The following is a 144,179-nucleotide window of genomic DNA, read 5'->3' as shown; positions in this document are numbered from 1 at the left end:
ATTGTATTAGTATTACTGATTTCTTTTGTCATAGTGTAATGAAATAATATAAATTTAAGATAGAGACATATTTATGAATAAACTCTCGCTCATTAATTGAACAAGTATTCACTGACCTCCTACATACCAGGAACTTTGAGTGAAGTGCTAGGAATATAATAATCCCTGCCCTCATTAAGCTTTCAGGCAATTGAGGAATATGTAAGAGTAAATAGGCAATTGTAAATGAAAGATTATAAAGGCGATAAAGAGGAGCAGCGATGTTATAAGAACAAAGAGGATGGGCCTCTCATCTACTCTTGAGATAATCAGAGATGACTTTCTGCAGGAATCTAAATGATATCAAAACTGAGACCTGAAGGATGATCGCAAGACACTGTGGCTGAGAGGAATATGTATTCTAGGCAGGGAAACACTAGTGCGCTGGAGGAATTTTGTAAGCCAATTATTACACTGTTTGTAACTTGAAATGTGAGAGTAGTTATCTTGCAGAAATCAGCAAATGCTACAAATCAGGGCATTCCCTTCCTAGGTCCCTACCCCACTCCACCCCTACCCACGGCTAATTTACCAGCACACCCCTGAAAGTGAATGAGAACATAGTAAATTAAGGAACTGAAAATAGTTTGCATTGCTGGAGTGGTAAAAAAGTGAGGCTGGAAAAGCAAGTAGGAGCCAGATCTTGAAGGACCTTGTAATCCATGATAAGGAATTTGGAATTTGTCAGGATAAGGAAGGGGAAGCAGTGAAGAATTTTAAAAAGGGAAAGTCTTGCTTCTCTTTGCATTTTTAAATGCAAAATGTGCCAGTTGTATGGAGAACATTCTGGATGAATGCTGTGTGTACTTTCTCAGAAACAAGTTGAAGGACATCAAGCGACTTGAAAAATAGAGGAAAAGTGTTCTCAATATGACAAGAGTACATTTGGGACAGATTTAATCCCATGGCATATTGTGATAGTGTGTGCTCTAACAGATGGGAAAGGAAGGTAAAATAGATCATGGCAATTCTTTCATCTGCTGTCACCTGTAAGACAGTAGCCATAAATGGAAGTCATGTGTTGCACTGACCACAATGTCAATTGGAGCATTAAGGCCAAAGAGAAAGCCAGCCGACACATCATTCATTCGCCTACTGTGAATATAATTCATTAACTGTGATATAATTCATTAACAATTACTAATTAACTGGCAGAGACATCTATAAAGCTAATTTGGGGGGCCTTTATTGGTGGTATTTGACAATGAAATTTGAAATAATGTTCACACATCACAAGCAATGTGAATTGTTTCACTGTACATATTTATTATGATTTACTGTATATATTTATGATTCAGTAACTTCCTTGTGTAAAAAAGAAAATGTATGACTAATTTTACAATAGACGCTAAACATTCACAAATTTATCATATCCATGCTCTATAGTCATTTAAAATTTGGCTAAAGCCCAAATATGAAATGCACATAATGCTGGGCTGGTTTCTGGGTTAGAATTGGTCATTTACCTAGTGAATGAGCCTACTCAAAGGCCCCACATCTGCATCTCAATAAGGCTTTGTTGTTGGTCACTTTGCCACTGACAGACTTAACAGAATTGAATGAATGAGAGAAAGCCTTATTCTTGGTTAAGAAGACTTAAAGATGTCAGTGCTCTACAAAATAAATCTATAAATTTTCAATGAAATTCCTAAAGAATTTTTTAAACTAAATGTGCTGACTCAGAACTATATATGGAGAAATAAATGTGTGGAAAGAGCTAGGAAAATTCTGAAAAAGAGGATGAATGAGGGGAGCCTAGCACTACCAGATACAACCACAAATTATATAGCTATGGTAATTATAGAACAAGATACACATAAATCTTGAGAGACAGATTAATGGAACAGAATAGAGAAGCCAGAAATAGACCCAAGTACATATGGAAATTTAGTACACAATAAAGGTGACATTGCAAGTGGATAGATCAAAAAAAATTTTTTTAACATTAAAATGAAGCCATGAAAAGTACTAGGAGAAAAGTATGGTATAGTTTAAAAAATAATCTTGATACAGGGAAGGACTTTGAAAACATGACAGAATACAGAAAACACAGGAAATGAAAGAGGCAAATTTGAATGCATACAATAAAATTTTTCTACAAGATAAAGCATCAAAAACAACATATAAAGCAAGTAATATACTAGAAATAAAATATTTGTGACATATGAGAAAGGGATTTTTTTAGTAATATATAAATAACAAATCAATAGGAAAAAGAACAATAAGCCAATTGAAACTAGGCAAAAATCATGAAGACAGACTTCACAGAAGAGGAATAAGAATCTCTTATTCTTATTTCAAAGAGGAATCTCTTTGAAAGATGTGAAAATATACTCAACTTCACTCATTACAAATAAATGCAAATTCAAACTTCAAAGAAATAGATATTTTCACCTTCAGATTGGCATAGTAACAGTGTCTGACACTCTCATATACTTGGTAGGACGGTAAATTGGAATGAATTTTTTAAAAGGCAATTTGACAATTTATATCCAAATTTCAAACGTAGACATACTTTCACCCAGCAATTCTACTTTGAAGAATTTATTCCTCATGCATACTTGTACATACATACAGTAAGATATTCATTTTATCATTATTTCCAACAGCAAAAAATTAAAAACAAACTAAATGTTTATTAGTAGAAAATTGTTTAATAAATTATTGTGCATCTATATAATGGGATACTATGACACCATCAGTAAAAAACAAAGCTATCTGTCAGGATTGAATGGGAGAATCGTCAAGATACAATATTAAAGCAATAGAAAAGATATACAGAATAGTATGTTTGGTATATTACTATTGTTTGAAAGACACATGCACAGAGATATAAATGCAGGCATAAATGTAGAATACCTCTGGAAGGACACAAGAAAGGAGTAGGAAAGAGATCAGATTAGTAAAGGATATGTTTTGGGGGTTTGTTTTAAATATATACCTTTTATAGCCAGTTTTGTTTTTGGTTTTGTTTTGTTTTTGGTCTTGTTTTGTTTTTGGTCAAATTCAGGAGTGTCTGGACTCAATGACGGGAAGATGATGAGAAGGGTTTAGGGAGTGCTTCAGTAAATGCAAAATGTGATCACTGAATGAAAGATACAACTTGAACAAAAGTTGAAAAGGCTTTCATATAGTACATTTCATCATGTTCATTCATATCTACTAGATGGTAGCATATTAGTCAGGGTTCTCCAGAGAAACAGAACCAATAAGATATATCCAGGTACAAAGAGATTTATTATGAGAGATTGACTCACATGATTATGGAGCCTGAGAAGTTCTGTCATCTGCAAGCTGGAGGTCCAGGAAAGTCAACGATATAGTTTCAGTCCAAATCCAGAGGCCTGAGTACCAGAGGAGCACATGGTATAAATCCCAATCCGACTCTAAAGGCTGAAGAATCATTAAATCCTGGTCCAAGCTGGAAGGTCTAAGAATCCTAAGCTCCCATTTCCAAAGGCAGGAGATAGTTGTCCCAGCTCCAGCAATAGAGCAGATTCTCCCTTATTCTGCCTTTTTGTTCTATTCAGGCCCTCAAGTGATTGGATGATACCCATTTGCATTCTTGAGTGCATCTTCTAGGTTTACAGATTCAAATGCTAATTGATCTCTTTTGAAGGCACTCTCAAAGACATACCCAGAAATAATGTTTTACCTGCTATCTGGGCATTCCTTGCCCAGTCATCACAGGTAGGAATCAACATTATTCATAGATATCACTATGGAAGAATTCTATGAGGGCTGGCACCATGTCCTATCTTAATCTCCACTGAATTCATTGAGATCAGCACAGTGCCTAGCACAGAGCAAACACTCAATAAGTGTCTATGGAGTGAATGCATGAAAATTAAATTAGTATTATGGTTAAGACATGACATAATATGTACCTTTTTTTAAGACACAATTTTTGGTTTTAGATTTATAAATAATTTCGCTCTTTTTTTTTTTTGGTCATTATTGAATGTGGTCAGTTTCTTTTTTTCCGTCACTCTTTAGTTAATAAAGGAAAACAGCATGATATTCAGAAGTCTAGGTATTTTCGATAACCTTCATATGGATCCCTTTAGCCAGACAAGTCTGTACTACCATGCTTACCAAAGATGGTACAGACACCACCCAAGATGCTTGTTTAAAATGCAAATTACTGGGCTCCACTCCCAGAGAATCTGATTTAGTAGGTCTGAATTAATGCTTAGGAATATTTAAATATCTTCTTGGGTAATTATAATAGCCATTAAAATTGAGGAAACGTGTTACCTCAATAAATATATATATATAAAATTAGAGAACCATTGGTTTTCAATTTTTTTTCCTTAGGGACCAAATGGAAAAGACTTATGGTAAAACAACATATCTGGTGTATTTTTAAAAAATTATTTAGCAAGTATTCCTAATGTGCTTACTTTCTACCAGTCACTGACCAAAGTACTTTACAAACTCATTTAATCTCCATCACAACCCTTTGAGGTAGATACTATTTATCCTTCCATTTTACAGATGAGGAAATGAGATATAGAGGTGTTTAAAAAACAAAAACAAAAACAAAAACAGAAAAACTTGCCTGAGTTTACATAGCTAGTAAACCAGGTCTAGGAAATCTCAGAGTTTGCAGTAAATCTGCTTTCTTCCATAAACATTTTACAACATCAAATTTGTTCCAATACTGTTTGACCTGCTAATAAATACATACTCAGTGACACCGGATGGCACAAAAAACAAAACAACAAAAACAAGAATTTTTAAATGGTACTGAAGTAAGAATTAGAAACTGGGCACTGCAAAATATTCAGCCAGAACTTTTTAGATAAGTTCCACATTCGTTTCTCTTCTTTTCAAATATGACATCTCTTAATTCAGCATCACAGATTTTGTTCAGGCTTAGTAATTCTGGAGATTTGAACTGGAAAAGTTGAGCAATACATGTGCAAATCAAAGAAAAAAAGCCACTTGTTTATCTAAGGAAAATTTAAATAGATTCTGGACATATTCTCATGGCCTGTATTTGGAGGTCTAGGATTGTGGCATTTGAAGTAGCTTCCAAACTAATAATAATCCCCGTCTTAGTGTTCATCTGTGTTGCAGCGGCCAGATACACGAATTCCAGAGTTTTAAATACTGTTGTGCTGCCACTGTCATGCTTGATGATACAACAATCTATCATCCAACACAAAGAATAAGAAGGCCTGACGCCTGCAGAGATCAAAACAACTACCATCAAAAACACATTACATCATCATGACCTATCAAATAGTGGTACAGATCTTGATTGATCAAGTTCCCAGAAGATAATGGTCTATCCTTTAGCTTAGGCTGAAGAATGACTACAAGGGGGGGGGGGGGGGTTGGGGGGAGGGAGAGCAGAAGGGGCATTAAAATGAAAAATGGTCCTGCTGGCAGCTAGGCTGTGAGGGGGAACTAAGAAATGAAAGGGCAACACCACCTGAAAAACTGTATGATGACTCATAAAACAAACTGTTCCCAACCAAACCATAGTCACAAACTAGTGAAGCTTTAACATCAGCTCCTTTAGACCCATACTTCCTAGAGAAGAGCACAGACTGATATAACATGAACAACCTGTAACTCTGTACAGATGCATGTGTTGTAAAGATAAGATCATTGACTGTTCCAACTACTCCTTAGCTGATAGAGTTGGTCCAATTCCTGCCTAAACCACCCTATTACTAACTTCAGCCTCCAAAATCCCCTAAGTCCTCCTCCCCAACTCCCTCCTTTCAAGACACCCCATGTTCCCCCAGTGTGCATTCTCCCTTCCTGTGGCAAACCTAATAAACCTAACTTTGGCTGCCATTGTGTTCCTGGTAGTCTTTGGCTGGCTGTCTTTAATGCCCTTGATAACACTAAATCAGAAGCTCTTTAACAGAAAGGAGTCTTTCAGTCATTCCTTCCTATTATGTGTAGAGGTTGAAGAGAGGAATGTACATTATATCATCCAAGTGCCTTTTGTACTTCTATATTGACTACTCTACTAATCCAACTATGCTGATTTCATTGCTATTAAATTGGTGATCAGATATTTGTGCACATGATCCAAATTAGCATAGTTAATGTGGCTTTTATGGGAATGTGAGTTTGACCACATTCAATAATATTATTAGTATATTAATATTGAGTCAGACACTGTACTCAATAATGTCTAATCCATTATTTTTCAGAAGTGGTTTAAATATTGAGAGATCTATAGCTGTGCAGTGCCATGCATGAGAAATGTGCACTCTTTTGGTCTTACCTCACCAGACAGCCACTGGTAGAGAACTTCAGTGTCCAGCGCTGTCCCTTTGACATCTTTCCTCAAAGCTCAATTTACTTTCAACAGTGAAGATGCAAGAAATAATCCTTAAAAGGTCATGTAATAGGACTCTGTCTCTCCACACAAATAAACATTATCTATCTCGACACAGACACAGACACAGACACAGATACATATACACACATACACGTATATACATACACTTTTCCTCTTAAGAAAATTAACCCCACTAGGTATATTTTTTCTAGCTTGGTGGACTAATGAGAAGTGACTTTTCAATTATTTGTCTCCCATAAGCAAGCAATTGTGATGGTCTTCTTAATTCATTTTGAAAGAATCATGAAATGCTGGAATAAAGGTGATATTAGTGATTATACCAGTCAGGGTTCTCCAGAGAAACAGAGCCAATGGGAGAGACATATACATATAATGTATATACGTATATGTGTGTGTGTGTGTATATGTATATGGTATATGTAGGATATCTATATCTATAGCTATAGCTATATAGTGAGAGGGAAGGAAGAAGGGAAGGAAAGAAGGAGAAAGAAAGAGTGCTTTAAGTATTTTATGTTGAAGAAATTGACTTATGTAATTGTGGAGGCAAGTCCTAAACCTGTAAGTCAGGCCTGAGGCTGAAAACTCAGGCTGGAGTTTATGCTGCAGTCTTGTGGCAGAATCTCTTATTCTCTGGAAAACCTCAGTTTTTGTTCTTAAGGCCTTCCACTGATTAGATGAGGCTCACCCACATTATGGAGGATAATCTCTTATTTAAAGTCAACTGATTATAGATGTTAACCACATCTGCAAAATACTTTCATAGTGAGACTGAGATTAATGTTTGATTAGATGAGTACTATAGTCTAGAGAAATTGAAACATAAAACGAATCACCATTTAGTGATCATCTAAACAAACCCAACTAATTTTACACATGACTAGCCTGAGGCTTTCTGAGGGAACAGAGATGTCTAGTCATCTAGGTACTAAGTTTATGGCATACTAGAATTAGTATCCAAATCTATTCATGCCAGATTGGGAGTTCTCACCAATCACAAACCTTAGTGTGTACCATTATAGTTGCAGGATTATAATTTCTAAGTATTTGTTGATCATGGAATTTCTTAAGCTTGTGATTAATTTGGAAAGTGTTAAGAAATTTATTAAAGGATATATTACATGGATCAACTGAATGCTGTTACCAGGATACACATAGTAAACTGACATATTTGTAAGTCTTAAGAACCAAAGTACGATATTTGAAACACATGGAAATATTGTTGAACTGTTTTATAAATTGAGTGACTAAAGGCCAATAAGTTACTTTTCATTTTACCCCCAACTTGAAATTCCATTTTAGTAAAAATGTCTATTAGTTTATATGTAAAATAAATTTTGTTTAACTCACATTTACTTACTTCACAAATCAGGTTATATTAAGATGTGTTATTTATAAAAATTTGCATTTTTCTCTACAAGGAATACTTAAAAGCTTCTAGTGAGATTACACCATAAATTAGTTTCTAAACAATGATAGCAAATTCAGTGGAAAATGTTTTTTATGATAGGAAATAAGATTTCTAATTAAATAATTTGAGTTTGCTACACAAGGGGTGGCTTTAGAATCAAAGACGGGATGCAATGAGACTTTCAATTTTCACCTATTTAAATTAGAATCTTCATAAATGAGCTTGATGCTGGGTAAACAAGACAGAATGAGACCATCTTTTAGGTTACAGAAGAAGTGCAAACATTTTATTAGTGATATCATCATTTTAGTCAGGAAGTGAAGGCTTTTGTTCCCCAAAAATGCTTGGTGAGAAAACAGAAACAGACTCACAGATATAGAGAACAAACTAGGGGTTACCCGTGGGGAGAGGGAAGTGGTTAGGGGATTAAAAGGTAAAACTATTGTGTATAAAATAAATTAGCTACAAGGATATGTTATACAACACAGGGAATATAGCCAATATTTTATGACAACTTTGGAGTATCAGCTATAAAAATTTGAATCACTATGTTGTACACCTGAAACTAATATAATATTGTAAATCAATTATAGGTCAACAAAGATAATTAATTGAAAACAATTTTTTTTAATGCTCAGTAAAAATACCAGTAGCAATCAAGAAATTACTATATAACAAAGCAAAAAAGGAAAAGACAAGCATGCTAATTTTTTTTTAAGTGAGCAAAAGATATGAACAGGGAAGTTTAAAACACAATATATGAACTGCCAATAGGATATGAAAAAATGTTTAATTATAGTAGTAATCAATAGTATGGAAATTAAAATGAGAAAATATTTTTTGGCCTACACAATTGTCAAATATTTTAAAATAATAATTTTAGAGTTGGTGGGATAGATACCTTCTACATTGCTGGCATTTGCAGATATTTGTACAAACAGTCCCTGATTTCTAGTGGTTAGACATGATTTTTTTGACATTACGATGGTACAAAAGCAATTCGTATTCAGTAAAAATCATACTTCAAATGTATACAATGAAAAATGCCTGTAAATATATACAGCAAGGTGTTAGCACTTGATTGATTTAGACAGTGGAATTATTATTGTTTTGTTTTCTTTTGGTATAGCTTCATTTTACTTTTTTTTTTAAAGTTATAGGAACATTTGTTTTCTTGTAATGGGAAAAATGAGTTATTTTTTTAAAATATGCCTAAGGAAAAAAGATAATAGGCAGTATATGATTACTTTTCAAATCAGAGACATACTGCTATGGACTGAACTATGCCCCCCACCTCATATTCATATATTGAAGACTAAATACCTAATGTGACTATATTTGGAGAAAGGTTTTTAGGAGGTAATTAAGGTTAAATGAGGTCACAAGGGTGGGGTCCTAATATGAAGGATCAGTGTCCTTATAAGAAGACACCATGATGATAAGAGAGATCTCTTGCCACTCACACTCATGGAGGAAAGGCCATGTTAGCACATAGCAAGAAGGCAACTGTCTGCAAATATGGAAGAGAGACTGTACCAGAACCCAGCCATACTGGCACCCTGATCTCAGACAATCAGCCTCCAGAACTATGAGAAAATAAATTTTGTTGTTGAAGTCACCCAGTCTATGGTATTTTGTTATGGCAGCCTGAGCTGACTTAGACCCATGCTTTTGGTTATTTAACATGCTTTTTAGTCATTTGTAAATTTTACTCTGCCTGCTCCCAAAGAGATTTGAATTGGCTAAAATCAGGCTGTAATTAATGAGTTCTGTTAAATCAGGGGAAAGAACTTAGTCTAGACCCTGAAAAGGACATAGTATTTGGAAGCAGTGTTAGGAGGTATGAACATGATGGTGGCTGCAGCATAAGCAATGGCATAAATGTCATCGGGGAGTAAGAAGCAGAACAACATGAGTATGTGGATGAGAGAAGACCAGAAGATGATCAGGTTCTCATTCTTCTCATGCTATACCCTTTCAAAATTTTTACTAAACATTCATAATGACCTAAAGTAAGCTATCAACTGTAATGATGTCCTTTGAAACTTTATTAAACTACATTTTGTTGCAAAGAATATTATCAATTAAAAAAACTGTACTATTGGAGGAAACTGTGTAAAAGGTATGGAATCCCTCAGGATTATTTCTTGCAACTGAATGTAAACTCATTATTATTTCAAAATAAAAAGTTTAATTGAAAAATTAAAGTCTCCAGAGTCTAAAATGGAAACTGGATTGATATTGTGACAGTTATACCTTAAAATCATAGGTAATTCTGGACTTTTCTTCTTTAGGAAGCACTAACTTGCATTTATTTTGAGGAAATGAGATATTTGAAGAGGATTAGTAAAGGCCCAATTTACCCACGTGCTCAAAGAAATAGTAATTCCTACCCTAAAGAGAAACTAATGGATTCTTTGTTGTTAGGCCACGGATTAAGGTTCCGATTTAGGCAAGTATTTGGAAGTCACTGCTATTGTTTTACACTTTCACTACAGTTTTGAAGATATCCAGTTACATGCTGCCTAAAATGCGTGACAATAAGGAAAAAGGGAGAAATGCAAAGGAAATAGGAGAACAAGGGAAGCAGAATATCTACTTACACATTCGACATTGTCTATGAACCATGTACTGGGCAATCTCCGCCCCATTGGCAACTATCCATTAAACTATTCACAATCACTTTATTATTGAAGAAGACCTGTGTTTCTAAAAGAGAAAGAGAATTCAATGTATAAAGGAAAGGTCAATAGTAATGTTCAGAAAGCGAAGGTGTTAAACTTTGGTGTTTCATGCTGCATCTGTCTTATGGTGTGGTCACTACAGAATGACTCTTGAGATGATATCTATTTCAGAAAGACACAAGTCAAAAATCCTAAAATCGCTTTTCTTTAAAATACTTCAGCCTAATTTTAAGGGGCATCAATATGACTTAAAACCCATGTTTGGGAGGATGCATAGGGAAATGGCTGGATTGGTTTTCCATTAATGATTGATTAAACACATTTTTGTTCATTTGACAAGCATTTAAAGAATGTTCAGTATGGTCCAAGCACAGTGGCACAAAATGACATGTTTTCTGACCTCGAGGTGCATATAGCCTAAACTGAGGGATGGGCTCCCGGGTGGAAAGCACATTTCGGACGGGAGGTGTTAGCAGTGAAGGAGGAGACGTTGGGAACAGCAAAGTCTTCATAAAAGTAATACCAATTAGGCATTGATGCCAGAAACTTTAACCATTAGCTTTCTAAACTCTTAAAGCATGCTACTGAGACGGGACTTATCCTCATTTTACAGGAAACAAGTTCAAAGTAAACAAGGTATCTGCCTAAGGTCATGGAACTTGTAAGGAGGCAACCATGAATTTTAACCATGTCTTCCTAGTTCTAAAACCTTTTATTTCTTACTATACCACACATCATTCCTTCAAGTTGTTTACACTCAAGTTATGCAATTATCTTTTTTCTTGTTCACCCCTCCCTCCAGCATGTAAGTTCAAGAGCAGGACTCTGTCCTACTCATTGCTGTATCTCTGGTGCTTAGATCAATATATGACATGCACTTGGCATTTATCAACATTTGTTGAATTCATGTAATATATACATCAAACCATTTTATTATCATTCTTGTTATTAGAAGCTAATTCGGAGAGAGGTGCATGCATTCCAGTGAGGGCTGTGCAAAATAATCTATTAGACGTCTAAAACTTCTATTCATACTTCCATTCATCGTTTTAAATTTTTATTTCTATATTTTATATGTACATAAAACACTGGTACAGCAGTACATGTATAAAATTTATATATCAATAAACATACTTATATTTGGGGTACATGATTAATATTTGTTACCGATAGCTGTGTGTTATCAAAAATGTTTGGAGAACTCTGATCCAGAGGGAGAAGCAGGCAAGTAAGTAAATATGTACCACTTAACATTTATGCAATGTGATATGCATGTCCATACAAATTAGTTTAGGTGCGATAGGAAGAGAGTGACTACCACTTCCTGGTTTTGTGGTGATGATTATGGTGGGGCAGGGGTTATTGGTGGAATAGACAGCTAGAAAAAGTTTCATAGAGGAAGTGGTGTTTTAACATAGAATCCTGTAGGATGGACTGGTGTAATGGGGCATTTTAGACACAGAGAAAATAACACTTGCAGAGACATAAAGATATGAAAATCCTGCTACAGTAGAAGAGCAATAGTCTAGGAGGCTGGAAGGTAGGCAATGACTCCAGGCTAAGGACTTTGGACTTTATCCTGAAGGTCATGGGAATGAAATAAAGTTCAAAGTAGCAATTATTGAGTAATGAGGCAGGGGCTAGATTTTAGAGTCCCTTGGTTAAGGAGTTTGGACTTTGTGTTTTAGGGAAAGAGGAGCCATTGAAGGATTTCAAGCTGGGGAGCCACATGATAAATTTGTATTTTAGATAAAAGGTCATTCTGGCAACCCAGTAAAGGGTAGCTAGCAAGGAAGAAAACTGGAGGCAAAACCATTCTCATGTGATTTCAGCCATTTGTTTATTTATTTACTTATTTATTGGCTGTGTTGGGTCTTCATTGCTGTGCTTGGGACTTTCTCTAGTTGTGGCGAGCAGAAGCTACTCTTTGTTGTGGTGTGTGAGTTTCTCATTGTGGTGGCTTCTCTTGTTGCAGAGTATGGGCTCTAGGCACATGGGCTTCAGTAGTTGTGGCACGTGGGCTCAATAGTTGTGGCTTGCGGGCTCTAGAGCACAGGCTCAGTAGTTGTGGCTCAAGGGCTTAGTTGCTCCGCAGCATGTGGGATCTTCCCGGCCCAGGGAACCAACTCGTGTCCCCTGCATTGGCAGGTGGATTCTTAACCACTGCACCACCAGGGAAGTCCCTCAGCCATTGATTTTTTTTTTTTAAAGCTTCCAATCAGACAGTTTTTAAAGATAGCTTCAAAATGGCCCCTTGAAATGATAAATCCAATGTCTTCTCTTTATGTTATTGCCTACTGTGTTTATCCAACAAATATTTTCTTGTAATTGCCCCCATGCCTCTTTAATACAATCCGGCCTCAATTCTTTCTGTTCTGTTGCCCATTAATTTAGAGAAAATTCTTGGGTTACTATGCTTTAAGTCACCCCCTCATGCATTGAAATTGGTCTGACAGCTTCCCTCTATGCCTTTTGAAGCTGATGCCCACTTAAGTTCTCTATTGTTCCATGCCCAGCCTGTTTGATGACCCTACCAGAAAACAATATTATTTCTATGCTAGTGCCTAAAAAACCCTATGTATAGCTACCATGCAGCACAATAATGATAATGAGATAAATATTTATTTGGCTGAAGCAGGGAAGTTAAGTGAGGCAGAACCCATGAAATTCTCAAGTGCCAGTTTGATATGCTGCTTCTGTCTATCTTTGGTCACTGTCATGCGGAAAGGACTGAATGTATAATTAAAAGATTGGCATAATAATGCTAATTAGTAAGAAGTTATGCAAGAAGGAATTTTTTTAAATTGTGGTAACAAGTTCTTTGACCTCGTATGTATCTTAGATTTTGGGGGATGCTGATAGAGGCCATGTTGACAGGACTAACTGGCTGTGGGATTGACGTATTTGATTGGACTGACTCTCTGCAGGTTGTCTTGATGGTTAGTGAATTCTGGACATAGAGGCCTTTGGTATCAAGGTGTTTCAGTGAGCTAGACTGTTGCCCCATAATCTAGATAAGTCATAAAACTGACTTTTAATCTTCTCTCCACTAACCTTGTCATCACTGTACTGTTTGCAAATCTTATGTTCAGCCGACTGCTATTAGGGAACCGACTAAACGGAGAGGACTCATTTAACTGACACAAAAGAGCTCTGAGAGTCTCCTTTCCCCAACCTCATTCTGCCTAAATTACCATATGATGAACATGCATTTATTTTTGTAATAATAATTAGCATTATTGCAGCTCATATTTTCCAAGAGCAGTAATATTTCATCCTTAAATCTCTAAGGCTCAGCAAGGTAGGTCAGTATTTTTTCCTTATAACAAATTCAGAAACTGAGGCACCATGGGGTTAAAATGGTTATGACTTACTCCTAGTCATAGTGCTGGGATTAAAACCCAGGAGAAGAGACCCAATTCTGGGCTCAGACCAATGAGCACTGCTCCCCTCCTCATATGAGTTTTGGGGTTTGTATTAATTTTAGCTTATAACAGTGCGACTGCTACCTAAGAGCAATTTTCTATAGATCTGAGAAAGTTTCAAATCCATCATGTTAAGCACCATTCTAAAGTTATTTCTACATTTTTAGCTTTGTAATTTATCTTTAAATGCCCATTGACACTGAAAGCACATAAATCTAGGAACTGCTAACATGTACAGCAATGTTTTTCTTGCACATTTTTTTGGCCATAAGAATTGACTTAACAAAGAGAGAAAATGAAGTCAAGTTGGAAAGAGCAACAAATTACAACAGAAAATCTTTCCTTAAAACTTAGTCAAAATAAAGGGTGCTATGGACACCAAAATGTGCTATGTATTTATAGATCTTAAATACTTTGGGTAAATACCTCTGTTTTTTTCTAGTTTATTCAGAAGGACCCATACCAAAACTTAAATATTCATACTTTTATCAACTTATTAGAATTTTCTCATTTTAACCGGTGGTTTGTTTTATTTTTATTTAACTTTTTTCTGATGACTTCTTTCAGCTCCAAATGGTCTTGATGTTCCTGGAAAGATTTTCCAAAGGAAACAGTCTTTTTTTTTTTTTTTAAACCTTTACCTACTAGGTTGTCCCATAGCACTTATACTAGTTTCTCCCTGCAGCAGCTATCTTTTCCTCTTTCCCAGTCAGGCAAGTTTTCATTCTTCAGGATAATCAGGGGCATGGACTTCTTTGTTAAAATCATATTAATTGGGTAGCTTGGGCTCTATGAGTAGATGTCAGATTGTTGCTAACATATAGTGAAGTATGAAGGTCCTTGTTGCTAGAGATTTCTCATCATTCCTTATTTATTCATGGACTAGAAGTATATTGCATTATATTTTTATTAATGTTGGGAAGCGGTTCTAGTATGTCAGTTTTGCTATAGACTAAAAACAAGTAGTAAAAATAGATGCTATATATTTGGAAATTTTTTTCTACTCCTAATTCTTCACTATAAAGTTATTTGAGGCTCTAAATTAGTGTTCATACTCTACACTTAGGTTGTATGAACTGCAATATTTCAGCTGGTCTCTGTTCCCCAGTTTGTAATGTCAGCACAGTTGGAAGAACCCAAAGACGTAAGTTAGTAGAGATGGTAAACATAGTTCGATACAATATACATTTATTGAATGTCTAATATCAAATGCAGTGAGACAGACAGTGACAAATAGGATATAAACTCTGAGATCAAGAAATTTACTGTTGATTCAATATTCAGTCAACAAAAAATGTATTGAGCACCTACTATGTGACAGGCACAATTCCAGGCATTGGGAATTAAAGTTATAAATAAAACACTGAAAAATACCTGCCCTGAGGAAACTTATAGTCTAATGCAGAGATACAGACAATAAAGAAAAAAGGAAAATATCCAGGTGTTGATAAATTCTATGTAGAAAAATAAAATGAAAATGAAGATGGCTATGGAGTGATAGTGAGAAATATTTGGGGAAGGAAGTTTAATCACAGCTCTTAGCATCTTACAAGATTAGAGTTGGGAGTTAAAGGGTAACCTAGGAGTCCTGGGCTTCATGTGGCATAAGCAGAGATGAAGGCATAGTGAGATTAATCTGGGTGATATCAAGGCAAATTAGAGTGGCAAAACTGCGAGCATTGCCAGAGAGGGAGAGATCTCTGTCTCTCTACCTTTCAGGTCTGCTCCTGCCTCTCACCAGCTTCAGAGTGACAAGGATGATGTAGAGACCTGAGAAGAGGGGTCTTGTCTGGATTGTCTAGAATTCCTGAACTCCCCCTTTCCTCCTGTAGATGAAGTGTGGGAAATGGGAGTGATCTATCATAGTCCTGCAAATTAAAACATCATGCTTACAACTGAATACAATACATGACAGAATTTGCTGAGTTCCATGATAGAAATGCAAACATAGCACATGGGAATGGAGAGGCAACAAAGAATCATCCTTCCTGGAAGTCTTCGTGGAGGAGTTGGCATCCTCCATGGTGATTGTAACCACTATCTTTATTTTGAAGGTGATAACTTTCTCCTTCAGTCTGCCAGACATCTTTGCACAGCCACATAGCAAGCAAGCGGCTCTGTAGCAGTTTCCTAAATTGTATGTGTCAAAAACAGTTCCAAAAATCTACTTTGGGGAACATACGCCTTCTGTAATGTGAATCGTGCTGCAGATGAATATCCAGAAATGTGATCTAATGTTCCAAATCTGGTGAGCTGCACACATGGTCAAAAAACTATGAATATTTTGGCTGGTAATATCCTTAATCATTACAGTCTGGATTTTTGTTTCAGTTTTTGCAATAAGATCAAGGTTAGCTTCTGTGTCCAGAATAAATTTAAAATCAAATTTATGTTCACTGAAAATAAAGCCTATGTCAATAGAAACTAGATCAAGATTAGTCATAACAACTATCATTTACTGCATGCCAGTTACTTTGTACACATTGTTGCTTTGCCTCATAGAGCTCTGCAAAGACAATGTTCTCATTTCCATTTTAGAGATGTTTCTCTTACAAAGATATTAAATGACTCACCCAAGACCACACAGTTAGTATGTGACAAGACTTGGATTTGACCCCCAATACAGTACTTTTCAACTACATCATGCTGCCAAGAAGCGAGTCCCAAATGTTAACACTGAATCAATAGGTTTAAAAGATTGTATATTGTTTATACATGAACAATAGAAACAAGGCTGACATTTCAATCCCTTCACAGATGAGTTGGCCTATTTGCTTATACAGTTTAGCTATCTCTACCACCACCAAGAATGGTGAGGGGTCTCAGAAATTATTTGTTGCAACCAATAGCTGTAGAAAATTGTTTGTTTTTACTGAAAAGCCCTGGCAGTATCCCTAGATATAAATGGGGAAGCCATCACTTAAATGGAAGTTTCCATAAAACTAAGTTAACTCTACAAGGAGACATGTTTAGCTTAGAAGAATAATCATGTCATGTTCAAAGTGCTAATCATGGATTCACTGGTGGCGCAGTGGTTAAGAATCCACCTGCCAATGCAAGAGACATGGGTTCGATCCCTGGTCCGGGAAGATCCCACATGACGTGGAGCAACTAAGCCTGTGCGCCACAACTACTGAAGCTCGTGCGCCTAGAGCCCATGCTCCACAACAAGAGAAGCCACTGCAGTGAGAATCCCGCGCACCGCAATAGAGAGTAGGCCCCACTCACTGCAACTAGAGAAAGACCGCGTACAGCAACAAAGATCCAACACAGCCAATAAATAAAAAAACAAATTAATTAATTTAAAAAGAAGTGCTAATCAGGCCATGATGTATCAATTTTGGAAACTTAGGCCTATTTTTAGTCTCATTTTATGCATGTGTCCTTAAAATGAAGCACAATGATGCAGGTAAGTGTATTTTACAATACTACCTCACATTTGCCCCACCATACAAGCTGTTTGCAGAGCCCATTCATTTGCTTTTCATAAAGACACTAGGTGTGTGGCAGATATTATTATCTCAGGGTTTTAAATATGGGAATGAAATCTTAGTTTAAATAAACTGGCAAATTTGCACAGCTAGTGAACGATGGAACTTGTCATTGAACCCAAGTTTTTTCATATTCAGCTCAGCAGTCTTTCCTTACGGTATGTCGTTCCAGGGCTTATAGAATCTTGATTCAACATTTGCTTCAATAGAACATCATCAGCTGCCCCATTCATCAGAGTACAATAATCATGATTCAAGGTATCTGCTACTATAGTGGTCTTTCCAAGCTTATTTGTTTATTGTCTCATATCTCAGTCTGAGTCGGTTACTATGGCAACAGGCACTAAAGAAATGCACAAGATAAATAATGGATTATGAATCTTCACAGGTGTCCAGCTTGGATACCTTTAATGAAAAGCCACTCCAAAATTGAAAGAATATTTCTCATATATATGTTATGACCTGCATGTTGAAATCGCTCATTTATAAATAGGCATGCCTATCATCAAAAGGCCAAGGGAGTTCTGCTCAAGTTCGAAAAACACTTTAAGAAAGTTCCTTCAGCTTTACACTTAGCAGAATAATTAAGCTAGTTTTCCTTTATTCCTTTCAAAGTTGTCAAGCCTAAAAGCCTCACAAATACCTAATGAGCTCATTGTTTTGTTTCGTCCCGCTCAGCTCTAGTCAGATATGACTTAACATTTGCACTATTACAAGCTCTTGTGTGTCTGGATATACACATTTCATGGGCAAATTATAAAGGAACTTTGGCAAATGGTAATATCTATAGATGAGGAGGTCCAGGAGTGTGAGGAGTCGAATTCATTTTGTATACAGAACAGTGGAAGGAGCAAGGTATGCTTTTCCCAGGGAAGAAAAGATGAAAGAGTGATGGGAGCCATGGGAGCTGCTTCAAGGGTTTGAAGACTCATCACTTAGAAGAGGAAACTTATTCTGCAGCTCTCTGCAGTGCAAAAATAGGACCAAAGTGTAGAAGTGACAGGGAGGCAGGTTTTGGTTTCCCTGTGGAAAGTGACTGTGCAACGCTCAGAGTTTGCGAAGATGGAAACGGCTGCCTTGTGATGCGGCGAGCTCCTAGAGAGGATTCTTGGAGGGTGGGATGCTTGGAAAAGAAAACTGTTAGGATCCCATCAGCGTTAACACAATTCTTGGATAAGAATTGCGAATATTTTTTGAGCTCCCATATGTTTTCCATATTTTAGCTCATTTAATCCTCTTGAAATCTTAGGGGATAGATACCGTTATTATATAAACAAGGAAACTGAGGGACAACAAAATTAAGTAATTTACCCAAGGACAGTTAACAAGTTTAGTGAATTTGAGATTCAAATCCAAATAACTTGATTCTGTCACCCAAGCTATTAACTACTATGCCTCAGGGGTGTTTAAACTGAGTGGTACTTTGATTCTGTGTGACCCTAAATGTTTCCAAAACCTTGTACCTATTAATAGCCTCACTTTTACCAGTGATGTTACATAAGTATACGCAATGTCTAAAATTGAACTAGATACTAAAAGTGCAACTACTATTGTTGTATTTGTTGGGGAAGCAGCCTGAGAAATTTGGGCATTAAAATTGATTATCATGTGTCTGTGCTTCAGGCCTCTGTCTCCTGTCCACTTATGTTCTCAACTACCACTTTCTCCTGAGGCAATTTATCTTGTTTCATGGCTTTAAATACAATCTACATGTTGATGACTCCTCAGATTTAAATCTCCAGCCCTGACTTCCAGATGCATCTATACACCTGACTATTTATCACGAATGTCTAACTTGTGATGTCCAAAGCACATTTTTGCCAAAAGCTTATCAATACCCTGTGTGTATAGGCTTTTACCAGAAATATATTTTTCTTCTGTGTTTTTTTTTTATTATTGAGTTTTGCCTTTCCACATTATACTGATACATAACGAACATGACTTTACAAGTTAGATTTTCATTTTCCAGTGCAGTAACTCAAACCATATTACCTGAAAGCTGTGTTAACTGCCAGTTATTTCAAATACTCTTTCCACCTTTGAAATTGAATGTGTACCCTCTACAAGGTATAATGTTTCAGAGTTAGACTGAAAAATAATAAGACGTGATAAGCTATTGTACTAGGCCCTCTTTGTTCTTATTGTGTGATAAAATAATCATTTAGGGGGAAAACGAGATATAATACCTAAAAAGCTTGGGAACACATTAATCTTGTTGAAAAGAATAAACTTTGAAACCAGACTTATCTGGGTTTAATGTGTCATTTAATAGTACATAACTCTAAACACATTGCTTAACATCTGAAACTCATTTCCTGATTTGTAAATTGGACATAATCTTATAAGGTTCTATAGGGTTGAAATAAAATATGCTGAGCATAGGACCTGTTACATACTAGGCTTGAAATAATTGTCCATCTTGCCCTCTCAGCTCCCATTAATGTCTGATCACCCCAAAGAATATTTTTCTGTTACAGAATATGAGTGAGGGAGTTGAATGTAAGAATGGTAAGTTGATAGCAACCCTTGACATTCTGGTTCAGTGAATTCTGTACCCTTAAATTCTCAGTTATTTTTCCCCTTCAGAAAAGCTTTAAATTTATTGTATAAAATTAAAACAAAAACCAAAAACCAAAAAAAAATCTGCTGCTTTACATTCATATATTGTGATTTATTTGGACCATTATTAACACATCAAATATTTGTTCTCCTTTAAATGTGATTTTTAAAGGGTTTGTTGTTTTCTCTCTCATGACTTTATCAGGGCCTGGAAGCCAAATCTTATTTGGGAGAAGATGTTGTCAATTTTATATGGAAGCCAATAAGAAAATAGGATATGCAGGACAAATATTACCTCACAGGTAAATTTTCCTGCCTAAAATGCTATATTTTTCTGTCTCCATCTGCATTGTTCATCTCAGAATATTCAGAAGATGAGTAGCTGAAAGTGAATCCAGATTCTCTCTGACTCCTGGACAGTAGTAAGTTGATAACTTTAGAAATGTAACGGGAAACCCAAACTCAGGAAGAAAGGAAGAGATCTCTAACTTCAGTTTTGTATGAATTTTCAGAGAGAAGGAAAAAGGGATTTGCAGGTTTGGCTTTTGCTCAAGTTCAATTTAGATGTTGGTATGAGAACAAACGTGACAATTAAAAACAACCAAATGGTTACCTAGTTTAGAGAGCAGAAAGGGAAAAAATAGAAAGTAACACCTTCTGTGGAAGAAAAAGAACAAATGGCAAGGCTGGATATGGGATTGCCTCAACCCAGTTCTTTTTCCAATACAAAATGCCTTGGAAACGTGCAGCAAATATGACAAACTCGACGGAATATGTTCTCTGATTTTTCTTTCTTTGCCTTAGAAAAAAGACCAACAGGCAATTCAGGCACCGTGTACACCTTGGCTTTTCCGTCTCTCTCCCTCAGCCAGTTGGCTTTTCCATTGCCACCCCCCACCCTCCACCCCAAACATACACTCCTTACTCTTCCCCTTAACAGATATGAATTCCACTCATGAGACCACGTTTTGCTCTGAATATACCATAAAGCAGCAAATGCAGCCCAGCCTTTATCCAGTGTTTCACAAATTGTGGTTTAAGAAATATCTACAGCAGAATTACCTGGAGTATTTGTTGATTCTCTGGCTCCACCTTAGACTTTGTGAATCAGGATCTTTGAGGATGGAGCCTGACAATCTGTAATTTAAACAAGCTTTCCTAGTGATTACATTCAAGTTGGAGAACCACATCATCCGATGATTTAAACTTAACATGATTCAAATTACTGAGGTTTCCCTCTTCCAATAAAAGTTTTAGCTACAAGGGCAGAATGGAAAGCTCTGGGCTAGATGCTAGTAGACAAGAGACCAACTCCTGGGTCTAACACTTCTTGAGCATGTGCTTTGGCTCTCAGTTTCCTCAGTCTAACTCAGAGACCTGATGAGAAAACAAAATGTAATGGAAAGTTCTTTGTAAACTGTAAATCTCTACACAAGCTTAAAGTATTGTTATATTATTTTCATTATACCTAAGATCATTTTCGGAAGACTGACTCAAAGAGAATAAAGAGAACATTGAGTCAAAGAGGAAAGAACTTGTTTAATACATGAAGAGTTGAAACCATGTAAGAATTATTAGCATGAGCTTTTTCCAGATTAATTCTAACTAGTCCCATCAAATCTAGTCACTGATTCATTCATGTTAAATGTGCCAGGTGCCATGTTAGCTGCTGGAGATACAATAAGGAAATATTCTCTCCCTGGATCACAACAACATATAGTTCATTAAAGAACAGTGTGACTAGTAATACACAAAATGCTAGGAAGCAAAAAGGCAGGGAGACCAAGAGAGGTTCACAGATGTTTTCTTAAAGGAGAAGATAGTTTGGTTTTGCCTTAAAGGATACATAGAGGTTCGCTGGCCCTGTAAGAGGAAGGGCCTTTGGGAAGAAGGGACAGTATTATAAGGAAAGGCCTAGAGGTCTAAAAGTGCTTAGTGGGTTTGTGGGGCTTGGAGAATAATCTGGGGTAGGTGAAGCATGGGTAGTTTTGTGGTTATAGGTGGTTTCATGCCTTGCTGTTCTGCTAATTAACTGTGTGATTCTCCTAGGGTCTTCATTTGTTAAACGGAGACAACAATAATAACTTGCAGAATTGTTTTGAAAAATAAGTATAAAATAAAAGTAGGCATGCAATAGTTATTAGTAGTAGTAGCAGTAGTATAAACTCAACATCCTAATAGTGATTGAGATTCCATCTAAATAGTATAAAAGAATAAAGAAGAGGTGAAAACTCACTGGTTTTCAATCTCTGAATATATGAACTGCAAACAAAATGTGTTTAGAACTATAGGCATGGTAGGAGTTCCAGAGCTGGGATAAATTTAATCATGGGAGACCAGACAATTTGAAATAAAAACATTAAAAACACTGAGCCCCAGAAATCTTCTCAAAGATTTGGTATCGTCAAATTGTCAGCCCACTACCAGTAGATAATGTTACTTGACATCTATGCATATATGAATGAGAGTCCCTATATGCCTTTATTCTTTAATTTGCTTAACACACTTAATAGATTCCTGTTATGTTCTAGACACCATGATGGGCACTGAGAGGTGCAATAAGGGATAAAACAGTAATTGTGTCTGCCATCACAGTGTTTTTATTAAATCCACTCACAAAATCAATGCATACTCGTTTCAATAACATTTTAGCTTGGGAAGTAGTAAATGATAGTGTTTGGGAGCACTAATTTTGACATCAGACAAAAATAAACTTGAATTCCATCACCATCAATTTTCAGTTCTGTGATCTTGGGCAAATATCGTGGCTGTTCTAAGACTAAGTTCCTGCATTTGAAAACAGTACTTACCTCATGTGGTTTTTGTAAAGATTAAATGAGGTGATTCATGTGAAGCACTTAGAATAATATTAGCGTGCATATAATAAACATTCTAAAATTAATAGCTATTGGTTTCAGGATGCAACTCTTTCTGTAAGACCCCACCTAGACATCCCCTTTGGGTGGTAAAGCAAATTAGACAACATGTATAATTTGGGGTGGAAAAACAACTGAAATTGTTGGATAAAATATATTTAATAAATGACTTCTACTTGCAAATCTTTGTTGGCAAGAAAAACACCCAAAAGCCAAACGTGAAGGTAAAGAAAAAATCTAAGATAAAAGTTAGCTTTCTCCCTGGACACATCTGTAAATCCCGCTAACCTTGAGCGTCAATGTTTAAGATCACTTGGTCCAGAGGCTTGAAGACAAGGCCTAAAACCCATGCAGGTAGGGGCAATCTGTAGGAGACTCTGGCAAAAACTTAGACCTCATTGTAAGGCGTTAAGACCAAAATTGTAAGGGTAAGCTAAAAAAAAATTCCCACCCCACATTAAAGGGCAGAAAGGAAACTTGCTTATCTTTGTCTCAGCACAGGGTTGACTAGAAAAAAAAGTCTTTCTTTAGAATTTTTAAACACAAGTTGGACCTTGGGCAGGTTTGCAGTCTGAATTCACACTACCTATGCAGCATGAAAAATCTCCCAGTGAGAATTATTTCATAATAGTTGCAGGTTGGATGTACTCCAGGCACTTGGCAAAATCAAACTCAAACCTTCTCTGGAGAAACACACCTTCAACCCAGGCCTCAAAGGTTTTCCACAGATGAAGTTCCAAGGAGCTTGCACTTATAACTGAAATTCACAAAACATATAAGGAAACTGCCTGGGTTGAATGGAGTTCCACCCTAAAATTCATATGTTGAAGTCCTATTCCCAGTATCTCAGAATATGACTTTTTTTGGAAACAGTCATTGCAGATGTAATTAGTTAACGTGGGTTCATACTGGAGTAGGGTGGGCTCTTAATCCAATGATTGGGATCCTTATAAAAAGAATTCTGCATGAAGAGAGAGAGATGTATACAAAGGAAAGACAATGTGGAGACACAAGCACAATGCCATCTACAAGGAATCCCAAAGACTGCCAGCAAACTACCAGAAGACAGGAGTGAAGTATGGAATAGACGTTCCTTCATGGCTCTCAGAAGGAACCAGCTCTGCTGACACCTTGATTTCGAACTCCTAGCCTCCAGAACTGTGAGACAATAGATTTCTGTTGTTTAAGCCACCCAATCTGTGGTACTTTGTTACGGCAGCCCTAACAAACTAGTGCATACACAAAGCACTTTTAGGGTCTACGTGTCTGCCCCTCCCCCAGTGTTTAGTGCTGGGTTAAAAGATCTTCGCTTGTGTTAATCTCCTGATATCTTTCTGCCCCTATATTTATTCTCATCTGGGGAGGAGGGTTAATGGAATAACTTATCTGGTTGGAATATTTGGGGGAAATACCAAGGCATGCTTAGCTCAGCAATACCCCACTTCCTGTGGGAGTGACTTGCTCACAGAAAGCAGATGTTTTGCTCTGTTCCTCCAAGGGCCCGTCCTCCCGACATATAAGAAGTTCTCTTCTCGTTCAGCATGTCCTTAGACCGACTGGGTGATTGTGCCTAATTCTAAGAGCCAAGATTAATAAATTCTCTTGGTTAGCAGACCTAAATTCATGCCTATCAATAATAAAGATTATGTGTGCTCTCCTTTGGCCCCTCACTTGTTTTAGTTATCAATCTGCTCAGCAAAAACAACACACAGTAGAAAAAAAACCTGATCTAGACCAGAGTTACTGGAATTATCAAATGTAGGCCATAAAATACTTAAAATCATTATGTTTGGAGAAGGGATATGAGACTGAGAGCACAATAAAGAAATAAAAGACCATCAAAATGGATGTTTTCGGGAAAACAAAAACTGAAACACGTGACCAGCAACAGACCTCCACCAAAGGAGACTCTGAAGGTTGTACTTTAGGCCGAAAGGAAATTATCTCAGAAAGAGGCACTGAGATGCCAGTAGGAATGGTGAGTCAAGAAATCAGTAAAAGTGTACCATATCTAAGCAGGCATTGCCTGCATAAACATTAATAACAATGCCCAATTTATGGGGTTAGCAAAATCAGGTAGATCTAAAATCTGGAAATACAGCTTGTCATTTTGCAGGGGGTGATATGAATTCAGTGCTCCAAAGTCCTTGCATTGTTTGCAAGAGGGTGAAGAAGTTGTTTAACTTTAGATTTTGTTAAGAATGCATTTAAAATTAAAAAAAAATTATACAATTTTAAAGATTACTTTCCATTTACAGTTATGACAAAATATTAGCTATATTCCCCATGTTGTACAATACATCTTTGAGCCTATCTAATACTCAGCAGTTTGTGCCTCCCAAGAATGCATGTTAACATTTTAAGTAAATATTAAATGAGACCCAAAAAATCCCAATCAATCCAAAATAAGACAATAAAGAAGAAAAACATACCAAGAGAAAAAGCAGAATAAATAGAAACCAGTAAATAAGATAGTAGAAATAAATTCTAATTATACTTGTGATCACTGTAAACTTAAATAGATTAAAAGATCTTGTTACAAGACAAAGATTGTCAGACTGCATGAAAAAATAAAATGCAGCTATAAGCTACTCAGAAACACATATGAGAAACATAATCACACAGGAAGGCCAAAATTAATAAATTAGAAAAGATATATTAGGCAAATACTAACCAAATAAAAGCCGGTATATCTAAGCTCACAAACACACAAATCAATAAGTATGCAAGTATTTTAACAGCATAATTAACAATCTTGATCTAAGGGACTCAGCAATTGTATAATATACATTATTTTCAAGCAAATACAGAAAGTTACAAAAATTGACCCTCTACTAGGTCATAATGCAAGTCCTAAGTTTCATAGAACAGGTATCATGTAGATCATATTATTTCATCATAATTCAATTAAATTGGAAATTAGAAGGTATTAAAAATCTAAATAGATGGATATGGGTAGAAAAGCTCAATATCATATATATACCAATTCTTCCTAAATCTACCTTTAGATGTGATGCAAAAAAGCCTGTGTGTGTGTGTGTGTGTGTAATTTGAGGATTTGATTCTAAGATTCCATGATAGTTAATTTTATGTGTCAATTTGACTGGGCCAGGGGATGCCCAGATATTTGGTTAAACATTGCTTCTGAGAGAGTCTGTGAGAGTGTTGCTGGAAAAGATTAGCATTTGATTCAGTAGCCTGAGTAAAGCAGATTGCCCTCCCCAGTGTTGGTGGGCGTCATCCAGTCTGTTGATTGTCTGAATAAAACAAAAAAGTAGAGGAAGGGGAATCCTCGCTCTCCTCTTGAGTGCTTGAGCTGACATATTGGTTTTTTCTTGTTTTCAGACTGGGACTTACAGCATTGGTGCTCCTGGTTCTCAGGGCTTCAGACTTAGACTGGATCGCATCACTGGGTTTCCAGCTTGCAGGTGGAGGATCCTGGGACTTCTCAGGACTTCTTCACAATCATATGAGTTAATTTTTAATAATAAGATTCTTTAAGATAAGTATGCTTGTATATATATCTATATCTGTATCTATATCTATCTGTCTATCTATATCCTATTGGTTCTGTCTCTTTGTCTCTGGAGAACCTTAACTAATACAGATTTATATGGAAAACAAAATGGGAGCTATTGCCAAAAAACTGATGGCAAAGAACAAGGGGTCAGGGAGGTTCTTGCACTAACAGATATAAATATCATATAGAACAATAGTCAATAAGATAGTGTAGCATTTGTTTACAGATAGACAAATAGTCCTATAAAATAGCAAAAATATTCTAGGAACAGATGGCCTTATATATAGAAATGATTTATGATAGGGCTGGTATTCTAGATCAATGAGTAAATTATGGAATATCCAACAAATTATGCTTGGACAATTGCCTATCCATATAGGAAAACGTAAACTATATCTATACACAAAATCAGTTTCAGATTGGTTGAATACAAATGCAAAAAACAAAAGTTGAAAACTTTGATACGACAGCATAGAAGAATACCTTTATGACCTTATCACATGGAAGAATTTCTTAAATAAGATACCAAAAATGCAAATGAAAAGGAAAAATTAATAAATTTGACAGTATAAAAATTAAGACAGCATAACTAAGGTGAAATGAGAAATCACAAATTGGGAGAAGATATAACAATAAGAAAAGGATAAATAATCTAATGAAAAATAAACAAACTAAATAAGCATTTCATAGAAAAGGAACCCACGAAAACAATTAAATATATGAAAAATGCAAGAACAGCCTCATTAGTAATCAGGAAAATGCAAATTAAATGTGATATCACTTTAAACTCATCAAATTGGTAAAAAAAAATGAAACAAAGAAAGAAAATCTGAAATTATAAGGGATGTGGAGTAATCAGAACTTTCATACACTGTTGATAGGTGTATAAAGTGGTACAACAACTTTGAAAAACGATTTGGCCCTGATTTGTAAAGGTGAAGATAGCATAGGACTCAGCAATTCTTCCTCTTTGAGTACTCCTTAGAGAAATCTCTTATAAATGTTCACAAAAATACATGTAAAAAAAGTTTGTAACAGCAAGATAAGAAGAAAGAAAAAAGAAACATGTAACAACCAAGTGTCCAAAAACAGGAGAGAAAAAGGGAAAAATACAATGAGCTTAATTTAGAGCGGAATTGTATACAGCTGTTAGAAGAATGAACCCCTGCTACAGGAATAATCATATTACTCTAAGGTCCAGCAAAAACAAAAAATAAGATACAAAACAAAACAAAATGAAAACAAAGCTCAGAAGTACCTACAGCTGATTCCATTTATATAAAGTTCCAAAGCGTACAAAATTAAGCAACGTATTACTTAGGGATACAAACAAATGTGGTAAAGAAAGACATTGGAAGGAAAACAAAAATCAGTGTAATATGTATCTCGGAGAAAGTTGGGGATGGAATGGTGGGAGGGACGTGGGACTGGGGAGGAGCATAGCGAAGAGTTTCAATATTCATGTCAATTTTCTATTTTGTAAACTGGGTAGTGAGTCAATGAGCTGGATTAATTGTTATGTGTGTGTGTGCAAGTGCATATATCCTTTTTTTAAATTAATAAACTCTAATTTTAGAGCAGTTTTAGGTTTAAAGCAAAACTGAGTGGAAAATGTGAAGGGGTGTTGTATACTCCCTGATCCTGCACATGCACAACCCTCCCCACTAACAACGTGCTGAACCACAGTGGTACATTCGTTTTAACTGATGAACCTACATCGAGACAATCATTATCACCTAGAGTCCATAGTTTACATTAGGGTTCATTCGTGGTGTTGCACATTCTCTGTGTTTTGACAGACATGATGACATGTATCCACCACTATAGCTGCACTGCCCGATAAAACCTTCATTCTCCAACTATTCATCCCTCTCTCTCCTCTAACCCCTGGCAACTACTCATCTTTTTTTTTAACTGTGCCCACAGTTTTGCCTTCTCCAGAATGTCAGAGTTGGAACCATAAATTATGTAGCCTTTTCGGATTGACTTCGTTCACTTAGGAACATGTATTGAAGTTTCCTCCATGTTTTTTCATGGCTTGGTAGCTTTTGTTTGTTTGTTTGTTTTTTTAAATGCTGAATGATATTCCATTGTCTGGAGGTACTCCAGTTTTGTCCGTTCACTTACTGAGGGACATCTCGGTTGCTTCCAAGTTTTGCCAGTTGTGAATAAAGCTGCTATAAACATTTCATGTTCAGGTTTTGCGTGGACATAAGTTTTCAGTTTGTTTGGGTAAATACCAAAGAGCATGATTCCTTGATCGCATGGTAAGAATATGTTTAGTTTTGTAAGGAACTAACAATCTGTTTTCCAAAGCGGCTGTACCATTTTACATTCCCACCAGCAATGAATGAGAATTTCTGGTGCTCCACATCCACATCAGTGTTCTCAGTGTTTTGGGTTTTGGTCATTTCAGTAGGTAGGTAGTGGTATCTCACTGTTGTTTTAATTTGCAGTTCTCTAATGACATATGATGTTGAGCATGTTTTCATATGCTTCCTCACCATGTGTATACCTTCTTTGATGAGACATCTCTTCAGGATTTTTCCCCATTCTTTAATTGAGTTGTTCATTTTCCTTTTGTTGAGTTTTAAGTGTTCTTTGTATATTTTGGATAACGGTCCTTTATCAGACATTGTCTTTTGCCAACGTTTTCTCCCAATCTGTGGTTTGCCTTCTCATTTTCTTGCCATTGTCTTTCACAGACCACAAATTTTTTTATGTATTCTTTCTCATGTTTCCAATTTCTGGTTTAAAAAAAAGGAAAAAAATCACCTCTATCTTAGGACTACATTTTAGAATTTTAATTTACCTTCACGAACATCATTTTTCAACTTCTTGTGGGGGATGTAGAAAGGTGATAACATGAATCTATGAATTTTTCTGCAGTATACATGAGTATCCTTTATCACAATACACATACTATACTTCCTTTCAATTTAATGAAAAACGCCACGGTTTCTTGTTATGTTATCTTGGTGTCTTGGCATATAATAATGTTTCTTACAAGGGTAAGGGGGCATCACAGAAGGTGTCTTTATGGCCGACCATAACCTGCCGGCACGATATATTAGCAGGCTAAATTGCCTAGGTCTACAGTGAATTGTATAAACATTCAGCCTAGTAAAATAATGTTGCTTCGTAAAAGCTCAAGTATCTTACCATCTGATTTTATTAGAATTCACAATCTTTCCCTTAGTGTATCCCTGTAAACAACAGAATAGAATTTCTGAACAGCTTGCACTGAATATTAAAGGAAAGGAAAGTTGCTGGCAAAGTCAAGGAATTCTTTTCTTTTTTTTTTGTTATTCTTCACTTTGGGTAAGATACGAAAGCATTCAGGTAACTTCTCTGCATTCTCTGCACGCAGGCTTCCATGGATGAAGTCCTTCCTCCACAAGTCAACCGCCTGGCTGTCAGCTCCAATGTCAGTCCCTCCAAACTCTCTGTTTCCATAATAAACCCTGACCTGGCATGACCACCTCCTTCATGGTTCAGGAATCATTGGAGAGCCAGCAAAGATCAGAGCTGGGTCTCTCCTGAATGAAGCCACTGACTGTGCCCAATTGTATATAATTATATGTAGACAACTGTCCTCTTGGGACTCAGCGGAGGCAAAGAGAGATGGATTTCTACCACAGTGTTAGAGCTAAAGGACAGTTCCTTATTTTGTAAGCCACCCAGCTGTAGGATTGGACAACACATCACCACTTAGCATTTGGACAGCAAACTGTTCAAAAATCTATATCCTGTCTGGTGTGACATAGCTGAAGAGAGGGCTTTTTTACAGCTTCCGGACTTGCTAGCTTCAAGGCCATCTGTGGAAAGTCTGTGCTGTTGAAAGCAAGCAACTTTTTGCCCTCGATGTAAAGTTGCCATTAGCTGAATCAGCTCCTGTTCAGGGAGGTTTAGAATTCAGTTGCTGCAGCTTCCTCAATATTACATTCATGGATATGTCATGTTCAAACTAAACCTGGAGAACTTAAACCTCCAAGATTTTGAGGCCTGGATTTTGAGCATAAACACAGTTATGTTTGTAAGGGTAATATAGTAGTCTCTGAGTTAATTCCCAATATTCTGAAAAGAAAAGGTTTGGATCTGAATTAACCATTTAGTTTGAGAAGATGGAGATCCGATAGAAGCTCTGGCTTCTTCTGACCTCACTGAATGACTTTGAAATAAATGCGGTGCCACAGTGCTAGTTTTGTAAATCAGGACAATATCCTGTTTGGCTTCTGGCTGGGCCAGCCCCCACATGCCACCTGCCCCTCTGCTAGGCCTTAGGGCCCCACCACTGCGCGCAACTCTAAAAAGTGCCAATATTCAGCACCACCTGCAACACTGCAAGGCATCTTGGCTCCATTTTGCTATTTTAGTTGATGCTGATCCATAGTTCAACTGCACAATATTGCAATGATAAGAGAACATTTTCTGGACAGCTTTTTGGCAATGTAGCATCTTTCCAGTTAAAACAAAGGAGAGACATTGTCCTTTTCATTGTTGTTTTTAATGAATGTTCCCTTTTTTTCTATAGGCAGTCACTCTATATATATAGGTTTATGTGTGTATATATACACACACATATATATGTAATTTTGTTATTTATATTATACTATAATACAAATGTATACACTATATAGTATATACTATATGATATATACTATGGTATATACTATTCATATTAAAATATTATATATATATCTCTCAGTAACTGCATTGAATTTAATTGCAAAAATATTTTGAAATGTTGCAATTTGTTTAATTTTAAGCAAGTATTCATTCACTTTTCTCTACCTTTCTGAGAAAACAATACAGTTGACCCTTGAGCAATGCAAGAGGTTAGGGACTCTCACCCTCTGTGCAGGCAAAAGTCTGTGTATAACTTCATAGTTGGCCCTCGGTATGCACAGTTCCCCTGCATCCATGATTCTGCATCTGCAGATTGCGTAGTACTACAGCATACACTATTGAAAAAAATCCCATGTATAAGTGGACCCAAGCAGTTAAAACCCATGATATCCAAGGATCAACTGTACTTCCTCACTCCATTAATGGTTGACTTGGCTAGTAACTTCCTTTGGCTAGTACAATGTGACCGGAACTGACAAATTTTAAAATTTGTATGGAAACACGAAAGACCCTGAGTAGCAAAAACAGTCTTAAGAAAGAACAGAGCTGGAACAATCATGCTCCCTGACTTCAGACTATTACCATTGTAATCAAAACAGCATGGCATTGGCACAGAAACAGACATGTAAATCAATGGAACAGAATAGAGAGCCCAGAAATAGACCTACGCACTCATGGTCAATTAATCTACAACAAAGGAGGCAAGAATATACAATGGAGAAACGACAGTCTCTTCAATAAGTGGTGCTGGGAAAACTGGACAGCTACATGTAAAAGAATGAAATTAGAACATTCTTTAACACCATATACAAAAATAAACTCCAAATGGATTAAAGACCTAAATGTAAGACTGGAAACCATAAACTCCTAGAGGAAAACATAGGCAGAACACTCTGACATAAATCATAGCAATAATTTTTTGGATCTGTCTCCTAAAGAAAAGGAAATGAAAGCAAAAATAAAGAGATGGGACCTAATTAAACTTAAAAGCTTTTGCACAGCAAAGAAACCATTGACAAAACAAAAAGACAACCTACTGAATGGCAGAAAATATTTGCAAATGATATGACCTATAAGGGGTTAATATCCAACATATATAAACAGCTCATACAACTTAAAATAAAAAAACAACCCAATTTAAAAAATGTGCAGAAAACCTGAATCGACATTTTTCCAAAGAGGAAATACGGATGGCCAACAGGCACATAAAAAGATGCTCAACACTGCTAATCATCAGGGAAATGCAAATCAAAACCACAATGAGATATCCCCTTATACCTATCAGAATGGCTATCATCAAAAAGACAAATAACAAATGTTGGCAAGGTTGTGGAGAAAAGGAAACCCTCATCCATTGTTGGTGGGAATGTCAATTGGTGCAGCCACTGGGGAAAACAGTATGGAGCTTTTACAAAAATCGAAAAATAGAACTACCCTATGACCCAGCAATTCTACTCCTGGGTATATACCCCCTAAAAAACAAAAACAAAAACACTGATTTGAAAAGATACATGCACCCCAATGTTCATAGCAGCATTGTTTACCATTGCCAAGGTATGAAAGCAACTGAAGTGTCCATCAACAGATGAATGGATAAAGAAGATGTGGTATACATCTATAATATATACAGTGGAACACTACTCAGCCATAAAAAAGAATGAGATTTTGCCATTTGCAACAACATGGACGGACTTAGAGGGTATTATGCTAAGTGAAATAAGTCAGACAGAGAAAGACAAATATGGTATGATATCACTTATATGTGGAATCTAAAAAAATACAACAAACTAGTGAATATAACAAAAAGAAGCAGACTCACAGATGTAAAGAACAAACTAGTGGTTACCAGTGGGGAGAGGGAAGGGGGAGGGGTAAGATAGGGGTAGGGAATTAAGAAGTACCAACTATTTTGAAACTTTTTGGCCAACCCAATATTAGGTATTATATAAGCTACAAGGGCATATTGTACAACACAGGGAATAAAGCCAATATTTATAATAACTATAAATGAAGTATAACTTTAAAACTTGTGAATCACTATATTGTACACATTCAACACATATAATATTGTACATCAACTATACCTCAATAAAAAAAATTGTAGCATATACCATGGTAATGAACTTTTTTTAGAAAAGTCAGCCTAGGACAGACCCAAGTTGTATCCAACCCAGTGTTATTTTTATCATGGGGGGAAGAATAAAAATTATTAGCCTCTTTTCGAAGACATTATACTCAGAAGTTAGCTATGTGTATTAAACATCACCTTTTCTTGGAAATTAATTAATATTTTATCAACCACCGATTTAGTGAGCCCTTCTGTAATGTAGTTATATTATTAGTCTGTAGTTTGTTTCAGATTTATTTTATTGCTGTAGAGTTTTAGGTAGTTGAATTATTCTTTGTTTTAATATTATCACAAAGACTATGAGTGCTTTTCAGCACCCCCAGAACAAAGGCTTATCATGATATTAACACTGTGATATTGTGGGGGAAAAGGTGCTAAGATAGAAATAAATAATAGGAATAATCTGTTTCCATCTCTTAATAGCTGCTTGAGAGTGAGTAATACGTGTACCTATAACTTTCAAAACAGTAGCTGGCATTTATTAAGTGCTTATTGTCAGCAAACAATGTTCCCAGCACTTGATGTGCATTTTCCCATTTATTCCTAACAAAAATCCTGTGACCAGTGTACCACTGAAATTTCCATTTGAAAGAGAAAGAAACTGAGACCTGGAGAGATTAAATGACTTGTCCATGATTAAGACCTGTGACTTGTATTTAGGAATCTGTGACTCCCAACCCAACACTGGTTGCAACTGGCCACAGATATCTCTCAGCTACCCTTCACCTACGTATGGAACTAAGATCATATCAATGTGATTTTCACAGCAGGGTGAGAGTATACCTTAAGTCTATAGAAAGATACAGGATAGCAAGGAATGGACAGGCACAGATTACCTTCAGTGAGTGTTTTGTTTTGTTTTGTTTTGTTTTTTTGTAGCTCCACATAGGGAAATGACATAGAAAAAAAATTACCATTTCTCCAGTCACTTTGTGTTTCAGCAGCTTTCTAGCCTGGATGTACATAGATCTCCCAGAAAATTGGCAAAATATTTTATTATCATTTAGGACACATACTGAGCACCAGTTTCTTCTGAATGTTCCTTTTTTGCCTCCAACTTAGTGTGCAATCATCCAATATAGGGTAGTCCTCTTGGGCAGTTTCATGCAAAGCCACCGCAGAGGAAAATGGCCACCCCTATCAAGTCAGTGCATGGGTAGAATCCCTGGGCATGAGCTTTGGCATTTTAATGCAGAAAGAACAGCTTGGGGCCACTTTTCTCAGAAGGGGGCTGTGGATCTCATAGGTACTTAAGACTTCACGGGGTCCTCTTTGAGGCAAAGTGCTTCTGGGTAAAATGCAAAGTACTAAATTAAATAGAAGATTATAGCATTCTTCTCTTATCTTCTCCCATTAAATTATAACCTCCAGGAAAGCCAAGAGTAACATATAGCACTTATGTGTTAGAGAAAAATAATAAAAATGTGTAAATTTTTGAAATATACTAAACAATGTGAATATTTCCTGGACTTTGGATTTTGAAAAAATAGCATTAACCAACTAAACCTGGTTAGAGAGGCAATATGGCATAGTGACAGAGTGCGAACAGACCTAGGTTTGAAGCCCTTCTCCACCTTTTCTACATATGTATTTTCTATTTATTTCTACTTTAGGCACAAAGTTGGGGATTTTGGAGAGAGAGGTGAAAAATCAGTAGTTACTTAAGGAACATAAGCAGATAAATTAATGGTACCAGGTAAGATTGAGGGTAAATAGCAGAATGTAAAGAAGACTGAACAGGGAGAAGAAAAATTTTGAGACACAAGAGAAACAAGGTGACTTGAGACTGGAGGAGAGGATAGGAGGTTTAGAAATCTTTGTGAGGGTGTGAAGCCTGATTGTCACAGCTTCCTAAAATGGTTTACCTGACTCCACGTGGCTTTCAATTCCAATACATCTTACTCACTGCTACCAAAAGAACCTTCTGCAAAGAAATCTTGCTACGCTACTCTCCTTTCTTAATACTTAATACTGGCTCCCCAGGGAGTTCAGGATAAAAATACAAACTCTTTTGGCCTGTTTTATGTCCATGTGTTCAGCCTTATGTCTCTAGCTATTCCCTCCACATATCAGAATCTCCAGATCTACAGAACTTCCCCTCAACCCTAAATAGACCTTGCTTTTTCATTATTTGCAAAGCTTTGCATGTAGTATCTGATGCCTGAAATGCAGAGACCTGCCCCCTTCACTTGGGGACTGCCACAACATGCCTACTGGTTAGCTGATCTTCAGCAATCTCTCTCTTTCTTTTCCAAATATTTGTTGAACACTTATCAGCCCCGGCTCTATGCAAAAAGCTAGGGAGTAGAAGAGGAATAAGACATTCTTTGTTCTTCACTAACTCAATCAAAAGCTTCAGTTTTTTTATCCTGCTATTTATGTCTCCTCTTTTTTGAAGACTGATTCTGAATAGAGAACACCATATTTGGATCTTTGGCTCCTAAAAATGTGAACTTTCAGTTTGAAGCCCAGACCAATATATGATAGTATTCATATATTAATCTGACATAGTGATTAGTATTTTACTGATTATATCACAAGCAAAAATTAAAGAAAGCAGTTCCATTTGAAGAAATGATGCTAAATGTTTCACAAGTTTACATAACGAACAAATGTATGAACACAGGCACAATTGCTTTGTGACAATTTGTACTTAAACACATAAATATCGCATACCTAATATGTGCACAGGAAGTATATTTCAAAGCACTATAGGCAAATTCAAAAGAAGGTAAAAGCATCCCTTGGCACGTAGAGCTTACAACGTGATTATGTTTATGGGGTAGGAACACTCATATTTGATAAGGCACTGATAAAAGCCCTTCTACTGCCTCCTCCTTCCAGATGGAATTTCCTTTCCCTGTGGTTAGATGAGAGTTGTGGCCCACAAGATCATCATTTTTTGTTTCCTTTTTTTTTTCTTGGATAAGTTCTACATGTAACATTGTGTAAATTTAAACTGTATAGCATGTTACTTTGATACATTTATATATTGTAATATGGTTGCCATTGTAATGATATTTATTACATTACATATTGTATAGTATTATTTATATTCAACATACTTATATTAGATCTCTATGGCTTATTTAGTACTTGTTACCAGTTTATACCCTTATATGCCATCAATCGTATGCCCCCACCCCCTGTCCCCTGGTAACTGCTGTTTTTTACTTAAGTGGATTTAAAACCCTTCTAGAATAGAAGTGTATCTTGTTCATCTCTATTTTGTCATTGTCTAACAGAATACATAGCACATAGCAGGCATTTCATTTGTTGAATGGATGAATGATGTACAAATGAAGAAAATTTCCTTTTCCTCTGACACTGATATTTCTTTTCTGAGAAGCATCTTTCTTAAGAAAGGATCCAAAAGCATATATGAGAATTTCTACCCTGAGCTTTTTGTTGCCGAATTGTGAAGTTTGAAATCAACATAGTGGCCATATTGGTCAAGTTAGAGTGTTTAGGGACACTCTAAGGTATAATTCCAAAAGAATCATTACTGAAGCAGGGGAAAACAATAAAACAAACAAATAAAAAAAATACAGTCAGTAAGAAAACGTGCAGTGTTGGTTTACCCAACAGGCTGGGTCCAAGTGCATGTCTAAGGCACCAGGACGTCAGGGGCAACAAAGAAATGCACAGCTGTAGCAAACTTATCTGGTGTTTTGCAATCAGAATTTATATGGAGAAGCTATTTTAACTTCAATACACATACTTACACTACTTTGAAAAATAAAGTTGTATTTTTAATTATAAAATACATAATTTTTTATAAAAAAAGATCCTAATCTGGGCTTGCTGACCCTGCAGTTTTCTACAACAGAACAGGCAGATTTCACCCCTAGCAAGGATTCTAATTAGTCAGACCTCTCAGAAAATGACCCACTTAGTCATTGTGTTTGATGGTGAATCAGCTAGTCCTGCAGTAGGAAAGGAGCTCTGGCAGGCATTTTCTTTCCTCCTGCTTTTTAGTATCCGGGGAAGGAGGGAATGTTAAAGATCCGTAAAGCGGCTTTGGAATTCACATTCCCTCATATGCTTTTACATCAGAAAACGACATATACGTTTCTGTGTTTGCATCTCTCTGTGTCTTGGCGTTTTAAAATTATCAATCATACTGAACAACTCCAACAAAGGACAGGGGAGAAATCGGGTACAGAGTTTGCACCTTTCAACATTGTAGCACTAACTAAAATTTCAATATCCAGGGTCTGTTATATCTTGTTGTCGTCTTCTTGTTCTTTTTTTTTTTTTTTTTTGCCATTGGCCATTTTTTGCCAATCTTCCCCAAAGATTTTCCTCTTGCAAATAAGAGAGCTTAATTATTTCTATAATGGAAGGATTAGAGTTCCCAAGAGCAGTTTTCTTTCTGTTGTAGGTGTAACAAAATGCAAGTAGTTCATGACCAAGGCAGCTGCCTGTTGAAGTACCAGAGTGAAAACTGAAAGAAGAGAAATAGGTAAAAAGGTAAGTTTTTTTGTTTTGTTTTTTTTTTTAAGTGCTATTATTGCCTGCTAACATTCAGGTCAGGGCCAGGGAGAATAAATTAGTGGGGTAAAGCCATAACACAATAGCTGATGCGCGTGCAGCCTTTTTGTTTATGCAATTTCCCCTGCACCAGTTCAAGGCATGTCTAGGTAAGTTATGTAACAGCTGTCCAGAGAATTTCATTTTGTTGTAGTTACAGCACTTTAGATATGCTTTGCATGCATGCCATTTTTACTTGCTATTTGAGAAGAGCTAAGCTAATCTTTTTAGGTTTTGGATATTGCTAAGTTATACAACCATTGCTTTTTTAATAATTCTGAAGTTTTATTTTTCTGGAATGGTCCATCTCTTACTCCTACTCTCTAATGAAGGCTTAATTTTCTAGAACAGGTTCACTTGATTTAGGCTTCTAAGGGTGTACTTTCTGGAGGCTGGTCTCCTATGATGCTGAGGTGTTAACTGTGTATCTTCACAAACACAGCACATCATTGTTCAGGTATGTTGTTGGCCACTGCACCCCAGAAGAGTAGTTACCATGCTGAGAAGTTGATTGGCAATGATTTCAATTTGTTCGCTAGGGATTTATGACATTAAACATTCACAGAATTCCTGTCCTTACGAAGATCCAACAAATATTTTCTCTTGTACCACATTCTTCCTTCTCTCATCTGTTTAGGGGCTGAATATTGGGAGAGTGGGAGCTCTAACTGCTTGTAGAAGAAAAACCTAAATCATAACATTTGAATTATTTGGCTTATCGTGTTTCTTCAGGTGTTGAGAAAGAGGAACCATAATTTATATCTTTTTTCTTTTTGTAAGTTTCTGTCTTCTTTTATGAATTTGTAAGAGCAGGTAGGCTTCTGTAATTTTGACTGTGGCCCAAAGGCAAACCTGAATATTCTGAATTTTCATTTTCATACATTTTCAATTTGATGTTGCCTCTCTTATGCTGATGGCACTTTCCTCTGGGTAGTAAAAAAAATATTGTGGAATTTAAATCTAACTCGATAATGGGATAATGTACACGCATAACCCAAATAAAGCTTGAGCTCTTTGGGGCTGATGTTTAGGGCAATCTTAACTTGGTGTCACATCCAAAGAGGAATAACTCTGACTCAAAGAGTGTTTAAGCATATTGGGATTTTTCTTTTTAACTGGGTCACAAAACACAAAGCAAAATATCCTAAATGTTTTTCTCCAAGCCAGTTACTCAAAAATCTCTCCTCAGTCTCTGGCCCTACTCTCTGACCCCAAACTCAATCCACACTCACTTATTCTTCTATCTTCACCCATTCCTACTCTTTCTTCCTCCTTTAGCCTTGCATATCTTAACTCTTCCCTGAGAAGTTCTTTCCTATTTCTTTCTCTTTCTTTCTCTCTCTCTCTCTCTTTCTTTCTTTCTTTTTTAATTGAAATTTATAGTTGATTTTCAGTACTGTGTTAATTTCAGGTGTACAGCAAAGTGATTCAGTTATACATTTCATTTATACATGTATATCTATTCTTTTTCAGATTCTTTTCCATTATAGGTTATTATAAGATATTGAATATAGTTCCCTGTGCTATACAGTAGGTCCTTGTTGTTTATTTTATATACAGTGGTGTGTATCTGTTAATCCCAAACTCCTAATTTAACCCTCCTCCCCTCTTCCCCTTTGGTAACCAAAAGATTGTTTTTTATGTTGGTGAGTCTATTTTTGTTTTGTAAATAAATTCATTTGTACTATTTTTTTTAGATTCCCCCAATAAGTGATATCATGTATTTGTCTTTCTCTGTCTGACTTACTTTATAGACTTTTTTCTTTTTTAATTTTAAATTAGGAAACATTTCAAATGTGCAGAAAAGCAAGAGAATAATTTACCAAACACTCATGTGAGTGTTTGTTACCTCTGAGATTAAACATACTTAATATTCTGAAGTATTTTGTATGAAGTGGAGACTGTTCCTTGAATGTTCCTAGGGAAAAAAAGCTTGTACAATGTTCTAAGCCTGGCATATAGTATGTGTGTGTTTTGTGTGTATGTGTGTGTGTATGTAGACTTTAAAATACTGATTCAGTTTGTTTTTACCATTTATAGGTCCGCTCAAGTTTTCTGTTTCTATCTGAGTCAGTTTGGTAAGTTATATTTTGGGTAGGTTATACACTTTTACTAGGGAAAATTCCACTTGAGTTTCCAAATACATTGGAATGCATTTCTTAAGTTTTTGTCTATGATTTCTTTCCTTGCCCCTGATAGGTTCTCCTTTAGTCTTCCCAAAAGAGTACAGAAAGTAGAACACAGGTTTGGGGACTACTCCTGTGCTGAGGGTCTCCAAGACAAGATGTCCTGTGTCAAGTGTTGTAACTTGGGAATTTGTTTTTAATAAAACTCCTGAAGAGGGAGAAACATTACATTTGCAGTAATCACATATGAATTTGGCTCACTGGGGTTTTTCAATGGTGGATTTTTTAAGCTTTAATTATTTAAACTGAAAGACCCTATATTTAGGCTTTACTTCTTATAATGAAATAATTACACTGGAGTATGCGTTAAGGTAGAAAATACATTGATTTTTCTTCCAATGATAATAGAAGGAAAGATCACATCTTCCAAAAAGTCTCATTCCAAAAAGATTCATGCTTGGAATACTACATTCTCTATTTAATGAGAATAAAATATGTGGGTAGTTGAACAAGTGTATCATTTCCAGCTTTGATTTCCCAATGGAAAGAATATAAAGTAATATAATAATTTAAAACTTTAAAAAATCTTTTATTAAATCTTAAGAAGTACACTATAATTCTACTTTATATTCTTATATACGTGAAGCAACATTCCTTGTTAAAAAAAATTACCTTTGGTTTCTGTTTCAATACTCAAATCCATAGGCCTTACCAAGTTGAGCTCTCCAGGGACCTGAGGAAACCCGGTTTGAGCTCTTGAATACTTAATAAATAATCCCTTTAATGTTGTAAGGTGTCACAGCTAGTGCCCAGATGCTATAAGGAGGCTTTAAAGGCTTACTGGGAACAGTAGGACACAGGGTGGCAGAATAATTGCTACCATATTAGCAAATATTTTTTAGCACTTGGTGCTGGACACCATGCCTTTATGGACAATACTTCATCTAATCTTCACAACAGCCCTTTAAGTTTAGAATTCTTATTATCTTTGTTTTTCCACTGCAGAAGTTAAGGCTCAGAGAAGTGAAATAATTTTCCCAAAGGTACACTGCTAATAATGTGCCAGTGCCAGGCCTTTCTTTATACTAAAATCCATATTCATAACCCATGTACTATATTTGCTCTCCTGACTAGGGAAGAAGTAGAAGTATGGAACCTAAGTATGTGTGATTAAAGTCAAGGTGAATTCTGTGTCCCCAGAATATTTGTGGCCAAGGACTTTTCTAATCACTTAAATCTTAAAATAACCTGTCTAAACGGAAAATGATATTGATGCCTCTATTTACTGAGGCTCCTCTTATTGCTAAAATGTTTAATTGGCAGGTGGATTGTTCTTTGAAATAAATGTTCATCTGCTTAATAATGTGCAGTTCTCTTGCTTAGGCCCCTGATATCTGTGTTTTTTTCTCGATTACAGCTTCTTACATATCTCCGTACTCGACCACCTTCTTCAGTGATGTCCACTGAATCCCAAAGTGACCTACGAGTTGTGAAGGCAGAGGCAAAGGAGCGAATAATGAGGGAAAGATTGAAAAGGGAAGAGGGTGGTATGACTGACTCAAGGTGTTGAATATACTGTTTTACAATATTTATTCTATTCTTTCCAGAGGGCAATTTTGTGTACTATAGAATATCTTACAATTACAATTGTAGGGAGGTAGCATGGTGCAGACAACAGCAAGTTCTTTGGAATTAGGTGATGATGATGGTGATGATGATGATGGTGATGATGGTGGTGATGATGGGGAGGATGATGATGGTGATGGTGATGATGATGGTGATGATGATGATGATGGTGATGATGGTGGTGATGATGGGGAGGATGATGGTGGTGATGATGGGGAGGATGATGATGGTGATCGTGATGATGGTGATGATGATGGTGATGATGGTGATGATGATGATGGTGCTGATGATGGTGATGATGGTGATGATGATGGTGATGGTGATGATGATGGTGGTGATAATGACGATGGTGATGATGGTGGTGATGATGGGGAGGATGATGATGGTGATGGTGATGATGATGGTGATGATGATGATGGTAATGATGATGGTGATGATGATGATGGTGATGATGATGATGATGGTGATAGCAGCAGCTCTCATTTACTGAGTGACTATCACCTGTCAGCTGCTTTTCTGAGCAAGTTGCATCTATTACAGTTTTCCCCCTTAACCAAAAGTAGAGTACGATTATGAAACCTTTCATGAGCCAAGACGGCATGAAGTGAAGAAACAATTACCTTAAGACTCATCTACTAATGGATGCACAAAATAAATCAAGATAAAGCACAGATGCTCATAGACACAGTTCAAAGCTATGGCAGCTTGATGCTGAGACATGAGTGTACCTCCCAGGGAAGGAGCTCGGCGGTGCCACTTCCACTGCTCAGAGTGCACACTGCCTCTGTAACAGCTCCCTGCAAACAAACCCTGAACACTATTTTAGCTTTTTGCTCTCTTTTGTAAAACTGAAATCCTCTTCGGATTTCTTTTGGTTAGTGAAAACAGGTACTAATATAGGTCTTTCATCAATGTGGCACAAAACAAACTTTCAAAAAGCGGGGCAGATTTGTATTTCAATTAATCCTTCATCAACCCAGTGAATTATGTACTACCATTATTTCCATCTTATGCATGTGGACACTGAAGCATAGAGTGCTTAGGCAATTTCCCAAGGTCACGCAGTAAGTAGCTGAATTAGGCTTCCAGCCCAAGTAGTCAGACTTAGATGTCAGCTCAACTAAATCTGGGTTCAGTTCTGATCTCCATCATGTAGATGCTGTGTGACATCAAGCACATTATTTTTATGAGCCTCGTTCTCTACATACGGGAAAGCAGAGGGCTGTGGTGTGGATTGCATGAGGCGACGTACAGAAAGGCGCCTAGCAGCACAGTGCCTGGCCCACAATAAAGGCTCAATCAATATTAGCTTTTCCTCCTCCTTCCTAGTTGCTGCTCTGGACCAGATTTCCTCAAATTGTGGTCAAGAGAACACCTTCATCAGAATCACCTGGGGTGCTTATTAAAAATGCAATGACTGTTTCTTATGCTCAAGGATATTCAGAGCTGGAAGGTTTGGTATAGTTAAATAAGCAAAGTAAAATTTTAATGCCATTTTCTAGCAGTGGCAATAAAAAGAAATTACTAAGTACCCTTTGAATTCTGAACAGATGTAGTTTTCTGGCCAGCTGAATCAACAGCACCACAAACATGTCAACCAAATATATAAATCTGAGTCTTCATCATCACTCAATTGCATTACAGATATGATAATGAGATTAGCAAGAATATTAATAATATAGGCGCCGACTCTCTTTATTGCATCCTCTGTGCTGTCTAGCCATCCTAGTGCAAGCTAGTGAATGTATGCACATAAGCGCCTGCATGAGCTTTGGAATGCACATGTACACACATGCCTGCAGACGTGCAGAAAAAAGATGAAGCAAAGTACAAGCATTGCCTCAGGATACACATGAACCCTTCTGAAATGCACAGGAGGTCAGGGGAGAATTACCTTTGTACAGTTATCCCCCCTTATCAGTGAGGATTATGTTCCAAGACCCCCAAGGGATATCTGGAATCATGGGTAGTACCAAACCCTATATATCCTATGTTTTTTCCTATACAAGTACCCATCATAAAGTTTGAGTTTATAAATTAGGCACAGTAAGAGATTAACAATGATAAACTGATAGTAAACTAAAACAACTTAAAAATATACTATAATACAAGTTATGTGAATGTGGTCTCTCTCTCTCAGTGTATCTTATTGTACTATACTCCCCCTTCTTTTTGTGATGATGTGAGATGATAAAATACGTATGTGATGAGATGAAATGAGGTGACTGTCGTAGGCATTGTGACATAGCGTTAGGCTACTACTGACTTTCTGATGATGTCAGATCATCTGGTGATCCTAGATCATCAAGCCATGATGATGGTTTGGAATCCTGTGTGGGTCAGAACAGGACAGCTCAAGATTTCAACACACTATTCAGAATGGTGTGTGATTTAAAACATGAATTATTTCTGGAATTTTCCATTTAATATTTTTTGGACTGCTGTAGACCACAGGTAACTGAAACCATGGAAAGTGAAGCCACAGGTAAGGAGAGACTACTGTATAGAGCTAATAAACTTTATGTGGGAGCGTGTGTGTGGCCAGAAGTGAGAAACAATTCTTCTCCTCGAGTTAACTTTTGGACAGTGCCCCCTTCCTGCATAAACCTCCCACGGGTTTAAAAAGGCCCTGTGTCCAAAATTTAAGATGGGGGGGGGAAGAGTCATTTGGGACATGTTCTTTCCAATATTTGATACTTAAACGTAGACAGTGCATCACTTCAGTCATTCATTCAAATGTTTATTGATTGCCTACCAGGTGTTATGCAAGATGCTGGATGTATAACGATAAACGAAATAGATTCGTGGAATTTATTATCTAGTAGATAGATAGCACAAAATATAAGCAGAGAAAAAAATCATTACCAATAATCATATTATGCAGTTCCCAAACTTTGTTGAGTGTCAGAATCACCTGGGACCTTGGTACAAATACAACTCAGGCCCTATCCTACTTCAGGGAGCCTGGCTCTCGGTGTTCTTTATGAGTTTTCCAGGTGATTCTGTTCCATACCAAAGTTTGAGAACTACTTATCTACTGGTTTGAATAAGTACTGAGAGAATAGTCAAGGTATAAGGGAGGTTCAAGTGTCTCATAGTTCAGTGCTTCTCAAACTTTCCTGTGCATTCGAATCACCTGGGGATCTTGTTAAACTCCAAGTTCTGATTCATTCAGTAAGTTTGGGGGAGGTGCCCGAGGTTCTGCATTTCAGACGAGCTGCTAGGTGATGGATGCTACTCTGCTCCTGGCCTGAGGACCTGGCCTGAAGTAGCAAAGCTGTAGTCCAGCATGTGCCTTTCCAGACTTGTCTTCTATTTATATACCAGATTTTGATCATTTTGATTCATCTCAGCCTCCTTTCATCAAAGTGTGAGAATAGGAATCAGAATCGTCTGAAGGTGCTAATTAAATATGCAAATACCCCCAAGTGATTTCCATGCACACTAAAGTTTGAAAACCACTGCTTTCAGAAAAACAGTGACTGTAAATCATTCACATGTGTGAAGCAAGCCTGAATTCCTCAATTTACTATAGATCAGTGGTTCATCAACCTGGCAACACATTAAAATCACCTTGGGAGAGGTAAAAAATACCAATGTTCTGGTCCTATCCCACACCAATTAAATGAGAATCTCTGGGGGTGGGCCCCAGGCATCTGTATTTGAAAAGCTCCCTAGGTAATTCTAATGTACAGACAGGGTTGAGAACCACTGTTATAACGTAAATTGCCTTTTTATTTAAACTTAGAGATATGGTTTATCTAAGTAAAAATTTTGCAGTTAATAGAGTTTGTCATTTCTCCTTTCTGGGCCCTTGTCATAACCATTCTCCCTGTCCAGGGCACAAATTACCCTGGTGTTCCTATCACGGTGACTCAATGACCTTATATGTCCCATGGCCTGACTTTCTCCTGTCATCAGAAGCAAGTCTGTGCCCTATGCCTTATTTTTTCCTTTTCTGCTAGTGAGTAGAAACAGGTTAATCAGAAAAAGCAATCCCAGCTCATGCGTAAATTAATGTGCATTCCCACTTTGGTACCACAGTCCCTTAACCTAGTTTAAATAGACTTTAAGGCTCTCCTGAACTTGGGAATTTCAAGCATGACTGTTTAAAATAATATATCTGAGCTGCAAATGAGCAACCACCTATTCTAATAACCTTTAGCCCTGGCCTTGCTTAAGGAAGGAGTCCTTTTTTGTGGTTGACTTGATTATAGAAGGCATTTTTTCCCCATCATAAATACTGTCCAAGGTATTATAGGATGTTCTGTGTTTGTTTTTTTTTAAGAGGAAAATGCTAAGTGTGGTGAGGAAATCATTTTGACAGCAGTTTCTTTTGTTATGAAAAAGGAATTTAGCAATTTTTTAAGTATGTGCTTTTCTAAGCATGAGGAGGCGGAAAAGTCTTTGATCAGGGCCTTGTAATTAGGGAAATAGAGAGGAAAAACAAAGGATGCACACATATGAGAAACTGACTACTTCCAGAAGGAAACTGTTACATCAACATCAATTAATATTTATTGAGCACCTACTGGGTACATAACACTCTGCTAGCAACTTGAGAAATGACATGGAATACATACCTATAAAACATAATTACCAGGGACTATTTTTGGCTATTTGTTTAAATTCATTATACCAAGGACAAGCAACCAGGGCTGCTTGTAATTTGGCTTCATTAATAAAACTGACTCCTAAGGAGACTTGCTGAGAGGGATAGAAAATAAACCATATTGAAATATGATTTTCTATTATTCTGATGATTACAATATGTACACACAGGTAGGAACAAACGCTATAATTTCAAGCATGCGATTCTCAAATTTCAGTCATCAGCTCATTCCCAGAGGAAGTATGGAATCCAGCACACAGCTTGGGATTTCCTTCACCTATCATTTGTGGAATTCTTGAATGCTATTGATTTTGTCCTATGGGCTTAGGTTAATAATGCACCTATGTGTCTATATCACAGAGATGTAAGGAAAAAGAAATGAGATTCATTCCACAACACACACACACAGGAAGCATTCTCAGTTTCTAATGCTTGAGGATGACAAATTATACATTTATACCACTTCTGCTTTGAAAATAGAGAGACCGGGTTTAAACAGTGTGACATAATCACTTGAAAATGTTAGCCAATACATTTCTATTTGGACTGAAGAATCTGTCCTATACCCATGTGAAAAGTGCCAGGAAACCGTGACTGAAAGAGTCATGCCTGCGAAAAGACTAAAACAATACGAAAGTTTCATGATCATTAACTTCTCCTATAATAGAGAAATTGGCCACATTACCTAAAATTCAGGGAAAACTGATATTTGGTGTAGATTTTCATGCTAATCAATTCAATTGACCATTTTTTAGTATTTTGGATGAGCATGGTTTCATTATAATTTGGAGTCAAAATCAATTTTGCAAGTATTTATTGCATGTATTCATAATGTATACATTTTCCACTGCTAGAAAATATTCAAGGTGCTTACCTTGTCAGGTAGGAAAAATAGATTGAGGAAAACAATGCATGTTCCTCACACTGTAAAATGTCTGTAGCCTGCTCCATACCATGCCTTGAAAATGATGCATTTGAACAGCCTAGAGAGTCATAGTCCCTATATTATGGGTCATATTTCCAATTTTTATTAAAATTATGATTTGCCCTGGGCCTATGAGGGTATACTTATCTGCCTGGCTTGATTATATTCTCTCTGAAGGTGGTCCAAGGTGAGAAACTTTCCAGAGATGAGGAAATAACTTGGAGGGATTTGCCAGGAAGTTGGTGAATAATATTTACTGTTCATTCTCCAATTTTACTATATTTCTTAAAGCAAATAGTGTGGTCATAGTACAGGTTGGAAATAGTGTGCCTAGTCCTAGTAACTACTTGGCAGCTGGTATTGTCAAGAAGGAGGAAAGGGGGAAGTTTGAATAAACAGGGAAAGGAAGAAGGAAGGAAGGAAAGGGGAAAAAAAAGACATCCATGTGTATTATGGGATTCACATCCTGAGTATAAGAACATGCCTATCAAGTTCACTGGCTCCCACTGTTTTCAAAGAGATGAGCTGACCAGAAAGGAGTACATGTACTCAAGTTTCAGGAAAATGTTTATCCATTTCTAGTTCACCTGTCTTAGCTTTGACCTTAAAAGAAGCAATTGGTGAGACAGACTCTGGAACAATGTAAGGAGACCGTTCTCCATAGCTATCAAGTGTTTCTACACATGGAACAAGCAGATGCACTGTCTTTGTCCTGAATTATCTTTTTAAGGATATGTGTAAGGCAGAGTGCCTTGCTAGAGAGATAGTATCTCCTTCTGGAATAAAGGGCAGATTTGCTTCTGTACATATACTAAAAATAATGTTTCCCTCCAGGGGAAACATCAGCATGCTTATGGCTTATTATTAACTATTTAGGTTAAGCTTGAAGTTCAGCTTCTGTAATGCCTATGCAGATGTCACCTGGCCCTCCTCATATTGCTTTTGGGAATTGGGGCTCAGGGAACTTACACAAATCCTGATGCTCTGGGTATTGCTAACACTGCGAATAATAAACTATCTGTTGTCTCTGACCCAGGAGTCTCATGTCTTCTGCTAGGCTAACATGTTAGCCTGCAAGAGGGTGAAATCTCAGACCCTTTGCAGTTCTTGACAAATGTCAGATCTGAAAGGGACATTTGAAGTGTATAGTCCAACCCCCTCTATTTTATAAATTAGAGAATTTACACCCAGAATTTAATTTAACTGTCCAAGGTCAAAGAGGTGATTAACAATACAACCAGGACTAAAGGTAATAATGAAAACATGTCCAAAAGGCAAACAACTTTAACTCTGAATTTGTTGATCATTGCACTTTCCACTTAAGAGTGCTCCTTCCAGATCTCTTTAGATGTCTCCTATAATTCTGTGTGCCCCTCTCCATCCATACTTTTGTTTCCAACTACCATGGTCATCAGACAAAAGGGGTGGGAAAGCCCAGCACTCTTGCTTCAGGTGGCGACAATTCTGACGCGTAACACCCTAGAGTCTGTCTATGGGACGCAGCTGGACCTATGCTCCCCAGGCCTTTGTTGGCTTCCCATCTCTGTCCTGCTCCCCTCAGTCTCTTTCCAATTTCTCTTGGGAGCACTTCCTTAATGAATCACTTATCCACACATCCTCATCTCCAGGTCAGCTTCTAGGGAACCTGACCCAAGATGGTAATCTAATTCTTTGAGTGAATTAGGCAAGACCCTAAGCTTTGAGAGAACAATATTTGTATTTACCTCTTCTCCTTCTCACCTAGAAAATCTGATAAGCAGAATTGGGTCTTCGGTAATCACAACCGATATCTGCACCATGGTGACTCCTCTATACTCAGTATATTTTTGAAAAAGCACGAGGCTCAATGACTGCTACTGCCATTGGAGTAAGAGAGGAGGTATGATTGACTGACTAAAGGTGGTGAGACAGCATAAGCTCAAGTCATAGATATAGCTGTCACTTAAAAATTATGATATGCCTACTCTCTGTAAAGCACTGGAGGATATGTAGAAATAAATGACACAGTCCCTTCCTTGAGGCAAAATAGGTTTCAAAAAATAAGACAGGAGAAAGGCTTTTGCAAGGTGAAGAACGTTGTTCCCAGTGCCTAAAAAGTAGAAAAATTGAGGCAACAGAACATCTTTAAAAAAGAGACCTTGTTTATTTATTCATTCCAAAAAAATCACTAATGCCCATGACACACCAAGTACCAGGTACTATGCTAGGTACTGAGTCAGTGGTGTTCTAGTGACTATTTAACAACTAGGTAAAAACAAGCCTGCTTGGTTGCGTTTGCCAATTTGTGTGGCGGAAATGTTCCCACCATGGCTGATTTCAAACTGCCAAGGGGGTATCGGTCAGCTCCCAAAATTCCTGAAAATGTAACAGCGGGCTCTTGTGAACCAGGACAAGACAGCTCCAGCCCACCACTGCCCCAGGATATATCAGTGCACACCACAGAAACATCTCTGTCTTTCCACGGCTCACGGACACACCGCTACACAAGCAAATAGAGCGTGCCTGGGAAAAGAGATAGAGAAAGCTGCCCCTGAAAGGAGCCTCTAACCCAGTCTTAAAGATGAGGGGGCAGGAAAGGCTTCCCAAAGAAATGACATGTATTCAGAGCCCAGAGCATCAGATAGAGTTCATCAAGTGAAGGAAGGCCAGGAGGTGAGAGAGGATGGCTTCTTTTAAGGATCTGAAAAGATTAGGAGCAGGTGGAAAAGTAGCAAGAGGCAAGGCTGGAAATTTCGGGAGGGAGAGCAGACTCCTCAGGCTGAAAAAGCAGTTTGGACTTTAGCCCAAGGCACAATTTCCTCCAGTAAGTCCACAAAATGCCAATAGATGTGTGGAAAACAAAACAAAACAAAACCTATGCTCAAAAATGTTTTGGCACTACTGGTTATCTTCACCGTGGGATTTCTCATGCAGCATGGCTCTCCCAGGGTGGGGTAGGGTACACACCATTTCTTGCAATGATTTGATTGTGGAACGCCTCCCACTAACTTTTAGAATTATATCTCAGGAGTAGGGTGCTAAGGAATTTGTCTTCACAAAACCCATTCTGGAAAGTGCTCTTCTAAGAATAATGGGAAGGCATTGTAAATTTTTAAGCCACAGTGACATAATCAGATAACCCTGTAGTTATGTTTTCTTTTCACTAATTAGTGACTTGTTTTGAATTATGTTTTTCTATTACCTGCACCCCTCCCCCACTGGCTTCTCTTCCCAAATTGTAAAAACGGCCTAGGAAAACATCGAAATACATCTTAATAGTAAAAACAAAAGCAGTTTCGCAGAGGTATTACACTAGTACTAAATTTGATAGATTTCATTGTTTTAGTGTCTGACTTTAACTTTTGTTTTTTAATTTTTCATTATTTTTGAAAAGCAGAGAGGGTAAAACCTGGGCCTCTCTCAACTTTTAGGCCCCATTTTCTTGAAAAGGAAACAATGAGAAACGAATCCATTCGTCTCTAGAAGATTATAGACTCCCACATCTGAAGTGGAAATTGTAGCTCGGATGATCACATACTGTATATCCACTTTATGGCAACTTCGTTCTGTATAAGGAATGATGGAACAAGGGTTGAGATAGAGGAGAAGAAGAAAGAAGAGGGAAGAGAGAAAAAAGACCATTTAGCGACCTATCAGAGCTTGATGAAGCCTGATATAATTAACAAACTTGTGATATCTCTAGCAATTGTAATTCCAATTATTTGCTAGCTGAAGGCAAGTTTCACTGCTCTAAGTTAGGAAATCATGTAAATAGCCTAATTAATATAATTTGCCTTATGCTCTACTAAGAAAACAAAAACAAATATGTCATTTTTTAGAATAAATAGCATGGTATAGACTAAATATTATAAATATTCAGTCAGTTTGCAGAACAAATATTGCATATTATGGATCCTTTTCAACAATTCTATGAAGTTCAGCATGATTTAATGAAATTATGATGGCTGTTTGAGTTTTACAACTACATTACAATAAAAAGAAAGCACTTCTTTTGCATGGATAAGAGGAAGATCCTTGACGAAATAGCATGGTAGGGTTTACAATGCTGTGGGCCTGAGGAGAGAAAGATTTCATTCTTTTTCTTGCCAGTTTTCTAATCTCAAGAGAACCCCAAAGTTAAAATAAATCTTTTAAAAATTCCACATGCTACTGGTGGAGAGACATAATAAATAATTCTTTGCCACTTCATCATGTAGAATTGAGAGATAAAGCTGTTTGTAAAACCCTGAAAGACTTACAAATCATTTCAACAGGTTGTCATATGTTAATGTCAGTGAGAATTTAATCACCACATGTGAAAATGCATATTGCAGTGGTTGGCCTGCATGGCTTTATGTCTGGGGCTCCACCTCACCCTCTTATATTTAATCACCTGCTCTGTCCTACTGTCAAGTATTTACCTTTCAAGAAAAACTTAAGTTTACCTTCATAAAGAAGGGAGAGAGAAAGAAGGATGACTGAGCTTATTAACAAGTTTTTATTGAGGTTCTATATTTCCAGCACTATGTTAAGCACTGTAAAGTAGGCAAGAGCAATATTTTAATGCCAGGCATGACCCCTTGTCTTGAAGAATTTTACTATGTATTTGAAGCATCAAAATTCCTGTTTACAGATCAATTACAGATGAGCTAAATGCTATACGTACAATATTAACCTGAAGGGCAATAGCCAAGAAATGAGAGGTCCACTAAGCTGGAGTGGTAGCAAAAAACTTCAGGTACTAGCTAGAGGTGGAATCCTGAGGGATTTTCAGGTTGTGGAGCAGTAAAGAAGACAGGGCATCCCAACCAGAGGAGGGGTTTAGCGTAGGGAAAGGCACAGAGATACACCTGTGTGTGGGAGAGAAAGCATAAAACCGATAATAGAAGTTATCATATACACAAGAGAGGAGCTGAGTAAGGTTACTGATAGTTTAGCAAGCCCAGAAAAGAGGTTGGGAAATAAGGTAGAAAACAGGGAGATTCCTGGGCCAGAAGAGGACAGAATTACTCTGATTAAAAAACAATAGGGAAAACAATAGATGAAACAGTTTCAGAATTAGGGCAGATTATAGTCCAGAAGAAAACAGAGTCAAAGTGAAGAAGGATATTTTAGTAAATGACAAGTGAGAGAGGAGCAACTGAACAAAGGAAATGGAAATGGAAGTAAATAAGGAGGGGCAAATCAAAAGATATATCAAATAAGGAAGTATTAAACTGCTTTGTATGATAGTTTGGCTATAGAGGACAAAGGAAAAGGAAGTTAAAGAGCACCTCAAGGTTTTTAGCTATGACAAGAAGTGATGATACCACTGGGGTAAAATTGTGTGATAAGCTCTGATTTATCCATGAGATGATAGAACTATAGATAGGGCAATATTTGACAGGTACTTTGGGGAGTCATCAACACAGAATTGATTGAAGCGGGACACTTTAACTACCACCATTTTCATCCTCTAGATTTTGATCCAGATATCAAAATAGTCTTTACCTGAATATATAAAGCCATGAAAACGCATGTGGTAAAGACTGCTAGACTCCATTCATGTTTTCCTCCATAGGAATAGAACAGTGGCATGACATATAGATAGCTTGTGTGGTAAGCCAAACAATGGCTCCAAAAGATGTCTACATCATAATCTTCAGAATCTGTGAATACATTAGCACACATGTTGCATGGCATGAGGGTAAATTAAGGTTGCAGATGGGATTAAGATGACTAATCAGCTGACCTCAGAATAAGAAGATTATTCTGTATTATCTGGGTGAGACCAGTGTAATCACAGGGTCCTTCCTTCCTTTAAAATGGAAGAGGGAGGCAGAAGAAGAGGTTAGTTAGAGAGATATTTGAAAATGCTGGGTTGCTGGCTTTGAATTTAAGGAAGGGACCACAAGTCAAGGAATATAAGAACCCTTTAGAAGCTGAAAAAGGCAAGGAAACAGATTATCTCCTAACACCTTCAGAAGGAATGTAGCCTTACTTTGATTTTAACCCAGTGAGACTTAGTTCAGACTTCTGACCTCCAGAACTATAATATAATAAATTTGTATTATTTTAAGACACCAAGTTTGTGGTAATTTACTATAGCAGCAATAAAAAACTAATACAACTGGCTAGGCATACTACATTTCCCACCTACTCCTATAGTTAGATGTGACTGTGTGACTAAATTTTCACCAATGAGATGACCGAGATGGTGATGTGTACTTTCAGGGAAGCACCCATCACACAACTTGTCACCTTGCCCCAGGATTACCCAATCAGTGCCCTGGGTCTAGAACATTCCCTTATAGGGAAACTGTGAACCAAGCTTCCACTTGGCCCCAGATTCTTCTTCCTTTTTAGAAGAAACATTTCCCTGTTCTGGGTATGCAGTCAACTTCCTTGTACTGCATGTGTATCATCTAGAACCTGGCCAGCCCCACCACTACATCTGCCCCCATGGGAAGTCTTTGCCTGCAGCACAAGAGGGGTGCATGCAATCCACTGTCCTGTGTCAGGTATCAGGATGGCCGTGCTGGCCATGGGAGATCAGCACAAACTATGGATGCAGACCTTGCTGAATGTCTTCTCTTTTCTGTGAGTAAAGTGTTGTTCCAACCAGAGCCTTGCATGTTGAATCTGTTACCAAGTCGAAGCTCACTCTACTCACTGAACGACAGGCCAATGAATCAAAGATGAGGTGTTGAGGCAAGAAACATGACTTTATTTGGAAAGCCAGCAGACTGAGAAAATGGCAGACTAGTGTCTCCAAAATACCATCTTATTGGGGTCTGGATGCCAGTTTCTTTTACAGAATCAGAGAGGGAGAGGCTGTGAGGAAGTAAAGTAAAAAGGTCGACTAGAGAGGGAGAGGTGGTGGGGAAGTAAAGTAAAAAGGGCCATCAGTCTTGGAAAACATCTCCAGGAATGACCAGCCTCAGTGAGGGGATGTGTTAATTTCTTCTTTTCTGCAGCTATTCACAGGTGGGCAGGGCAGATTGCCTGCCTGTGAGCTGAACAGAGGCACTTTAGTTTAACATTCAGGCAGAGAGCTAGGTTCCCTGAGGCAGGCGCTCATGTATGATTTTAATAACAAAAGCAGCAAAAAGCAAAGGTTAAAGTCAAATACACAGATTGAACACGGAGTCGGATTTAGCTCTTCCCTATTACAATTCCCCACTGTCAGTGGCCATTCCACAATCTTGTGGAAAAAGGGGTGACAAAGTTCTAACTGCTCCACCAGATGGATCTTTATGGGAGTGTCTGCCTTCGGTGTCAGTGTTCCAAATATTGAGATTTATCTTTTGTTCCACTTTGGAAGTGTCTACTTTCCACCTGTAGACTTAAAAATATTTACAACCCCAAAATTGAGCATTATCAGGAATTCTGAGGGCTTCAAGCCCAGAAGGCAGCATCTCAAGTTAAGGAATTTAGTGTTTTTTTAGGTATCAGAAGATGCAAGAGTCTGGGCTCACTGAAATCATTTTTTTTTTTCATATGTACCGCAGCTGTCTGGGGCCTGTATCCTATATTTTCACATCCTGAGTTTCCTCAGGGGCTCACCATAGGGAATGGCTGCAGTCTGATGGCTGCTGGATGGCAGGTATTCTTCTCCTTCCTGAGTTTCCTCAGGGTTTACTAGCTCACGCTGGAGAGCTGATGACTGATCCTCTCCCCTTGGTCAGGAATTTGACCAATATTTGGGAGACATTTCATTATCAAATTTTGTCCCATGGTGCCGGGCGACTCATCCCAGGTCAGGTGAAAATTCTTGATATGCCACTCCAGGTGATAATTTTCAGATTAGGCCCTATTGATAATTAAAGATTCTCTGGATCCACTGTCTAATTATGATCCAGGAGACATTTTCCCTTGTTGCTTCTTCCCATAGCTAGAATCACGTCATTACAATTATTTTGATCAATTTCCTGAAGATGTTTAGCCATAGAAGATTTGTTGGAGACCTGGTTACACATTGGGTGCTGTAAGAGATAACAATCCTGCAAAATAGACAGGTTATAAGTAATGCAGCCAGTAACATTGACAAAGACATAGTGCAGCAGGGAGACACAAAACACAAAAAATTTGGAAACAAAGAACAAATTAAAACAATGATTAGCATAATATCAAGTCCACAGGAAAGCCAGCTGGAAACACCAAATTCTGGCAGGATCAGATAGAGAGAGAAAGATAAATGTTTTGTCTTTGTTTACAAAGGCATATTTTATCAACTTGTTGTAAGTCATAGTATAAGAGAAAAAGGTTTTTCTGAAAAACAAGGATAAAAGCTAGTATATTTCCCATTGTCATAAAGCTATAAATCATATTTACCAGTTCATTCAATCCCATGTAATTAATTCCCATTGATCTGGATGAAATAAACAGGTTTCCCATTAGTTTTGTCATTTGTTACCCAGCCCAGTGATATTATGTAAAGGCTATCAGAAACTTATATTTGTTAAAAAGTTCCTTTTTATCAGTCTTCTTGAAAATCTTCATTTTGTAAAAGCATCAGGACAAAGCTTAAAACAGCATGCTTAAAGATTTGAGTACAATGCAATTAGCAGGAAACTTGGATATAAATTTAAAAATAACTAGTATTATGATTGACAACATATCAGGACATATCAGATGTTAGGGATTCCATATAAATTTTGGAATATCTATATACATGACACTTATCCATATACTATAACGTAAAGTTCATCTCCAACCACTTGACAACGTTTTTGAAGTAATTTAACATACCAAATAAACTTAGCTTGACATCTCTCTCTGAGATGTCTCAGAGATGTTCTTTTAAAGAATCCCAGAGTCAGCTGGAGGCTAAAAAGCTTTAGCCAGATTTTGATATTTGGGAAGTTTGTTAAAAATATCAAAAAGGTTTCAAAACACAAAAGGATCATAGGTCACTGTGAAACAATACTTATTCATTTAACCAAAGTCACAAAATGATTGAAAGAAAACAAATGAAGATAACCTAAAGGCACAGAAATTCATACAATCAGTTATCAAAAAAGAGCATTTTTCACAGATCAAATTCCAGTCCTGTATTAGCTTACTTAACAAAATCCATTTACTTCGTTAACTTCAATCTAAATTTAGTTAATCCTGACCATGTATAAAACTTTCTCAGTAAAATGTAATTCCATTTTCTCATACCTTCTTAACTGAAAATACACATTCTACCATACTGAAATATTTTATTATTTTCAGTTGTAATTATGTATTTAAATTAGTATCCTGAACTTAAAAACCTTAATTTCTAGTGAAAACCAATAGACAAGTAATAGTTACCAAAATCTGAAGAAAGTATTTTAGATGATTTTTTATTTAGAACATAATTATTCTTATAGTTTACCTAAAAGCTCTTATCTCATTTACATTTACTTTAAAGTTTCATCATATCAAGTTATTCTTCTTCCTGACAAATTTGCAACAAGATTTTATTTAATTTCTATTAAACCTAGGTGAAGTGAAAATACTGTACTTAATGTTGATGGCTCGAATGACATGTCTATATTATATCAACAAACAAACATTAATACCAGGTATTAATTTAATACTGAATATTTCCCAGTTCACGTGAACCTCAATCTCAATTAGCTTAGTTTCTCTTGTATTTTGAATTGTTTGGTTTGTAAGTGCTACTTTTCTTAAGCGAATTAAATAGAGCTCATTTACAAATTAACCTCAGGAATGTTATCCAAAGACAAAGACACATACAAACACACAAACAAAGAGAGGCATCATAGTTCTCATTTCAAAATTTCAGCCCTGAGTCAGGTACAGCAATGTAAAAACCCATCAGTTTACAAAACAAGTTGGATTAAAGTTTGATTTCTGGCAGATGGAACAAATCAAGGTCACTTGTCTAGATGGCTAAACCCTTTTTTACTAATATTTATGGGAAACAAATCAAGTTCTAAATTACTGTACCCTCTTTTTAAAAAAATTTGCATTTTAAAAAGGTGGCAGATACAGGTTTCTGAGAAGACCAGATAGGACATTTGCATCTCAAAGATACAGGCAAGTTTCTCCTAGGGTGACTTTGTTTCCCCTTTGTTGGTCTCTGAGCAGAGGAAGCCATTGCAATTATGTGGGCCTGTTGCATATTTCTCTGAGTGTGTTCAGCCTTTTGGGCCATATCCCTATTATTGAAAACTGAATAAGCCAGTTGGACGTTGGAGTCTGAGGACTAGCAATTGCTTTCTGAATTTTGCTCTTGATGTCTGGGGCAGACTGGGCCATGAAATGCCTAGCCAAAAGGGACTATACCTTGGGGAGGAGGGATCCACATTCATTCTCCAGAAACTCCCATGACCGGGATAGACTGAGATGTGTCACCTTGGTGTTTACCACAGAATATGTGGCACCTGTATCTATTAGAAAGTCAGTCAACTTGTTCCCCATTGTCAATGTTGCCTGGGACTCCCGTGGGGAAATCAGAATCGGATGCTTCAAGTCCAAGGGAGTCCCCTGGCCTCTTACAGGATATTGGGGCAAGGGAAATTGCCGTGCTGCAGAAGTGGCTCCTGGTCCAAATTGGGTGCTCTGTCGGGTCTTAGATGATGAAACTAAACCAGGTCCCTGTGCTCCGGGGGTTAACATAGAGACTTCTATTTGATTCCCACAAGCAGGGGAAACAGGAGGCAGTGAACATGATGGCACATGGTAGGAGCAGTTGGAACAACTGCCAGTGCAGCCTGCTTGGCCAGTGGGGGAGCCGGATAGGCCAGAGAGGGGTTTAAGTGCTGCAGTAATATGTCCCCACTCTCATTTTCTCCCTCTTCTCCTTGTAGAATAGGTTCCCCCTTAGGTTTTCCTTCAGATCACTGCACCATAAGGGGGCAGTCCTCTGACTCCTTTTCCTCCTGATGCAATAGCATAAATGCTTCTACATGTGGAATCTCAACTCTTTTCCCTGCCCTTTTGCAAAACACTTCTAACTGCAAGATGGTATAATAATTGAGTGAGCCATTCAGGAGCCACCATTCTTCTGATCCTAACATATATTAGGTCCACACCCTATTACAATAGTATATCATGCTTTTCTTAGTCGTAGGTTCACAGCTATGTTTTGCCTATTTATCTAATATACATCCCAAAGTGCTCTCCTTCGGGATTGAGGGAATATTTACCATTTTTATAAATTTGATAACACCAAAACACAAAAGACAGATAAATTCTAACACAAAAGGCACAAATTCTAGGATCAATGCACACAAAAGCAAGACAAAACCAAGATGAAAACCAATGAACTAGTTCCCAAATTGGGTAGACACCCTACGAAAACAAATGAACTAGTTTCCAACAAACTGGTTCCCAAAATCAGGTAGTCCCACAATTCTGACCCTCCCACAGGGTATCCCAATCAAACAAATTGGCTTATCCCATAAAGCAAAAGCCCACATTGGGAGGGGAATATGTTCCCAGTGTGTACACTGGAATGACTTACTCTACAAAATTGAATCAAGTCGGTCGACTCATAGCCCCAAATTGAAATTTGTCAGTTCCTTGCTTCAACTGCCAAGTGCTGGAGTAGCACTTGAAGGGAAGACTCTCAGGACAAATGGTCTTGACAGCTGCTAGGGCCTTGCCCCAATATTCCCTGACTGGGGCTGGCTAGCCACAAGCAGCAAAGTTCCTGGCTGGCTAAGCCAAATTTATTACTGAGTTCAAGCTCATTCTGCTTGCTGCACAATAGGCCAATGAATCAAAGACGAGGTATTGAGGTGTTGAGGCAATGAATATGACTTTATTCATAAAGACAGCAGCCTGAGAAAATGACAGACTAATGTCTCCAAAAAACCATCTTATTGGGGTCTGGATGCCAGTTTCTTTTACAGAATCAGAGAGGGAGAGGCTGTGAGGAAGTAAAGTAAAAAGGTCAACTAGAGAGGGAGAGGCAGTGGGGAAATAAAGTAAAAAGGGCCATTAGTCTTGGAAAACATCTCCAGGAATGACCAGCCTCAGTGAGGGGATGTGTTAATTTCTTCTTTTCTGCAGCTATTTCAGGTGGGCAGGGCAGATTGCCTGCCTGTGAGCTGAACAGAGGCACTTTAGTTTAACATTCAGGCAGAGGGCTGGGTTCCCTGAGGCAGGCACTCATGTATGATTTTAATAACAAAAGCAGCAAAAAGCAAAGGTTAAAGTCAAACAGATCCAACATGGTGTCTGATTTAGCTCTTCCCTGTTACAAATTCTCCTTGGCAACTCCAAACGCATAGAAGATGCTGTGGACTGAGGTCTGTGGGCTCCTAATTCTGGTGGTTGGCATTGTTATGATCTTTGCCATTCTCTGTGCACAGTGAAAAGTCTCACCTAAGATTGGTAGTTGGAGCTTCCTGCTCGACATGTATGGTGTTCAGGCTGGAGCCTTTAAGATAGTGGACCTGCTTCTTTCATTCTCTTTCACCATCCATTGGAATGGAACACAGATGTGACTGTGAACATATTTGACCATTTAGATAAAGACGATATCATATAGAGGAAATGGCAGAGAAACAAATGGAAGGAAATTAGACTTCTAAGTTATGCTGTGCAGCAAAGCCTCTCGTTGACCTGGAACAGAAACTGTTACGTGAGAGAGAACTAACCTGCATCTTGTTTGAACCATTGCCTTCTGAAGCCTTTATTTTATAGTAGCTAGTATGACCCTATATTAGTCAGGATTCTCCACAGAAACAGAATCAACAAGATATATATAGGAAGATATTTAGTATAAGGAATTGGCTCATGCAATGAAGAAGGCCAAGTCCTCTGATCTGTTGTCTGCAAGCTGGAGACCCAGAAAAGCCACTGGTGTGATTCAGTCCAAGTCCATGGGCCTGAGAACCAGGAGTGGGATGGTCAGGTGAAGATTGATGTCCAGCTTAAGCAATCAGGTAGCAAGGGCCAGCTCTTTCCTTCCTTTGCCTTTTTTCTGTTCCAGCCTTTGCTGGATGATGCCCACTTACATTGGAGAGGGCAAACTAGTTTACTGAGTCCACTGGTTCAAATGCTAATTTCATCTGGCAACACCGTCACATACACACCCCAGAAATATTGTTCAGCCAAATATCTTGGCACCCCATGATGTAATCAAGTTGACACATAAAATTAACCATCACAGAACCTAAGTAACCACAGAGGACGATTTTGTTGAAGTAGGGAATATGTGTGTCGTGGAGGAAGGAGGTTAGAGAGGAGAAGGCTAAGGACAGCCTTTGGGATCACCTTCATGTAAAGGGTAAGAAGAGGAACCAATAAAGATTGGAGAGCAGAGTACGATGTTACAGCATCTACAGGAAGACAAAATTTCAAGGAGAAGGACATGATTAGCAACTGTCAATGCACCAGAAAGATGAAGAGAACAAGGCTTAAGGAAAACAAAAACCCTTGGAATGGATGACTTGTGAGTCACTCTTGTTCACTCTCATTTGTCCTCCTCCATCTTTTCCTACAGCTATGAATAGCATCTTTATGCTTGTAACTCCAAATGCATATCTCCAGACCAGATTACTCTTCTAACTTACTTGATGTTGCCATTAGATGTCTCATAGGCATCTCAAACTCCATATAACAATAAGTGGACACTCAAGTAACCCCACACCCTCCAGAAACAAGTCTGTTCTTCCTTCTGACTGCCCACCTTAGTAAAATCACCTCATCCCTCGAATTGCCCAAGCTTGAAACCTGAGACTTCCTTTTTCTCTTTCACCTTTCATATTCAATCCATTAATCCATCACCAAATCCTGTCAATTCTATATCAAAATATACCATTAATTTTACCCTGGTCAAATCCACCATCGCTTCTTGCCTAAAATCGTACCCTTCTAACCCATCTTCCCCCACATTACAAAACTATCAGTAATGTGTTACCACACCTTTTTAACCTGCTTCCCATTGTACTCAGGATTAAAATATAAAAATCATTAACATGGCCTAAAAAGTTCTATATAATATTTCCTAGGCTTACCCTTCCAACTTTTTTCTCTCACCAATTTTCCTCTTGCTCTTTATGCTGTGGCTACACAGAATAGCTTTCAATTTTTCTAATGTACCAATTATGTTCTTCCTTAGGGTTTTCACATTTTTCCCACTGTCTGGCACTTCCTCTGTTCTATTCATCTATCTAACTCTTCTCATTCTTCAGGCCTTGGGTTCAGCATGGGTTTTTCATATAGACATTCCTTATTTCCCCTCAAAATGAGGTGACTAGTATTATTCTCTTCATAAGGTCATGTTTTTCTCCTTCATAGCAATTGTCGAATATTTCATTCCGACTCTTGTAATTTGTTGATTAGCTTCTATATATTCTTCTCTAGTTTCTCTATCTATGAGGACAGAGATTACATTTGTTTTGTCCACCATTCTATAGAGAGTCCCTAATTTGTAGTATGTCTAACTTGTAGCATGTATTCAATATATATTTGTGGATCTTGATGACGTTTGGAAAGTACTTTCCATTTGAGTGGTGGCGGCAAGAATTCAGACTTCAGAGATTTAAGATGAGAATGGAATGGAATTGGGTGGGGATAGGGAAGACAAGATGAAGTTGACTCAGGGAAAGCATTCCTGGTTTCCCATAACCCTATTTCTGCTCTCCACCATTAGGCAATTCGTGTATTCCTATAACTCCTATATTTCAAAAATATTGGCATTGATCACCATTAGAAAGTGTTTGTGCCTTGACATTAGTTGCTCTGTTAATAGAAATGTTCCTTGGTTTCTAGGACCTAACAACCTTAGGAAGAAAGGAAAATGGTATAAAAGTCCTGTAAATGAAAAATGAAAATAAAATTGGAAATATGAATATATTTGGAAAAGATAACACACGGTAGATACTAATGTTTACTGATAACATTAAGCTAAGCCATAAACAAGGACGAAAAATCCCCTAGTGGACAATTGCAAGTTGATCATGTTGAAAGCGAGAAAGGGTAAAAGATGACAGATGAGCTACAAAGTAAATAACTATAAGATAATATTCTTTGGAAACATAATCCTAACTATATATAATGGAATACAACTATTAACGGGGAATATTTAATGGAGGTTTTAGCAAAAGAGAATCTTATATTGCATACTCAGTTTTTCTTATCTACCACTCCCATTCCTCAACCTCTCTGGGCTAAGCATGTCTCAGTCAGACCAGTTCTTAGATTTCCATGATGTAAAATCAAAAAATAGGCAGAAGAGGACAAGGTGGTAGGAGAAAAAGAGTCTACAAAAGAAAGAAAAGATGAAGTGAGAGAGGTTAGCTGAATCTACAAAATAAATGAGACGAGAGAGCAGATAGAAGAGAGGCTTTGTGAGCAGGAGAAGTAGAGTTGGGGTGGGAGGAATATGTGTTCTCTAAAGAGTATGGGGTATGAGAAAATATGAAGCAAAAGAAAGGGGACATGCGAAGCATTGTTTGAGTTCATGATTAATTAATTTTTTGCTTTCTAAGTGTGCCCCTTGGATATGACACCACTCAAGTCTGAATAACAGGAGCCACATTTTCATTAGCTTTATATAAGTTGAGTTGTAATTTGTAAGTGGTCATGGTCCAGGAATGAGATCTAGGAATCATTATTGACTCTTCTCTGAAAGCACTAACCAAAAGTGCTGTGGCATTTGTTGAATGAAAATGATAACATGGCCATACCTCAATCATTGTATGTAGTTCTGATCATATCAAACAAAGAGAGGGAAAACTGGAGAGAAAACTGAAAAGGATCATTAGGATTCAAATATTGAGTGACTGGTTGGGAATGGTTGACGTATAAGTTTTCTCCCAAACTGTAAGAGACTATGAGTTATCTAGAAGAAGACATATATGTAAATACACACACACATATATACATGCACACATATACATACATGATTTTTTTTCAGTTTGGAAAGATAAAGCCTGGATGATGGAGAATATGCTACGGGTCTGTCACGTACTCTGTGTATATGAAGAATTGGACACGGACTTGATAACAATGTACGGAATGTGAGAACTATGTTTAATGCTTTGAAGTTTTATTTCAGTAATTTCAAGGTACATCATGACTATCAAAAAGCACAAAGTGGAGGAAGCTATAGGATTCGCTTGAGGGAATGGAGACAATGGATGTCTGGAGGGATTTGGAAAGAGAGTTTAGCCTTGGAAAGGCTGAACAGTTTGGGGACTGAGAGTGAGGATAAGTCAGGATAGACAGAGATTCTAGGCCTAGCCAATCAGCATGGCCATTGGTCCTCTTCTCCTCATCACTTTTTTTTTTTTTACTACTAAGTGCAGATAAATAGTGAAAGAATCCTGAGTCAGAAAATGGAGAAAGTAAAAACATAGATGAGGTTCAAATGGGCTCAATCAATCATTTAATAAACATTTATCAAGTGTCTCCTGAGACACAACTATCACTTAAGGTGTTCTGGGGGACAGATTTAAGAGAGGAAAAGACATTTATTTTCTTAAGGAATCTTCAGGCTGGGTAAATATATAAAATGTTTACTAGCAAAAGATAGTCTATTGTGTAGGGCACCAAGTGTGTAAGTTCTCTTGGGAGAATTAATGTAGTGTAAGGTGAACAATAGTCATTTGCTTTCCATGAACAATATGGAGGTACTGAAGGTTTTTGAGCATTGGGATAAAGTACACAAAGTTGTGTTTCAGGAACGCAGAATGGTTAGGAGGCCAGGAAAATAAGAAGTAAGGGAACCATTACAGTAGTTTAAAATTCAGTGATTTCACAAAATAGAGTAAAATAGTAGATAGAAAATGCATTAAAAAATCCATTTCCCAGTTAGTGAGTTGGTTTAAAATATTGTTTTTAAAGATTCAAAAGGGTTTAGATAAACTTTTAGTTGAAATAGCTATAACCACCTGTTAAGTAAAATGACATATATCTCTGACATATGCAGGGTGACAATCCATATTGTCTTATGCAATTCATATGCCTAAGCAGAAGACAACCCACGGAATATGGCTTTGCTCATATTCTTTTAAAAATTTGTATTTTTGAGCTATATAACATTTATGTTTTCATAACCAGGAGATTAGGATGAAAAATAAAGAGAAAGCTATTGATATTACACATTTAGAGATGAAAACATCTGTAGAGGTACTCCTGTGAGCATTTCAATATAATATTCACCCTTGTAACCAAAGTGAATCACACATAGTAGGAGATCAATAAGGGTTTTTTGACTGAGTTGGACTGTAAGGAATAATGCATATACCAGCAATAACAGTTTCTGGCAGATGAGAAAGAAGGGAGGTATAGTGTATAGAGTGTGGAGAAAAGAGTGTGGGGCATGCTGATTATTGGAAAGAATTTTCTGTTCAAGTTATCATACACTTTGCATATATTACTAACAGAAATAATTTCTTATTATTAACAGAATAATTTCTTTCCCAATAAAATTTCAAAATGAAGTGGTAAAAGGGAATATTAAAAAAACTTTAAAGAAAAAAGTTTTTCTCACAATTGTTAGTGTTATCTGTATTAAGTGATAAACAACATTAGGATATCAATTAAAATTGGTGCAATGAATTTAAACAAAACCTTTATGAAATGTCATGGATTTCTTTTTTAAGAGCAAATTCCATCTGAAAATATTTACCAGCACTGTTTAAACTATCATCAGATCATAGTGATAATAACAAATATTATACCCATTTTGAAGATGAAATAAAGTAAGTCAATAATAATTTTCAAGAGTGACATATTAGAGTAATGGTAAGAATAATAAACAAAGACAGACTTTTCAATATGTTGTATCGACCAGCAGTCGTCTCATCAGTATCTTCAATACATATTTTCATTTTTCTCATAATATATCTCTTTTTTCCAGTCTGTGATTTTAGCCAAGAATTATCACCAATGCAGCTATATTAAGCACAGTTTTCAAAGGAAGCTGAGGAATCTCTTTCCCTAGGGCTTAAAAATCTTTAAAATACCCATCTGTGTAGAAAATGTGGTTGAAGTATGCTTAGAGTAGAAAAGTTTTATTACTTATGTATATGTTATGCATATCCTTTGTATGTGCTAAAATTTTACTACAAAATAAAGAAAAAATAAGTGAACTAAGTATTCAACTCAAGAGGTTGGGAAAAGAGCAAAAGAAAGACACAAAACAAATGGGAAGGACAAATATGACAATGACGATCCCAAAATAAACAGCAAATGGTAGAGAAAGCAGCATAATTAAAGGCTAATTCGTTGAAAAGATGAATTACATACACAGAGCTTTAGCAAGATGATCAAGAGAAAAATGTGAATAAACAAAATACTTGAAAATTTTAAATTAACTATAGATAAAATTGTTTAAAGTGTTATGAATCTATATGCTAAAAATGTGAACATCTAGATGAAATAGATATATTTGTAGAAAGTCATAAACTGCCAAAATTGCCACAAGAGGAAAAGAAAACTTTCATAGACACCAAAGCCTGATCCAAAAAAAAAAAAAATTTGATAAATTGAATGTCATCAAAAATTTTTTACATTTTCACTGGAAAATCCCATTTAGAAGATGAAAGGACAGTTACAGACTGGAAGAAAATATTTGCAAATCATTTACCCAACAGAGGACTACTATCTATAGTATATAATTAACACTTAAAACTCAAAAGAAAAAGAATTAGAAGCAATCTAATTAGAAAATGGACCAAAGGCCTGAAGAGACAGTTCACCAAAGAGAATATATGGATGGCAAATAAGCACACGAGAAGATGTTCAGCATCACTCTCAGGAAAGTAAACTGAAGACCATGATGAGATATTACTACACACCTATATGAACAGCTAAAAGAAAACAATATTGATAATACCAAATGCTGACAAGTATGTGAAGAAACTAAATATGTTTTACATTGCTGATGGGACAGTAAAATGGTGCCGCTGCTTTGGAAAATAGTTTGGCAGTTCCTTAAAAAGTTAAACAAAATGTTAATTCCAAAAGTTAAACCATATGACCCAGAAGTTTCACTCCTAGGAAATTTAACATGTATGACCACACAAAAATGTGTACAAAGATGTTCATAGAAACATATTAGTAAGAGTCAAAAACTGTGAAAAGTGTGAAAGTCCTTCAACAGGTAAGGAGTTAAACAGCTATATATCTATACTACTGCATAATACTCAGCAATAAAAAAGAAGAAACTATTGACACATGCAACTTGAATGTATCTTAAGGATATCACATCCAGTGAAAAAAAGCCCATCTCAAAAGACTACATACTGTATTATTCTATTTAAATAATGGAATGACAACCAAACTGACAAAATTATAGAGACAGAGAACAGAGGAACAGTAGATGCCAGGGGTCATGGTGGGAGGTGGGTGAAGGGCAGGAAAGGTAGAACTATAAAGTAGTAGCATGAAGGATTTTTGTGGTAATGGAACAGTTCTACATTTTGATTGTGATGGTGATGGTTACAACAATCTACACATGTGATAAAATTACATAGAACTACACACAAATGCAAACACACACACGCACATGCGCACACGCACGCACATACATGTGCCTGTAAAAGTGGTCTGACTAAAGTCTGTAGATTGTATCAATGTCAATTTCCTGTTTTTGACATTGTATTATGGTTATACAAGATGTTAACCACTGGGGAAAACAGGGAAAGCACATGGGATCTTCCTTTACAATTTTGCAACCAGCTGTGAATATATCATTTTTTCAAAATTAAAACTTTAAAAGCCTTAAAAGCGAAATAAAACAAGCAAACAAACAAATCTAAATCCTTATTTAATGTTATATATAAAGGCCAACTCCAGGTATATTAAAACTGAATGTAAAAAGTTAAACTAGTCATCAGAAGAAAATGTAGGAGAATGTCTTTGTGACCTAGGAGTATGCAAGGATGTCTTAAAACTTCAAAAACAAAGACCACAACCTGAAAAAATTATTTACTTGATTACATCAAATTAAGGATATGCATTCAATGAACATACAATTTAGAAGTTCACCAGCAGGTGACAGAATAAGGGAGGATATTAACAGTGTCTAAAATCAATAAAGGATTAATACCTAAAAAATATAGGTGATTCATAAATCAATAAGAGAAAAACAGCAACTTCAGTAGAATAATGGGAAAAGGTTGAGAACAGGAAATGTACAAAGGATAAATCCCCAAACCCTAATAAGCATATGAAAGCATGCTCAAAGTTATTAGCAATCTGAGAAATGTACATGATGTCACTAAAATCTCTCTGATTGGAAAATATTTAAACACTGGATAAATGTCAAACATTGGTATAGATGTGGGGATAAAAAAGTTTCCTCAGCTAGTGGAATTATAAACTGTCACGGCCAATCTAGCAATACTTACTCAAATTAAATATACTCAACTAACTATAATTATGATTTATATCTCAAATAAATTCTCACACGAGTCCATAAGAACCATGCACAAGAATATTCACTAAAACATTTTTGATGAAAGGAGTGTGAGGAATTCTGTGCATCAAAACTGCTGGGAAAGTAGAGAGGTTAAATGCAGTGGGTATAGAACATGGAGAACCAGGTAGCAGTCAGAAGCAGTGAATTAATGTACATGTAGCATCATGGATGGATTTTAAAACAGTGCTGAGTGAAAAAAGTAAGAAATATAGTGACATATAACACAATACTGTCAAATAAGTGAAAATGAATGAATCAAGCTTCACATTTTCAAGAACACATACATAGTGAACACAATGGAATGATTGTTGATGGGAAGCATGAAATGGGTGTGGGGAATAGGGATAGAGGAAAATTAATTAATTAATGAGAGGGCGCTAATAAGGACCAATTAAGATAATATGTTATGATCTGAGGGATAAGAATAATTCAAAGTTCCACATCTGAGGTTAGAATAATAATACAACATATTAGAAGGGACCAGGTTGGAGTCAGAAGGCTTATTCCAGCCACTAACAAGCTGCATGAACTTGTAAAAGACACTTGACTTCTCTCAGGTTCCCCGCCTGTAAAAGTTTGGATTCTACTAAGTGAAATCTAACTCTCCATTCAGCTCCAATATTCTACTCCCTTATAATGCTTTTCCAGTTCTAGAAGTCTCTAATAGTGGAGACTTAATACACTCCATTAAGGTTTTTTCCCCACAATAATTTTTATTGTGATAAAATACAAGTAACATAAAATAACCATCTTAACCATTTTTAAGTGTATATTTCGGTGATATTAAGTATGTTCATATTGCTGTGCAACCATCATGCCCATGCACTTGTAGAACATATTTCATCTTGTAAAACTGAAACTCTATACCCATTAAACAGTAACTGCCCATTTCCCTATCCCTCCAGCTCCTGGCAACTACCATTCTACTTTACGTCTCTAGGAATTTATTCTAGGTAACTCATATAAATAGAATCACACAGTATTTTTCTTTTGTGACTGATTTATTTCACTTTAACATGATGTCCTCAAGCCCATGTTGTAACATACATCAGAATCTTCTTCCTTTTTATGGCTGAATAGTATTCCATTGTATATAAACATATACCACATTTTGATTGTCCATTCATGTGTCAGTGCACAGATGGACGCTTTGGTTGCATCCATGTTTTAGCTACTTGGAACATGTTGCTATGAACCTGGATATATAAATATTTCTTTGACACCCTGCTTGCAATTCTTTTGGGTATATATCTGAAGTGGAATTGCTGGATCATATGGTAAATCTATTTTTAATTTTTTACAGAACCACCATACTGTTTTCCACAGTGGCTCTACCATTTTATATTCCCATGATCAGTGCACAAGGGTTCCAATTTCCCCACATCCTTGCCAATGCTTAGTATTTTCTGGCTTTTTTTTTTTTTTTTTTTGGTAGCTATTCTAATGGATGTGAGGTGATATTTCATTGTGGTTTTTTCTTCTTGTTTTATAGGGGTAACATTGATTTATAACATTATATGTTTCATGTGTACAACATATTTCTACTTCTGTATACTCTACAATGTGCTCACCATAAATACCGTATGATTTCACTGCTATGTGGAATATAAAAAAACTAACAAACAAACAAAAGAAAAAATAAATGAACGAACCAAACAAAAACAAACATATAGATACAGAGTAGTGGTTAGCAGAGGGGGAGGACTGAAGAAGAGGGGACATGGGTAAAGGGGATCAACTGTATGGTGATTTCCCTGATTAGTGATGTTGAACATCTTTTCATGTGCTTATTGGTCATTTGTATATCTTCTTTGTTTGATTTGTTGTTGTTGAGTTTTTGGAGTTCTCTATATAGTATGATATTAATCCCTTATCAGATATATGATTTACAAATATTTTCTCTTGTTCTGTGGTTTGCCTTTTCACTCCATTGATAGTGTCCTTTGATGCACAAAATTTCTCATTTTGATGAAGTCTAATTTATCTATTTTTTCTTTTGATGTCTGTGCCTTTGGTGTCATATTGAAGAAATTATTGCCAAGTCCAGTGTTGTAAAACTTTCTTCTAAGAGCTTCACAATTTTAGCTCTTAGATTTTAGGTCTTTGATCAATTTTGAGTTAATTTTTTGTATAGTGCTAGGTAAGAGTCCAACTCCATCCTTTTGCTTGTGGATATCCAGTTTTCCCAGCATCATTTGTTTAAAGGACTGTCCTCTTTCCCATTTAATGGTCTTATCACTCTTGTTTAAAATCATTTGACCATATATGAGAGGGTTTATGTCTGGGCTTTATATTTTATTCCATTGGTTTATGTGTCTGTTTTTATGCAAGAACCACATTGTTTTGATCACTGTAACTTTGTAATAAGTTTTGAAATCAGTAAGTGTGAGTCCTCCAACTTTGTTCTTGTATTTCAAGATTCTTTTGGCCATTTGGGGCCCCTCAAGATTTCATATGAATTTTAAGTTGAATTTTTCTATTTCTGCAAAAGTTGCTATTGGGATTTTAATAAGGGTTGCATTGAATCTGTAGATTGCTTTGGGTAGTATTGGCATTTTAACAATATTAAGTCTTCTAATCCCTGAACATAGGAGTCTTTCCATTTATTTATGTATTTAATTTCATTCAGTAGTTTTGTAGTTTTCATTGTACATGTTGTTTACATCATTGATTAAATTAATTCCTAAGCATTTTATTCTTTTTGATGCTATTGTAAATAAAATTGTTTTCTTAATTTCCTTTTGAGATTGTTCATTGGTAGTGTATAGAAATGTATCTTTTTACTGAACATTAACTTTGTATCTTACAACTTTGCTGAATTTGTTTATTAGTTCTAATGTATTTTTCTGTGAACTCTTTAGACTGTTTTTCTATATAAGAGATTATATGATCTGCAAACAGATAATTTTACTTTTTCCTTTTCAATTTGGTTGCTTTTTATTTCTTTTTCTTGTGTAATTGCTCTGGCTAGGACTTCCAGTACTATGTTGAATAGAAATGTTGAAAGCAGGCATCCTTGCCTTGTTTCTGATCTAAGAGAAAAAGCTTTCAGTATTTCACTTTCAAGTGTGATATTTGCTGTGGGTTATTCATATATGACTTTTATTATGTTGAGGTAGTTTTCTTCTATTCCTGGTGTGTTGAAAGTTTTTATCATTAAAGGATACTGAATTGTCAATTGCTTTTTCTGTATCGATTGAGATAAACATGTCGGTTTTTTTTTCTTCATTCTGTTAATGTGGTATATTATACTAATCAATTTTAATGTGTTGAACCATCCACATGCATTCCAGGAACAAATCCCACTTGGTCATGATGTATAATCCTTGAATATATTGCTGAATTTAGTTTGCTGGTATTTTGTTGAGAATTTTTGCATCAATGTTCATAGAGATATTGGTTTGTAGCCTTCCTGTAGTGTCTTTGTCTGGCTTTGCTATCAGGATAATGTTGGCTTCATAGAATGCATTAGGAAGTGTTTCCTCCTTTTCTATTTTCAGGAAGTGTTTGAGAAGGATTAGTGTTAGATTTCTCTTTAAATGTTTAGTAGAATATGCCAGTGAAGCCATAAGGCCCAGGGCTTTTGTCTATTCAGATTTTTTCATTTGTTCATGATTCACTCTTAGCAGGTTTTGTGTTTCTTGGAATTTGCCTATTATAACCAGGTTATTCAAGTTGTTGGTGCACAACTATTCATAGTAATCTCTTATTATCCTTCTAATTCTTGTAGAATTGGAGGTCATATCCCCACTTTCATTTTTGGCTTTAGTAATTTGTGTCTTCTCTCTTTTTTTCTTAGTCATCTTGCTAAAGGTTTGTCAGTTTTGTTGATCTTTTTGAAAAGCTGACTTGGTTTTGTTGATTCTCTCCATTGTTTTCCTCTTCTTTGTTTCATTTCTCTCTCCTCTTATCTTTATCATTTCTTTCCTTCTGTTAGATTTGGGTTAAGTTTGTTCTTATTTTTCTAGTTCTCTAAGTTGTAAAGTTAAGTTGTTGATTTGAGATCTTTCTTTTTTAAAAATGTATTTATGGATATAAATTCCTCCCATAGCACTGCTTTTGCTTCATCCCATAGGTTTGATACGTTGCATTTTCATTTTCATTTGTCTCTAAGTATTTGCTAAATTCCCTTGTGATTTCTTCTTTGACTCACTGGTAATTTAGGAGTGTGTTGTTTAATGTCCACATATTTTTGAATTTTCTACTTTTCCTTCTGTTATTGATTTCTAACTTCATCCTGTTGTGGTTGGAGAAGATACTTTGTATGATATGTATCTTTGTAATTCTATTGAGACTTAATTTGTAGCCTAACATATGGTCTATCCTAGAGAATAATCCATGTACAGTTGAGAAGAATGTGTATTCTGTTGTTGTTGGTTAGAGTGTTCTGTATGTCTGTTAGATTTAGTTGGTTTATTGTGTTGTCGAAGTCCTTTATTTCCTTATCTTCTTTCTGATTGTTCTATTATTGAGAATGGGATATTGAAGTCTTCAACTGTCAGCTTTTCTTCATATATTTTGATGTTCTGTTATTAGTGCATAAATATTTATAATTGTTATATGCTTTCTATATTGAAACTTTTATTAACATATAATGTTATTCTTTGTCACATAACCATTTTGGCTTTAAAATCTATTTTGTTTGATATTAGATAACCAACCCTGCTTCCTTTGATTACTATTTGCATGGAATATCTTTTTTCATCCTCTCACTTTCAATCTATTTCTGTCTTTGGACCTAAAGTGTGTCCCTTGTAGACAACACATTGTTGGATCAAGTTTTTTTAAAAATCCATTCTGCCAATCTCTGTCTTTTGATTGGAATGTTTAGTCCATTTATACTTAAAATTGTTACTGATAAGGAGCGACTTACTTTGGTCTTTTTCCTCTCTGTTTTCTATGTGCCTTACAGTTTTTCTGTCCCTCATTTCCTTCATTATAGTCTTCTTTGTATCTAGCTGATTTTCTGTAGTGAAATATTTTAATTTCCCTCTCAATTCCTTTTGTCTTTATTCTGTAACTATATTCTTTGTGATTACCATGGGATTATATTTAATAACTTAAAGTTATAGTACTCTAAGTTTATACTAGCTTAACTTCAATGACATATAAACCTCTGCTCCTATATAGCTTTGTCTTCATCTCTTTCAGTTATTTATGTCAAAAATTTACATCTTTATACATTGTGTGTCTAAAAACATAAATGAATAATTGCTTTTTGTAATGCATTATTTGCTTAAATTTTGTAGAAAGAAAAAGTGATAACAAACTCTTTTTATAATAATGTGAACTTGAATAATTGCCCTTGTAAAATTTACCTTTACTGAGATCTTTGTTTCTTTATATAGCTTCAAGTTACTATTTAGTGTGATTTTATTTTAACCTGCAGGACTCCTTTTAGCATTTCTCACAGGGCAGGTGTAATGATAATAAACTTCCTCAACTTCTGTTTAATCTGAGAATGTCTTAATTTATCCCTTACTTTTGAAGGATAATTTTACTGGATATGAGATTCTTGGCTGACAGTTTTTTTTCTTTTAGCACTTTGAATATATCAGCTCACTGCCTTCTGATCTTCAAAACTTCTGATGAAAAATCTGCTGATAATTGTACTGAAGATCCCTTGAATATGATGAGTTACTTCTCTCTTGCTGCATTTAAGGTTCTCTCTTTGTCTTTGACTTTCAACATTTTGATTATAATGTGTCTTGGTGTGAGTCTCTTTGATTTCATCCAATTTGGAGTTTGTTGAACTTCTTGGGTGTTTACATTCAGGTTTTCATCAACTCTTGGAAGCTTTTGGCCATTATTTATTCAAATACTCTCTCTATCCATTTCTTTTTTCTCCTTCTGGGACTCCCACAGTCATATGTTGATAAACTCTGTTTTCTTTCTTCAAACTTTTTTGTTTCTGTTCCTCAGGCTCTGTACTTTCAATTTTCTTATCTTCAAGTTTTGATTCTTCTGCTCACTCAAATTTGACTTTGAGTTTCTCTAGTGAATTTTTCATTTCAGTTATTGTATTTTTCAGTTCAAGAATTTCTTTTTGGTTTCTTTTTTTAGGTTTTCTATCTCTTTATTGATATTTCCATTTTGTTCAGACATCATTTTCTTGACTTCCTCCACATCTTCCTTTGGTTCTTTGAGTATTTTAGGACCATTTTAAAGACTTTGTCTAGTAAGTCCACCATCTGCTCTTTCTCTGGGACAGTTTTTGTTGGTTTATCTTCTTTCCTTTGTATAGGCCATAATTTCTCGTTTCTTTGCATGCTTTGTGATTTTTTTTTGTCGAAAACTGTACATTTGAATCTAATGATGTAATAACCTGGAAGTCAGGTTCTCTTACTACCAGGGTTTTCTTTTTTGATTGTTGAAGACCGTCTTTGTGCTAAAGATCAGACTGAGATGGAAACAAGATTTTCTCCAGTATTTTTGGATTCTGCACTTTTCCCTTGGTATATACAGTGACATTCTAGTTTCCTCTGTATGTGAAGTTGTTGTTGAATGCCTTATTCTTTAACATCTGGCTCTTAAAGGGGGGAAAAACAGTTAAGGGAAGAAGTTTCTGGCTTTTTAAATCCCTTGGGAGTCACTTCAGCTGGAGGGGTAGGGGCTTGCAACATTGATGAGGGAGTGTGAAAGCATGGCTATACACCTCTGTGTCTGCACCTCCATTATCTAAATCAGCAATCAGTGATCAGAACACAGATCCCAAATATTTGAAGGACAGATTCCATATTATCCACCCTTGCTCCCACAGGCTGTGTATGAGAGTTGCTCCAGTAGCAACCACAGCTGCCTTCCACAGAGCTATGGCTGGGGTAGGTAGTGGCTGCCTAGCTAAGAACTGAAATTGACTGAAATTAACTACAATGTACCATGCAAGCCTTCTCCTGGAAGCTGCAACACTTCAATAGACTCCAGATTTCCAAAATAGCTACATCAGACAAATTCCAGAGTTCCAAAATAGTTACATCAGACAGATTTTGCCAGTGTAATTGTTGTCTAGGTGGGGAGACAGATTCCTCGTGCTTCCAACTCTGCCATCTTCCCAGAACCCCTCCAATCCATTAAATTCTATTTTGGTCTCTTACTAGTTTCTCTAAATCTTTCTTTCTCTTTCAAAAAGTGTCTCATCTATGTATACCTCCCTAGTCATTGACCTTTTCTGCATCATTTCACTTATAGACATTAAGGTAGCTAGGAAAGTATCATAAATATAATTTGTGCAACATCTTCTGTGTTACTGGTGTTCAATAAAAAAATAATTACAGTAGATAACTATCCCAAGAGGGAAAATTATAACCAAGCATATCTTGCTTCACATATCTACAAATTCTCAAGTAAATTCTGATCACATAACTTTTTATCGCAAAGGACAATTTCAGAAACAGGAAGAAATAGGTTGACTCTCATATCTCAGGTAGAGTTTATGACACTGGCGGTGAGGAAAACACAATGAGTTAAAATCTGAGGTACAGGTGGCACACTTTGTTCTTACTGCCTGTGTCTGTCATGTATACACAGGCAGTAAAACCTCATTAACCCAACTCCATTAGTTTGGAACCTGCAATAATCTCCATCTGACCAACCTAAATGTATGTTTGTACTATGGACATACATACACAGTTTGCTCAGTAAATAGATAAATAAGACTAAGAAGATTAAAAGGATTCCTACTTTTGCTGAAGCTTTTGTATACAATGAATGTCCTAATCACAAATGATTTTCTACTCACTAAAGTCATTATAGAATTCTGTTAAGACTCGAAGCCAAGTTCTCTCAACTTCTCCCCTGAGGTAATTAAACTGCTTTTATTTTAACATTTTATTTAACTCAGCTTGTGTTTTCCCTCCAAAGAACTGATGAATTAGTCTGTCCGGACCAATTTGAATGAATTTGACTATCTGGACATGTGTGCGTACACTATCCCATATGGCCAAATGATAAACTCATTTGTCAGGGCTTAGCCAGAAAATAATTTTTTCCCCTCTCCAATAGTGTTTCAAAGGATAAAAATCTTTTTTATGATGCTGCTTTCACAATGGAGGGCTCTTTCTATACATGAGGTTTTAAATGCACTTTATTTATTATAGGCTGTGAATGAACTCTGTACCACAGGACTCCCTAATGAGAAGTAGGCTACCCCAGAGTCTGGGTCTGGTGGGCCAGGGCAGCACAGTCTGCTGGTCTGTAATAGAAAATCAAACAGGTCATTTCATAGCCATCAAACACATGCAGAGCTGCCTTACTGGTTTATACTCCTCTGTCTTTTAGGATATAAAATCATTTCTTACTTTATGAAAACAGTGCTCTCTCTTATATAATCGTTTAATTTACATATAAAGGTTACACTTAGTAAAAATATATGAACCAAAATTGCAACAAAATTCTAAAACCATAAACTACCTTTTCAGAATGTACTTTCTCCCTCTCTCTTGAAAAGCTTCATTGCTTTTAGGACAGGAGATATTACTTCAGAACTCAAGATTTAAAGCATTTCTTTGGCCCATAATAAGAGTAATAAAGCTTTTTATTGTAAAAAAAGACTGTAAATAAATTTAGCAATAATTTCAACAACTCAGAAGTGGTTCAGTTTCTATAGTGGGAAATATGAATCTCATGACGTTTAGGTGTTATCAACAATTTCCACTTTTCTTTTCACTGATCCCTATACCAGCAGTGATATTCAGCTGCAATTATGGTAGATAAAGATTCATTAAAGAGAATTATGTAACAAATTATCCCTTAAGTCAAGTGTGTAATCACAAAAGTGAGAGGGAGAAATTGGAAAAATAATTCCTCTTTTTCTGAAGTTTAGGCAAAATGCCAACTGTATTGAGGTTGAAACTAAGGTTCTGGATGAGAAAAAGGGTAGAAAATCAAAGAAGCCAGACCCTTCTGGACAGGGCAGTATTCACGTGGATGAGTGGTAGCCAAAGGTTGCAAGGCCTGAAGGCCTGAAGCAGTTTGCTATAATGCAAGAAGAGTAGTTCTCAGAGTTGGCGGAAAGAGACAATAAAGTTACCTGATAGAACTAGGGTTTCTCCTGCTCAAAGGCTTTGTTCAATAATTTTCTTCCTGAAAGTCAAATGTTACCAGGGGGAGCTCAAATTTTTCCAAATTTAACCATTTTTGTTGTGCTTTCCAGCAGAAATGTTTTCTGATATAAGAAAGATGCAAGATGTAGTTGTTAGAAATAGCCCCTAAAAACAAACTTTTTGTTCAGCTCAAAATTGAGTCATCTTACTGTTTTTCCATGAAGGATTTTTTAAAATCCTGATTTTATAGTTATAGCTTAATTTTTTTGTTTTATTTTAAGGTACTTTCAATAAGTCTCAGAACATTATTTTACTTAAGAACTTCCCTGGCTCAGAATAGTGGAAAAAAATAAAAACCTAGTTCTAAGGGACCAAATTTGAATTTCCAATATGGTCTGAAATTATGAGAAGGCTTATTTGGATGATTTACCTTTAGTTACATTAGACCCTCAGGTAACTGACGGTCAGAGAGGTTAAGTAAGTGTTCCAATATTACAGAGCTGGAAGGTGTGGAGACAGCTTCATTTGAGTGCAGAATTTATCAGAGCTTGGATTTTATATATTTTTGAAATAACACTGCAGGCAGTATTATGACTGAACATTTATATTCCTTCATTAATCAATTCTACTTGATTCTTCACAAACTCCTCCAGAGCTACACTTTCCCCTCTATTCTCAAAGCTATCATCCCTAGATTGTAATTATTACAATTCTAGCAGGTGTTCTGTCTTCTAGTCTCTCTCTCTCTTTCAGATTTAAAGTCTATATCTATTGTGGAAATGAAAACAAACTTTCTCAAACTTTATTTTCATCAGCTCAAACCCTTACTCAGTTTACTTAGTGTCATATAAAGAGGGTGCCCATATATCCCAATTTTCCAGGACAGGCATGATTTATACATGTCATTTTGGAATAATTATTAAGTACCCTCTTTCACTCTTCAAAATGTCCAGGTTGGGATAATAAATTATATTATTTCTCTACATATAACTCATTACTTCCAGATATTCATTTCATACCTCTCAGCCACATTCCTTTGCCTCCTACAAGCTAATCTACTTATTGTCCACTTATATAAAAAGTGATATCTTGTAACTCCACATTGCCTTTGTATACTAACTGCCTTGATTCTAATCACTCCTTTATGTAGAATTCATTCATTTGACAAATACTTGGTGGATACCTGCTCTGTGCCCAGCACTGTTCTAAGTGCTGGAATTACAGTGAGAATGGGATGGACAAGTTTTCTGCTCTCATGGAGTTTCTACGTGAAGAATCCCTTCAGCACCTATGAAACAGGGAAGAACAAATCTGACTCCATATTAGATCTGTTCCTTTTGCTTTAACCTTTGTGCTTTGTTGCCTGTGCTTAGTCATGCTGGCTCTGCACCTTTTGTAAAAGAATATCGTCTATAGCCTGAAGTATACAGGATAGCCTATTCTTAAGGCTCTGACCTTTAGGAGTCCATTTATATAGAGATAAAAAGTTGCAGAACAGAGAATAACGTTTGTCTGGTTGGAGATTTACAGGAATATTGTGACCTGACCTATGTGGACAGCTGTAAGAACAAAGGATTCCCACACCAAAAATTTTTCATCAATTAATCACATCTCTACCTCATCTGGCCTTTTAAAGTGCTTTGCTGAAACCTTTCAAGGAGTTCAGGCCTTTTGTCTCATGAGCCACTTGTCTCCTTGCATGGCCCTGCAATAAATCTTTCTTTGCTCTAAACTCCAATGTTTTGGTATCGTTTGGCCTCACTGTGCGTTGGGCACACACATTTGCGTTTGGTAACTCTTAGGTATGTGGTGAGGACTACTGTATTTGCTCACATATTTATTCTCTTTGCTCATTGTTTTCTCTCTGGTCTCCCACTATGCTGAAAAATAAATGAGGAAAAGTGGAAATATGATCCTTTCCATCTCTAAGTTCTTCTCTCCAGCGCACAGACAGAATCTGGTAACTATAGTGATTTGAAAGTGCTGCCTAGAATGGCAACGGGAGTGTCTAAATGGGAAGCTCCATGCTGCTAGCCATTGTAGCGGTGGGGGCCTGTGTCCTGAGGACTGCATTACAAAAGTATGATCCTCTTGCTGGAGTTCAAAGGAAGTAATGTATATACATGGTTGTCACAAACACTGTGCATTGGAGCATTATAAATCTAATTAAGCATCATGTCTGACCCTACCCACCCTCCCCCCCACTGCCCGCACACACCACTCATGTTTTAAGAACACAATCTAGAGGAAATTATTTGACTAAGTAAAAAATAAGAAGCATTGGGAAATCTACATTAAACAAACAACAAAAAAGAACCCTTGCAACCCAAGGCCTTGCAACTTTGTGTTTTTTTTTTTTTAAGCTCTTTATTGGAATATGATTGCTTTACACTGTTGTGCCAGTTTCTGCTGTACAGCAAAGTGAATCAGCTGTATGTATACATATATCCCTGTATCCCCTCCCTCCCGCAACTCCTTCCCACCAACTTTGGATCAGCACTATCTTAGTAGGTGGCTGTGAATTGAGATGAGAAATGTCATAAACATCAATGAAAATTGCACATTCCTTGTCATTTGCTTAATTTCATCCCTATACATGCATTTTAATGGAAAAGTACAGGGAATGGGGACAAGAGAAACTAGGAAAGTAAAAGGGATATATTCATTCATGTCCCATAATTTGGTAAGTTAGTTGTGTCCTGTGTCACACTTTGTTATTTCTTTGTTTCAACTTCAAACTCTTCAAGGGCAGGAACTATGCTATCTAGTGTGCTGGCAGTCACATATTCTAATGATGATCTACTATCTGACAGGCACTTTACTTCGCTAGGTTGTAGGACACAGCAGTGAATAATAATAATAATAAATTCCTGCCATCTTTATTGATCACAGCATCTCCCACAATGTACCTGCTAGTGAACAAAGATCTTGACCCAAGACTCTAGACAAGGAATGAAGATCCTCGCACAAGAAGGAAAGGAATTTTTTTTGTCACCAATTTCCCATATTTCTTTCTGAGATTAAACTGATGTTTAATTTGAAAGACTAGTTGCTCGCCTATTTGACCATCCTTCTGATGTTCTTAAGTTCTCAGCAAAGTTTTATATGAGCTGGTAAAGGGTTCTACGTGTAGAGTGTGGTTAGGTTTATTCTAATTCAATTTCCCTACCTAAAATGATAGTAAGAAAACTGTAGGAAGGAAGAGGGTGTATCTGGGAAGAAAGGTAACCTTTATTATTAACTTTCTTTAGGCTCTATGCTGAGAACTTTTCTCATGTCAGTGAATTAGAATACTCTTCATTTATCACAAAAAGATTGTCATGCTTGAAGAAATGGCAATCACTTCTCTCAGATTTTAAGGTAACAAAAATAAGATACCTCTTAAAGCAAATTTGGGTGTATGTGTACTAATGTGTCCTTGTAACCTCACTTACTCTGAAGTTCTCAGTGAATATAATTTGGAAGTATGGAATCCATTTGAAAGTGGGGACTTCTGAGAGAATGGATTATTCAAAATGTTATTACAAATGTAGTAGATTAACAACAAAAACTTGATTAACCTTCATCCTGAGTAATAAAAGTACTCAGAATGGTAACTACAGATTATTTTTAAATTGTTAGAATGAATTGGAAATGCAATGCTTCATTGGAAGTGGCTTATGGCGATAATTGCCTCATATGGTCAGCTAATTAATATTTAGAGGGATATGGAAAATAGGCAGGAGGCAGTCTAGAAAACGAAGGCTCAGATTGTAAAGTTCTGTGCATCTCACCTATATTTACTCTACAGAAGGAAGCCATGTCACCTTCCTAAGCAGTCTCACTCCCTGTCATCACTGCATTCTGTGTTCAACATCTCTCTCACTCTTAAGTACCCAGAGGTCTCCTCTCTCCCAACCATTGTCATATGTAGCTCTATGCCCCTAGGTCTTAGGCCAGGAGTGGCAAAATGAAAGCCTACAGGGGCTTGGTAAATACCATAATTAAGTTACACCTGGTGTAAGAGACATGGGGATAGTTGAGACAGTGGCAAAAGACAGAGCACACGCCCTTTTTAAAGGGGCAGCTACCATGTTGCTCCAGGTGTTTATTGCCAAGCAAGAACGCTAATCCAGTGCTTCTGGATCTGATTTTTCAAGGATACTAGAATCCAGAATTTCGTGTGAATTCTCCCAATGTTTACATCTTAGCCACTTTTCTACCACTACTCTAAATAACGTCTTCCATCCACTTTACTCCCCACCCCACCCCTACCTACCCAGACAAATACAAATCTACCTGTTCTACCTGTTCTGTGTTTCCTTTCTTCAGACCCTGCTAGGTAATCCCATCCACTAACTTTTATTAAAGTGTTTATCATCATCATTGTTTTAATATAACTTCAATACTGTCTTTCCGTTCAAACTGGGAACAATGCTTTACTTAGGAAGGAATTGATACCTAATGGTAGGTGGTCATTAGGATTAATAGTTGTTTTGAAGAAGAGAGGACTACGGGTCTGCTCAAATCATAAGACATATAAGCTGATTGCCTCTGCCAATATAAGTAGACTTGCTCCAGAGTAATGTTTAGAAGGTGTGAACTGAGCCCAATTCAGTTCAAAACATATTTACTGAGAGTGTACTATGTACCAATCAGGATTTTTTATTGAAAACCTTTAACTTTGTTTTTTCTGAAGAAAATGCCTTTTTGCGGAGGGTAGAACTTCGGTAAAAACTATGTCTTAGTCAGCTCAGGCTGACATAACTAAATACCATAGACTTCGTGGCTTAAACAACAGAACTGTCTTTTCTCACAGTCCTAGAGGGTAGAAATCCAAGATTCAGGTACTAGCATAGTCACTTTCTGGTGAGGACGCCTTTCCTGGCTTGTAGATGGCTGCCTTCCCTGTGTCTTCACATGGTGGCAGGTGAAGTAAGGGGAGAGCCAGCTTTCTGGTATCTTTTCTTATAACAGCACTAACCCCACTGTAAGGATCCTACTCTCATGACCTCATCCATCTAAACCTAATTATCTCCCAAAGGCCCACCACCAAATAGCATCAAATTGGGGGTTAAGTCTTCAACATATGAATTTTGAGGGGTTACAATTCAATTTATAGCAGTAGCTGATACCTGGTATTGAAGATAAGGTTAAACACTTAGTTTCCTAATATATAATAAGCTATTCATAAACAGAAAAAATAATATGCATTAATGAGCTATACTCCAGCTTGTAACAACTTTTTTCATTTAAATTTAAAAAGCCCAATTTGAAAAAAAGAGTTCTTTTCCTATAAAGAAACAGTAAATACGTAGGTTTCCTTACTTCTGTTTCTTTCACTCTCTCTTTTCTTTTTCTTGTTAGCTACTCTTTCTGAATCTATATTCATGGAGGAATTTAACCAGTAAAATAAGATAAAATCTATAGCTGAATTAACAGTCCTTTAGCAACCACAGATGCTTCTCAGTTTACTATTTAGATATTATTGACATTTTACTTCCTAACATGTTTTTTTTGAGTCCATAGTTAAGAAAGGTAAAAAATGAACTAAAGACAAGTTGAAATTTTCACATCTCAACCTGCAATTAGAAAATCTGCCAATAGAACAGTAACTAGTATATTAAAGCTAAACCCTCTTCTGTCTCAGTTTGATTCAATGTATTTTCAAATGGTCACAATTGCTATGAGCATGATCCAATGCTAGGCACCACAAAATAAATAAATGCAGTATAAGGCACAGTCCCTATTCTCATGGAGTTTGAAGTCCATCTGGAGAAAGGAATTCATATACACAGCATTCTTAGAGAACTATTAAATCTAAATTGTGTGGTGCAGACTATCAAAGCAAGAGGAATTCTGAAAAGCACTTAGTCAAACTGAGCTTAAGTAGCCAGAATGGCTAAATACTAAGACAACTGACAACACTAAATGTTGGCAAGGATGTGAAACAACTAAAACTCATCCATTGCTGGTGGGAGCATAAAATGGTACACTTTGGAGAAAAATCTAGTAGTTCCTTATAAAACTAAACATAATGGATAGACTTTGAAAAGATTATGCTAAGTGAAATAAACCAGACACAAAAGGACAAACATTGTATGATTCTACTTATATGAGGTACCTAGAATATGCAAATTTATAGAGACAGGAAATAGAATGAAGATTACCTGGGGCTAGGGATGAGAGAGAGGGGATGGAGATTTATTGTTTAATGGGTACGAAACTTCTGTTTAGGTTGATGAACAAAGTTCCCGAAATGGATAGTGGTGATGGTTGTATAACATTGTTAATGTACTTAATGCCACTGAAATGTACACTTTAAAAAATTGTTAAACTGGTGAATTTTATGTTCTGTATATTTAACCATGATTGAAAAAAAAAACCATGTGCACAGAAAGAACGGAATAAACAAAAATTAGAGTACATCACCAAAAAAAATCAAAATCTGAAAGAAAATCCTAAGCATACACCACTCATTCAATAATTCCAATTCTAGATATTTAACTAAGAGAAATAGAAACATATGTCTACAAAAACATTTGTACAAGAAATTAGCTTTATTTATACTAGCTAAAACCTGGAAATAGCACAAGGTATTCATCAACAGGAAAATGTATAAACAATGCAATATTACTCAGCAGTAAAGAGAAGCTATTTATACATACGACATGGATTAATTTCAAATACATTATGCAGAATGAAATAAGACTTACACAAAAGAGTATCAATTGTATAATCCCATCTAAATAAATTCTAAAAAAGAAAATTTATTGTAGAAATCATTAGAACAATTTTGTCTCCTTTGGAGCTGGGAACGGAATTGACTATGAAGGGGCATGAGGGAAGTTTCTCAAGTGATGGTCATATTTTATATCTTGATAGGACTCTGGGTTACACAGGCATATGCATTTGTCAATACTCATCAAATTGTTCAATGATTGTTTGTGTATTTCACTGTGTGTAAGTTTTACCTAACAAAAAGAACCCAAACCAAATATTGAACTCTAGTTAATGATCTACAAAACGAACTTTTTAGGGGTGAAGTGAACTGATATCTAAAACTTGAAATGCATCCCAAAATAAGATGATTTTTTTAAATTGGAGTATAGTTGCTTTACAGTGTTGTGTTAGTTTCTGTTGTACAGCAAAGTGAATCAGCTACACGTATACAGATATCCCCTCTTTTTGGATTTCCTTCCCATTTAGGTCACCACAGAGCATTGAGTAGAGTTCCCTGTGCTATACAGTAGATTCTCATTAGTTATCTATTTTATACATAGTATCAATAGTGTATATATGTCAATCCCCATCTCCCAATTCATCCCACCCCTCCTTCCCCCCTTGGTATCCATATGTTTGTTCTCTAAGTCTGTGTCTCTATTTCTGCTTTGCAGATAAGTTCATCTGTGCCATTTTTCTAGATTCCACATATATGCATTAATATGTGATATTTGTTTTTCTCTTTCTGACTTACTTCACTCTGTATAACAGTCTCTAGGTCCATTTACACGTCTGCAAGTTACACAATTTCATTCCTTTTTATGGCTGAGTAATATTTCATTATATATATATATATATATATATATATATATGCGCCACATCTTTATCCATTCTTCTGTTGATGGACATTTAGGTTGCTTCCATGTCCTGGCTATTGTAAATAGTGCTGCAATGAACATTGGGGTTAACGAATGGATGGAAGGATGGGTAGATGGATATATGTGCAATAAAACAGGACAAAATGTTAATTGGCTGTAGAACCTAGGCGGTAATCTCTGGAGATTCACTTTCTGCTTTCATGCATGTTGGAAAATAGCGTTCATGGAGGGAGTGGGAACTGAAGTGGACCTTGTGGCACGGGAAACATTTTTGGTCTAAGGGAAAAGAGACATTATGGTCTGCAGGGAGGAGTCACAGGGAGCAAAGGCTCACTTAATAGAATCGAAAGGTGGTAGACTGTGGAAGCTGGTGTGACCAGAGCAGAGGCTATGTATTAGTGAGAAATGAGTTTGGATACATGTCATGGGTCAGATCATGGCAAACTTTTAAACGTAAGATAGAGAGCTACCAACTTTCTGGGGGCACTTAGTAAGATCATCATAGGGCAATGGCTTGGTGTAAATGGTGTCTTAGGAAGATTGTTCAGCCAGTTATCTTTTGGAAGGATGCACCAGAGACAGCTTGTATTTAGGCAACTTGATTGCATAACCATTGCCACCATACAGTCATGAAGTGACAAAAGCATGGCTAGGGTGGAATCAGTGGGAATGCTGTTTATTTTTAAGCTATGAATTCATGGTTACTATAGCAATTGCTGTAAGTATCTTAAATTTGTTTCAAGCATTTTAGGAATGGCTATAACATTTTCTTAGAGAATGGATTTACATGGACTTGCATCATTTATTATAAACTTCTTTTGGTTGATACCAGGTGAAGTGCCTGGTTAATATGTTCTTGACTAAAATGGATAGGGAACAGGATTTGGAAGGTACTTGCTTTAGTCATACTTACCAGAACCCTGTTCTGAAGGGGTATGAAACAATGTAGAGTAGGAATTACATACCTGAAGGATTTATTATTATAATAGTAGAGGATAAAGAAGAGCATAGTAATAGCACAGAGCTGTTAGGACTTTGAAGTTGGGCATGTTGGAACATATTTTAGTAAACTAGCTCTTTGAATACTGTATGTTGTAGACCACCAGACAAAAAGGAGCAAGTGGACTGTGAAATTATTTGAGCACATAAAATAGGCTTGTAAAGAAGCCAAGTGGAGGTAGTAATAAGAGATTTTAACTATCCAGGGATAGACCGGCAGCATTAAGTAGAAGAGACAGATCTGGAAGATTTTAATGGCTTTAGAACATGATTACTTTTTGACTCAATGTGTGTGTCGCCCACTCACACGAGCATGATGTTAAGTAACATATGGCTGAACACCTACAAATATATTGAAGGATGTTGTGTTTTAGTGGCAACCTTTCTAGGACTCTAACACTTGTTTTATTTTTTTTAAAGAAAAGAAACTGAGCAGAAGAGTTTAGAAAGTGGTGATTAGAATGGTCAGATGTGGGACAAGTGGCCAGCTTCTGACACGTCTAGCATGAAGAAAAATAAAGATAACAGTCTTTATAGATAGAAAAGTAGTTAGAGAAAGGAACATACAGAAGCATACTGTGACTGAACAGGAAACTAGGATTAAAATAAATATGCAATATTTTGAAGGAAGGGAAAAAATCAGAGGAACAGGCAAATGATGATTACAGACTACCAAATTACCTTGCCGATTCTTTGGTTTCTCGTATTTATTGAAGAAAAAAAAAACTATCATGTGCATGTGTGTGGATGGGGGCATCACTGCTCTTAATGAGAAGGAAAAGAAGGATTATCACATCTGCAGTGAATGGAGAGAGAAAGGTCAAAGCTCTTCTGGGGCTGAGAGCTAGGATACAGAGTCAGGGACTGAGGGAAGCATGTTTCTCAGCCTCCAGGTGGTTCTGTCTAATGAAGAGATCAATTCATCAAGCCAGGAACCAAACAAAACAAACAGAAGAGAGGAACCCTGAGCATAGCCAAGACTAAGAAGACAGGGATTGTCCGACTATGCCTTAGAGATTTATACTTTCTGGAAAACAGTGAATTTCTTGGCAGCTCACGAATTCCACATGTATGTTGGGAAGGCTTTAAATGTATTTGATTTGTTCAGAAACAGGTGTAATCCATCTAAAACAACTAGGCCATCTATTGTAAGCAAAGAAAAAGAGAAATGTGAGAAAAATCCTCAAAGCAAATGAACGCCAGTTTTGGCAAGAAAATCTCCCTGGTCTCATCTGTAGTTACAGCTGAGTAAGTACTAGCAATTTCTGGATACATGTGATTACACCTGTCAAAGAAACTAAATTAGAAATCTCAGTGTCCAACTTCGCTTCACTAGTATCATGTAGGTTTCAGGCTCTCTTTGGAAGAAACTGAATTGAGAAACTGATGGATGAATTACAGTGATACAAAATAAACATGATCAAAGGTTGTATATACATTCACATGATGCCTATTTGCTTCTGCTCACAATATAAAGCATTTTTTTTCTAATTTTAAAAAATATTTGAATTGTCTCTCTTTAAAAATATGATATAAAGGGAATATAACAGAATACACAAAATATTCACAGATTCAAGGTGTGCGAGGTACCAAAAAAAGAAAAGATGAATCAAATAAGCCCATCCAGAAACATCACAATAAAGAAATCAATATAATTCATTCATTTTGTTTATCATAGAAGAATTAAGTTGAAAAAAATGAAATATGACCAAAGTATTACTATCAATATGAATACTTGCTAAAGACAAAAGCTTGTGTTCTTTTTTATCATCTGTATAATATACTGTAGTGGAGAAACATAATGCCTCACAATTTGTGCAAAAAATTGTTCAGGTAATTTGGTAATGGAAAGAATTATTTTGCATTTATAAGTGCTTTGTACTTGCATATTGCAATGCTTTTCAATGCAGGAGATTCAGCCCATCTAGGGTATGTTACTTGGAAGATTGTTTCTCTCTCTATTACAGCTTAGATCAGTCACGGCCCTACTCTTATTAGAAACCGAATCTATTTTCTTCACCTCCAGTACAGTGTTCTGTTAAATAATATTCGAAGGTTTTATATAGAGAATGAGTAGGAAGTTTATATGACCCTTATGACCACAGTAAAGCTCATTTAATCAAGAAAAAAAGTTGCTTAAAATTAGCCTTAGCTATAAGGTTAACTTGGAATTGAAAACAGAATAGGGTTGGCACCAGGAGCTAAAACACATAATTAAGAAAGTTAAATCTGTTCCCACACATACACCAACCTTTCACAAAGAATTTTTTTAAACAACCAGCAACTTTGAAAGTACAGTAGGTAAAGAATTGGGAGGAAATGCATAAAGGGCTGATAATAAGCTACTGCCAGCTCAGGTTTTCTGAGATGTAAGAAATATGATGAGTCAAAGGTGGGTTTCAGCTTCAGAAAATGGCTCGGTCCTGGTGCTTTAAGTAAATAACCAAACACTGCCATGGGCTGATGGCTTCAACATCCTGCAAAATAGTCTGTAGAATCTAGAAGCAAAGAATAGGTTTGGCCAACCCAATATCTAGGGATGTGTGTACCACCTGTTCCTTGCAGGTGTGTTTTGTTCACAATAACACCATTAATAATGATTCTCTTTCTAACTTCCAGGAGTCAAAACCAAAAGAGACTTAAGGCTTTAAATATAGAAATCCTGAATTCCTGACTCTTGTGATATTGAAAAAAAAAAAAATCGTGACTCTGTGACGATCGTTTTATGACTAGAGGCATAAGTTTGATTACCCTTATCACCATGTACATAATAAGTGTTCTTACTAGCCATAAAATTAGAGAGGTTGATTGAAACTGCTGAGTTTTGAAAAGAAATATTTGTTTCAGTGTTTAGGAAAGAAGGTAACCTCTCAAATATTTGATCTGTATTTCCCAAGGGAATAAAAGAGAGGAAAAAGTACAATGTATTACATTGATAAATAAGTGATGTTTATACGCCTGAACAGATAATTAGAACATTTATCTCTAAAACAAATGTGATGCAAAATATTGCCAAGCTCAGAGAAATTCAGATGTTGAAGTAAGAGAGAGGATTTGGAGAATCATAACACTTTGCTAGAGCAAGTTGGGTAAGTATCAGAAATATATCTCCCTGATAGGAATTCCTTTCCCTCCTTCCTGGAGTGAGGAGCATCTCATCTGATTGGTGAAATTTGGAGAAATGCCTGGCTTCTTGGTTCTGATGTTTGGTGAAAAAGTCAGTTCCACTCAGGGGTGTTAGCCCAATTGTTACTGCAAGTTAAAGCCAGTCAGATTTATAAGCATTACAGGGGATATTTTGATTCTCATCTGAATCCTGTGTACATTTCTCAACTGGTAAAAAATCTCTAAGAAGAATATGGGTAGGATTGTGACTTTGGAGACCTTAAAAATTTCATAAGTAGATGCCAAGGGCCCCAGTGAATCTTCCAGGCCTTGTTCCTCACTAAGAGCTTCCCTATTATCGCACACTTACACTAGTCCTGGGAGGCAGTATAGTGAGGTGAGGATAGTGAGCTTGGATTTTGGAGTCATGCTGCCTAGTTTTGAATCATGTCTTCACCCTTGTAACCCTGGGCAAGTTGTTGAATTACCCTTGGCCTCAATTTCGTCATCTGTAAACTGAGTATAAATAATATTATCAAGTAATCACCCACAATATACAAGCATTTTTATAGCCCTTTAATTATTTTCCTTTACTTTGCTTGGATATTAAATACAGTTTCATGTGTTTGGGGAATAATTCAAGTATTTCTAACAATGACTGCCTCATTGCTTTTCATAGATATCTAAGCACTACTACAGAAGATGTGAAATTATATGATTCACATCTAATAGGCCAGCAACAAATTTTATCACCCACCCAATTCTGTCACAGGTATATTAGTTTTCTATTGCTGCTGTAACAAATTACCACAACTTTAGTGGCATAAAACAACATAAGTTTATTATCTTATAGTTCCGTAGGTCAGAAGTCTGAAATAAGTCTCAATGGACTACAATCAAGGAGTTGGTAGGGCTGTGTTTCCTTCTGGAGAATCAAGGGGAGAATCCATTTCCTTGCCTTTTCTAGCTTCTAGACACTGCCTGAATTCCTTGGCTCATGGCCCCTTCCTCCATTGTCAAAGTCACATCTCCCTCTGATTCTTTTCTCCTGAGTTCTTCCACTTTTAAGAACCTTTGTGATTACATTAGACCCACCTAGTTAATTCAGGATACTCTTCCTACGTTAAAACCCTTAACTTAACCACATCTGCAAAGCCCCCTTTGCCATGAAACCTAACATTTTCACAGGCTCAGAAAATTAGGATGTGGACATCTTTGGGGACCATCATTCTGCCTCTCACAACAGGTAAAGATACTGAGGCCCAGGAAGGGTAAGTGACATTCTGATGTTCACACAGTGTGTAATTGGGACTAAAGTTCACATTCCCTAATTTCTAGGTCTCTGGCCTATTATGCTTGAATGAAAAAATAATCTCATGTTTGACTATTTAGAAAATCAAGGACTGCAGTAAATATGGGTCTTATTCTATTGTCCATTCTTTTGACCCTTTCTTAGGGGTAATGGAAAGAACTCAGGATGTTAAGAAGGGTGTATGTTTTAACTGCAGGAAGGATTAGCTGGATCTTTTCTACTAATTTAAGTACAAAAGGTCATAGGCTAAAGAAGAAGTGGTTATAACATAGAATCTAAGATTATCAAGGGCTTTTAGAATATGCAAATTGAGTAATTGAAGAAACAGAGTTATCAAACTTAAAAGGTTAAGGGAGCAGACTCAAATGAGCTATAATGTCAACAAATTCCTAATTCCTGTGTTTAGAAGAGTGCCACTTGTCCTTTGAAATGCTTGTTTGTCTGAGAAGTTGAGAATACTATTCCTGTTTTTCATGCAATTGAAACAAAATTTGGTGAAGAATTCAAATAAAGTAAAGGGCATGGTCTCCATTCTCGTGGAGTTTGCAGTCTAACCATTAATGCCAAAAAAAAAGAAAAAAAGAACAACCATAAAGAAAAAGAAACCAAATAATTAGGGAAAAGTAAATGAAATCCCTATGTAGTAATACATAGTTGTTTAAGTGCAACTGGTTTAGAGAAAGAGGAGACTCACAGTGCTACAATGGCTACTGAGAAGGCTTCATGGTAGACATAGAGTTAAATCTACTTTTTTTTTTAAATCTCCTTTTGAGTTAGTAATACAAACTTTAAAAATATTCACACCCTTTGACCCAGCAAACCCACTGAAAGTAATCTAGCCAAAGGAATTTAAAAACGCAGCAAAATATGTCTTAATGCACCTTAAAACAGTGAAAAATCCTGAATGCCTCCCAAAGAGAGAAATGGTTAAATAAATTATAGTATAGAAATACACAGGAATAGTATATGGCTATTGAAATTATGTTTTTGAAGACTTATTCGATTGAAAAATGCTTGTTATATTGTTAAGTCAATAAAAGGGATAATACGAAACTATTTATACCGTATTCATAAAGATTTATTATTTCAACGGTGACACTTCTTTAAAAGTCAATAAAATTCATTATTCTTATAGTAGAAAAAGAGTAAGACAGACACTTGCCTCAGAGACGACAAAGGCCAGGGCAAAGGAAGTACATTCAGTAACTGCTGGCTGTCCCTCCTCCACCTTTTCCCTAAGATTCCTTAAATCTAAGAGACCCTGCAGGAAGATAACTTAGGGTAGAGTCTTGTCACCACCCACTCTATGGAATATGGCAGGCTCAATTTATCTAGGATAATGTAAATTAGGGCAAGGAAAATATAGAAAAGGTAAAAAAAAAAAAAAAAAAATACCAAAACACCAGTCTCTATAAGGAAATAAACCAGACTGTAAAATGAGTTCCAGGTGTGAGATTCTGGAGGCGTCATAACTCTTGCTTCAATGGCCAGGAGAAACACAATAAGAAAGGAGGGAGGTGATACAGGGATATAGATGGATGGAGGGAGAAGTGATTGAGAGCCTGGAGTTGACAAGGCTACATCATCCATGTGGTGTTTGTACCATTTTCTGAGATCAGTCTGTAGGTGCTCTTGGTCTTGGCTCAGATAGATATAAAAGCAGCTTAAGACCCAACAATTTCACTAATAGCTATCTTGAGATATACCTAAGAGAGATGAAAAAAATAAGTCCACTCAAAACACTTGTACATGAATGTTCATAGTGGCATTATTCATAACAGCCAAAGAGTGGAAAAAACTCAAATGTTCATCAACTTCTGGATGGACAAATAAAATAGGATGTATCCATAAAATGGAATATTATTCAGCAACAAAAGGAAGTACTGATACATGCTACCACATGGATGAACCTTATAAACATTATAATAGGTGAAAGAAGCCAGAGGCAAAAGGCCACATATTATATGATTGCATGCATATCAAATATTCAGAATAGGCTAATCTATACAGACAGGAAGTAATTGCTTAGGGCTGAGAGGGGAGGGTAGTGAGAATGGGGATTGACTGCTTATGGAGATGGGGTTTCTAACCGAAGTGATAAAAATTTCCCAAAATTAGATCGTGGTAATGGTTGCACAACTCTGTAAATGTAATAAAACAAAACCAAAATAAAAACAGAAACACATTGAATTTTACACTTAAAATGAGTGAATTTTATGGTTTATAAATTATACTTTTGTAAACCTGTAAAAGATAAAATAAAAACAGCTAAGACCTCTCTCTCGACCTAAGAGATAAACCCATGGCTATATGCCCACCAGGTGCTTAACAAAAAAATTCGTACCTTGATATTGGGTTTTTGTGCCAGGAATAAATGCTGGGAATAGGTAATGTAATTTCAGAGGACCCCAGACCATAGGGGTCCCCTCAGAATGGAATTTTCCCATCCAACCTGTGTTTACTCTAAAGCAGAGATCAAATTCATTTTGTGAGTGGTGTGGAGGGAGACTGGCTCTGGATCACTTGAGTCATCATATACCTGGGCCAGAATACCTGTACTAGGTGACCTAAGCCCAAGTCTAAAGACAGAAGGAAGGAGAGGGAATGTGATGACTTAAGGCCCAGCTAGCCACAAAAGGCTTCCGAGTCACTTGGTGAGATGAGGTCATCCTCAGCCAGCTGCTCTCTCTGAAGTTGGCTCTGGCTGAGTGTTCTCCATGCGCAGTGCTCTCTGTGGAGGTTGAGGGGTGGGAGGCAGTGTTGTGGCCCCTCCTGACTCATGATAACCTATTGAGCACAATCTCTTCTGAACTCCATGTTCAGTGACATCATGGCAGTAGATTAAAATCAGCCATGGTGGGAGTATTTACACCATGGAAATTGGCAAATGTTACAAATCAAGGCTTTTGTTTTCAGAGAGTTGGTTGTTACATGTTTAACATGAACACACACATATGACAACCAACAAGGGCCAAGCATGTGTTTCATGAGTATGTTCATGTGTTGGTAATCAATGTGCCATTGGGTCCTGCATTTGAGGATGGGAAGGTGGTCTGTCTCTCCAGTTTTGTTACTATTGAGCTTAACACTGAAAGTCTTGAAGAAGTGTGCAGGAAGGCCACGGGCCCATGACATCTTTAAGGTTCTATCTCTGAAGATTAAAGAGCATGGCGTCAACCAGCCGCCTGTACCCTAGAGTAATGAAGACATACTGGATACAGTATAGGACTCTGAGCATCAGGGATAGCTTGATGTAACCCTCCCCCCGACCCCCATCCCCGGGGAAACATTTCACCCTGCATGGACCTACTCTTTCCAAACCAAAGGAAAAGGGGAAAGAAAAAAAAAAAACAACCTGGTTAAAAGTTCTTAATTTCCCAAGTGTCTTTGATGGCCTTTATGTAGAAGCTCTGCTAGACTTTCATAGAGAGGCACATGGGAATGCCACTGATTGCTGGCTTTAGAAGAACGAAGGATGTTCTCTGTTAGGATGGAGCACAGGGACTGAGTCTGCATGGCAGAAATATTGACGGGAGTGGAAAAAGGGCAGACTGAATTGACAGGTGCTGACCTCCTAAAATCCAGGCCACAGCAAGGGCAGAAGTCTCCATCTGGTAGGTAGATAGAACCATTAGCAAATTAGGTGTGAGAGCCATGAAACAGCAGGTTAAAAAGTCTGCAAACTCCCTTGACCATTAATAGTGTTATAGTGTAACTCCTTCTCCAGGTGCGGTAAGGTTACTGATAATTTTCAATCTCTTCTTTATATTTTTCCTTTGTATTTTACAAAATTTCCAAAATGAATATGCACTAACTTTATAATCAAATTAAATTCATCTAGAAATAGGACTTTTTTTTTCAAAATTGGAAGTCAGAAAACAGGACATGGCAAATCAAGGGAACAGCCTAAAGCAAATAATGTTAAGGAGAGATTTGAAGGTCATGGAGAGGGGACTTCTCTGGTGGTCCAGTGGTAAACAATCCATCCTGCAATGCAAGGGACACGGGTTCGTTCCCTGGTCGGGGAACTATGATCCCACATGCTGTGGGGCAACCAAGCCTGTGCACCACAACTACAGAGCCCACGTGCCCAGGAGCTCTCACGCCATAACTAAAGAAGAGAAAACCCACACACCACAACTGGAGAAGAGCCTGCGTGCCACAACTAGAGAGAAGCCCATGTACTGCAGTGAAGAGCCTGTGCACCGTAATGAAAGATCCCACATATCACAACAAAGATCCCGCGTGCTGCAACAAAGAACTGATGCAGCCAAAAATAAAAATAAATAAATAATAATAAAAATAGAAAGTCATGGAGAAAATTTAGGATTTAATAGCAATAGGGAGCTACCACATATTCAGTAGCATAGGGAAACATTTGTGCTTCAGTGGAAAACTATGGATTGTTTAGGGCACACTTTTCCAGTTTATCTGGTTGTAGTCTTTCATTGCTTTTGAGGTATCTTATAATTCCGTAGGTTGTAAAAAACTGATGACAATAATGCAAACGATTCTCCTCTATGAATGTGCAAATGACTTCTATACCAAGGAGGAAGGAGGGAGGCCCCTCAACGCCCCCCCCCAAAAAAAATAATAAAACCCAGAAGCCAATTTACCTCTATTTGCAAGTCCAATATTCAATATTTAAGATTTAGAAATGTGTCTTTGTTTGGAACTGTTGTAAAAGCTGCCAAGTTCCCTCATTAATAACGTAAATAAAATAATTGAAATAAATAAATAAATCAACACACGGTCATTTTATATCTGTGTGAGTCATGATTTTACCTTTTTTGAAAATTATCTTTTACTAGTACATGATGAGAGCAATGCTTTTAACGCAGATGTAACATACAGGAAAACTTCCCCAATGCCTGCCTGATGACTTAAAGGAAGGCAAAAAATAAAATAAAATAAAATGATCTCAGTGGTTATAAGGTAAAAGCAATCTGGATTTCGCTAAGAACAACAGCAACCAGTTTTCATCAGCTGTCTGGTTGTGACCTTTCTGCTGTTCCATTAAACAGGATTTTTTTTTTCCTTCCTTTTTTTCACTGATAAACTGTATAAGATACAAACAAATCTCCTGTTAGACAAGAATCCCATCTTCCTTTCTTGCTTGGGGCCTTTAATGTTCTTCTATGATAATTTTCAAAAGTTAATAGATCAACTTTCAATTACCTGTGCTGACCCAAGGGAGCATCCACACTCAGAAGTGTTGATAGTCAGCCCAGGACTTTCTCTCCTACAACCACAATATTTGGAGAGGGGAGCTAGAAGGGAAGCATCAGTGAGTTCTCAAATGTCAGTCCATTCACAATCAAGTCCATCTGGGACACTTGGAAGAAAATTAAAGCCCCACTCTACAGATTCCAATTCTGGAATGGGGTCCAAGAATCTGTATTATTAACAAGCTTCCAAGTAATTCTCCTCCCAAGCCCAGTATGGGAATACTACAGGTAACAGAGTAGATTTAAATTTATCTTTATTTGATGACTACTGTTAAAAAATGATTAAAGAAGACAATGTAGGTAATACAATACAAACTTTATTTAACACTTCATGAAGTGGACAGTCTCCTATGGAGAATTGCAAAATGGGGTGGAAGGCAGGAAGCTTTTATAGGATAAAGAATAACGAAGGAAGAGACAAACAGAAAAATATCTGATTGGCCGGGGTCACAGAGTCAACCTTGTTTGGAATGAGAAGGCTCAGAGTTGGCTTGGCATTTGGGGATTAGCTTACTGAATATACTGCAGTTTTGGTCAAGCGGAGGATTTACAAGGACAGGAAAGCTATCTAAGTTTTGGTTTCTTAACATGGTTCCCCAGGCAGAAGCAGCTCCATCTTGGACCTAGAAATTTATTTAAATCCTACCATCTGCATGGACTCCTTTAAAATGCTTTTCCTTGTTTCAGCCTGAGACAAGATTATACTAGGTAGGCAAACACAAGCAATTCTAACTTGCTCACAAGGAAGGAAGGAAAGCTGAGATTTCCAACTAAGCTATTACTGATAAAACTATAATCGGGTGGCGGTGGGGGCATAGAGGAAAGCTTAGGAAAAAATCTGTGTCCCCTCTTTCACATCCCCAGTTGATTTACTTCCTCAGTAATTGGCTGGGACAAAGGAGACATAAAGCCTTTAGCAGAGCAAGCAATGACATGTGTGCTTTGTGAAGGAACAGAAGAGAGGCATGAAAAGCAGTAGGGAAAGCCCATGTGGTGAGTGAGGTGGGTGGGAAAAGCGACCACAAGATCAGCTAAGTGATGAGTCAGAAGCGACTCCCAGGGAACGTGAAAAATCAAGGTCTTTAGTTCTGACACTAAATGAGAGGTGAGAGATGTTTGAAACAAAGCAATCTTTTTAATCTCTCACCAAATAGTTTCTTGGGAGGTTATTCAGAACATACTGTTTTGAGTTACCTGTCTTTAAATGTATTTTGAGTGTGGAGGTTTGATTTTTTTTAATGACTAAATTACAATCTACTCTACAATATGGTTATTTTCTTTTGGTTTTTATCTATGTTACTGGAAGTCTGGTGGTAGACTCTGCGTCCGTCTGGATTTCAAGAGCTTGACTCTTCACAAAGGTTTACCTGTCAAACCCATCACAACACATGATACTTCTTTCCCGTCAGATACGGTGCTGTGTACATGTATATACTATAGCGTGAAAAATACACATCCTGTCAGAATCACTGACCTCACCAGGGAAAGATGACCATAACATGCAAGTGCAAGACCAAGTACTGGCTGGAGGCTTGGAAAACAAGTCAAAGAGTAACCATACTGAAAATGTAATCCTTGTCAGAAACACTGAAATGTCTGGAAAATACTTGAACCAGGAAAGTGACATTTTGTTTGTAGTCTTACCTGTCAGGGGTCATCAGCAGAGTGCATTAAAAGAAGAAAAAGTGATATGAGCTTTGTCATTGCCTATCTAAATGTTTACTGCAAATAAAGCAATCCTACTAACACAACATTGTAAATCAGCTGTACTCCAATAAAAAAATAAATAAAAATAAAAATAAAGCAGTCCTTTAAATATACATTTTTACCAAATAGATAAATAGAAATATTTTGACTGTTTGATAACGCTTGTAAATTCCTTCAGAGCCCCAAGGCCTTGTCCAATCCTGGGTGTCCAGGGTTCTCAGGTTCTCTTAAGATTTAGGTAGACTAATCTGGAAAACAAAAAGTCACCACAGGAGAAAAACAGATTTTCTAAGCAGCTCCTCTCAGCCCAGATCCTAGGCACTCTATGTGAGTCAAGTAACATAGAGAAACATGGCAGACTGTATTTCAAAACAACATGATACAGAAGCTAGCAAAGTCAGTCTATTCCCAGATATGTGATTAACTCTGTGATGTAGTTGATGAGAACATTAACAACAGTAATGGCTAAAATGTATTAAGCCCTTGATATGTGTAGGTAGTACTGTTTCAAGTGCTTATCATGTATTATTTAATCCTCACAACACAAAAATGAAGTGGGAACTATTATTAACCTTACTCTATATAGAGAGAAACTGAGGCACAGAGAAAGTAAATCAGAGATTTTTATGTTTCAACTCATTTATCTATAATAGAAGGAAAGGAGGGATACCAGTTTGTCTGTGAAACAAAGTTCTGAGCTATAAATACTGGGCAGTTTCTCAGGTTCCATAATATCTTTTATACAACATATGAATCCAATAACACATTTCCTGTCTTCCACTAAATTTACCCTAGGAAAATATCACCAGCCAAAATTTATTACTTGACTTGGAATTTATCAATTCTATTTGCACCCTCTTCAGAAATTATATGGGTGCTCATGTAGTCTTTGAGGTGTGCCTCTAAAAGTAATGAAACTGATTTTCATTTGTGGTCAATGAAAACCACTCTTCATTTTGTAGTCATACTATAAGGCAGAAGCATGAAATTATCCATATGATAAAGGTTAACACTGAGAAAGAAACAAGACCTTTTTAATTTTCAGCAGAATGGCTCCCAATGGCACCTGTAACAACAAATAAACTAATATCACAGGAAGTTACTTCTCTGGTAGAGCCTACAACCTTAGGGTCCTGACTCTAAGGAGTGTCTTCTTGTAATTAAACCAATGTTTCCCAACATTGCCTGTTATTAGAAGCACTGCAGTACTATTGAATAGAACATTTCAAGATGATGAAAATATTTTATAATCTGTGCTCTCCAATATGGTAACCACCAACCCCATGTGGTTACTGAGCACTGGAAATGTGACTAGTGTTACAGAGGAACTGAATTTAATTTTAATTAATTTAAATTTAAATACCCGCAGGTACTCCTGACTACTGTACTAAGCAGTGTAGAATTTTTGTTAAAAAAATCCATGTCCTTGGGCCCTATACTAGACTTATGGAATCAGAATCACCAGTGCACTGTCACTTGAATCTGTATTATTAATATTATATTAGTCAATGTTGACCGAACACCCAGTTTATTTTACTTCAAATTGCTGCTATTTTTCAAGATCATAGTTCTAGGTTACTTCTGTTTCCAAACATAACACTGCATATAGGATATATTCCTCTATTTCCACTATTTATTTACAGCATTTTCTTTAATTATAGAAAAATGAGTTGTATTGTTAACAAGAGCCACAAGTATGCTATGCTTCCTACACAGGCCTAGAACTGGTCCATAGCTTTAAGAAAGTGCCACATATAAAAATCTGTATTTGCAAAAAAGATGAATTAAGGAGCAATTATTCATTTCAGAAAAGAATTCACCAAAGGGCTACGTTAAACAGCTAGCTCCCCTAAAATGAATTCTAAATAAGATTCAATTAACAAAAACTCAATTTGCACGCAACTCTTCAAGAACACATCTGTTTCCTCAAACCAGCTACACCTGTGAATCATTTGCAGAACCTCTGGAGACTGCCAGAGGTTTCTCCATAAAAGCTATGATGCTTGGTGTTGAAAGCATCCTATCCCACAGTTTCAGGAGTTAACATTCACTGTGTAGGAAAAGAATCTGTTTTTTAAGGAACCTCCAAATTGTTTTCCATAGAGGCTGTACCGGCTTACATTCCCACCAACAGTGCAGGAGAGTTCCCTTTTCTCCACACCGTCTCCAACATTTATTGTTTCTAGATTTTTTGATGATGGCCATTCTGGCCGGTGTGAGGTGATACCTCATTGTGGCTTTGACTTGCATTTCTCTAATGATTAGTGATGTTGAGCGTATTTTCATGTGTTTGTTAGCCACTGCATGTCTTCTTTGGAGAAATGTCTGTTTAGGTCTTCCACCCATTTGTGGATTGGGTTATTTGCTTTATTGGTATTGGAGTAGCATAGACATAGATACACTACCAAATGTAAAACAGATAGCTAGTGGTAAGTTGCTGTATAACAAAGGGAGATCAATTCAATAATGAGTGATGCTTTAGAGGCTCAGGACAGGGAGGGTGGGAGGGAGTTGCAGGAGGTAGGGGATATGGGGATATATGTATAAATACAGCTGATTCACTTTGGTGTACCTCAAAAACTGGTACAAGAGTGTAAAGCAATTATATTCCAATAAAGAGCTCAAAAAGAAAGAAAGAGAGAAAGAAAGAAAGAAAGAAAGAAAGAAAGAACGAAAGAACGAAAGAAAGAACGAAAGAAAAAGAATCTGTGCCTTCTACTGAATTATCTTTCCTCAGATGCTAAGTGCTGGTTACAATGCTTAGCTCAATTCGTAGCATAGCACAATGGAGCCAACCAAAGATTCCACTTGAAAGAGCTTTGAAAATGGAAACAAAAGTAATATCCAGACTTCCAGTTTCCAGTCTGGCATATAAGAAGCTCAGAAGTTGCCACTGTATCCTAATGAGAAGTAAAAAACTGAGCAAAATGAGAAATCAACCCCTCTTCTTCAATCAGGCAGAGAAGTAAGGTCAAATAGCAAACTGCTGCTGCCAAAATTGAGGAGGCAGACAGGTGGATACAAAGAATCACAATTTACCAGAACAGAAACCCACCAGCAGAGAAACAGCCATGGAAACCAGTGCCTAGGTAGGAAAACCTAAATTGTACTTGGTGAATTGCTGGAGGTTCAGTGTGGACAACTCTGAAAGTTAAAATCTCTTAAGGACCCAGTCAGAGAGGTCCCTAAATTTTGTGAGTATTACCTCCAGGAGTTCTACCAGGTTCTCACAGTGAATATTGGTCAAAAATCCCCTCGGTCTTCCTGAAAGGAGAGGGGAAAACTATTTTGAAATACACCAGAGCATTTTGTTCTTATCAAGGTCTACCCTCAGGAAAAACTATTTTATAGGACCCTAATCTGCTGGGGTTTTAACAGAGCCTAATGTAGCTGGGGGAAACTAGAACATACCTTGGTAAACTAGAAAAAAGAGCAAATTAAATCCAAAGCAGACAAAAATAAATAACAATCAAGGCAGAAATCAATGAAATTAAAAACAGGAAATCAGTAAAGAAAACTGAAAAAACCAAAAGCTGGTTCTTTGAAAACAAATCAATAAAATCAAGAACATTCTAGCCAGCGTAACTAAGAAAAAAATAGAAAGGCACAAACTATTAATATCAGAAATGACAGAGAGGACGTTGCTACAGATCCCATGGATACTAAAAGAATAATAAAGGAGTATTATAAACAACTTTTATGTCAACGAACTTGATAACCTAGATGAAATGGACCAATTCTTTGAAAGTCACGATCTGCCAAAACTCATGCAAGAAGAAATATACAATCTGATTTTGCCTATATCTATTAAAGAAATTGAATCAGTAATTAAAAATCTTCCAAAACAGAAAGCACCAGGCTCAGGCAGGTTCACTGGAAAATTCCACAAACATTAATGAATAAATTATATCAATGCTCTACAATGTCTTCCAGATGATAGAAGAGAGGGAATATTTCCTGAGTCATTCTATGAGGCCAGCATCACCCTAGTACCAAAACCAGATAAAGACATTACAAGAAAAGAAAACTATAGGCCAATATTTCTCATGAATACAAATGTAAAAATCCTCAACAAAATATTAGCAAATAAAACCTAAAAAGACTTATTTACCATGACCAAGTGGGATAATCACAGGTATATAAGACTGGTTCAACATTCAAAAATCAATCAATGTAATCCATCACATTAACAGGCTAAAGAAGAAAAATCACATGATCATATCAATAGATGTAGAAAAGGCATTTGACAGAATCCAACACTCATTCATGAGAAAAGACCTTAGTAAACTAGGAATAGAGGGGAGCTTCGACTTGATAAAGAACATCTACAAAACAATCTATAGCCAACATCCTACTTAATGCTGAGAAACTAGAAACTTTCCCACTAAGATCATGAATAAGGCAAGGATGTCCTCTCTTACCACTCCTTTTCAACATCATATTGGAAGTCTTAGCTAATGAAATAAGAAAAGGTATTAAAATGTATACATATTTGGAAAGAAGGAATAAAAGTGTCTTTATTCACAGATGGCATGCTCATCTGTGTAGAAAATCCAAAAGAACTGCCAACAAAACAAAACAAAATAAAACAAAAAAACCTCCTGAGAAAAAAAGTCAATCATTTTCCTTTACGCCAGATGAACAAGTGGAATTTATAACTAAAAACATCTTATCATTTATATTAGCAACCAAAAAAATGAACTACTTAGGTATAAATCTAAAAAAATACGTAGAATATTTATATGAGGAAAATTACAAACTCGAATGAAAGATATCAAAGAAGAATTATTCAAGAAATGGAAAGATAATCCATGTTCATGGATAGAAAGACTCTGTCAATATGTCAGTTCTTTCCAACTTGATATATAGATTCAATACAATTGCAATAAAAATGCCGGCAAGTTATTTTGTGGATATTGACAAACTAATTCTAAAGTTATATAGAGAAACAAAAGACCCAGAATAGTCAACTCAATGTTGAAGAGCATGTTGGAGGACTAACACTACCTAAGTTTAAGACTTACTCCAAAGCTATAGTCATCAAGACAGTGAGGTACTGGTGAAAGAATAGACAAGTAGATCAATGGAACAGAATAGGGAGGCCGGAAATAGACCCACATAAGTATAGTTAACTGATCTTTGACAAATAAGAAAAGGCAATACAATGAAACAAAGAGTCTTTTCAAGAAATGGTGCTGGTTGGAAGAACTGGTCATCCACATGCAAAAAATGAATTTAAACACAGACCTTGCACCCTTCAGAAAAGTATTTCAAAAAGGTTTGTAGACATAAATGTAAAATGCAAACCTATAAAATTCCTAAAAGATAATGTAGGAGAAAACCTAGATAACCTTGTGCATGGCAATGACTTTTTAGATAAAACACCTATGTTGTGATACATGAAACAAATAATTGATAAGCTAGACTTTATTAAAATTAAAATCTTCTAATCTGCAAAAGACAATGTCAAGACAATAATAAGAAAAACCACAGACTGGATGAAAATATTTGCAAAAGACACATCTGATAAAGGCCTTGTATGCAAAATTTCAAAGAACTCTTCAAACTCAACAATAGGGAGGATGAACAACCCCATTTAAAAATGGGCAGAAATCCGAACAGATATGTCACCAAAGAAGATATAGAGATGGCAAGTGAGCATATGGAAAGATGTTAACATCATATGCCATCAGAGAATTGTAAATTAATACAACAAGGTATCACTACAGACATGTCAGAATGCCCTAAACTCAAAACACTGACAACACTAAACGCTGGTGAGGTTGTGAAGCAGCTCTCATTCATTGCTGGTGGGAATGCAAAATGGTACAGCCACTTTGGAAAACAGTTTGGCAGTTTCTTACAAAAGCCAACATGCTCTTACCATGTGATCCAGCAATCACACTCCTTGGTATCTACCCGAATGAACTGAAAACATATTCCACCCAAAAACCTGCACTCAGATTTTTATAGCAGCTTTATTCATAATTGCCAAAATTTGGAAGAAACTAAGATATGCTTCAATAAGTGAATGGGTTTAAAAAAAAAACCAAAACAAAACTGTGGTACATCCAGACTATGGATTATTATTCAGAGCTAAAAAGAAATATGCTAACAAGCCATGAAAAGACATGGAAGAAAATTTAAATGCATTTTAAGTGAAAGAAGCCAATCTACATACATACTTTATGATTTCAACTCTGATATTCTGGAAAAGACAAAAACTATGGAGACAGTAAATATATAAGTGGTTGCCTGGGTTTAGAGAGGAGGGAGGTATGAATAGGCAAAGCACAGAGGATTTTTGGGGAAGTGAAACGATACTATAATGATAGATACATGACATTATACATTTGTACATAGAATGTACAACACCAAGAGTGAACCCTGATGTAAACTATGGACTTTGAGTGATAATATTGTGTCAATATAGGTGCATGAATTGTAAAAAATGTACCACATGTTGTTAATGAGGGAAGTTGTGTGTGTGGGGACAATGAGTAAAAGGGAACTTTCTGTACCTTCTATTCAGTTTTGCTGTGAATATAAAACTAGTCCCAAAATTAAAGTTTATTTTTTTTAAGAAGTGATATCAAAGTGTGAAGTAATATTAGATTGACAAATGATCCCACTTTCCCCAGAATGATCCCATTTATGCCTATTGTTCTGGCATAATTTTTAGTAATGCCCCCTTTCTCTCTCAAAGTTTCCTGGCTGGGACAAAAAATATATGCCAACCCCCCTCCAATTATCATGCAGTCATTTCTTGGCACAATCTCATTTGTGCTGTAGCACTGTTTCCCAAGCATCTTGTTTAAAAATATAAAAATTCAGATCCCTTCCGTGGAAATTCTGATTCAGTAGTTCTGGGGTAAGGCCTGGAAATCTACACTTTCAAGTGCATCTCTGTGGATTTGCATGATCACAAGGCATTAAACCAAAGACTTGATTTAGGTAACTTTGAATTTCATGCAAAACTGTCATGCTTTGGGTATGTATTTGGATTAAGATTGGCTCTGGTTATGGAAGTTTTCTTGCTGCAGTCCATCAACAATCATGTCATTCTGACAAAATCACATTTTATCTTGGTAATAATTGGGTTTGGAATGGTTCCCATAAAACTGAGTATATATTAGGACCTGGAAATGTGCCATTATTTTAGCAAAGATGACACGATAAATTCTGAGAATAGCAATCCACATATCTATACTATTTTATTTTCTCATTATTGCAAAAAAGGAAGCTTCATTGTCTGGGGTATGTTAACTTTCCCTCTAAGAACATTGATGAAATTTACACACAATTATTTGCAGAAAGAAATAAAGAGTTGTCAATGGGGGGCAAAAATCCAGTTATTGGCTAATCAGCAGATTTGAAGATTTGTCATCACAATTGCAACTCAAAATTATTGTTTTCTTTTCTTAAAAAATAATTTGGTTAGTTACAGTCTTGTTTGGGGAATAAAAGACTATAGATGTTATGTATGAGCAAACTAATTTTATCAGTTCCCTCCAGCCTCTGACAGGACCTACGTACCTTATCCATTTTGTCACCCCGAGCACAAATGCAGAGCAGGGCGAAACCTTTGCAATACAAACCCTTTCATGGATTTGTTTGCAAAAGCCTTTGTCTGGAGGTGTCTCTGATAAATAGCACACACTATATAAAGACATCTCTTATTCATGTTTACTTCTCTGGGTGGCCAAGTTGAAACAAAGATCACATTTCAAGCATGCCGTGCTGGGTATGACATGCTGAGAACTGTGCAAAATTTCATCATTTCCATCCTTTTAACTTAATATAAAAATGCAAAGAGTACAGATCAAAAGCTATTCATTCTGTTTCAAATTATATCTTTCTTTCCAAAATTGTTATCTTGACATGTTTAGTACTCTTTCCTGTCCAGTAGAAAAACACAAAATATTTGCCAAAAATCCTACATAATTGTGCTCTGTTATGCAATTTGAATTCAAAGGATAGATAAACCTGGTTAGTAACAGATGCTGCAGCAGTGGTTGGAATTTGGCAAATGCAAAGCAGCCTTGAACATGTTCACATGACCAAGTGAGAGCTCTATAAAAATTCTATGCACCTTTTCTATCTAATTACTCTATTATGTTTCAAGTAATCACAATGCTGTGTATTTTCTTTTGAGTGGGAGAGAAAATTGAATATGCCTTGTTAGAGTAAATAAAGAAAAGAAACTAACAACCACCACCTCACTGGGAAAAAACAACTGTTGAAGTGTGAACAATCTTTTCTCTATAAATGTTCAATGATAATTTTTCATATCTTCCTTATAAGTAAGCAAGATTTTTATATTCTGCATAGATTACCAAAATACAGTTTTATTCCCCAGCTGGATTTGAAAGTGTGTATTCCTGAAAGAGAAGATAAAAAATTGTGAAAACTAGAATTATTTAATGTAGCATAACTGCAGCCGTGTGTGTGTGTGTGTGTGTGTGTGTGTGTGTGTGTGTGTGTGTGTGTGTAAAAGGGATTAAGGAGAATAATATCAGCTGCTAATTCATTTCTAAAAATATTAATTATCTTAAAATTAAAAAATTAAATCAAGTTGCTAATTATCCAAGAACTCCGAAATGTGGAATTTTTCTCCTAACTACTTAAGTACTACTTAAGTAATTTTTTTTGTATTAGAAAAAGCACATGGTATAATTCAAAAAGACACATGCATTCTAATGTTCATTGCAGCACTATTTACAATAGCCAGGACATGGAAGCAACCTAAATGTCCATCAACAGATGAATGGATAAAAAAGATGTGGTGCATATATACAATGAAATATTACTCAGCTGCGAAAAGCAACGAAACTGGGACGTTTGTAGAGACGTGGATAGACCTAGAGACTGTCTTACAGAGTGACGTGAGTCAGAAAGAGAAAAACAAATATCGTAAATTAACACATATATGCGGAATATAGAAAAATGGTACAAATTAACCACTTTGCAAGGCGGAAATAGAGACACACATGTAGAGAACAAACACATGGACACCAAGTGGGGAAAGCGGGGAGGGTTGGGGGGGAATGAATTGGGAGATTGGGATACCAAATTGTACACTTTAAATATATGCAGTTTATTGTATGTTAACTGTATCTCAATAAAAGTTCTTTATAAAAAAAAAGAAAAAGCACAGGGTAGAATTTAATTTGGTAAACCAGATAGTAACTTTTAACATAGGAAAATGTTTTCAACTACCAAATGTAAATATATGACCAGTAATAGACATTTATTTTAGGACTTTGTATTATATATTTTTAAAAAATCTAAGTGTTATATATTTTAAGAATGAATTGGCAATTCAAACTATTAGAAACAAAGTGTTATTGATATTTGATCAATCAAGATGATCTGGAATTGATGCTAAAAGCCAGAAACTGCAAACAGGTCATTAAATATGGCCTGGAACATAATTTGCTTATTCTATAAAGTGTTAAACCTCTCTTAAGATTAATTACAAATTTTGGAATTAAGAGATCCTACACAAAAAGCCAAATTTTGAAATCAAAAGATCTTACATAAAAATCCTGATTTTCAGCAACTGAAAAATTAGGAGATCTGCCAACATGGGACCTGCATTCTATTATGGTACCAATTGACAAGAGCTGAGGAACAACTGTGTTTCAAACAGGATCTGTTTGTTCCAGTATACTACAGTCCCCACCACTCCCCCCTGTGTTCATGGCAATGCTGCCAAGTGCCAATTCTTGATAGGCTTCATTTATTTCTGTTATTTTCCTTATTCCTGGAGGTATTTGAGTTTGTAATTTGGGCATATCAGCAGCTTACAAAAGTGTACTGAGATATTCTAGGGTTCCATGGCAGTGCTTGTCAAGATTGATAGGAAGCTAAATGGGTGGGCTCTGGGAGTCTTCATATATGCTCCATAAAAGTTTTGTTTCTCCCTCTTTTAGAAATTAGAGTTTCTGTTCATGATTTTTTTAAAACAAATTTCTATGAAAAGAAATAGAAAATTTGGGAAAGCCATTGCTCCTGACCAGTGGCTCCCAACATTTTTAATGTATTATTATTGAACCCTTTTCATAGAAATTGATGAATAAATTCATTTGAAAATCCTCTTGAGAGTATAAAAAAATATTTTGTGATTTTAGCATAAACAGTTATTGTGAGGGTTAGTATTATGTGCCAACTTGGCTAGGCTGTAATATCCAGTTATTTAATGAAACATTAGTCTAGGTGCTGCTGTGAAGGTGTTTTGTAGATGTGATTAACATCTACAATCAGCTGATATTAAGCAAAGAGAGGACCTCAGTAATAGGGGTGGGCCTTATCCAAGCCATTAAAGGCTTTAAGGACAAAAACTGCAAAAACTGAGAGTTCTTGGAGAAGAAGAAATTCTGTCTCAAGGCTGCAGCATCAACTCCCACCTGAGTCTCCAGGCTGCCAGTCTCCTTTATGAATTTTGAACTTGCCAAGCCTACAATGATGTTAGCTTATTCCTTAAAAATCTCTCTCTCCAGAAAGTATATATATCTCCTGCTGGTTCTGTTTCTCTGGAGAACCCTGGCTGATAGTGAAACCGAGGAGGACACTTGGGGCTCTTGGGCATGGAAGCCTTTCTGTGTCCCCTATTCCTTTTTTGTAGGAAACAGAATCCAGCCTCCATGACCTTCCCTGAGTCCCAAAGGGCAGATTCAAACAGTTGCTATCAGGGAAGGGAGGGGATACAGAGACAGAGGAGGAGCAGCCAAGAAACAATAGTGCACTCTTGGGACAGGGTCCTGATTCCCCCTTAAGGGATACACATAACAATATCTTTGAGACTTTCTGTAGAACTAAAACACTCAACAAATGAAAGATGTCAGCATTCTTCATTCCAGAGAAGATCACCTAAGACCAGATTAAAGGAACCAGAGAAGCTCATCAAGAGATTACCTGAGACCAGATTAAAGGATTGTGGGCCCTGCACACACCCTAATCCTTATCAGCAACCCCACTCTTGAACCATTGCTATAAAACTCCTCACCAAATCCTCCCAGGTTGGGATATACAGTTTTGGGGGCAGGAGACTGCTGTGTCCCCCTTTGCTTGGCAAAGCAATAAAGCTATTCTTTTCTACTTCACCCAAAATTCTGTCACCGAGATTTGACTTGGCACCGGTGCACAGAGGCCAAATTTTTGGCATCAACAGTTATATAGAAATAATTTTAAAGTAAAAATTTTGTTAGATTGCTGTACTATTTAATATTGCATTATAAAATTTATTTTAAGTAAATTCTATTGTACATTTTAGAAATTTATTAAATATAGACTTTTTCTCACCTGAAACACTGTTCAATTTTAATCAATTATGTGAGAAAAATTATGGTTTGCTAATACATAAATAGCATATATTATATTTGTGTTTCAGGAGCAAGTATATATTAAAATGTAAATTGAAATGTAATTTTGTATTATATAATCAAGAGACTAACGTTTTATGAATTTATATTCAGAATTCTTATGTATTTTACTTATAGAAATCAAATAATTTGTTTTTATAATTGCTCCCAACTGTAAGGGGGCAAATAAGTTTCTTTCTGCTCCCCTATGTTCTTGACTTTAGACTCCCTCACTTGTAATAAACAACATATTAACAGTAGAAAAACAAACAGAAGTATAAAAACATGTGTACTTCCTGTATACTTGGGAGATATACAGGAAAAGTGAGTAATTCCCTGAAATGGCCCAAGCGTAAATACCATCTCCAGCTAAAGACAAAAGAAGATGTTGGGGATGGGGAGTCAGTCATGGGAGGTGAGCAGGAAAAACACTGTAAATAATGGTGTGGTTGTTATTATGCAGATTTAAGACACTGCCTTCTCCATTGATAAACATTTCTAGAGATTTAGTCATCTTCCTCTTCCTGGTAAGAAGAGGCAGGCACCCTTACAAATGGAGATTTTTCTTATAAATGTAAATTTCCCCCACAAAAGGTCACCTTCTACTGTTTTCAGAGATTCTTCTGTGTCTGAAGCCTTAAAAAATAATCAGCCTCAAGTGATCAATATGCCAAAGAGGCATATTTTCAGATGGTATATTCTGCTCCCCTTTACAACCTATTATGATAATATTCAAAGGTTTTCATTTGTCAGCAATATTCTGCAAAAGATATATTGTTACTTTATGTAATATTTGTTCCAAATAAATGTTAAGGGAAAATGATTACACTTATCCTTAAATTTTCTTTTTTATGCATTATTCTTTGAAGTACTTGTGATATCCTGAGCTTTTACACACACTTTTAAAAAACAGTTTTATTGAGGCATAATTTGCATTCCATAAACTATACTCATTGTGAGTGTTCAATTCAGTGATTTTTTAATAAATGTATAGAATTGCGCAACCTCCCCACACAATCTCTCCCCTTCTAAATCCAGTTTTAGAAGATTTCATCATCCCCCAAACTTTTCTTAACTCCATTTGCAGTCACACTCCATTCCCATCTCCAGCCTTAGATAACCACTGATCTGTTTTTTGTGTCTATAGCACATAAGCTTTAATGTTAGCAACTTTTATATCTGGTCAAAATCATACTGAGGCAAATATATAGAATTATCATCATATTTATGCTTTTATTCAACAAATATTTACTAAGTACCTATTCAATAATTAATACAGTGGTAGATACCCTTTGCATCTATCATGGTATAAATTGTTGAAAGAAGGAAGTACGAGTTGAAATGCAATTGGAAATTTCATGAGTTAGGGAGAACAAAGTATATATAAGCTCTCTAGCTCATGGAATCTTTATTATGGATGTAAATTAAATGATATATAACAAAGCATAAATAATATAAACTGGTAAAATGGTCAAAAATCATCACAATATCTACTGAACTGAGTGACTAAGACATGAACCCTCTCATCAGATATCTACCAACTGTTTTATGTTTTAACATAATATGCTATCAGATGCTCTTAAATAACTCCATTTCATGGGGAATAATTAAACAATTTCTTTAATTTGTGACTATATATCCAAATTATTTAATGACTACTTTACAAGAATATTTTGTGGCACTTTTAGCTTTCTTTAAGGTTTTGACCCTTACTAGTACATTTTTTAGTACTATTAGTCATGTTGACACTATTCACTAATTGATTCATTCAATAGACACTTTTCCTGACATTACTGTGGGCCAAGCACTATTCTAGATGCTGGAAAATCAGTATTGAAAACAAATACAGAGTCCCTGCTACTCTGAAGCCTATGTAAGAGAGAGAGAGAGAGAATAATAAATTGAAAATTTAAAGGAATACATGAAGAAAAATAAAGCAGGATAAGGGAACAGAGAGTGATAGGAGATGGGGAGGTGACTTATTTAAGTAGATTGGCTGGGGAAATTATTTCTGAGATGATAGCATTTGAGCAAAACCTGAATGAAATGGGGAAGTAAGATATGAAGGCGGTGTCTGAAAGAAGAGCAAACCAAGGCAAAACAATTGATATGGAGGCCCTAAAGCAAAAACCTGTCTTGCTAAATCTGAGGTACAGCAGGAGGCCAGTGTGGATAGCACTGAGATAGGAAGGGAGTATTAGATATGAAATCAGAAAAGAAGCCAGGGATGAGATCATGTGTGCCTTGTAGACCAGACCAAGAAATTACATTTTATTCTGAGTGACATAAGAAACCACTGAAGTGCTTGGAGTAGAAGACTGACATGATCTAATTTACATTTTAAAAGGTTTACTCTAGCTTTTGTGTGGAGAATTGACAGCTGGAGAGAAAGAGGTAGGGGCAGAAGCCAAGAGACTAGTTAGGAAATTAATGCTTGATGATGATTTTAGATGAGGGTTGTACAAGTGGAGGTGGTAAGAAGTGGCTGGATTCTGGATAATCTGTATTTTGAATGTAAGGTCAACAGGATTTGGTGATCTGTACAAAGTATGTATGTATGATGTATGTATGATGTGGGTTGTAAAGAAAATCAAGTTGACACCAAGGATTTTGTCCCAAGCAACAAAATGGATGAAGTTACCATTAACTGAGATGGAAATATCTGTGGGCCAAGCTGGTTAGGGGATGTTAAGAATCAAGAGTTCAGTTTGGGAATAGTTCATTTGAGTTGTCTGTTGTGCATCTAAATGAAGATGTTGGGTAGGAAATTAGATTGAGTCTGGAATTCATGGTAGAGATCAAGGCGGGAGACGTAATTTTAGGAATTTTCTGTATAGAGGTGGCATTTTAAATCCATGTGCCTGAATGAGATCATCCAAGACATGAATGTAAATAGAAGAGGAGAGAAGAGGTCTCAGGATTTAAATTTGGAAAACTACAATGTTTAGAGGTCTAGGAGATGAGAAAGATTCAACAAAGGGGATTAAAAAGAAACAGCCAAGAATGTTGACAGAGAATAAATAATGATCTCCTTGCAGCCAAGTGAAGAAAATAAATTTCCATATATAATCACTGTTATGCAACAGGGACAATGGGTACAAATAACTACCATAAACTGTTACTAATATTAAAAATTTGAGATTTCCCAGGATTTACCCACCTGTAGGCACAAATTAGATTAAGAGAATATTAATACTGTTGAAAAACAAAATTCAACTGAGTAAATTTTTAAAGATCTTATTGGCTTTATTCAACAGTTCATGAATTAAGCAGCATCCGAAATAGCAAATAGAAAGGATCTAAACAAAATGGGAAACTTTTATAGGCAGAGGGGGAAGGGACAGGGAAAGAGCAGATTACCTTATCTTTCTTTGGGGGTTGGGAAGTATCTATCTGGTGGATTACCTCACTACTGCTGACTGGAAAACCCCAGATGGACTAGTTTAAGATTACACTCCTTAAATTCCTGGGAGAGGTTGAAATTGCAATTAGGTTAGGTATTAAGTCTTGGTTTGCTGACATGGGGCTTAGCACAAGTGACTCCATTTTGAGCCTGTTGTCTCTTTTTTAAACAATTCTCCCCTATTGCTCAGACTCTTAGCTTAACTGAGAGATTTGGTCAAAACTTAAGGTATTAGCACACCTCCCAGCTATGGCTCTGAAGTTCTCACAATTGTTGTTGATCTCTGTGTGGTATTCGTAAGTCATGACTTCAGGTTCACAATCTTTTAGCCAGTCATTTTCTTCATTTCTTTTCTGGTGTTCCAGTCTTAGGAAGATCATTTGCTTGATGGTTCATGGCTGTGGACCTGCATTTAAACCTTTTGAGAGAATACATGTGCTAGGGAGACTACTATGATTATTATTAGCAGGATAATTCCCAAGTTTGGGAGTTATTGTCACCAAGACCCAAACCAATCAAAATCAAATAAGTCAGAGAAAGCTTGAAGGAGTCACCTTTTTAAACCAAGTGGTTTGTTCAGTGATCTTATATAACTGAGTTTCAACTTCCCCAGAAATGTTAATCCAGGTGCAACAGGAGGTGCTGGCTACAGCATAGACACCTCTTTGCTCAGCTAAGAAATAATCAAGGCCTATCCTATTATCAACAACTTTGGCCAGAAAGTCTAAGGATTTTTGTTGGACAGTTATTGCCTTAGTAGAGGATTCTGCAATATTTTTAAGAGTTAAGGAGAGGTTCCTGATCATATTCTTATTTACATTTACTCCTAACCAGGGAAGTAGGGCCCTGCCAAAGGAAGTGAATTCTAAGCCATGAACATCTACTGGTAGGTCCATTCTAACTCACTGATGTTAATTCAGGGAAGTTGACCAATAAGATGTCTCAGTTCACTTGCGAAGTAGGGGCACAGTTAGATAACCCAGGAGGTATTACATGGTTATGCTCCAGCCATGTAGGCATCCATATACCCAAGGACACAGACAAAGATAAATCCTATCAGGTCACAAACCACTTCAGTAAGGTGGCACTGCTAATGAATTCATTCTCAGGGATGGTTGCATTTGACCATTCAAGCCATGGGTCAGTTAGGTTTTCACTGCATTTGGGAAAGAAATCTCTTAGCCTGAAATAAAAAGTTGTTCTGAATTCCAGAGGTTACCCTGGTTAGGAACAGAAGTATGGATGATGGCATTATCTTTCCAGAAAAGTGCTTGAGTAAAGGAAAAAGGAAGAAGAAGAAGAAGAAGAAGAAGAAGAAGAAGAAGAAGAAGAAGAAGAAGAAGAAGAAGAAGAAGAAGAAGAAGAAGAGGAGGAAGAAGAGGAGGAAGAAGAGGAGGAAGAAGAAGAGGAAGAAGAAGAGGGAGAAGAAGAGGAGGAAGAAGAGGAAGAAGAGGGAGAAGAGGGAGAAGAGGGAGAAGAGGAAGAAGAGGAAGAAGAGGAGGAGGAGGAGGAAGAGGAAGAGGAAGAAGAAGGAGAAGAAGAAGGGTTTCAACTTTAAAGTATGAAGTCTTGATCTGGTGTCTTGGGAAGAAGCAATCTACCTTAATGTAGGCTACTTCTCCTCCTAGTCAATTTGATTTTAAGTTCTTCAGCTGGTGTGCAGAACCAGATGTCAGGTGGAGACTTCTTCAGCTGTGAGATATATAGCTAACGTTCAAGTCCCTGAAGTTTGGTTGCCATCTTGACAGTGAGGAGTTTCTGTTATAGTCCTTTGAAGGATACTCAAGGGAAGACTTTGTTCTTAGTGATTCTAAATCAGAAGAGTGAGAGAAAACTGGAAATGTTAGTTTGGAGAGCTGTCGACAGTTATTTGAGGGACCTAGAATTCAGGATCCAGTTCAGTTTACAAGTATATAACAACCACAAAGATAATTAATAGGTCTACAATAATAATATCTACAAAAGTATAAACATAAGATTTTTCTTTATGATTTTAACCAAAGGTAATCACAGTAAAACTAATTTGTTTGCATTAAACTTGGCCCGATTATGGACACAAGTGCAGCAAAAATAGCGATTGACCATATAAACCATTTTTAAGACCACTTTGCTGGAACTTTTCATAAGAAATCTCAGATTGAACTCAAAATCTTCTGAGGCCAAGCCTTTATTAATTTATTAATCCAATTCACTATTCGATTTTACCTGCTGTATATATAGTTTGGGTGAATTCCTTTCTTCTCAAGTTCCCCCCAAATACCTTGAGGTTCCTGGGCCTGCCAAGCAGTAACCTTCCTTATTCTCCCGGAGGCTGCTGGGAACCCTATAAGCAAGGTACCAGGATGATTTTTCCAAGTAGTTCTTTAAAGCTGTCTGGTCATATTGGAGTCTATGCACATCTCTCCCAGCTGTAAGATTTGGTATTTTAACCAGTGTTTCCAATTGTATCCTGTAACAAGGAGAACAGATTCTTATTGAACTTATGCAAATAATTAATTATATTTCCATGAAAAAAAATGCTCTAGAGTTTCCAAATTATGAAGGGATAGGGTAGAAGAAAAAGTAAATATATCATCTTTATTTACAAATGTATACTTAACCAAATTGCTGTAAGTCATCAATCACTTAGGAGAAAAGGTTTATTTACATCTGGAAAAAAACAAAGCCTTAAGGAACCAGTAAAACAAAAAAATCACAAAAAATTATAATCATCTTCTTCAGGTCATTCACTCCCATGTAATTAATACTTGTTCTGCTTGAATCCAGTTCAGTTTTATGACCTTAGAGTTGTCAGAACCTATATTTATCAAACATTTTTCCATGAATCTCCCTGAAGATGAAATACTTTTGTAGGAACACTTTTTGCAAAGGCATCTAGGACAATAAAACTCTCTGAAATGACAAAGACTTAAAAATGCCCATCATTAAAGATCTGATGAGAGTTCATTTGATGAAGAAATGTAGTTATTTCTGTGATATACATGTTAAGATGATAACGAATTATGAATGATAATATACCAGAACATATCAGATTTCCAGGAATTTCACAGAACTTCTGGATCACTTTTGTACATATACAAATATGACATAAAGAAGTCTTAGTATTACTTCTTATTTGACAATGCTTCCTATGTGATTTAACATATCAAATAAACCTAATTAGTTTAACATCTCTCTTTTTATAAGGAGAGAGAACAAATATTTTGAGATGTTCCTGGGGCCCTGTGGGAAATCTCAAAGTTGGTTCAAGGTCAAAAAGAGTTTATTTAGAATTTGATTTTAGGGAAATTTGTCAAAAATATCAAAAGATTCAAAAACACTTGGTCAAATAGGATCACACTTCACAGTGAAACGATACTTGGTTATACACTTAACCAAAGTAACAGTCAAAGAGTTCACACACAAATGCAAATTCAAATAGTTGTTATAGGAAACTATTTTGGTAAAACACATAATCTTTGCTTTCTAGGAAGATAACCTAAAAAGTAAAGAAACCTTCACAATCTGTTATCAAAAGCAGACCAAAAGTAGAATAAAACTGTGTCCTTTGAACAGAGAGAAAACCAAATTCTAATTTTGTATCAGCTTACTTTTAATATTAAAATTTATTTAACTTCATTAATTTCATTTTAATCTTAACGAGGTTGATCATGCATAAAATTTCTTTCTCAAGTTTCTTTTTTCACAAAACTTTTTTTGTTCTATGTTTTTCCTTTTCCCATTCTGAAATAGTCTCACTTTAGGACAAAATTACTTTCTTACTCAAGAAAAAAGCATCTCCATTCTTCATAGTTTTTCTCTTATCAGAAACAAAACCTTAGGAATCTGTGCATGAACTCAGCACCTCATCTCTGTTATGTAATGAACCTTGGCTACTGAACACCTTCGAAAATAGTTTTTACGTTAGTTCAAGTAAATGGCACCTTGGGATGTCTCAGGTTTTAACAATTTTCATTATTTTGTACCTGATTTTCAGGGGAGTGTTTTATGAAATAAAACTCTATTATTTAAATACCTTGCATTTAAAGGGAAAAAAAAAAAGAAGCAAAACCTTAATTTTTAGCAGAAATAAAGAAGTAAACTGTTGTGAACTGTGTTTTTTATTAGCATTCTGTGGCTTGACAAATCTATAAATGCTTTTTATGATTTCTAGAAACATGCTTTCTCAAAGTACATTTTTCAGTGAGGCACAAAATTATTTATTAGTAGAGTTCTTCTGTAAAAGTGGATGAACCTATGTTCAGTAATGAATGTTTTAGTCTTTTATCTTATTTGAAAATGACCTAGATATTTAATGATTATTCATCATATTATTTCACTTTGCAAAACTTTAAGGTTTCAGGTTACAAAAGAATTGCAGAAATTATTTTTAAAATTTACCTAAAAATTTTTATCCTGCTCACTTCTATTTAATTTACTTGCTCACAACAATTACGTTTGATTATTTATGAAAATTTCATCATACCAAGTTACGTTTCTTGCTCACAAGTTTTGTAACAGAGATAGCAAAACTTATTTGACTGGTAAACCCAGGTATAATAAAAGTTGTATGTCTGCATTGTTTTCAATATTGATAACACTAAAAAAAAATCTATTTTAATTAAACCAAGAAACATAAACTAGTTTTTTATTTACTAAAGATTATCTTAGATCATGTGCACCTGTAAAGCATTTAGGTTTTTTTTTTATTATATTTCTAAGAATTTTATGAATATGTAATGCATATAAGTGCTTAATTTTCTTTAGGTCAATTAAATAGAGCTTTTTACAAATTAATTTTAATAATATCATCCAGATGTGGAAAATACCATACATCTGCAACAAGTATATGAATACATAGCCACACATAAAGATATATGCAGAGATATTATAGCTTCTGTTTTAATATGTTAGCCATGAAATCAGGTAGTTATTAAAGAGGTTTGGATGCAAATTACATTTATGAAAGATGAAATAATTTAGGACTACCCTACTCAGATGGCTAAAGTTTTTTATTAATATTTGTGAAGACATTTAAAATTTTTTATTTGCCTAAATTTCAATATAACTTTTGCACTTTTTGTTTTTCTTCTGATGAGAATTTCCTCCCCAAAGTTGGTATTTAAAAGAGATGACCTAAATTAGAGTTTCTGGAGCCACATTTCTGGTTTTTCAAAGATTTGTAAGATAAGGACAGTTGCTTTTAATTCCTCAAGGAGTTAGGTTGCAACTTAAATGACATCACAAGTTGATCCATCCATAAATCCTTTCACAAGGGCTTTAGAAGGTTTTTTCCCCCTCCCTCTGGGTACATAGTTTTATTTTAGTTTAGAGGAGAAGACCTAAAAATTTTTTTTATCAGACTGCAATTTGGCCAATTCCTGACCACAAGAGCTACTGTGTTATTTCCAGATGAGACAAACAATAAATATTTCTGGCAATATCGAACAACACCTTTGACTCAAGAGGCATCCCCAAAGAGGGCGCAAAAGATATTTTATTTTTCTCTATTTATTGGATACTACAGACAGAGATTCAGGAGAGCTGACTCTGGTAAGAGTTCTCACCCTTAGCCAGCTTTTGCCAGTTTTTCCAGGATCCCATCTGCAAGCTCTGAGTGGAGTTTAAAGTAGACAGTGTAGCTCCATTATTTACCAGAATTTGGCAAGGTTTTGCATTAACTTTGATTTTAGTTTCCCTTGGCTGTTTAAGAGAATAACATATCAGTTTACTAGAATATCCCTAACAGTCTCCTCAACTCTGGGTTGGGGGGGGGGGGCGCTCCTTTGAGGGTAGATATGGGGGTGTCTGTGAGGCCACTAACTTGGCATAATTTTGCTTATGGTCTTGTAGTTTCTTGAGAGTGGAAGACATCCCAGAGAGAAGATTACTAAAATTAGTACTCAAATAAAGGAGCATATCGTGGAGCAGCAGGAGTTATGTCAGTCTTACAGTCTTTTGTTTTAGATATCTCGTGTTCTTTATTATTTCATTAGCCTTTTGGCGATGAATCTTTCAACGAAGCTATTTTGGAATCTTGAAGCTTTTGGAAGCTTCCACATACCAATTAAATTAGGTATTCCAGGGACTTCTCTGGTGATCCAGTGGTTAAGACTCTGTGCTCCCAAAGGCAGGGGCCCAGGTTCAATCCCTGGTCAGGGAACTAGATCCCGCATGCTACAACTAGAGATCCTGCATGCTGCAGATAAAGATCTCACACGCTGCAATGAAGATCCCGTGTGCTGCAACGAAGACCCAGTGCAGTTAAATAAATAAATAAATATTTAAAAAAACATTAGGTATCTCATTCTGGTTGATTAGGGAACAGATTTTCAAGTGCACTTCCTAAATGAATGACCTTGTCTAATTGGAACATTCCCCATAATGACCACTGTAACTCTAGGTTGTTTTTAGTATAATTCTACGATTTTCTGTAGAGACCTACAGCTTCCAGGACTATAGTTTTTAGACATAAAATAAGCAGGTGTGCCTGAAGGTGGCATGCTCAACTCTTTGAAATTTAAAAATCCCATTATTTTAAGCCTCTGGATCTCTTAGAGCTAAACTAATACTTAAAGGGGATGTGTTGCTGAGTTGGAGATTGTGTGGTGTTTTACAGTATGCCTCATTGCATTGAAAGTTTCTTGAGGTTGGCAGGTGACCTAGTGTCAATCAAACCTATTCTGTGACCAGCCTATACTAACATGGGAATCTGAGTTAGCTGGCAAGTATTCTAATAGGTCTTAAGGGCTTGATCCATGCCCACAAAGTTTTGTGGCTTTTTGGCTTCTGAGATCCCCATTAGCAAACCCTATCTACACAAAACAAGACAAACATGTGCACCTTAATATATGGGCAGTATCCAATAGATGTTACTGTGTCCTGGCCAAGAGAAGGCTCTGTGTGCACCACCGATGATACCTACCACGGAACCTTGGACTGGAGATAGGATTGAAACAGCACACCTCAGGAAATGGGGACTATGAATTAGACTGGGATTCCAAACAAAAGGGAGATTGTGGACTGGAAAGTGAATTAGATCAGGAGCTCAAGACAAAGAGAATGAAGCTCAAAACCAAGAGAAACTTACCCACAGCCCTCAGAAATAGTGAAAAATACAGAGAACTCAAAAGGGTTCATGGGCGCCACACCTGTGTTTCTTGTTGTCCCTGAAGCAATCAGAAGTTCACTTCAGATTCTACCACTGCCACCAAATCTGTTAAAAAACAAAATTCATAGAGACACAGGTGTAAAGAACAAACATATGGACACCAAAGTGGGGAAAGTTGGGGGGTAGGGTTGGGGTGGGATGAATTGGGAGATTGGGATTACCATATATACATTACTGATAAGAAAAAAATATCAGGGCTTCCTAGGTGGCGCAGTGGTTAAGAATCCGCCTGCCAATGCAGGAGACACAGGTTCGATCCCTGCTCCAGGAAGATCCCACATGCCGTGGAGCAACTAAGCCCGTGCGCCACAACTGTTGAGCTCATGTGCTGCAACTGCTGAGGCCCATGCGCCTGGAGCCTGTGCTCTGCAGTAAGAGAAGCCATGGCAGTGAGGAGCCCGCACACCGCAGCAAGGAGTAGCCCCCACTCACTGCAACTAAAGAAAGCCCACACACAGCAAAAAAAGACCCAACACAGCCAATTAAATAAATAAATAAATAAATTTATTAAAAAAGAAAGAAAAAAATATCAAATTGTAAACTTTAAATATATGCAGTTCATTGTATGTCAATTGTATCTCAATAAAAGTTCTTAAAACAAAACAAAAAACAAAATTTAACTTAATAAAATTTTGAAGATCTTATTGGCTTTATTCAACAATTCATGAATCGAGCAGCATCTCATCTAGTAAATAGAAAGAAGCTCCAAAGTACTAACCAAAATTGGAGAGTTTTATAGGCAGAGGGGGTGGGGGACAAAGAAAGAGCAAATTACCTCATCTTTCTTTGGGCCTGGAAGGGATTTATCAGGCAAATTACTTCAACATTGCCGACCAAGCAATTCCAGATTGACTGGTTTGAGATTATGTGGGGCTTAGTGCAAATGACTCCATTTTGGGTCTGTTGTCTCTTAACAGTATAAATTTTATTAGCTCACTGCTTCTATATCTTCTAATGTTAGATCTCTAGCCCCTGAAGATTTTAACAATAGGGGCTGTGCTATATTAAAACAAACAAAACAAAACAAAAAACAAACAAAAAAACCCTCTATTTCCCTTTGCAAACTATTTCTATGTTAGTAAGTTATGTTCATTGTGCCTTTTTATTCTTTTTTAAAGATAAATTCTCTTATGAATCCTCTTCATTTTTTCCTCTAAATAGGTTTTTGTTTGGCTGATCCTTAGACTTGCTTGACATGCCCAGATATGTTTGAACCCCAGCAGTAGACACAGCTGGAGTTATTTTTCAGAAGACTCCTCAGAAAATAGACTTCAGTTGAGCCTGTCTCACCAGTTCATCAGAACATGTCCAAACGTGTCTGAAGCCCTAGCTGTTTCTGGCTATGCACCTATGATCTGGATTACATTTTCTGCCAAGCTATATACAAAATACAATAGAAAAAGTTTTGTAAGAAAATAGGACAGAGGAACTAATTTTACACATAGAGGAATGGGGAAAACTGGAAAGTTAGGCAATAGGAAGGTCTTTGCAGAAAAGCATGGACCTTGAAAGATATGTGTGATTTTGCCAAATGAAGAAAATGGGTAGACAAGGCTTTGTAGGTACAGGGTACATGAACAAAGCCATAGAGGCATGAAAGCATGTGATATGTTCAAGAATAAACAAATAACCTTATTCCTAGAGAATAAAGTTGACCAATGTGATGAAAATAGAAAAATAAGTCTAGTCAGATTGTGAAGAGCTTTTTATGTTGTGTTAAGAGGCTTGAATTTTATTCTATAGGTAATGGAGGCATTAAAGTTTCTAAAATTTTTTATTTTTTCATTGAAGGTTTTTGAGTTGGGGAATTGCATTACTGAGTATTTTAGAAAAAATAACTGAATACTGTTAAACTAAGAGAATGTCAATGGGATGGAGAAAGGACAAATGTATCAAGATCCTTGGAGGTAGAATTGACAAGATTTAGTGATGAATTGTTTGTAGTTAGTGAAAGAAAAGTAGGCATAAAAGTCGATTCTGAGTTTCCAATGTTGATGACTGTATAGATGGTGGTACAATAAGAAATAGAAAGTTATATAGGAAAAGACAGTGAATTAACTTTTGAATCACTTGAGTTTGTGTCTATACTATAATCAGGTACAGGTCTTTAAGAGGCAATTGGAAACATGAACCTGGAACTATAGAGTAAGGCATAACCTATAAGTACAGATTTGGGAATTATCAACATAGATGTTAATTGAAATCATGGGCATGATTGGGTCACCTGGGGAGAAAGAAGGGAATGAAGATGTGTTGATTCACTAAACAAATTCTTAACAAAGAGGTACTAACAAAGATGTGTGACGGGACCTAAGAAGAAAATTGTAAGAAAAGAGACACAATCTCTATTCTCATTAATCTGAAGCTGCATTACAATCTTGTGTAGGGAGATAGATATCAAATAACAAATTACTTGATGAATTGCAATTTTGTTAAATGCCTGTGAAGAAACTGTAAAGGGTCCTAAAAAATAACCCTATGGTGGAGGGATCTGAAATAGTTTTCAGGGGCTCAAGGAAGTCAAAGAAACATTCCTAAGGAGATGACTTTTGAGATTTGAAGGAAGAGTAGAGGTTAACCAAGCAAAAGGAAACAGGGATTAGAGGGGGAAATTCCAGGGAGAGAAAAAGTTGCTGCAAAATCCTAGAGGGCAGAAAAATGGCAGAACTCTGTAGAAATGAAAGAAGGCCAGTGTGCTTAAAGCACAGAAGAGGAGGTGTGTTTCTTTTCTATAGATAGAGGAGGTTAAATGAACAGAAAACCTCCTACTATTAAACATCTGGTAATGCTGGAGAGAATATAACAAGCGTCCTTTTATAAGCATATCAGAACTTGCAGTAAAGGAAATTGTTGGGGGCCTGTAAACATGTGATTTATAAAAAGTTATAAATATGATTCTCATACAAATATAAAGTGAGGATATGTCAAAGATTTAATTCATTAACAAGGGAATAAGCAGGATGGTAAAGTTGTGTCAAAGGAGAATTAGAGGAATAGGGGTTTCAATAGTCCACTAAGAAAGGCATATTAGATACAGAATTGGTTAATGTCCTGTATGGCAGAAAGACTATGCTCTTTAAGATTATTATTATTTTTTTACCTGATAGGAATGATTTGCACATCTACTAGACAAAACCTAATAAGTTAATGTGAAACTTTTCAGATTCTGGGCCCTAGTCAATAGTAAGTATTATGTCAAACTAAGTACCTTCTCCTAAAGTATTAAATAGTCCTTTCTTGAGCCCTTTATCCAATGCTCCAGTATGATGCTGAATGAGAAAATAGTTATACTATCACTTAATTTTTGTTTTTGATATTTCTTTTGCTTAATAGGCTCCAAATAGAAACCTCAAGATAGGAGTGGTAAGTCTATAGTATCTATAGTACGTATAATAATGTTTGGCATATCACGCATTTAATACATATATATTGAATAAACGTGTGAATAAATTTACACTTTAGTGGATCTGAGCGTATTTGCTGTTCTTCATAAATGGGACTTGGAGTTTAATGGCCATATAAGGGCAAGAAGATCTTGGGTCTATAAGAAGTAGGAATTTGAAACTTAGGCCCTCTTAAAAAAACCAAGATCCTCTGTAGTCTATACCCTAAAGGTAAGGAGGAACTAGGAAAAAATAAATCCATCAACAAAGGAAGTCTGTCTATATTATCCTGAGTTCTAGATTATAAAATTTTTTTCTCTTGAAAATTAGTTACCACAGACTTTCCTTCGTATAAGCTTTCCACCACCTACATATTCTAGGAACACCATAGACAATAAGTTAACATAAGAAGTGACCCCACTCTGTGACATTCCTAAGGAAGCTGTCAGAGGCAAACACAAATACTAAATGTCTCCAGAAGGACATACAATAATTTCAGGACTGCCACACAGGATTGCAACAATAAAAACTCTACCAGACACAAATTCACAATCCAAAATCACAAAGTACACCAATACACAAACCATCATAAACAAAAGTTAACAGAATTAATAGGCGGCAGACCCAGAGGAAATAATCCACAACATGACTTTAAGAGACAGAGATTAATAGGAGAGGTTAAGGATAGATTAAGAATGCCCAAAGTATGTTTAATAGAAATCCCCGCAGGAAAGAATGAGTATGGGAAGAGACAATATTCAAAGCAATAATGGTTAAGAATTTTCCAGAAGAGATAGAAGACATAAATCCTCATATTCAAGAAACCTGGTATAAAAGCAAAGGAGAGTTTCCTTAATTTCTCTTTCTGCTCTTCCGTTGTTACATACAGATGGCCAACAAACACATGAAAAGATGCTCAACATCACTAATCATTAGAGAAATGCAAGTCAAAGCCACAATGAGGTATCACCTCACAACGATCAGAATGGCCATCATCACAAAATCTGGAAACAACAAATGTTGGAGAGGGTGTGGAGAAAAGGGAACTCTCCTGCATTGTTGGTGGGAATGTAAGTTGGTACAGCCTCTATGGAAAACAATTTGGAGGTTCCTTAAAAAACTACAAATAGAACTACCATATGATCCAGTAATCCCACTCCTGGGCATATACCCAAAGAAAACCATAATCCCAAAAGAAACATGTACCATAATGTTTATTGCAGCACTATTTACAATAGCCAGGACATGGAAGCAACCTAAATGCCCATCAACAAACGAATGGGTAAAGAAGATGTGGCATATATATACAATGGAATATTACTCAGCTATAAAAAGGGATGAGATGGAGCTATATGTAATGAGGTGGATAGACCTAGAGTCTGTCATACAGAGTGAAGTAAGTCAGAAAGAGAAAGACAAATATTGTATGCTAACTCACATATACGGAATCTAAAAATGGTACTGATGAACTCAGTGACAAGAACAAGGACGCAGGTGCAGAGAATGGACTGGAGAATTCGAGGTTTTGGAGGGGGCGGGGGGTGAAGGGGAAACTGAGACGAAGCGAGAGAGTAGCACAGACATATATATACTACCAACTGTAAAGTAGATAGCCAGTGGGAAGTTGTTGTATAACAAAGGGAGTTCAACTTGAGGATGGAAGATGCCTTAGAGGACTGGGATGGGGAGGGTGGGGGGGACTCGAGGGAGGGTGGGGGAGGAGTCAAGGGAGGGAGGGAATACGGGGATATGTGTGTAAAAACAGATGATTGAACTTGGTGTACCCCCCCAAAAATAATAAATAAATAAAATTTAAAGATAAAAAAACAAAAACAAAAAAAAAAAAACAAAGGAAAGAATGGCCTGAGATGAAGCTGGAGAGTGAGACAAAATCCAGATCATAGAGGGCTTTTCTAGATATCTTAAGGATTTTGGTGTTTATTCTAAGAATAATGAGAAACTACAGAAGGGTCTTAAATAAGGAAGTAACATGATAAGATTTTATTTAAAAAATAACCATTTGACAACAACTTACAGAATGGATTAGAAGGCAAGACTAGAGACAAGGAGACCAGTTAGGATGCTGTTACATGTGAGAGATGATGAAGATAGAGTAAACTAGGATGGTAATGGCAAAAATGTAGAAAAATGGCATTTAGGAAGTATAATTGGCAAGATTTGCTGATGAATAACATGTTGAAGTGAAGATGAGAGAGGAGTCAAGATTGGCTTCCAATTTGCTGGGCTTGTAAAACTAGGTAAAAAGTGATAACGTTTTCTGGGGGACTGTGAAAGAATGTTGAATGAAGGTCAGGTTTACAGAAGTAGGATGGAATATATGAGTTTTCAACATGAGGAGTGTGAGGTGCCTTTGGACTCTTGGGGTCACTATCATGAAAAGAGTGGCTTGAAAAATAGAAGGCAGTGAAGATGTCAAAGAAAGAAAAATCATAAAGGATGAAGTAGAACATGATGACATAAAACCCAGAGAGGAGTGATACAAGAAACTTTCAAGTACTACATGAGGGCAAAGGAAGATAATGTATGAAAGATTGCATTGGATTTAGCAAGTAGCAAGCTGTTGATGATCTTTATAAAGACCATTTGCTCCTATTTATAATAAAACCTCATCAGAATGAATAAAAGGAGGAGAGTTGCTTTAGAGTGAAATACTATGATGGTGATGTCATTTAATTAAATGTCATGAATCTTAATTCATGCTAGGAAAAATATAAGCTAAGCATTGCCATATTTTAAACATTAATACTACTAGAAAAAATGCTTGGATACCTCTAATGGTTCCTGGAGTGGTTGGCTGACTGTCTGCTTGGAAACCAGGCTGTTTGATGGATTATTATTGGACTGCATATAGGGATTAAAAATGACCACAAGACATCTAAATAAGGTAAGAAGAGGAAAGCACCTTTAGAAGCCACTTACAATAAGATCCACGTTAAAGGAAAGTCTCTTCACTATGAAAAGATAGAGAGCTATAGCAACTGTACAGAACAACATAATGATTGGCTAACATTTACTCATTAATTTATTTAACAAACGCTTACTGAGCATTTACTGAGCAAGGCATGGGGACACAGAGTAGAATGTGCTTAGGTGGATATAGGAGAAAATTAGGAACAGGTTTGGAGTCATAGATATTACATTCCATATTTGGTCATTAAAATAAAAGCTGACAGCTTAATAGTTTGTGTTTTAGAATCTGTCAAATATGTCTGTGTGAAAACAATCTTGCTCAGGCAGCATCATCAAAAGGTCTTAGCATCAGAATGACTGTATTAAAATAGTCACATCAAAATGGTTGCATTATAATTGTTTTGTTATATTATACACCCTAATGGGGGATAAATTCAACTAAGTAAGATGTCATTTGGTTAAGTAGGGCCTTAAATGCCAAATAGAGGAGTTTAGATTTACTAATTTAGACAAGAAACTGTTGCAGATTCTGCAAACAGGAATAGCATGATATACATTGTCCCCAAGAAAGAGTCATCTAGGTAAATTCTAATAGTGGTAATAGATGCATTAGGCTGTCATAGCTGGATAATACTAGCTATTGGAACACCCACTGACTCCCTTGCTTAGATTCCGGGCTCTCCAAGCAACCTTGTGCTTATAATTTGACTTCTCTTATAAATTTACTATAGGAATATAATGTACTACTCAGCAGACACAAACACTTGGACAGTTGATACTTATGTGTCTTATTATAAATTAATAAATTGATTTTCTGGTTTACAGAGATATATGTAAAAGAAATATTAGCCTGGCAGCAATAGTTAGATTGCAACCTTATCTTCAAATCACAAGGGATGTCAAAAAAGCATTTTCATCATGAATATTAAAATAACTTTAACTGCAAAGTTTTATAAAGGAATTACAAGAATTAGACTTTGAAATATGAACTTGACAAGCACATGCCGGCAACCAATACAACACTTACACATCCCCATGCAGGTTCAAAACTTTCCACTTTGGAACACTTTGCTCACATTCCACTGAAATTGTTCTACTCCTCCTCAGTCCTCCCACCAGCCACTGGTCAATTTCTGATTGCTTTCATCTGACCCTTTTTGAAAATCCATCTTAGTTGCCACCTGTAACAATAGTCAGAATGACTCTCTCCTTGCTCCCATAATTAGAACACTTAGCACCTTTGCCTCATGTTATAATTTGTGGCTGTACACATATCTGTTTCAGGGAAATATTAGCTCCTTAAGAGTAGAAACTACCATTTGCCCTGAGTAGTTGCACTGAATTGAATTATCTCAATAAAGCAACAGTAGCTTTATCCTCAAGACCAGTGCTGCCCAATAGACTCTTCTGTGACAATGGAAATGTTCAATGTCTGTGCTGTCCAATATACAATAGTCACTAGCTACCTTTGACTACTGAACACTTGAAATGGGGCTAGTGTGATTGAGGGACTGAAAATTTAATTTCATTTAACTTTAGCCTACAATTAAAATAGCAACACGGCTATGGTATCGGACAAAGTAGACTGACTACACAGTGATTTAGTAGGTGTGTGAATTGGTCGATTCTGTTAAGTATCAAGTAGTCCCCTATGGTCAAGTAGAGTCTAAACCATCAGCTGTTTGGCAGGTTTTTCTTCCTTCACCTGGCTGGTTTTACCCCATGCAGAGAGACCTTTCATCAACACTGTATGCTAGACAATATTTAGAGAATAGCAACAAAAGCAGAAAGCCTAGACTCTGATTCCAAACAGATTGGCATTTTATGGAGGAGAGTATAATCTAAAGGCACTAGAACATTTTAGACTTTAAAAATGTCTTACTCTATCATGCTGGAAAGTAAATTGTAATTAAAACTGCAGCACTGGCTAGAACCCTGAATAGGTTGAGGGTTTACTCCACAGGGTATAGTTCATTGCTCCAATGTCTATCACAGAGAGGCACAGGGAGAGTGTTTTACATGTCATGCACCTCTCAGAAGTGTACTGCTTATCACAGAGAAGCCCAAATGAAAAAGCAAGGGTGGCTCAGCATACAACAATCCTCACCATCAGAGAAACAATTCAAAAGCCACAACACAGTGAGTAGAGCCCACTGGTTCCTTTGAATGTGGAGGACTGTTCAACTTCTAGCACTTGTTTGGTGACTTGCTGAGAAGCCCTATTGCCAGGGACATCCCAAACTCAAAGTCCTTAATCCTACTGCCTTTGCACCCTTGCATTTTAGATCTTGTTTATAACCAAAGAGATTTCCAGTGTGCAGGAAAAGCTCTCTTTAGAGCAGGTTGATTATCCATATTTAGTTAAAAGGTATGGCACATTTACAGAAATCAGTCTCAAATGTATTTCACCAGGTGCATATCATCAGAAAGGTTTTTGTTTAGGCTGATATGAAAGGATTTTTGGCCTATGAAGCTTTTCACAGATGCTCTTGGTACGCAGAATATCTCCTTTCTGCCTACCTCCTTTACCCTGACTTATGTTTATATCTTGAGATATACCTAAGCTCTTAATTCTGGGTGGGAAGCAGGTCTCAGAGAGGGCCACTGAATTTATGCAAAGGGGTTGATGGAAGAGTGAAGTAGGTGAGGAGGCTGGTAGATCTGATCTCTATAAACTGTCCAGCCCTGGGTTTTTTTTTTTTAAGAGACCTATTAGGAGTCAAGAGCATGGGCTATATAGTCAGACAGACCAGGGCTTAAATCCCGGTTATGCCCTCACTAGCTCTGTGACTCTGAGTGCACAACTTAATGACTTTAGGACTGTAAAATGAGAATCGTAATTGTTCTTAACTGGCAAAGTAGTGGTGAGACCTAAAAAATGAACTAAACTAAAAAAACTTTGTTATTTGGGTTATCATATCACTAGACTATGAACTCCACAAAAGCCAAGTCTGTCTTCTTCACTGTTGAATCCCTGACACCTGACACAGTGTTAGGTACATAGTAGATTGAATGAATAATTGAATGGTTAGAGGAATGAGGGCTAGAAGAAGACAGACCTGTTTAAAAGAGCCTATGTAAGATTCTGGCCCAAAGAAGTAGTTTCAGGTGAAAACTGGCAGGGATTTGAGAAGGAGAAGATGCTCTCAGCACAGGCACCCAAAGTTTTGTGTGGCTCATTGCAAGTGTTGGGAGGATCTGGAAGCAGCTGCCCTGGCAAGTACATAGAACTTTCATGATGAGCATTTGCAGTGGAGGAGCTTTATCGAGTGCACTAATAGACATAGGATGTTGACAGTGGGTCCCAGAGAAGGGGAGGGATTCGAGCTGATAGGTTCACTTATAGACCTTCTTACAATCACTGGGGAAGTGTTTGAGAAGGGCTATATTGATAGCAAGCAGAACCCTGTGAGGGTCCTGTGCACAAAAGCTTTTCAGTGTCACCCATTTCTTGATTACAGGAAATAGACTTCATTCAGCCTCCATGAACTTCCCTGAATTCCAAGAAGCAGGTTCAAACAGTTGCTAATGAGGGAAGGGAGGGGATGCAGAGACAAGGGAGGAACAGTCAAAAGAAACAATAGTGCTGCCTTGGAGCAGGGTCCTGTTCCTCCTCAAGGGATAAACATAATATCTTTGAGCTGTTTTGCAGATACTGAAACCCCCACCAGGTGGGAGAAGTTAAGGATATGCTGTCCATAAGCACGTAGACCCCAGACTTGTTGGAACCAGAAGGTTGATGATGCTGATGCCCACTTACCTCACCACCAACCAATCTGAAGAATGTCCAAGAGCTGATCACATCCTCTTTGAACCATTACTATAAAATTTCTCACTACCCCCTCCACATTGGGACATGCATTTTTGAGGGCATTAGCCTACTTGTGGCCCCCTTTTCTTGGCAAAGCAATAATACTATTCTTTTCTACTTCACCCAAAACTCTGTCTCCAAGGTTTAATTTGGTGTTGGGGTACAGAGGCCAGATATGGCTTCAATATTTCAGCAAACTTGTTGGAGCTTTCATAATTTGGTTCTTAAGGTAAACTTGACCTTGTTTTGTAGCCACAGAATGGTGAAAATCTAGAACAAGCAGTGACTATTGTCAAGTTGGTCTACCATAACAAAGTCATTTTCCAATACTAACTAAATTGTTTTAAAATTAAACTCTTAGTATTGTAAAGGCACTGGAAATCCCCTGACATTAATATTGGTATCACCAACCACCCTATCCTTTAAATCTCCCCACTATGGGTGTTTTAATGATTTCTACTTTTTGCCCCTTCTTTATCTTTCTTTTATCTTTTCTTCTACATTGTTACTTTTTTCTTCATATCTCCTTCTTATCTTTCAGTGACTTCCAATGAAGTATCTGGTAAAGCCCTTAGGAATTTCTTAGTTCCTCTACACACCCTGTTATTAGGACTAAAGATGTTGCTGATCCTGTGTTAGACCCTATTGTATGGTAAATAAATTTCAAACAGAATTTGATACTTGTTCCATTTCATTATGAGGAGAGCAATTAGCAACTGCTTAAATGTGCTAAATGAAGCTATATGGCCTGAGAGAAATAACAAATATTCATCGTTTTTTATTGATGTGGAGTTTACTTTTATAGTTTATACATCCCTGTCCATATACTTTAAAGAAGAAAGAACAAACAACGCGAAACAAAAATAGACGTTAAAATTGTAGTGATGATCCAGGGAAGGCCAAGACTAAAAGAGAAGAGAACCTATATATTATAGTTTGAAATTGAAGAGCACATTACTCCAGGGCTTTGATAATCATGTGTGTGCTATTAATTCTCTGATACATATCTCTCCCCTAGGCTTCAGAATCACATCTCTTGCTCTAACTGAATGTCTTCAGCTCACCTCAAATTCAGCATATTCAAAATGAGTGTATCACCTCCTCCTGCCCCAATCTTCTCTCTCCTCAGTGAAAGCCCCATCAACCATAAAAGTGGCCAAGGCAGAAATCTCTTCTCCTCCCTTAGGCCTGAAATATTTTCATTATGCAAATCTGATCTTATCATGCCCTTTTTAAAAACCTTCAGTGCTTTGCCATTGTCTGGGATAGCAAGGCTCTGTGATCTGTCCGCTGCCTACCTCTCTCCCCACTGTCAAATAAAAACCAAATTGGAACTCAGTAAGGAGAGATTTTATTCCAAAGCATTATTGCAAGGGACAAAGGAGCTATTGCAATAGAGAGAACTACTGCATAAGATCTGCCAGTCTCAAGAATTAAGCAAAAAATTTTTTCTTTTATATAGGAGCAAACAGAGCTAGAAGGAACTGAGTGTGGGGAAGTTGGATGAAAGAGTGGCCCTATGGGATACTAAGTAGATCAGAGAATATTTTTTCCTGAGGTAAGCCTGTTCTCAGAAGGCTGAGAAGGCTGTATTTCAGCTCAGGCTGCAGACGGGTCAAGTTCAGGGACCTGGGGAAGAAGAGAATCTTCACCAAAATTTGGTTAATAAGTATATTGTTCCCATTCACCAGTGGGGACAAAACAGTTCAGCAAATTAATTATGAGGCAAGGAATGAGAATTTGGAATGTCTGGCCTCATTATATGTAAATAAGGGGAGTCAGTGAGTCTTATCTAAGTCATATAGCAAAGGGAGATTCTTTGTAGCAAACCATTTCCTGGAACACAAAGGATGGGGTAGTTTCTTCACCTTCCCTGCCTTCCAGAAGCACAAGACTCAGGTAAAATTCACCACTGTCATCACATTACTCAGTTCTCACTTTTTGTACTCTTTTTGTTACAAGAAGGATGAACTTGAAATTCTTCACACAGGCATTAATCTTATCATCACAAGCTAATATTTTCTACCCAAGTACCATTTATCTGGCTTGTTCCAACCCATCACTCAGTGAGGAACTTATATATAACTGGACTGGGTGGTTTTTTCTAACCCTTGAACAAGGATCGGTATCCTGCAGTGTCTTCGCACTAATGGTAGTGAATGCTACCTGAGCCTTGTGCTCCTGGAAAACAGCAACAATTAAGAAATCCCCCCACCCTTTTGTGAATTGCCTTACTGCAAAGGGCCATCCATTCTGCATGAGTTAGATAAGACTCACAGATCTTCTTGTCACTTACCTGGGACAAAACAGAGGCCCTCCAAATTCTCATTTTTGTGTCTCATAAATGATTAGCTGAACTGTTTGTCCCCACTAACTGACTGGAACAAAATGCCCATTCATCTGACCTGATCAAACTTTAGTTAACCTTCTCTCCTTTCCACAGGCTCCTCAACTTTGATTCACTCTCAGCTCAAGTGGGCATACGATGCCCTCTTAGTGGCCCCTCCTGAGAACTGGCTGACCTCAGGGTAAAACAGTCTCTGATTACTAACGAAAAACAAAGCCAGACACTAGTTAAAGGCAGTAAAGATAGATTTATTTAATAATCCCACTGAAGCAGGGGAGAGACCCCAGAGTAACCTGAGCTCAAATCTGATCTGTGCAGAAGTGACTGAGCATTTCAAAGGGAGAATGAGGAAGTAGAAAGGGGAAATATGTGGGGCTCTTGAGCAGAGTCAGGGAAGTGAAAAATTGCAAGAAGCAGGTAAGGGCACTGATCACTTTAATGTGATTAGGCCACCTGTGCCTGCTAAGTGGCACTTATCAAAGTTAGGTTCCTACCCTCCCACAGAGACTAGGAGACAGGGGCCCTAGTCTTCCTGATAACTACTTTCAAAGGAGAGGCTCTCAGGTCCTTGAGAAAGACACTCTTATGTTGTAGGAGATACATATACAACTCAAAGGGAGAGAAGAAGGATTTATAAGTCTAAGTTTTTAAAGTAAGTGCCTCTAAGGGAAAGTGGGGGTGGGGGCTGTAGTCAGGTATTGGCTGCAAGAAATAGTACATATTTTTTGCACCAGTGAGTTTTTCTCAGACAGGAACTTAAGGGGTGCTGCCTTGAGCTGTTAGAAATAACACTAGTGTTTGTTACAGTCTCTTAGTGTGGGGGGTAGCTGAAAACATTTGTGCAGAGAGTCTGCAGCTCTCATAGGCCAAGGTTGAAGCCTACTTGAGAAGAGGGCTCAGAGGGGCCTGACTAGAGTTTGATCAAGGAGAGTGTCTTGGTCAAAATCTGCCACCTGATCATGCCACTTCCATCCATTCTCCCACTCCCCCACACTCACTTTTTTCTAGCTTTGTTCTCTTCTTCCTATAGAAGAAAAGCCCTTTTCTGCCTGACTTTTGAGACACTTGCAGAGTTCAGACCAGACTCCCTATTGCAATTGCCCTCCTCCCCCTGTTACAATAGTCCTTGTTGTCCCTCTTGCAATAATCCTTTTGAATAAAATCTCTCCTTCCCCAAGTCCAGATTTGTTTTTTATTTGATACCATAGCACTCTGACACTTTTCACCTTGTGATAAGCTGTTTCATGTCTGTGTTACTATAAATTCCATAAGGGCAAGTACTATGTCTGTTATTCAGCAGGTAGCATCAAATAGGAGCTCAATAAATATTTATTAACAGAAGAGTACATGAGTAGATGCTATAGTAAGAATGTATGTATAATTACAAATACTTTGAACAGAATTGTAGGATTCAGGGTCATATAATGGCTTTGTTACCAACTAAAGGTTTTCAACAGAGCAGTGACTAAGTAATGGTTCTAGTAATTTCCTTTGAGAAAGTTTGGCTTTTTATGTAGCAAAAGGTGACAAGGGACTGACAATACTACCTACCTCCCTTTCTTGTAGAAAGATGAAACTTGCCATGGTAGATTATAGGAGAGGAAAAACCTTCCCTCTACCCTCATAGGATAAATGGCTCAGGCCTGCAAATTAAACTGATGAAAAATAGACTAACAGAATAAAAGGCATGCAATTTTTATTGATGTTAATATTTTTATGTGCCTGGTGGTTTCACAGAAAAGAAGTAAAAACCCAAAGATACGGTTATACTCAAGAACTTATATACCATTATAACAAAGGACAATAAATTGTGGAGGAGTAACTAGACAAGGAAAAGGGGATTTAGGCTTCTAGTGGTGATAAATTGTGGGAAAAAGGCTAGGAAATACATGGGGTAACTGACAAAAGATAATGGTTATTTTGGTAAGCACTGTTTATGCACACTTATGTTAGCATCACTTCCCATCTTTGGTGATGAGCTGTTCTCCCCTTTGTGATACAGTGGGGCTACTTTTCTTTTGGGGAATTTATACCTTGCTTTTCAGCAGATAGGGGGAGGGCAGAGGGCTCTTCCTGCGTCTGCTATTTCTCAAAATAAACCATTTGCCAAAGTTGCACATTTTGGGGTGGCATATTCTGATTTTCATCAAAATCGTTGGTCATTTTCAAAAGACAGAATTTGAAGATTTATGTTTTGAGATCTAGTTTGTTATTGTTTCTTTTAATCAGTGAGAAGATGTTTTCCAATTGTGCATTAAAAAGTAAGTAAAAAAGATAAAATTAATTTTTTTCCTGTTTTTTCCCAGTAGAACAGACTCACACTTAACTGTATGCTTTGGCAAACTATTCAAATTAATTCCAAAGATTATATTTAAGGTAAAGAGCTATTTTCTGAGTATTTAACAGCCCACTAAGCTCATTGATCTCATTGATATCGTGGCTCAGTTTCCAGAATGAGCTTGATAATTAACAATGTAAATGACTTGCTACCGGCAAGATCTTTGTGTGTTGATATGCTGGCTTTCAGCTCCCTTTTTAAGAGAGCTAATCACATTTGCATACTTTTTTCATTGTGAAGACCTTTATTGCTGTCTATAAACTTTTAAAATATCTTGAGCATAGCAGCAATTTTGCTCAATTGTTCCTAGTCTCAGTTCATCCACACTTTAATTGTTAAATGAAAGTAGTGTAGCTGAACAGAAAAGGAATATCTCAATTTGGGGAAAAAGAAAGACATTTCTATTTTGAAGATAGTCAAAACTGAAATAATGTAAAAGATTTATAAGCTAATGGAATGACACCATTTTGTGATTTAAACAGTACAAAGGATAGGACCTAGAACTATTCAATATGACGGTCAAGTTCAAGAAGCATAGTGTTCAGTTTTTTTAATTGGATTCCTACAAGGCAAATTTAAACATAGCCCTGTTAAAGGGTGGGGGGGTGTGGTGGGGGGGGGAGGAGATTCACAGAAAGCCCACTGTATTTATAATCACAACTGGGACTGTTTACCTAACTTCTAAACCAGTTACTCAGCCGCTATGCATTTCCATGTGAAGAAGATAATATAGATTACTGAATATATGCACAGAATAAAGCCGGTAGATTCATGGCAAAGGAATAGTTTGGGCTACGTTTAACTGTTCTGGCAGAAAAATGAAAATGATAGCAGGATTTGAGTGGTAGTTTCAGACTTAGTTTTCCTACTAAAATGTGCCATTTCATGTATTTTATTAGTACATCACAATAATTTCAGTGTAATTTTTCAGACATAGCCACGCATGGCTCAGGTAATGACAGTGGTTTAGGACAGATGGTGGGATGCCTAGACCTTCAGGCAACTGAGTCAGCTTCAGGTTCTGCCAGACCTCCAAGCAGAGCTGTAACTACAAAATATAGCATTGTACTCCCAGAGATAAACTCAGTAATGGAGAAAGAGAGCGAATAGGAGAGGGATTCGAACATGAGATAATGGGTTGTACCAACAGATGATCAAAACACATTGATGTGAGTTTTATTGGAAGATCAAAGAAGCTAGGAGGTGGACAGCATTCCAGGAAATCTGCCAGAATGTATGAGGGTTTTAGCTACCAAGTTAGGGTTCAGGGGAAGCAGGCAAATCCCAGGGATGGGCATTACTGGTAAGAATAAGAGCACCCCAGTCCTATACAGATCTAAGTATTAGGCATATTAACAAAATAGAAACTCAAAATGTAAGCAACTCCTTTGCTCCTTTTCTGTTTGTTCATCCCTGTTTTCCTTAGACCTTAATCATAAAGATGAGATCATTAGGCAACATTTAACTTAGCTCCTGATTTCTGCTTTTCTAAATACACACAACACCTTACTTAACCTGTTGATTCCTTTCCTGGATTAGAAGGAATAAGAATGAAGAATTATGTAGTTAAAGAATGATTGACTCTGTACCTCTAGCTTCTCTTTAGTAAATTTGCAGGTGGACCATGTGGGCAAGAGAACATCTGATTGCAGGTGGACCACGCAAACCAGACAGCATCCCAAGGAAGATTGGGAGAAGTCAGCAAGCCTGCACACAAAGGAGAAAGGACGAAGAATCTGACCTCCTGCCTTAATGATTAACTGAGATTATTTCCCTTTTTTCCCTTTAAAAATTGTCATGGTTGAGCAGAATCTTCAGAGTTGGTCTCTAGAAATAGGTCCACCTTCTCCCCAGAATGCTGGCTTTTCTAAGTAAAATACCTTTCTTCTTTATTGAAGTTTGTCCCTCGATTGATTTGTTGGCTGTTGAGTGGTGACTGGCCAAACCTGCATTCGGTTACAAAAGAAAGAGCAAAAGCCTGTTTTCAGAACAGAGGCATCAGGTTTAGGCCGCACTAGTGGAAAGATCACTCACAGCTAAGTGATGGAATAGAAAATCTTCATTTCCTCTCTATTAAGGGCAAGATTGGTCCTCTACTGTAGGCTATGAGACCCAATCAGTGCAATTATTGGGAAATTAAGGCCAAAGAAAAGTGGGACAAGGCCAAGTCTGACATTCAGAACTAGGAAACAAAAACTCATCAAGAATTCAGAGTAAAGTCAAGTAAAAGTGGCTTCGATTTGTTGAATTTCACTGTCTGGTATTCCACGAAAAAGATGTGAATGTAGTGAACGTATGTAGAGGACAGCCCCTTTACTGGTACACTCACTTTCATTCCTCCTTAGCTCAAGGACTATGCAGGCAGCCCTTTCCCTCCTTGTTTCATCTGTGTTTTCATCATTGCTGTATCATTCCCAACAGTATGTACATATGTGGCAATATTTCCCACCTTGACAGTCCCTCTTTATGTTACATCCCTTCAAGCTACTATTACCTTTCTCTCTCCCCCTTTAACAAAACTACCTTAAAATTGTCAGTCGTCACTGACTCTACTTCAGCCTCTCCTGTCCTCTCTCGAACTCACTCCAGTCAAGTTTTTATCTCCACCACTCCTTTCAAGTAGCTTTTGACAAGTTTATCAACGATCTCCATGTTCCTAAATCTTACACTCAATTCTCAGTCCTCATATTACTCACCCATGAGCTGCATTTGACATAATTTGATTACTTCCTCCTTGGCTTCAGTAAAAATGTTCTCTCTTTGTTGTCTCTGAAGGGTAGCAGAATTTGCCACCCTGAAATATGCCACTTTGGCATAAAGATTATTTTGAGCTGACAGTAACTGAGAAGAAGCAGATACAGGAAAACCTCTTTCCCCTTCCCGTATTTGCCTCAAAGGAGGACACAAATTTACAAAGGTGCCCCTCCTCCCCTCTCTACCAGGGAGGACAAAATTTAATCACTGGACAAAACTTTAGGCCTTTAGCCTAGAGAAAGTACCAGGAGAATCTGCATACCAAACTTTACTGACTAGGCTTTATCTACCATTAGTTTCCCATATATTTGCCTTCCCACAATTTGCCTTCCTTAGGAGTCAAGGGTTTTTTCCTTTGTCTTGTCACTTCTCTAAAAACTTGTTCTTTCGTTAACATGCAACATAAACCCAAGCCCTAGCTATTCCTTTAAATTACTCTTACCTGAGCTTCTCCTCTATATATGAGCTATATATGTTAACAAACTTTTGTTTGTTTTTCTTTGTTAATCCGTCTTTTGTTAGAGACCCAGCCAAGAGCCTAGAAGGGTACAAGGAAAAAACATTTTTCCTTCTTTATATCTCCCTACTTTATTAACTGCTCTTTCTTGGCATACTTTGCTGAATCATCCTTACCTTCCAGATATCTTAAGTGTTGGAATGCCCCGGGGCTCAGTCTTAGAATTTCTTCCCTGTGTCTTTTGACGGTAAGGCTCGTGACTTTCTGCTTGAGGACTTTCTCTGGCCAGGAGGCTGCCTCTAGAAATTAGCACCCCTGAGAGCAGCCTTTAACCAATAATTGATAGGAATGAGTGGATAAACACCTCTGTTTCCTCACTTCTTGGACAGGACAGCATTAAGGCATGTTCTATAGTTTCTCAGAATTCTCCTTCAGCCTCAGTTGCACACAGAAGTTACCTGCTAATGAATGTACCCTGTATTGGCTTTATTGTCTTCCCTGTCTCATTTCTCCACTTTCCAATTGGAACTTCCTGGTCTCCTCCGTAAACAGACTGTGAGACAGAGATGTATGTGCAGGTTTCTTTGGGAGTGCTCTCAGGAATGACACCTGTTAGGCTGTGAGAAAAGCAGAATTTGACAGAGTGAGAAATTGAACTGCAATGCAGATTCCCCACAGATATCAGCTGATTCTACGGGCAGCTCTATAACTAGGATGTCCTTCAGAGTTGTCTCCAATGGAGACAAAGGGGCTCAGGATGTTGGACCCTGAAAAGACTGGGGATTCGAATGCAGGTTTCCCCTGGGGAGGGGCTATAACCCAGGCAAGATAGCTCTTTCTGACTGAGGACAATCCTTAAAGAGGGACTTATCTGTGGGCCTTCAGTAACAACACTTCTGGCAGCTAGGAGGATGGGTGGGAAGGGATACAAAGGCTCATTGCCAAATTAATTACAGTCTATCCCTTGGGCTGCTTGAATTCACTTGTTTCATATGATTTTTCCTATCTGGGAAAAGCTCCTCCAGGATTCCAGTTATTGGTATAATACAAACTATGCATGGTCTTTTCCCCAGTTCCTGTCACAGAGCTCCCCAAACTCTTAGAATTTCCTTAGTGACAGGGGTATCCTTTGTTAATCATAATAAACCCCTTTCAATGACAAACAACACCTGAGTTTATGCTAATGAGGTGACTCTGAGTTGGGCGCCTAGATAGCTGTCGTCTGGGAGCTGGCCATCAGAAGAACCAAGCATGGGATTAGAGGGTTGGAACTTTCAGGCCCATGTCCTGAAATCTGGAGAGGTGAGGAGGGGCTGGAGCTTGAGTTCTATCAAAGTTCTTGAACAATGAGATGCAGAGAACTTCTGAACTGTTGAACAAATTAAAGTGCTGGGAAATGGCACCCCTTGACAGGGCAGGCAAGCTCCGTGCCCTCTCCTGCCATACCTTGCCCTATGCATTTCTTCCATTTGGCTGCTCCCAAGTTGTATCCTTTACAATAAACTGATAACTGTTAGTGTTTTCATGAGTTTTGCGATATGGTCTAGTGAATGATTAAACCTCAGGAAACCATTGTGGGAACCCTAGAATTTATAGCCAGTTAGAAGTATGGGTGGCCCCTGGGAATTGTGAATGACATCTGAAGTGGGAGCAGTCATGCAGAACTGAGCTCTTAACCTGTGGGGTTTGTGCTACCTTCCAGTGTCAGTGTCAGAATTAAATTGAATTGTTGCACATTCAGGTAGTGTCAGAGAATTCACTTTGGTGTTGGAAAAAAACCCATGTATTTTGTGTTAGACATGGAGACAGAGGAAACGCCACCATAGTCTCTTTTTTTTTTGGAAAACTTAAAAAAGGGAGGTCAGTGGTATGAGCTCTTGTTGCTGTAGCCATCTTCAGACCACAACCGATACTCCTTATCTCCCTTTTCTTCTATCTCTTCTAGAGCCCCCCACCCTCAGCAGGTTCCCTGCTTGTCCAGAGGGCATAACTGGTGATATGACTCATAACGTCTACCATGAATTGAATTTTATTCCCCTCAAGTTCATATGTGAAAGCCTGAACCCGCAATGTGACTGTATTGGAGAGTAGGGCCTTCAGGAGATAATGAAGGTTAAATGAGGTTATAGGATGGGGCCCTAATCTGATAGGACTGATGGCCTTATAAGAAGAGGAAGAGGGAGAGAGAGATATCTCTCTCTCTCTCTCTATGTGCAAGTGCCAAGCAAAGGCCATATGAGGACAAAGTAGCTATCTATAAGCCAGGAAGAGAGTTCTCACCAGAAACTGAACTCTGCTAGACCTTGATCCGGGACTTCTAACCTTCAGAACTGTGAGAAATAAATCACTATGTTGTTTAAGCCACCCAGTCTATGGTATTTTGTTATGGCAGCCTGAGCAGACGGATACACCTTCATCTCCCAAAAATCTGAGTTCCATGCCACTATGCCTTTCTCAGTCTGTGACATCTGCCCTTGTCTGTTCATTATCAAAATTATCAGGGGAGTACAATGAAGCAGTGGATCAACAGGGTGCTCAAATGTATTCTTCCCTGTCCCCACTAGTAATAGTAGCCCTACTTCCTCCAGATAATGAAGGTTGAATTCCCCTGACAGTATGGTGATTAATTTTCTTGCCCTCTGGTTTCTTCGTGCAAGGAGCCTAAAGTAACTGGAGAACAGCTGGAGCTTAAAGTTCAATGAGGTTTTTACTAAGTCCCTGGGAATCAGGGCTGCTAGACCCCTAAAAACGTCCATGCCTTAATCCCTGTTATCTGTGACTATGTTATATAACATGACAAGTGGGACTTTGTAGATGTAATTACGGTTACTAATCAGTTACTTTTAAATAGGAAAATTATCCTGGGTATCCAGTTGGGAACAAACTAATCACATGAACCCTTAGAAGCAGGACAATATTCTTTAGGTGGAAGAAGAGGACGTCAGAGGTTTGAAGCATGAGAAGGACTCATTGTGCTGTTGCTGGTTTTAAGATGGAGGAGGCAACATGACAAGGAATGTGAACAGCCTTAAGGAGGTAAAAGAGGTTTCCAGCTGACAGCCAGCAATGAAATGAGGATTTCAACTGTACAACCATAAAGAACTGAATTCTGCCAACAACCTGAAATGGTCAGTTGTGGATTATACCCCAGAACCTCCGAATAAGACCCCAGGTTGGATGACACCGTAATTTCGGCTTTGTGAGACCCTAGGCAGAGAAAGCCAAACAAGACTTCTTACCTACAAAACTACAAGATAATAATTTGTGTTGTTTTAAGCTGCCATGTTTGTGGTAATTTTTGCAGTAGAAATAGAAAATGAACGTATCCACGGAGTCTGAAATTGTGGAGATAGGAAGCACATATTGCCCAAGTGGGTCATTGAAGGTAATGGTAAGCAAGGCAGTTCTTACTTTCACCCTTGGTTCTCAGAGACATATACCTATTGAGGGCTTAGTACCATATAAAGGTCATTGACTTAGGTTATATATCATATCCTAGAAGATCCTGTCCGCCAATTGATTCATTAAGAGCTACTCCGTCACCCTACAAGCCAGCAGCATTTAGACTGTGCAGTATGTTATAGGATCAGTTGATACCATGGACATGGGCCTACTACTGAACCTTCTTTTTTGTAAAATTGGTCCCTCGACCTGCCACAATACCATGTGGTATCCTGTTTGTGCAGAAAACACTCTGTAAGTTCTCAGGTAGTCGTGCCTACTAAGGTGAGAAAGGCAAGCCCATTCCTAGGATACATGTCAATTGTACTCATTTAGAATCAGTGCTCCTTCCAGGGTGGAGGGCATGCAATGTAATCTCCTTGCCATCAAGCGGCTGATTGGTCTCCTTGAGGGAAGGTGCCATAATAGTGACTCAAATTCGGTATCTATTGCTAGCTGCTTATACATTCAGCAGCAGCAGTAACTAGATCAGCCTTGGTTAGTGAGACTAGATGATATTTAGCCCATACTTAGCCTCCATACTTGCAATTTGGGCTTCTCCATTCATGTGTCTATTGTACCAGACTGGAGTAGTCTAACCGGTGTAGCCATGCTTTTCCTTTTGTTATCTATTGACTCTTCCATGTTGGATGCCCTCTGGCAGGTGCTTGACTGCAAACTAAATATCTTCCCATAGGTACATCCACTGTGTTTCTTTCACTGACCTCTTTTTCTTGATCTTTTAATCTCTTTACTTCCAGGCCCTTGACCAATCGGCCAAGCTCTTTTCTACTGCCCATGAATCTGTGTATACTCTAACCTTGGGCCACTTCTCTTTTCTCAAGAAGTGGATAATCTGGTATACTACATGAAATTCTGTACATTAAGAGGATTTTCTCTGATGGCTGTCTTTTGAAACCACCCCTGGGTAGGGCTCTAGTGCAGCCAGAGTTTATTTAAGATTCCATCCATATACTAAGCTGGTCCAACCATGAATTAAGCTCCTCTTTTTCCTTTCTTAATTAGCTGATCATAAGGTACCTCTCCCATCTGACAAGAGGTATGAAGTTAGGGAGAGGGACTGGTGTAACAGTAGTGAATATTTTGGGGATATGGACCACCTGCTCATGCAGCTTGCCAGTGACTCCTGGCTCTGCTGATCCAGAATGTACTACCTCCGAATAATGATGGACTGATCTTGGTCCTGCCTGACCTTAAGATGTGGTTGATCATGGGCAGTTTTGAATATATATACATCTCTCAAAAGCTATCCTCAAGTAAGGTACTGGGCTGTGAGGTAATGGCTATGGTAGAGACACAGCACCTCACCACAAGCTTCATTAGTCTGTTTTCTACATAGCTGATAAGGAAGTCTTTAATAGTATATCAAATTAGGTCACTTCTCTGCTCAAAACCCTTCAAATAGCTTCCCATGCCACTCAAAATAAAATCCGAAGTCACTGCAATGACCTACAAGGCGCTTGTATGATCTGACACTTTCATACACCTCTGTCCTCATTTGAAACCACTCTCCTCTCTCACTCTGTTCTAGCCACACAAGCCTCCTTGCTCTCTTTGAACCAATAATGCTGCAATATATCAGGGTGTTTGGACTTACTGTATAATTTCCCTGGAACATTATATCCCTAGGCATCTGCATGTCTTTTTCTATTACCTCATTCACATTTCTGATTGAATGTCTCTATATCAGAGGGGAATTGGCTGACCACCTTAGCTAAAAAGGTACTTCCCATCTGTGCTATGAAATATTTCCTTAGTTCTGCCTTAGATTTCTTCAGACCATTTAGAATCACCTTGTGTATCATTTATTTATTTGCTTATATACATTCTGTTTTCTCCTATTATAATCTACAGGGGCACAAGGATTTTTGTTTGTCTTGTTTAGTATTGCATTCTAGCACTGATAAATGTGTCTGGAATATTAGGTATTCAATACACATTTGTTGAATGAATGAATGCATGAATGCATTTGTCATTCTTTTGGGCTGCCTACATAACAGCCAGAGTTACCCCATTAGAATATGTTAGATCAGGTCACTCCACTGCTCAAAACTTTCCAATCAGTTTCCATCTTAGAGTGATAGCTGAAGTCTTGTTCTTAGTCTATAAGGCCCTACATGATCTGATCTCATTTTCCTTGCTTACCTTCTTTTAGTCATACTGGCATACTTGCTTTTCTTTGAACATCTCATATCTGCTATGAATTCAGAGCCTTTGTACTTGATGTTATATTTCCCTGAAATGCTCTTGCCTAGATAGTTGGATGCCTTTCTGCTGCCTTACCTTCTTTGGGTTTTTACTCAAATGTTAGGAAGACTTTGTCTGATCATTTTACTTAAAACTATAATTCCTCTCTAACTTTGACTATCCCTTTTACTCTGCTTTATTTTTCTCCCTAGTAATTATCATCTAATATACTATATATTTTATTAATCTGCTTATTGTTTCTCTCCCTTCATTGCACTGTAAATTCCATAAGAGCAGGCGTTTTTTTTTCTCTTTACACAGCTATGTTTTTAGCACTGAGAACATTGCCTTACATATGGTAGACACTTATTAAATATTTATGGCATGAATAAATTCAATTTCTAGAGGCAACAGTGTCAGTGAGTCTAGTGGCATAATCCAGCATCCCGGGTGTGTAAATTGCTGTATTTGTTTCCAGTGGCAGAGGCAATAACATTGACAGTAGTAGTGCATTTGTCACCAGACCAATTCTGTGGCATAATTTTTTTTCTACATATTCTTCATTACAGATTATCTGACTCGTTTGAGGACTCTGAGAGATGCTCAATGTTCTTGAATAAACTTCTTTTATGCTTAACTAGCCAAAGTTGGTTTCTGTTGCTTACATCTGAAAATGCTAACTGATATAGACATTAAGATTATTCCAGCAAAGGTTAATTGCAGCAAAATATCTTCTAAGAAATATGGGAAATCTGAAATTGGTACCAGGTTTGGTTGCAATGGAAGGCAGTGAACATCCAGATAGTATTAAGAGATGGGATCCATTGTTGGATCCAAAGGTAAAATTATTCCTCCATTGGGTTTTAAGATCTCTATATCAGCTGAGCCCAGAGTTGAAGGGCTGGGAGGAAAACATTATTAAAGGGTCCAGAGCAAATAAAGGCTGCAAGGTGAGTTGCTCTATCACTTGGAACATATGACCCAGTATAAAAGGTACCTGTGGCAAATTGAGATCCGAGATGGATCCTGGGATAGCCTTTTGTAGCAAGAAAAATCACAATGCAGACCCAATGGGTTTTAGAATAAAGCTATATTTTCTTTTTCAAATCACCTTTCTCCTTTGAGAAATAGCTGCTAGCTTGCTGATCTGGGCTCTGGAAGAGACCTGACCATGGACATCAAGTACCTATATGACCTGAGCTAGCCATCATGAGCTAAGTGTTATCTGATCCACTAAGTCATAAACTTAGGCATACAACAGCATTCCACTATTCAGAGGAAGTAGTATACACAATATTGGACTTGAGTAGGTCCTTTAGGCATAAGTGATTTGTGTGAGTGGATGATTCACACTCCCAATATGCCTATTTTGGTTGCACTGTCATCCTTCTTATAAATGACACCTTTGACTTCTTGGAGATTTGCTGATGACCAGCTAACTAAGAAAAAAAATGAGCATGGTTTATAGATGGCTCTGAATGATGTGCTGACACTAGGCAAAAAGTGGACTACTGCAGTATTACAGGCTCACTTAGAGGTTACCCTGAAAGACACTGACAAAGGGAATTCCTTCCAATTGGCTGAAACTCAAGCTGTATATCTCATTGTCCACTTTGCCTGGAAGGATATATGGCCTGAGGTGTGGATCATTATTTATTCATGAGTAGTGGCTAATGGTTTGGCTGGATGATCAGAAAGTTTGAAAGAAAAAGATTGGAGGATTGGTGGTAAGTAATTTTGAGTAAGAGGCTTCTGCATGGACCTCTCAGAATGGGCACCAATTGTGAGAATGTTTGTGTCCCATGTGAACATCCACCAAAAGTCATCCTTGGCATAAAAGATTTTCAATAATCATAGAAAAATAATCTTGCTTTATAATAACAGTAAGGCGTTCTTCCCCCAGTCTCCCTAGTGCGTGCTCACGGGTTATTATAAGGTGATAACCATAGTGGTAGGAATGGAGTTCTGGCCTGACATCAGTACTATTAAATCTCTCTCACCAAGGCTGGCCTTACTGAGTGGCCGATTTGCCTACAGTAACAGCTGACCCTGAGCCCCAATACGGTCAGCCACCTAGAGATACATGGTTACAGTGGACTCTGTCATGAAGAGGGCTGTGTTTCCCTTGCTGCCATAAAATATTTTGATATGTTTTCCTTGCCCGTCATGCTTCTTCTGGCACCATCATTTTTATACTGAATGCCATATAAACATTCATAGTATCCCACACAATATGAACTTCAACCAAAGAACTCACCTTTTATCAAAAGAAATAAGGGAATGAATTAGCTGATTCCCATGTGATTCACTGGGTCTTTCCATGAACTCCATCACCCAGAAATAGATTGATTTATGGAGCAGTATGCCTCCT

Source organism: Hippopotamus amphibius, chromosome X (genome assembly GCF_030028045.1).
Source record: "Hippopotamus amphibius kiboko isolate mHipAmp2 chromosome X, mHipAmp2.hap2, whole genome shotgun sequence".
NCBI lineage: Eukaryota > Metazoa > Chordata > Mammalia > Artiodactyla > Hippopotamidae > Hippopotamus > Hippopotamus amphibius.
This window is presented reverse-complemented; position numbering follows the sequence as displayed.